The sequence below is a fragment of the Taudactylus pleione genome, unplaced genomic scaffold, assembly GCF_031769625.1.
Source record: "Taudactylus pleione unplaced genomic scaffold, aTauple2 ptg000191l, whole genome shotgun sequence".
Classification (NCBI taxonomy): domain Eukaryota; kingdom Metazoa; phylum Chordata; class Amphibia; order Anura; family Myobatrachidae; genus Taudactylus; species Taudactylus pleione.
The window spans coordinates 947,879-1,061,389 of record NW_028284593.1 but is presented as its reverse complement, the minus strand read 5'-3'; the positions used below and the strand labels follow the sequence as shown (position 1 = coordinate 1,061,389).

At 45.3% G+C, this 113,511-nt stretch overlaps 1 protein-coding gene across 3 annotated transcripts; it reads right to left on the bottom strand.

The window, feature by feature from the left end:
• Positions 1 to 40,826: 40,826 nt before the first annotated feature.
• On the bottom strand, positions 40,827 to 101,059 carry SEPTIN5 (septin 5). 3 transcript variants are annotated; one of them, XM_088476661.1, is made up of 14 exons: positions 100,925 to 101,059; positions 100,796 to 100,806; positions 80,643 to 80,717; positions 68,164 to 68,260; positions 67,885 to 67,971; positions 65,309 to 65,432; positions 65,099 to 65,233; positions 58,484 to 58,601; positions 56,041 to 56,142; positions 55,855 to 55,951; positions 54,676 to 54,811; positions 46,631 to 46,660; positions 45,670 to 45,772; positions 40,827 to 43,326 (listed from the first exon to the last, which is right to left on the bottom strand). In XM_088476661.1, the coding sequence occupies exons 1-14, from the start codon at positions 100,965 to 100,967 to the stop codon at positions 43,270 to 43,272; spliced, it is 1,215 nt and encodes a 404-aa protein (XP_088332787.1). In that variant the 5' UTR covers positions 100,968 to 101,059; the 3' UTR covers positions 40,827 to 43,269. The 3 variants fall into 3 exon arrangements, with proteins under 3 accessions (XP_088332787.1, XP_088332788.1, XP_088332789.1); XM_088476662.1 differs by lacking the exon at positions 46,631 to 46,660; XM_088476663.1 differs by lacking the exon at positions 80,643 to 80,717.
• Positions 101,060 to 113,511: the final 12,452 nt, after the last annotated feature.

Sequence of the window (113,511 nt, the reverse complement as noted above, 5' to 3'; positions counted from 1 at the left end):
ATTTACTAACCATCTCTTGCCAGAAGATTGGCTCTGCTGAGTAGCTGGAAGCAGTGAGATGCTATCATTGTACTTGTTCAGGTTTCCGGTGCATTGGACATAGCATTATCCTATTGAGCAGGAATGTATTAAGGGGGAGATGTACTAAGCCTTGTGGAGAGATATATTAAAGGGAGATAAAGTACCAACTAATCAGCTCCTAATAGTCCTTTTATAAGCTGTTGAAAAATGACAGTTAGGAGCTGATTGGTCGGTACCTTCTCTTTCCACTTTATCTCTCTTCAAGGTTTAGTACATCTACCTCTAAGAGAGGAGGGGGCCCGTGTTCAGCCTCCATGTGGGCCCCCACCTCTCTAGCTGGTGGCTCATGTCAGTAGACTATGGCCCCAATGTGGTAAAATGCTTGTGACAGGTGACTGACATATTCCCACATGTCTCAATAGCATCCAGCAACATGTCTAAAGATAAACATTGCCCATATTGATTACTCATTCTAATTAATCTAATTTACAAAGTGCTCTGGATACCGGTGCATCTAAAAGGCTCACCCAGTGCCAACGATGCACACATACTGCATTCACTACTTTTGGGAGAGCCTCCACAGACTAGAAATGCACCTAGGTTTGCAGGGAGGGGGAAGCCTACAGAGCACTACATGGAGAAGCATACTTGTCAACTTTGGGGCCTATGCAGAGTTGAACGCAACTTGTCCGCAATTATATCCACATTGCGTGCATAGAAGTATATATATAAGGGCAGATCAGGATGAACAACCAGCCTGGGAATTTTCTTTGTCGGGGCCCTTGTATCTATATTAAGACAGATGTTCAATTATGTTCCTTATTGTTCTGTTGCTTATATTGATTTTGCTCTATTAGCCTATTGATCATATGTCATCTGTAATAGGAGAGGCGACGTCAATGTTCTTTTATACAAAAGCAGAACCCATTTGTCCCCAACATATGTGAGTTTAAAAAAGGGATAGCCGCTGTGGCCTATGGGCTAGAAGTGCAGTGTGTCCACAGTCGCACACAGAACTATACTGAGGGCCTGATTCATAGCCGGACGCTATTTGCGCTCGCTCGTTAGGAAAAAGGGGCCGGATATTTAAATAGAGCACTCGCTCTTTGCGGCCTGTTGATGCCTCTATGTCTGAACGAGCGAACGAAACATGCGCTCGCTATTTTTTTTAAAACGCCCCCTGGCCGCTCGCATACTACGTCATCTCCGCTATTTATTAGATTAATCGAGTACATCGAAAGGCGTATGAACTGCTCGCAGTGCTTGTGGTAAGATTTTCCTACCGCAATCATGCGAGCAGTTCAGGCTAAAAGACAACCAAGTGACGTGGTCTATGACGCTGCTTTGTTAATTATGCACACCCTTAAAACGCCCATTTTGACCGTTTGGCACGCCTGCGTTCGGATCTCCACTCCCCGTTTTCAAGCACCTTCCCCTGTTACCACCCACAAACGCCTCATTCTGTCACTCAAATCAGCAGGCATTTGCTATTTTGCGAGCACACAATTTCCGACCGCAATGACTGGTTCACGCATGCGTATTACAACCCATATGCATGCGCAGTTGTGCGAACATCGCTCGGAGTGAACGAGCGTCCGCTTACGAGCGGCTCTGAATCCGGCCCTGAGTGCATGGCTGATAGAAGACACAGCAAGATGTAATCCACCGGCTGCTGTCCACTGAGCTACACTATTGGGAGCCTGTGTAAGAAGGACTGTGTACAGATCTATCAAATACAGCTATCCCTAGCCGCACACAGACCCATGAAGCGAGGCATCAAAGCCGCAACGCCTAAGCCGTAGAACTTAAGATGCGGAGACCAGAAAAAGCTGCAGACCGTCTTCCATTAATAAGGAAACCAAAAGAGCCGCAGTTGTCCTGCGACCATATCGGAACACAAGGAAGCACTTAATCTTGCCTGCTACAACCAAGCAGAGCCGGACTGGCCATCTGGCAGTTCTGGCATATGCCAGAAGGGCCGCTGACCAGATGGGCCGGTCCAGCCGTCGAGAAGCTCAGACAGCCGAGCAGATAATAATTAAGCCTCTCAGAACTCTAGTCTGCTCAGCGGCAGGAGCAGTCACACAGTGTGGTTTGCAGTCACTCCCATTGTGTTTATAATGCATTCAGAGTGGCTGGTCCTGGCTGTCAGTCAGCTTCATGCAGCTCCACTGGCCAAGCTTCATATTTCGAACCGCCCATTGTGGGCGGAGTCATAGAGCACTTCCCCGGCAAAGTGAAGATGGAGTAGCCTGCAAGCAGGAGCCCTCTCGCCAGAGCAGTAGCAGTTAAACCCCCCCTGCAGCCCGATATACCCCTGGTTGGAGCAGATGGTGCCACTGTGAACAGGACTCAGACCCCCGCAAATCGCGTCAATATACAGCGAGGGGGCTGGACCTAATGGGTGCCCGCCCCCACATCAACAACCTGCAGCATCAGCTACTTCAAGGTGAGTGTGTGAATCTATTTATACTGTGCTAGGGTGTATGTTTGTGCTAGGGTGTGTATGATGTATTCATGTGTTAGTGTAATAAACATAAGTTATATATTGTTATGATATGTGTATATACAGCATATACAACGTATATATGTATATATACACACAGTATATATATATATATATATATATATATATATATATAATGTATACACACACACACTGTGTGTGTGTATACACAGATAGATAGAGGCGGATTGGCCGTTTAATTCATCTGGAAAATTCCTGGCGGGCCGAGTGGACTGTAACCGCCTGTCGTATGTGGCCCCCCACCCCCAGTAGCGCATCACCCTTGTATGACTGGCAGCCTGCTGGCGGCTGACAGCGGCCCACCCATGGAGGAACTGAAATCATGAGAGAGGATGCCGCTGTTCTCTGACGAGACCGAGGCACCCCGTCCCCACTCCAAGTACTATGCCAGCAACAGACAGTTACACACAGTTTGGCAGAGGGAAAGCAGTCAGCGTCTGGCTGCCTGGATAAGTAACAACTTGGTCTGGGGCCGGTGTGAAGCGGCAAGCGGGGTATGCATTGCAGGACGGTGCTGGGCTGGAGAGGCGACGTCCCCACGCTCCACTGCGCCGTCCTCATGCTACATCCTGCCATTAAGTTATGCCCGGCTCTGGCTGTCCCCGGCTCAGCTCCTCCGCCCGGGCTTTGTGAAGTCTTGCCTGTGCAAAGTGAGCCACAGTCAGGCGCAGATTAGTGGTAGACTTCACTGTGTTTGGGCCGGTGAAATAATTTTTTGGTGTATATTTTTTTATTTTCATTTTCTTCAAATTCGTGCCATGTCCAGCGCTGATCAGGAGCCAGCCTGGCCTCGTCACATATTTACTAGAGATGGAGCAGGAGAGAGGCCCGCCTCATTTCCTCACAGCTCAGCCTCTCATTGACAGCTGCTTGCCAGACTGACTCCTGGGCTTGGCACAAAACTAGTCCCTTCTCCCACCTACCCGGGCCGCACCGCCAGGGAAAGGCAGTCACCTCTAACAGACACACAATGAGATCCAGTCTTCCAGATCCCAGCAGCAGCCAGAGGGCCTGATTCAGAGCCGCTCGTAAGCGGCCGCTCGTTCGCTCCGAGTGATGTTCGCACATCTGCGCATGCGTATGGGTCGTAATGCGCATGCGCCAACCAGTCATTGCAGTCGGAAATCGTGTGTTTGCAAAATAGCGAGTGCCTGCTAATTTGAGTGACAGGATGAGGCGTTTGTGGGTGGTAACAGGGGAAGGTGCTTGAAAACGGGGAGTGAAAATCCGAACGCACGCGTGCCAAACGGTCAAAACGGGCGTTTAATGGAAGTGTATAATTAATAAAGCAGCGTCATCGGCCACGTCACTTGGTTGTCTCTTAGTCTGAACTGTTCGCATGATTGCGGTAGGAAAATCCAACCACAAGCACTGCGAGCAGTTCAGACACCTTTCGATGTACTCGATTAATCTAATAAATAGCGGAGATGACGTATGATGCGAACGGCCAGGGGGCGTCTTTACAAAATAGCGAGCGCATGTTTCGTTCGCTCGCTCAGACATAGAGGCGTCAACAGACCGCAAAGAGCGAGCGCTCTATTAAAATATCCGGCCCCTTTTTCTGAACGAGCGAGCGCAAATAGCGTCCGGCTCTGAATCAGGCCCAGAGTTAGAAGGGCTTCTCAGGAAGCTGCTATGTGAGCATGCAGTGCTGCAGCGAGTGTGCAGAAATTGTATAGCAGCAGGTCAGTGCTCCCATCCCAGTGTCTGCCCATTCTCCAGCCCAGTGTCCCGCACCATTACTGACCTCCCAACCTAGTGTCTCCAATCCTGCCAGCCCAGTGTCTCCCATATCCCTCCCCAACCAGCACACTGCACCTATCTCACTGGCCCCACCTAGAACCACCAGCCAGTCCAGTCACAGTGATCACTCTCATTCATCCTAGTGTTCCCTCCTCCCACCCCTATCTCACTGTCTCCTTCCCATCCTGCCACTGCCACCCATCACAAGATGACGCCCCTATCCAGCCCAGTGTCCCCCACCATCTCACTGACTCCCCATTGCAGTGTCTCCCCCCTTCCCTCACCAATCAGTCCACTGCTCCCATCTAACAGTCTAGTCCCAGTGTCCTCCCCTCATTCAGCCCAGTGTACCCCCTTCTCTAGCCTAGTGTTCCTCCTTCCCACCCCTTTCTCACTGCCGCACTTCCAATCCAGCCCAAGTCCTCCCCATTCTCAATGCCTACCATCCAGACCAGTGTCCCCCACATCTCACAGATCCCCCATCCCAGTGTCTCCCCCCATTACTTCCCCAACCAGCCCAATGCCCCATCTAACTGCCCCTCAGCAAAAAAAACCCAGCCAATCAAATTAGTGTCCCCCCTCATTCTCCCCAGTGTACCTCCTTTTCCAGCCTAGTGTCCTCCCTCTTATCACCATCTCATTGCCCCCTGCCCACCCAGTCAAGTGCACCCCCTATATATCACCCACTGCCTCTCCCTGTCACCTGCTGCCTGTGCCCTCTCACCGACTGCCTGTCACCCTCTCCCTGGGGTCACCTACTGCCTCTCCCCATCACCCTCTCCCTGTCACTTACTGTCTCTCTTGTCACCTTCTCCCTGACAGCTTCTGCCTTTCCCTGGCATCAACATCCCCCATCACCTCTCTCTCCTGTCATCCTCTCTCCCTCTCTCCTGTCATACTCTGCCTCTCCCAGACATCACCCTCTGTTAGGCCATTTACAGCACATAGCAACGTTTTATCCTGAACACTCTGCTATAGGAATTGTGTGTGATTAAGTTTTTCATTTAAGTGATTTACACTATGAAGAGTTACTTTTTTTTTTTGAGGGGCTTTGTGAATTAGAGTTGACTACTGACGAACTGAGTTAAATCCATAAGCATAGGATCCACAGAACACCATACCAGTAATCTGCTTACAAAAGGACAAAACAGAAAGATAAGCTGGGCAACTATTTTTTAACATCTGTTTAGGACATTTTTTATTGGGTCTTTAGGAGGAATCGATATGAGATGGCGCTCGGGATCCCGGCTGTTAGAATCCCGACGCCGGCATCTCGAAAGGGTTAACATACTGACACTTGTTGGTCAGTATGTTAACCCCCTCACCCTACCCTAACCCACCCTCTTTGGTGCCTGACCCTAACCTCCCTGGTGCCTAACCCTAACCCTTCCCCCTTAGTGCCTAACCCTAACCCTTCCCCCTTAGTGCCTAACCCTTCTCCCTTAGTGCCTACCCTAACCCTCCCCTAGTGCCTAACCCTTCCCCCTTAGTGCCTAACCCTAACCCTTCTCCCTTAGTGCCTAACCCTAACCCTCCCCTAGTGCCTAACCCTAACCCTTCCCCCTTAGTGCCTAACCCTAACCCTCCCCCTAGTGCCTAACCCTAACCTTTCCCCCTTAGTGACTAACCCTCCCCCTAGTGCCTAACCCTTCCCCCTTAGTGCCTAACCCTCACCCTCCACCTAGTGCCTGACCCCACACCCTAAACCTAACCCCCCCCCCCTAACACCCCAATACTTAACTTCGGTATCCTGGCGGGAAATAAAAAGGATTTTTAAGGACAGGACGTCCTGGGAGCAAAAATATCTAGTTAAGGCCCTTTACATGGCAGCTCAACAATGAGAAGACGAAGGGCATAGCCCATACTTTTTAATTCTCATCTCTCAGCGGGTGGAGTTTATGTAAGACGCGTCTGCATCGTGACGACATACCTAACAAAACCAATTAAACACCAAGGGGTCTATTTACTAAACAGTGTTAGGAGACAGAGTGAAAAGTGATAAGGTGCCAGCCAATCAGCTCCCAACTGCCATTTTTCAAACACAGCCTGTGAGATGGCAGTTAGGAGCTGATTGGCTGTCACCTTATCACTTTTCACTCTGTCTCCTAACACTGCTTAGTAAAAAGACCCCCGAATGACTGATTATGGCACATGTATGAATCCCTTGCAGGATAAGCCAAGTTGTGTGTATTTTAATACAGAGAATGATGTACACTTGTACTTACCTCCCAACATGACCCTCTCCAGGAGGGACATAGGGGGTCATTCAGACCCGGTCGTTAGCGCCGATGCGCTCGGACCGTGTCGATGGCCCCCCACAGAGCATGCGCACGACGGCGCCGGCGCCGTTGTGCGCATGCGTGAGACCCGCTACGACCGACAGCGCCGGTCGTAGCGGGTCTCGATCCAAAGGGGGCGAGCTGTCGATGTTGATTGACAGCTCGCCCTGTTTGGAAGGCGGGCCGGGGGGGTGGCAGCCCAAACGGGGGCGTTCCCATGGGAACGCCTACCGTTTGGGGGCGGCCCCACTGACATCACAAGTGATGTCAGTGGAGAGCTTCCGGCTCAGACAGAGCCGAAAGCTCTCCGGGGCTTACGACAAGGGAGACCCTACCCTAGGGTCTCGTCGTAAGCCCCGAAGGTCGCGATGGTCTTGACCATCGCGACCATCACCTTAGGCGGTCGTAAGGCTGTGGGTGTTGACCCACAGCCTTACCACCGCAAAAAAGGACGTCTTGAAAATTCAAGAGGTCCTCCCCTCATTCAGACCGACCGCACGCTCTGTGCGACCTGCTCTGAATGAGGTCCGTAGTGCTCTGTTCCTGGACTTCCCTGGTAATGTACGATTGGTGGATGCTCCAGAGGTGAGGCTGCAGTACAGTCCAAAATTCAAATAGGGGAGTCACACCAACTGCCAGTGAGTCCCAGTCAGTGATGTTTGGCAGTGTGTGAAATGACAGTTGGTGTGACTCCCCTATTTGTCTTTTGAACTGTACTGCAGCCCCACCTCTTACCAGGGAAGTCCAGGACCAGAGCATTGTGTCCCTCCTGGAGAGGATCATGTTGGGAGGTATGCTTGTATGTTGCTCTAATGTTAATTATATTTGTAATAGTATAAACTAAGAAGTGGGAGGAGTCAGGATAGTAAGGGGAGGGGTCTATGCCAAGAGCCAAGTGCTGACGTTAGGTGGGCCTGTGTGCTTGCCAGGGCCTATGTTTAGTCCCAGTCCGGCCCTGCAACCAAGTAAGGAAGAAATAATTACCCAGCACTAAACCAGCAGGAGGATCAAGTAATTGTGCAGCAGTTAGAAAAAGAGGTGATTCTCAACCTTACTTAAAGAACAAACAAGAAAATAACTGCGCTCTAATACTTGAGTTGGGACATTAGTAAACACAAGTGGAATAGATAAAACTAAAAATGTTATACGCTTTAGCAAAAATCTACCTACATTGATATACATTGATATAAATATATTTTGTGAACCTCCTCTGCAATTTTGTGCTCAATAAATAAGGCCCTTTGATGTGTGCTACATAATATTAATTTAGCTTAAGCAGTGTGTTGAAGTCATTAGATTTCCTGTTCAGCTTGTCTGAAGTATTAGTACACCGTACACTATCAAATAACCAATATTTTATTTCCTGACAAACCCTAGAATACCGTCTTGGTATGCATTGTGCCTGTGTCTCACAATTCACTTGTCCTGGAGGAGGAGAGTTATATAGCTTATTAGGAGCATTTCTCTGCATTCTTGTGACAAGTTTGGTTGGTGGTAGGAAACCAGAAAGTGTTCTGGACTTAGCTGATTATATTATTGTAATTAGACCTGTCACACTCATCTTCTGACCACATCCACCAGCAGATACAGCTCATGCCCAAAGACATCCATTCCAAGAAATCTAGCACTTATTAAGTAGAGGTTCCAGTATTTTTAGTAGTCTATAGTCAAGCTCTGACGCAAGCAAATAAAGGTCATCACCATCGCGACCATCGGGGCTTACGACCAGACCCTAAGGTTGGGTCTGGGCGCTCGTAAGCCCCAGGGAACTTCCTGCTCTGTTTGAGCAGGAAGTTCCCCACGGACATCATCAATGATGTCAGTCGGGCCGCCCCCAAACGGCAACCGTTCCAAATGGAACGTTTCCGTTTGGCCGGGCATGCCCCCGGCCGGCTCAGCAAACGGGGCGACCTATTATTTAACATCGACAGCTCACCCCGTCTGCTACGAGACCCCTAGCGACCGAGCGCCCTTCGCTAGCCGGGTCTCGCGCATGCGCATGCGCCGGCTCCGTCGTGTGCATGTTCTGTGGGGACCATCGACCCGGTTGAGAGCGCATCGGCGCTTGCGACCGGATCTGAATGAGACCCTATGGCCCTCATTCAGAGGTGCTCGCAAGAACTGAGCGCTCGTTCTAAATGAGGGTGGCCGCTTCTATTTTTTTTTAATGACTGACCAGGGTGATGGTCGCGATGGTCAAGACCATCGCGACCATTGGGGCTTGCGACGAGACCCTAAGGTTGGGTCTCGGCAACCGCAAGCCCCAGGGAGCTTCCTACTCTGATTGAGCAGGAAACTCCCCACTGACATCACTGCTGATGTCAGTGCGGCCACCCACAAAACGGTAGGCGTTCCTTACGTATGTGAAACCATCCCCCTGCCCCACCTACAAAACGGGCCGAGCTGTCGATCAACCTCGACAGCCAGCCCTTTTGTAGTGAGCCCCGGAGCGAGAGAGTTTCTCCCTCGCACCGGGGCTTGCGCACGCACAGTGCGGCCGCTGCACATGCGTAGGACCAAAACATCGACCCAGTTGCGAGCTCTCAGCGCTTGCGACCGGGTCTAAATGAGGTCCTATGTCTGCGTCGGAATGATAGATCGTTCAATGGATCGCATAGTGGCCCTGATTCAGAGCCAGACGCTCTGACAGAGCGCTCGCTCTTAATCAGAGCCATCCCTGTTCCTTTTTGGAGCGGCCTCCTGGCTCCTCCTGGCCGCTCGCATAGCTGTGGGTAATCACCCAGCACGCCCCCTTTGGTGTGAGACCCATAACGACGGCTTAGCCGTCGTTATTCGGGTCTCGCGCATGCGTACGACGGAGCTGGCTCCCTCGTGTGCATGCGCACTTGGGCAACATCGATCCGCTTGCAAGCGCTCAGCGCTCGCGAGCGGGTCTGAATCAGGCCCTGTGTGTACCCAGCTTTACACTAGATTAAATTAGTTTAGTAACTAGTATAATAAAGTTGTGCAGCAGCTATCCCGGTATCTCCTGAAAAGACCCACGGAACCACTGGTGCTCCGCTATCTGGCCTTTTGAAATACCATTCTGCTCTTACCGAGAGGAGGGGTCTGATAAGCAGGATCGTAACTAGGGTAGTGCGACCAGGGCACCGCAGGGCAGGGGGCGCTGTTTGGGCCTGTCATTTTTCCTGTTTATTATCATTCTCACTTGTAGCTTCTTCTTCTTTTATCCCCAGCATCTCCTGGCCTCCCCTCTCTCTTCCCTAGCCTTTCACCATGAGGCCATGGCCCTTTTTCAGATGCATTATCTTATGTCCCTATTTAAAAAATGGGAGTGGGGGGGCGACAATGCTCTCTCTGGCACAGGGCACCAAAAAGTCTAGTTACGGCTCTGCTGATAAAAGCCCATCCCAGTGAAGGGCTGGAAACCGCATGATCGCTTATCAGTGGTGAAACTTGTGAGTGGTGGGCCCAGGTGCAAAATTTTTCTTTGGGCCCCCCTCCTCCACCCTACTCCCAAGTTCAAAGTGCAGTGGGTGACAGAGAGGGGTAGAGGGTGACAGGGAGAGGCAAGAGGTAGACAAAGAGAGGCAAGAAGGTGACAAGGAGAGGGTGACAGGGAGAAGCAGTGGGTGACAGGAAGAGATAACAGGCAGTGGGTGCCGGAGAGGGAAAAGGCAGTGGGTGATGGAGAGGGTGATAGGGAGAGGTGACAGGCTGTGGGTTACAGGGAGAAGCAGTGGGTGACAGGGAGAGGTGACAAGCAGTGGGTGACGGAGTGGGAAGAGGCAGTGGGTGACAGGGGAGAGGGTGAGAGGTGACAGGGAGAAGCAGTGGGTGACAGAGGGGAAGAGGGTGGCAGGGATAGTTGACAGGCAATGGGTGAAAGGAGAGGGGAGAGGCAGTGGGTGACAGGGAAAGGGTGATAGGGAGATGCAGTGGGTGCCCTGCACATTATACCATGCTGTAGTACCACCCACATTATGTCACACTGTAGTGTCCCCCACATTATGTCACACTGTAGTACCCCCACATTATGCCACCTGTAGTGCCCACACATTATACCATCTATAGTGCCCACACAGTGTACTCACCACAGTGTACTCACCAGCAGCATCCACAGGCAGTCACAGCCTCACAATGAGTCACAGCCTCACAATGAGTCACACCCATGAGGGTGCACTGCTGCTGGGTCAGAGGAGCATGTGATGAGCTCCTCCAACCAGAGCTCAGCACATGCTCTTCTGACCCCACTGCAGAGACTACTGGGATTTATTACCCAGTAGTGCACTGCAGTGCTGAGCCTGACTGCACTGTGCTCCTGGCCCCTGCGTGTAGCTGCCGGCCAGGTCAATCACAACCTTGATGACTGCCCGGCAAGCAGCTGCACTGCAGCCTGCCATAAGGCAGTGTGGACCCCTAAATTGTGGCGGGCCCCGTTGCAGTGCACTGGCTGCACCGCTGGTAGTTCTGCCCCTGTAGCTTATGCTATAACAGCGCTTCCTGATTTGGGTCCTTGGTGCACATTGCGCATGCGTTCTGTAATCCTTCATTTATTTCATACTTTCCTGGTCCCGCTGTCTAGTTAAAATCCAAAGAGTATATTTTAACAATTTAAAATAATAAATAGACAGGGGCGTGGCCTGACTGGCTTCCTGGGCAGCAGCACTGTCCTGGAGCTCCCGACTCAAGTGCCTTTAACGGCGACAAAACTCTGTTTTGCACCTCATAAACGGCCTGACCTTCCTTCCTGGTGTGCCTGCACTCCCCCAGGTCTGACTCCCGGACTTTGAAGTGGCTCCGCGGGACCCAGTGATTCAGGGCCTACTGAGCCTCCAGAAGCCACGGTCTCGATTTTGGAGCTCTGCCAGCGGGTCGTGTAGCGTCACCGTTGCGGACGCCGCTATACTCCTTACGCATCCCTGCTTCTATTTTCAGCCAGCTGGACCCGGCTCCTTCTTTCCATGATCACTTCTCTCCTGGTTAGCCCTCATTGTGCCTGGGGATCGACAGAAGCCGCCATTTTGAGACACAGCCTGCTCTCCACAGTGTGCCTGGGTGCAGTTTCTGGAGCCTCTACCACCTCCTGCAAGTTGCTATATGGCTCCTATATCCACTATCTACTCCTGTGCTCAGGCTGTAATTCCTTATGTCTCCATGCTGTTCCAGTGATATTTCTCTACCCTCACCCATGAGACCTCCACAGCTCCTGCTTTCCTATAATAATTCATGCCTATCTGCTGAGACCTCTGCAGTTCATACCTATGTGATATAAGAATCCAGCACCTCTAAAGTCATGTTTTTTTGTGTCTTTTTACTATCGCCTGTGCCTCCGACCTCTGGAGACAGCCATGCCTGTCAGATGAGACAAACTTTCTACCCTTGCATCTCCTATTAAATTTATATCACATAAAAACCCAGACGCCGTGTCTACCGGGAAGTCCTCGGTGGTGTCCACTTCCATGACTACCTCCTCACCTGGCCTTGCGACTAGTCTGGACCCCCCTACTGATGCTCCACTCATAGTCCGAACACTCCATCAGATGCTTCAGGTGTTCCAGACAGACCTCACCTCCGATTTTCCAACCTCCGTTAAACAACTCTCTGCTGAGTAACGATTGTGGGTGACCGTACTAATCATTTGGAAATAAAAATGCAAGAACTTGTGTCTTCCCATAACTATATTCTCTATATTCTTCCCATAACTATATTCTCACCTCTCATAACTCGGTTCTGACGGAGTTAACAGCGGTTAAGGATAAACTCGCTGACCTGGAGGACAGATCCAGGAGAAATAATATCAAGATAAGGGGTGTTATGGAATCTGTGGCTAATGACGGTCTCCAGGACTTTGCCCTGACCCTTTTCAAAAAATTGTTACCCTCTTCATAGATCCGAGACCTGCTGATTGACTGCCTTTCTAAGCCCCACTCAGCCCCTGGAAGTTCCCCCTGAGATGTCCTATTACACCTTAATTTCTTTCATATCAAGGAGGATGTCCTTAGAGCTGCATGATTGGCGGAAGATACTGAGGTTCTAAACAATCTCCAACTATTCTGGAACCTCTCAATCCACACTATTAACAAACGCAGAACTCTCCAACCCATCACTAAAGCTCTCTACGATAATGATATTCAATACTGCTGGGGTTTCCTGGTGAAGCTCTTGTTGAGGAAGGATGGTTCTACATTTGTCATATCGTCCTTGGAAGCAGGTGCCAAGCTACTATCTGAGTAGAATATTCCTGTCTCTATTACCTCGTCTTCTCAAAACCCCTCTCATCAGTCGGACTGGTCCCAGGTGGGGTGAAGATTTCCCGGATTCTTGGTTTTATAAATTGCTTTCGATGTTTCAATGGCTGAGACATGAACATTTTTCTGGACTGGGTCGCTGTTTGTTACTTTATTACAGTGACATTAGTTATTGATATTTAGGCCCTCTCAGTGAGGCATTACTCCCGTTCCTGTTCCTGTTTGGACGCCTCGCTCCAAGATGCTACGTACTGAACTTCTCAGCCACAAGTATTTACAGTTTATGGACCCTTGCATCCTGATAGTTCTGATCTGTGGTATTACATTGACTGTGTTTTTAGTTTTCTCTCTCTGAATGCCCTGTCTGTCTCTATAAATGTGTTGTTTATTTCTCCGTATAGGCTTTGAGCTTTGAGGGATGATCCATATTTTAATGTGCTGCTGTTTAAACTGTTTAAACTTTTTCTTTTATTTTTCATAGAGTTGGAATTCTTATTCAATATAAAATGTCAGTATTAAATTTTTATGCTCTGAAATGTATACTCTACTTATATGAGGTCTACTTTATATGAGATTTATGGATGGGTATTGAAACAGTATAACCCCACATGTTAAACATTTTGCTGTATATTTTTCTCACGGCAACTACTGTGGCCTGATATACTGAGCTTTTTTATTTTTCCCTGTGTTTTTCTTCATTTTTTCTTTTTTCAGGTATGTTTTTTTTTTTTTTTCTTTGTCTTATGTAACAGGTATGTCTAAGATGTCCACACTATTCTTTAATACCCAATGGTCAAGGTTTTTTCTCTACTATCAAGGGACTTAAATCCCCAACTTTTCATAAACATAAAGTAGGGGTGAGCCTGTTCGGATTTCTGAAATCCGAACCCCCCCGAGCCCCCCCGATCCGAGGCCGATCCGAGTCAGGCTCGACTTTTCCCGCCTGACTCGGATCTGAAATCGAGGCAAAACTTCATCATCCCGCCTTCAAGGTCTCATGGGTTTTGGATTCTATATAAGGTACCCGCGTCGGTGCCATTTTCTCACTCAGCTGTGGACAGTGAAGAGGGAGGGTGGGAGTTAGGGCTGGCTGGGCTGTGTAGTGTAGTGTAGTGTTGTGCTGTGCTGCTGTTGTCCATAGGGGCTGTGTCCACTCCTCCAAAGTCCGTAGGGGCTGGCTGTGTTGTGCTGTGCTGCTGTTGTCCATAGGGCTGTGTCCACTCCTCCAAAGTCCATAGGGGCTCGCTGTGTTGTGCTGTGCTGCTGTTGTCAATAGGGGCTGTGTCCACTTCTCCAAAGTCCGTAGGGGCTGGCTGGACTGTGTTGTGCAGTCAGTTGTCCATAGGGGCTGTGTCCACTCCAAAGTCCTGTGCAGTGTCCCAGTCCTAAAGGGGTGCTGTAGTGTTGTCCAGGGGGTGCTCTGTCCATCAGGGGTGCTCCCCCAAGTGCAAAAAAATAAATATTTTTTCTGTGTTTGTGAATTGTGTGCGCAGTAGCCGCACGTGCATCAACAAAGTAGTGCCAAGCGTGCGCCTGTGTCCCATAAGTAAATGGCCGGCTGGCTTGTCTGTTAAAGGGTGCTGTAACCCCCAAAGGGCACTCCAAACAAAATAAAAAAATACTTTCTGTGTTTGTGAATTGTGTGTACTGTGGCTGCACGTGCATCAACAAAGGAGCAGCGCCAAGCGTGCACCTGTGTCCCATAAGTAAACGGCCGGCTGGCTTGACCGTTAAAGGGTGCTTTAACCCTCAAAGTGCACTCCAAAAAGAAATAAAAAAAATATTTTTTTGTGTTTGTGAATTGTGTGCGCAGTAGCCGCACGTGCATCAACAAAGTAGCTCCAAGCGTGCACCTGTGTCATAGGTAAAGGGCCAGCTGGCTTGACTGTTAAAGGGTGCTGTAACCCCCAAAGTGCACTCCAAAAAAAATAAAAATATATATTTTTTTGTGTTTGTGAATTGTGTGCGCAGTAGCAGCACGTGCATCAACAAAGTAGTGCCAAGCGTGCGCCTGTGTCATAAGTAAAGGGCAGGCTGGCTTGACCGTTAAAGGGTGCTGTAACCCCCAAAGTGCACTCCAAACAAAATAAAAATATATATTTTTTTGTGTTTGTGAATTGTGTGCGCAGTAGCCGCACGTGCATCAACAAAGTAGTGCCAAGCGTGCGCCTGTGTCATAAGTAAAGGGCCGGCTGGCTTGACCATTAAAGGGTGCTGTAACCCCCAAAGAGTGCACTCCAAACAAAATAAAAAAATATTTTCTGTGTTTGTGAATTGTGTGCACTGTGGCTGCACGTGCATCAACAAAGGAGCAGCGCCAAGCGTGCGTCTGTCTGTTAAAGGGTGGTGTAACCCCCAAAGTGCACTCCAACAAAAATAAAACATTTTCTTCTGTGTTTGTGAATTGTCTGCACTGTACGTGCATCCTCAAAGCAACAGCGCCAAGCGTGCGTCTGTCTGTTAAAGGGTGGTGTAACCCCCAAAGTGCGCTTCACAAAGAATAAAAAATTCTTCTTTTTTTTTTTCTGTCTTTGTGAATTGTGTGGGCTGTAGCTGCACGTGCATCAACAAAGGAGCAGCGCCAAGCGTGCTCCTGTGTCCCATAAGTAAAGAGCCGGCTGGCTCATTTCTTAAAGGGTGGTGTAACCCACAAAGTGCACTAGTCTCCAACAAAAATAAAAAATTATTTTCTGTGTTTGTGTGCGCCTTAGCCGCACGTATATATCAATATAACATAAATGGAGGACCAAAATTTCTCCGATAAAAATAAAATAGGGAAAGATCAAGAACCACTTCCTCCTAGTGCTGAAGCTGCTGCCACTAGTCATGTCATAGATGATAACATGCCATCAACGTCGTCTGCCAAGGCCGATGCCCAATGTCATAGTAGAGGGCACATACAATCCCAAATGACAAAGTTCAGGAAAATGATCTTGAAAAAAACATTTAAATCATCTGAAGAGAAACGTAAACTTGCCAATATGCCATTTACGACACGGAGTGGCAAGGAACGGCTAAGGTCTTTCCCTATGTTCATGACTAGTGGTTCAGCTTCACATGACGATGGAAGCCCTCCTCCCGCTAAAAAAATCAAACGAGTTAAGCTGGCAAAAGCACAGCGAAGAACTGTGCGTTCTAAGGAGATATCACAAATCCCCAAGGAGAGTCCAAGTGTGGTGGCGGTTGCAATGCCTGACCTTCCCAGCACTGGACGGGAAGAGGTGGCTCTTTCCACCATTTGCACGCCCCCTGCAAGTGCTGAAAGGAGCACCCACAGTCCACTTGCTGATATGCAAATTGAAGATGTCACTGTTGAAGTACAACAGAATGAAGATACTGGTGTAGCTGGCACTGAGGAGGAAGTTGGCGAGGAGGATTCTGATGGTGATGTGGTTTGTTTAAATCAGGCTCCGGGTGAGACAGTTATTGTCCGTGGGATGAAAAAGCCCATCACGGTCATGCCTGGGCAGAAGACCAAACATTCTACCTCTTTGGTCTGGCAATATTTCTATCCAAATCCGGACAACAACTGTCTTGCCATATGTACCATATGTAAAGGTGAAATAAGTAGGGGTAGGGACGTTAACCACCTAGGAACATCCTCCCTTATACGGCACCTGCAGCGCGTTCATAAATAGTTACTGTCAAGTTCAGATACTTTGGCTAAGACCGTAAGCAGTCCAGGGACACCTAAATCCCTTTTTCCTGTTGTATCCATGCGCCTGCAAACAACACCGTCAACTCCCTCCTCGTCAATTTCCTCCTTAGTCAGGATCGGAAGTAATCCTGCAGGCAATGTCACTGGCATGACTGACTCTCCTATCCGGGGTTCCTCCGGAGGATCCTGCATTGCTACGCCTCCTGCTGCCGCTGCTGCTGTTGCTGCTGCTGGGAGTCGTTCATCATCCCAGAGAGGAAGTAGGAACACCACTACTTTTACTAAACAATTGACCCTCCAACAGTCCTTTGCGAGGAGGATGAAGTACGACAGCAGTCATCCTGAAGCAAAACGTATAACTGAGGCCTTGACTGCTATGTTGTGTTAGATGTGCATCCGGTATCCACCATTAGTGCAGTGGGATTTAGACAATTGATGGAGGTAGCGTGTCCCCGGTTCCAAACTCCGTCTAGATTCCACTTCACTAGGCAGGCGATACCGAGACTGTACAGAAACGTCAGAAAAAGTGTCCTCAGTGTCCTGAAAAATCCGGTTGTACCCAATGTCCACTTAACCACGGACATGTGGACAAGTGGAACAGGGCAGACTAAGGACTATATGACTGTGACAGCCCACTGGGTAGATGTATCACCTTACGCAGCAACAACAGCAGCGTCACCAGTAGCAGCATCTCAGAAACGCCAGCTCATTCCAAGGCAGGCTACGCTGTGTATCACCGGTTTCAGTAAGAGGTACACCGCCGACAACCTCTTAGAGAAACTGAGGGAAATCTTCGCCCAGTGGCTTACCCCACTTAGACTCTCCTGGGGATTTGTGATATCTGACAACGCCACCAATATTGTGCGGGCATTACATCTGGGCAAATTCCAGCACGTCCCATGTTTTGCTCACACTATAAACTTGGTGGTGCAGAATTTTCTGAAAAGCGACAGGGGCGTGCAGGAGACGCTTTGGGTGGCCCGAAAAATTTCTGGCCACTTTCGCCATTCAGCGACTGCGTGCCGAAGACTGGAGTACCAGCAAACACTCTTGAACCTGCCCCGCCATCACCTGCAGCAAGAGGTTGTGACATGGTGGAACTCAACCCTCTATATGCTTCAGAGGATGGAGGAGCAGCAAAAGGCCATTCAAGCCTCTACATCCACCTATGACATAGGCAAAGGAGGGGGTATGCACCTGACTCAAGCACAGTGGAGAATGATTTCCGTGTTGTGCAAGGTTCTCCAGCCCTTCGAACTTGCCACACGTGAAGTCAGTTCAGACACTGCCAGCTTGAGTCAGGTCATTCCCCTCATCAGGCTTTTGCAGAAGCAGCTAGAGAAAGTGAAGGAGGAGCTAAGACGGAGCGATTCCGCTCGGCATGTGGGACTTGTGGATGAAGCCCTTCATTCGCTTTGCCAGGATTCCCGGGTGGTCAATCTGTTGAAATCAGACCACTAAATTTTGACCACCGTGCTTGATCCTAGGTTTAAAGCCTATGTGGTGTCTCTCTTTCCGGCCGACACAAGCCTGCAGAGGTGCAAAGTCCTGCTGGTGAAAACACTGTCAGCTGAAGTGGAACGTGACACGTCAACAGCTCCTTCTTCATTTTCTCCTGCAACTGGGGCTGAGAGGAAAAAACTTAGGTATCCTAAGCAACCCGCTGGCGGTGATGCAGGGCAGGCAGGACCAAGTTTGGACATCTGGTCCGGACTGAAGGACCTGGCAACAATTTCTGACATGTCTACTGTCACTGCATATGATACTGTCACCATTGACAGAATGGTGGAGGATTACATCGGTGACAGCATCCAAGTAGACATGTCAGACAGTCCGTACCTGTACTGGCAGGAAAAAGAGGCAATTTGGAGGTCCCTGTACAAACTGGCTCTATTTTACCTGAGTTGCCCCCCCTCCAGTGTGTACTCCGAAAGACTGTTTAGTGCAGCCGGGAACCTTGTCAGCGAAAGGCGTAGGAGGTTGCTTCCACAAAATGTGGAGAAGATGATGTTCATAAAAATGAATTATCAACTCTTCCAGGGAGACCAGCCTCCAGAACGTACAGAGGGACCTGTGGTGGTGGATTCCAGCGGGGACGAGTTAATAGTCTGTGAGGATGAGGATGTACACAACACTGAAGAGGGTGAGGAATTGGTGGATGAGGAGGATGAGGACGACATCTTGCCTCCGTAGAGCCAGTTTGTGCAGGAACAGATTAATTGCCAGCTTGTTTTGTGGGGGCCCAAACGAACCAATCATTTCAGCCACAGTCGTGTGGCAGACCCTGGCGCTGAAATGATTGGTTTGTTAAAGTGTGCATGTCCTGTTTATACAACATAAGGGTGGGTGGAAGGGCCCAAGGACAATTCCATCTTGCACCTCTTTTTTTTCTTTGCATTATGTACTGTTTGGGGTCTAGTTTTTCAAACTGCCATCCTGTATGCCACTGCAGTGCCACTCCTAGATGGGCCACGTGTTTGTGCCGCCCACTCGTGTCACTTAGCATAGCCTTTTGGACATAAAAACACTATTGTGAGGTGTTCAGAATAGACTGGAAATGAGTGGAAATTAAGGTTATTGAGGTTAATAATAGCATAGGAGCAGAAAAACCAACACATTCTGTGATTTTAGCTGTTTTTATTCTTTTTTTAAAAAAAATACAGATCCAAAACACAAAACCCAGAACCCAAAACACGGAAGGGTGGTTTTGGCAAAACCAATCCAGATCCAAAACACGAAGAAAGATCCAGATCCAAAACCAAAACACGAAAAGTAGCTGGTGCACACCCCTAACATAAAGCAAATATTGTGGCTTTACAGGAGATACATTTCTCCTCGGCAGCGCCCCCTATATTTCAAGACCATAGATACCCTACTTGCTATACCACTAACAGCCCGCCTAAACGTAATGGGGTTGCTATTCTATTTCATGTGAACACTAAGTTGGTATTGCATAGGAAAATTGAGGATAAAAATGGACGGTTTATTATTCTTACTGGTATTGTTGAGGAAGTCCCGGTTACCCTGGTTTCTCTATATGTTCCCAATTCCCGTCAAGTCCCTTTCCTTAGGGAAACCTTTTAGGAAGTTGCTAAGTTCCATCAAGGCGCTCTTATACTGATGGGTGATTTTAACTTGGTCTTTGACCCCAAATTGAATTGATCCTCCCCACAAGGCCACCCTTCTTCCCCTTGTGATGTAGGCCCTTCACTTGCCTTTAAGAAATTACTGGCAGAGTTTGACTTGTATGACACCTGGCGCACCCTTTTCCCGGATGAGAGAGACTACACCTTTTTCTCCTCAGTCCATAATAGCTATTCTAGAAAAGATTAAATTTTTTCGGATAAAAGAATTCTTCAGTCCACTAAAAAAAATTAAAATTCTCCCTATCACCTGGTCCGATCACGCCCCTATTTTATGGACTTGGAATACGGACAACCATTTTCCCCCTACACGCCCTTGGCATTTCCCTGAGTTTCACCTTCATGATCCTGAGATTCTGAAGGCACTTACGGATTCTCTCACGCTATATACGTAGACTAATTCCCCTTCAGATACATCCATCTTTACTTATTGGTGTGCCTTAAAAGCAGTACTCCGCGGCACTTCTATTCAAAAAGGTGCTCAATTTAAAGCATGTTCTCGGAAAACGCAGAGCGATTTGGAGTCTACCCTTCGATCTTTGGAGTCTCAGAATCACACACACCCAACCAGAGTGTTACGTAAACAGCTACAGGAGGTCCGACAGCAGCTCCAAAAATTGTTCATGCTCTGTATGCACTGAGCCCTTACTCGTTTATGCCATATGTTTTATACTGCTGGAAATAAAGCTTCCCATCTCATAGCCCGTAAACTTTGTGGTCACCAAGCCCGTAATAGAGTTAAATGTCTTCTTACCCCTCCTGGTTCAAAATGTCTCAATCCCCTTGACATTGACAATTAGTTTTCAGAATACTATGCAAGATTATATAATTTATCTGAGGACGCCTCCACTCCTCAGCCTTCAGCTACTATTAGTTCTTCTTTTTTAGATAGCTTATATCTCTTTCCTTAGACGCAGATAGCCTTGCGTCTTTAAACGCCCCTTGGTCTTTGAAGGAGACACAGGCCCTCATTCAGAGCCGTACGCTCTGAGCAGAGCGCACGCTCTGAATGAGGGCCGGGCTCCATTTTCATGGAGCGTCCTCCTGGACGCTCGTATAGCTGTGGGTCACCACCCATAGGCTATACGAGCGTGCTTTTTGATGGCCGCGATGGTCTCGACCATCGCGACCATCGAAATTGCGAGCCGGAGCCTGCGGTTGAGGTTTTCAACCGCAAGCTCCGGAGTGATTTTGGCTCTATCAGAGCCAAAATCACTCCCACTGACATCACTAGTGATGTCAGTGGGCCGGCTTCTGACGGGAGGCGTTCCCGTGGGAACGCCCCCGTCAGGGAGGCACGCCCCCGGCACGCCCACCAAAGGGGGCGTGCTGTCAATCAACATTGACAGCACGCCCCCTTTGATCAGACACAACGAGCGAAGGACTTTCCTTCGCTCGTCGCGTCTGGCGCATGCGCACGACGGAGCTCCCTCCGTCGTGCGCATGCTCAGTGCATAACATCGACCCACTTGCGAGCGGACAGCCGCTCGCGAGTGGGTCTGAATCAGGCCCACAGTTAGTTATCCAACAGCTCCCTAAGGGTAAGGCCCCTGGCCCTGACGGCTTTATAAATTCCTTTTATTCTGCATTCAGAGGGGTTCTTTCCCCAATCCTTCTACAGCTATATCTGGAGGCTTCCAAAACTGGCTCCTTTCCAACCAAAATTGTGGAACCACATATTGTGACCATTCCGAAGCCTGGTAAGGACCCCTCTGACTGTAAAAATTCTAGACCTATAGCACTTCTTAAGAGACATTAAAATATACTCAAAGCTGATAGCTAATCGTCTGAATCCATTGCTCCCTTAGTTAGTACACCCTGACCAGGTGGGCTTCGTTTTTGGATGCCATGCTCCTGATAATACTTGCAGGGTTTTGGATTTGGTTGCATGGGTCTCATATAATAAATTACCATTTCTCCTACTATAACTTGATGCTGAAAAAGCATTTGATAGACTCCATTGGGACTATGGCCCTCATTCAGACCCACTCGCAAGCGGGCGCACGTACGTTAGGCGTACGTACAAAATTATTTAAATTCAATGGCTCGCTCGTATTTTCGTTCGCATCTAAAATTCCTCCCTAAACTCAGGTGACCCCTCCTCTAACTAACGAGCGTGCGAAATAGCGAGCGTACATCCCCGAAATGGCTTGAAGGGAACGCACGCACAAGTGAAACCGGAAGTGGCCTTGTCAGATGTCGATTACCTGCTCCTTTATTCTGCCTACCTCCCTCAATCGTATCATGCCAATCAATGTATCAATTAGCTTAATTTTTTTTTTTTTTCAACACAATGCAAGAAACGTTACTCTTGTCCGTGTTTGTGTTTACCCGCAGAATACGTACGGATGGAACATTCGCTTTTATTGTTCAAAAAACATGTGAACCACAATTAAACAATTGTTCTATTGCTGTGGATCCCCGCATATTTTCCGGGGTTCATTTCTTTATTTAAATTTGCAAACGCATGTCACTGCATCAAGCCTATCATAACTCTCCAGAGATTTCTGGCCCTGTTGAACACATGACTCATACACTAACCAATAAAATTGCTCCTGTTAATTTCCAAAATACATTAGCCAATCAGAAATTTTTGGCACACTTTATCAAAAATGTTTTGTATGAAAAACTCCATTGCCATCATGAGAGCCTCCGCATTCACCAGGCGCGAGCTGCTGGTGCTTACGGAGGTGATGGATAGGCGGATCACCAGCCAGCCTCCACCCATCACCAACCGGCAGAAGCGCTCCGCGTATGCGGAGGCACGGTCCCGCCTGCGGTCGTTGGGTTCACGCCGCAACATCGGGCAGCTGGAGCGCAGGTGGTCAGACCTGCAACGGCGAACGCCCCGCTTGCTGGCATGCTTTCGCATGCAGATCCTTGAAAGTAAGTGTTATGTATTGTGGTTTTCATGTTTGTGTTTGTGGGGCAAACTGCGTGTGCATGTTTTCCTGTCTGTCCTATTAATTATTTGTCCTCATATCTGCGTGTGCATGTTTTCCTGTCTGTCCTATTAATTATTTGTCCTCATATCTGCGTGTGCATGTTTTCCTGTCTGTCCTATTAATTATTTGTCCTCATATCAGCGTGTGCTTGTTTTCCCTCTATTTCTGTTTTTTTCATTCTACTCCTTTTTGCATGTTTTTTGTTGCTGGTTTTTTTTTTTTTATTTGGGCCCCGGATTTGCCCAGAAACTAACCTCAATTTTTTGGACATATTTTAGGAGGACAGCCAAGACTACGCCGTCACCGTCCGGCCAGACGGCGTTCCCGGCCACTATCCCCAACCCCCAGCCAACACTCCACCCCAAATATTTCCCCTATACCCCACTCCCCAGCCTTCCCAGACCCTCTCCCGGGAACTGTCGGGCCTCCTTCCCCTCCGTCCCACTTCCCCCTCTCCTCCACCCACCCCTCTTCCAATTACCCCCTCCCCGGAGTCCATCATTACCCCTCCCCGTTCTTTGGGGAATGAAGGCTCCTCCGAGGAGGAACATGGAGGGACTTCCGGAGCTCCCGTTTTGGCTCCCGGTATGTTTTTCTTTCTCATTTTTTTTAACCACAAACTGTTTGTATGTAATCATGTGTCGTGCCTTTATTCGTGCTTGTTTGGTTTACTTTTGGTGATTTAGCAGTTTGCCTTTACCTCTTCCTGCTGATTTCAGCATACACATATCACACCTGTGTGAATTTGTACATAGGCCTTGTATTTTTGGCAGCACCCCCTTTTTGTTTTGGTTTTTCTTTTTTCGGTTTAGGAGTGATTTCGTTGTGTTTTTGTTTTTTTAATGTGGATTCCCTATTGTTTTATTAATCCACACACTTTTCTCACCCACAGAGGAACAGAGGTGTCGACAAGAGGTGGACGATTGTGTTGGCCAGATGCGCCAACATGTCATTGGCATTCTTGTGGCCCTTGACCGGCTGTCTGGCATCCTTCGCCAGTAGTTTTTTTTGTTTATTTTCGTTTTGTAAATAAATTTTGTAGTTCTAATATACGTTCTGGCTCATTCTTTTTTTCAAAAACAAAAATAGTTTTCCCTGACATAAGTAGACTGTTCCTGCAAGGATTTCCCTTTTTTAAAAGTTAGATTGTATTTTGTATTTGTATGTTAAACAGCCACAAGAAACACATAACAGTAACAATGTCATTTCCCTTTTTGGGTGTAGTGTCAATTAGATATTTCGCCATTTTACAGGTTCCTAGTTGGTGTGCAAGCTGCTTAGGCCAATCTTCAAAATCCAAAGGTTTGGACAGGCTTCCTTTTGGTGTGGGTTGGGAACCTGCAAACATATTTCAGTTTACATCAACTGGTGTCAGTACTGGATTACCCCTTAGTCAAATGTAAGGTGTGTTAACCTGGTTACACTTACTGTTAACGTCCAAAAAAAGGAAGACCATTTCACTCTCCAAACATTTATTCACAACATAAATGAGAAATCAAAGTGGTCAGTCCCAAAAAAAAAAAACAGTGATAATCTCAAATACAACACATACAAATAAAATATTTAATTAAAAAAAACAATCAAGAACTGGTTGACGAAGGACCATTCCAACATGATTCCACAAACATGGCGTTGCGATATGGGTTCCAGAATATATGGACAAAATCACCAGATCCAGGTTTGGTAAGGGTAGCAGGAAGTAGTGAGCGTTGGAGTGGCAAAGATTATGTGAACAAACAGAAGATGGTGAAAAAAAAATAAATAAATTAGATGTTCGCAAACAAACACAAACACATTAGGTATAAACACTGTAGTTTGGGTCAAACTTACCTAAAAAATCTGGCCACCACATCATCGCGTATGGCCCCCCCACATACTGACCTCCGACCAACCTCGGGGGGGCCATCCTCAGGTAAGGCATCCTCTGGCTGCATTGGGACACCACTCCTTATGGCGATGTTGTGAAATATCCCACACAGGACCACAATTTTCGACACCATATCCGGCAAATACATGAGCTCGCCACCAGAGCGGTGGAGGCATCTGAATCGACCTTTTAAAAGGCCGATACAGCGCTCCACCACTTGCCTGGTGGCTGTAAGTGCGGAATTATACTCACTTTGTGGGCCTGGTGTGGGAGCCAAATAAGGAGTGAGCAGCCATGACATGCAAAGGTATCCACTGTCTCCTGTGAAAAATAAGAGACAACATCAGGAACACTGTGTATCAAGCTTAACATTGTTATGTACTAAAGGTCTCCACTTACCCAGAAGCCACGCATCACCAGCTTGTAGGTTGGTTAATTTCTGCCATATCCCTGATTGCCGGATGACGAAGGAGTCATGTGCACTTCCTGGTAACTTAGCATTCAGGGACAGGATCTGGAGGGAGGCATCACATACCACCATTACATTCAGGGAGTGATAGTGTTTCCTGTTTCTAAATATTGCCTCCAGCCGTGCTGGAGGCTGAAGTGGTATGTGAGTACCATCCACAACCCCTATGATGTGTGGGAAGCCAGCTATTTGGTAAAAATTGGCCTTGGCCACACTAAGGGCACCCATATCCAAAGGCATTTGAATAAAATGATGGAGGTGCTTGAAAAGTGCCTCCATCACTGCCCTCAGGATCCGGGAAAAGGAGGATTGGGAGATGCCCGCCACTATTCCCACCATTGTTTGAAACGATCCTGAGGCACAGAAATGTAACACCGCCATAAATTGCGTCAGTGGTGGTATTGCTGTTGGACTGTCAATTTGCCGCTCAAGATCACTTTCTATTAATGAGAGAGTGTCTATGATGATTTTGGGAGGTAGACGGTAGCGTCTTAAAACCTCATCATCGGGCATTCCAAAAAGGGTGACACGTGTTCGAAATATCTGGGGCCTTGCATGCCTACGCCTGGGATGAGATTGAGGTTGGTCGGCTTCCAGGAGCATGGCCAGAACAATCCGCCCCAGATCAACCTGAAATTCAAAAATTTCAAAGTAAGGCTTTTGACCCACCCCAAAACTATATTAAAACAACTTAGCTTGATGATACCATCCATTGCTGCTTACATGCCGGGGTATTGTCATGATACGTCCAAACTGAAAATAAACAACAAAATTACTTGACACATTTCACTCTGTGCATTTTTGTTGATACATTTTGTGCTAGACCAAAGTTCAAATATGCCAAACACCCATTTAGCAAAACCGCAAAGCGACATTTAACACAGTACATCAAAACGGGTCGAAATGTTGGCTCAAAAAGCGAAAGCTAAACCATCCAAAAGTTAGAATGATTATTAAGCTGTTTAAAATGCGCTAATTAGTTCGCTAATACAAGTCACAAGAGTAACTACTAAAAATGCGCTAATTAGTTCGCTAATACAAGATAAAAAATGGACTTACCAAGAGCAAATATCTAAGATGCAAAATCAAAAGGTCTTTGGGGTCGAAAATAAACAAAATCTAAAATAGAATAAATTAGGTATCCAAAAATTACAAAATATACGAAACACAATGAAACAACAATTGAACAAAAGTTAGACTTCACAAAACTTACCAAATCAACAAACGAGGTCCCAAAAATATAAACCAACAAAGATAACGGACAAAAAAACGCAAATCTAACCAACAAACTAATCTCCAACCTCCAACTCCTTTCTACGCAATCAATAAACTCCAGCCAAGATAACCTCCAACAATCCAAAAACGCCACCTCGACTTGAGACACACCAAGCCATAAATAGTGTTTCGTTTCCCGCACAAATTAAGGAGGGATCTTAGGGCCGCACAATCAATGATGCGGCCGCAAAATAAGGACGCATGTATAAATACGTCACGAAAACACATTCAAATTCTGGTGTATTTCTTGTTTGGACCTCAGACATGGCGACAGACCAGGGAAAAAATGCACAAGAGTCAGGCGGTAAGTCTTTCATGCATTTTCTATCAACGATTAATTTGAAACATAAGATTAGGCAAGTTGTGATTTTGTGAATTCTGTAAATTTACACAAATAGGTGAGGAGGATGACATGGAAGAGGCTGCTGGGCCCAGTATTCCGGCCAAAGCGGGCAAAAAAAAAAGGCAGCCACATTTCACAAGAAAGGAGATGGAGGTTTTGATCCAGAAGTGTGTGGACATCCTGCCACAGGCAGACAGGAATATGAGTCTAAGCCAGAAGTGGAGAATGTGGGAAGAGGTAGCCGTTGCTGTCAATAGAGTGGGTGATTATGTCCGTCTAGCCCGGGATGTCAAACGGCGGTGAGTAAACCCTTGCCCCCCCTAAAAACAAACCCCATTTTAAACCAAAGGATAATGGCTTCCATTTTTCCCCACAGATGGGGCGACTTCAAATATCGCCTAAAGCAAAAACTCGCGGACAGGGCTAGGCATGCAAGGGGGACAGGTGGGGGTCCCACCCCTGTGTCATTGGAGTTGACGGATTTAGAAGAGCTGGCACAGGGGTGTGTGCAGCCTGTGGAGGTGTTTGGCGTGTCCAACATGGATACGGACATGCCAGACTTTGCGGCTCCTCATATTGGCCCAGGTAAGTATTGTGATGTCACCAACTCTGAAATGCTATTGTGCCAATATGTAGATTCTAATGTGACTCTTTTCTCATTTTGCCAACAGAGACACAGGCGGATGAGTCTGCTCCAGAGGGAAGCCTTGGCCGCAGAATTTCTGCTGGCTCTGCAGGGGAGGAACCAGTACATCCGGCTGAGGACCCTGCAGAAGCCAGTCCAGGGCGTGCCCCCTCGCAGGCAGTGGGCCTCCTCACAGAACTCAATTTCAAATCGGATTTCCATACGGAGATTCTGCAGAGGATGGACGCCAGTCTGATACGGGTGGCTGAGGCCCTGGAGCAAAATGCTGCGGCCATCGTGACCATTGGTCAGGCCCTGGCAGAAAATACCAGGGCCAACATCCGCATCGCCGATGCCCTGGAGCAGCTCGTTCGCCAGCACATGGTGGAGCCGACCTCCCTTCCTGCCGGAACATCAGGATCCTCCACCTCTGGCACAACATCAGCCAATCCTCCAAATGTGCCTAGCCCTGTGCCTAGTCCAGAGGCCACAACATCTGCCTCTGGACAGGCCAGCCCGATGGCATCCTGGACCCGGTCTGACGCCCACCCTCCCCCATCCAAACGGGCGAAAAAACGGTGACAGCAATGGCGACTTTTCCCACACTCCTTCTGTGCTTGGCTCATATTCCTTTCTGGTCAAAACTTCCCTCTCCTTTCTTGTGAAATGTTTTTAAGTTATTTTTGTACGTTTATGTTATCAGTTATTGATTATTTATTTTTGATAAAAAGTATCTTTGGCAGAAAAAAAAAAAAAATATATTATGCCAATTGGTTTGTGTTTAAACAATAAATTTATGAAAAAAATCTGACATTGTATTGTGACATTATTGTACAAATGGGTTACATTTAATCCTGGCCCTAAAGGCAAAAAAGGACACAAAAAACCATTTCATTTGTATACAAAAAAGGCCTCTTGAAGGAACGTTTAAAAAAACACATAACGATGCAAATTCCACATTAAAAAAAAAAAGGGGAGCTAATTAAAACATGATGACATTATTGTCACAATAGGCCATAAACAACAAATTGAGGCCAAAAAAATGTACGCCAATTGATTGTGTAATCCTGACATTAGCAGGTATGATTTCCACCTGCGTACGGTTTTGTGCTATCCCAATAAACTGCTTTCCAAACACATACCAAGCCGGTTTTCAATACAACACTAATTGCTTTTGTGACCACCCGCGATTAATCGCTGCAACATCATGGAGTCCCGGGACGGAGGAGAAGGCCATCGCCAATGTGGTCGAGTAATCCAGACCCTAAACTGTGCGAGCATTTTGAAGGGAAAGAGGATGTTCCAGTGACGTATGTGACGGTCCGAACACATTTGACGTTCGCATCTGCTAATGTATGTACGCCCCAAAAACGCCTCGCCACGCCTGCGTTTTTCCATCTCCACCCCCGTCAACACCCAAAAACGCCCTGTTCTGTCAATCACATTTGACATGTCACTTCCTGTACGCTATTTTAGGAACGAGAGAAAAAAAGCTCGCAATCTGCCGTACGCACATGCGCAGTGTAACACCGACGCATGCGCGGTTAGTCAACATCGGAACGCAACGAGCGTACTGCTGTTTGCGAGTGGCTCTGAATGAGGGCCTATATGCGCCAGGTGTTAATCAGGTTTGGACTCCAAGGTGATATTTTCCGATCTATCAACGCTCTTTATGCTGGTCCTTTAGCCCGGATTTTTAGTAATGGCTTCCTCTCCACCTCCTTTCCGATGACTGCCATTAGGCAGGGCTGCCCTCTCTCTCCACTAATATTTGTATTGGCCATAGAACCCCTTGCTCAAAAGATTTGTTTATCCCGATTTTCCTGGACTCTCAGTATGTAACACTTCCCATAAATTATGTATTTTTGCAGACGATGTTTTACTATTTGTGACTCGTTGATTCTCCTTCACAATATTTTAAGCAGCTATAGTGCTGCTTCCTATTATAAATTGAATACCACTAAAACTGAAGCTCTGCCTATCAATATCCCCCCTTCACTTCTTCAATCTGTCACGACCAGGGCTGTGAGGGGTCAGGGTCGGCGGCACTTACCTGTCCGGACACTCTGGTGGGGTTCTTCTGGCGGGGGCGCGGGCACATGGAGGTTCGCGCTGCATGCTACAGGGGTCTGGAGGCATAGTGTCCTGACTGCTAATGTGAGTGTTGCACACCTTGGCAGCGCTGCAGCGCGACATGGACGCCGCCATCTTGGATGTGGTCAGGTGACTCCTTTCGGCCAATCCATTCATAGCATTCCTGGGAGCCCTGGCAACCGTTGTCACTTCCTCCGGGTACTTAAGGGCTGAACTGCAGTTCTTCTGTGTCAGTGCAATGTTATTTCCAGCCTAGCTGGGTGCTAGTTCTCCAAGCTCCTTGCTATACCTTGTTCCTGCTGAGTCTCACTTATATGTATATTGCCCCAGATTCCATCCTCCAAGACACTCTGCATACCAGCGGCGCTACTCCCTACTACCACCCCCAGAGGGAGACCTGCTTAACTATTCTGACAGTCTGTGATCCTCCCTGAATTCCCAGTTACCGGTTGTGTGTATCCGCAGTCCTTTCCGGGTGTTTCTCTCCATCAGTATCACTTCTTCATCAGTGGGCATGAGCAACACACATCTCAGGCCAGCGTCCTTTCAATACCAGACGTATGCCCTTATAACCTCTCCTGGATCCACCCCGGGTTCATCCCCCCAAGTACCTAATCCTCTTGTGACACAATCCTTGAAAGGGCGTTTCCCTTTAACTTGGAAAGATTCTTCCTTATCCTATTTGGGAATTTCTATCCCTTCTTCTATTCATAATGTCCACAACGTTAATTATGCACCCTTATTGATACAATTAACAACCTTGGCTACTGCCTGGATGAACCACGAGGTCTCATGGTTAGGCCACCTAGCGGCATTTAAGATGATGTTACTGCCAAAACTGATATACCTGTTTTCTCATATCCAATACCCCGTAAGCTGTTACAAGAGATGCGGCGGCTGATGCTATCTTACGTATGGAAGCGTAAAGCTCCCAGAATGGCTTATAGTTGCATGATTCGCTTTAGACCACAAGGAGGCCTCACTCTTCCTGACCTGTCTAGGCACCATGAAGCAGCCCTGCTTTCCCAATTATGCAATTAGTTTCTCCCCCCCCCCACACTAAGCCTTGGGTGGATTTGTAACATGCCCTTTTTCATGGTTTTCCTTTACCTGACCCTTTATGGTTACCCAAACAGCTACGCCCACAACTCTCAACACTCCCCAATACTGCCCTTGATACCCTAAAGGTATGGGATCTTAATCTCCCGACTCACTTTAACTTTGCTCTTTCCACCAGGTCCATCTCTCTCCAAGCATTAGACAAATCATTACCCAACCTTTACATGTTTTATTGGTTGCTTTTGGGTGTTGAGGACCTCATTCAGAGTCGGTCGTTGCAGCCACACGGTCGTAAGGTAAAAGGGGCCGGATATGCAAATGAAGCGCTCGCAAGTTGCGTCGTTAAGATGGGATCGTTAGCTTGACGAGCGAGGGGAGGATGCGGCTGTAAGACTAAAAATACGCCCCCTTCTCGTTCCCATTACACGTCATCTCCGGGCATATAAGGATTAATCGAGACCATCGGGAACCATCGGAGCTGGTCGTAGACCTTAAGGTTGACCATACCCTCTCTTAAGCACTACGATCAAGTCAGTGTAAAAACCTCCCATGTCACATGTGCCATGACACTACTTAGTGTGACACAGTTAGGTTAGGGGGTCCCTCTCCTGGGTAGAGGACTCCTTCCTTACACACACACACAGCAGTAGGGAAGCAGCACACCAGTCTGGATGCAAGTACAAGCTGGTCGGCGCCAGTCTTTATTGTACAATGACAGAAATATAAAGAAAACATAAATATAAATCCTAGCCCTGTCGGAGCACTAACTTCACAGGTAGTTCCCTCACTACCAGAACCTGGCAGGACCTAATGCCCTCGCCAGCAACAAAGCACAGCACAGTACTCACAAATAGGTTTTTCAAGTGTCTCTGAGCAAACTCCCTGCCTGCTCTCCCAGGTGAGACACTCAGCCCTAAACACACTAGGCTTATATTGGCCACTCTCAGGTGGAAAACTAACAAGCCTGTTACCAGGCTGCGAGAACCAAAACCTGGAGTGGCCGTGGGTGGAGCCCTCCCTCTCTTCTCACCCACAACCCCCAGGTCCCAAACCGGCTTTTCAAAAAGCCGAAACTCAAGCCTGCTACACTGCAGACTTTCTCCTGGGGGTTTAAAACACAAAAGACAGGAATCTGGGACAAATGTACCTGCCACAGACCACTTTACCAGTGATCCTATCACATATCCCCCCCCCTTTGTTTCGACCTGTGGGGCGGAACAACTGAAGCCCCCAAACAATGAACGCGTGACAATGCGTCAGCATTGGCCAGCTGGCTTCCTGGCCTGTGTTCCACTGAAAATTTAAAAGTTTGTAACGCCAAGAACCATCTTATAATTCTCGCATTACTGTCCTTATTTTCAGACATCCACTTCAGAGGGGCATGGTCAGTGATCAATTTGAACTTTCTTCCGACCAAGTAGTACCTGAGAGCCTCTAACGCCCTCTTTATGGCCAACGCCTCCTTCTCCACTGTGGCATAGTTTCTCTCATGTACATTCAACTTTCTGCTAAGATAGAAAATAGGGTGTTCCTCACCCTCGTTCTGGGACAGGACCGCTCCTATACCTACTTCTGATGCATCGGTTTGTCCTATGAATTCCCTTTCAAAATTAGGAGTCATCAGGACTGGTTGGGAACACAATGCTACCTTCAACTCCTGAAAAGCTTTCTCTGCCTCAGGACTCCATTCTACCATGACTTTTTGTTTGCCTTTGGTCAGGTCAGTCAGTGGGACTGCCATGGTGGCAAAGTTGGGTATAAACCTCCTGTAGTACCCCGTAATTCCCAAGAAGGCTCTCACCTGCTTCTTATTCAGAGGCCGTGGCCAGTTTTGTATGGCATCAACTTTATTGAGCTGAGGCTTTATCAGGCCTCTGCCAATGGTGTATCCCAGATATTTTACTTCCTCCATGCCTAGACAACACTTTTTTGGGTTGGCTGTCAAACCTGCCTTATAGATGGAGTCCAACACTGCTTGTACCCTGGGTAAGTGAGACTGCCAATCAGGACTATGAACGACCACGTCATCCAGATAAGCAGCCGCATACCGTCTATGGGGCCTTAGAATCCTGTCCATCATTCTTTGGAAGGTAGCAGGTGCCCCATGTAGCCCGAAGGGCAACATCTTGTACTGAAACAAGCCCTCTGGCGCTGAAAAAGCTGTCTTTTGTTTGGCGCTCTCGGTTAACGGTACTTGCCAATACCCTTTGGTTAGGTCAAGAGTGGTTAAATACCTTGCCATCCCTAGTCTCTCAATCAGTTCATCCACTCTTTGCATCGGGTAGGCATCGAATTTTGAAACACTGTTCAACTTTCGGAAGTCATTGCAGAAACGCACACTCCCGTCGGGCTTTGGAATCAACACAATGGGACTTGACCATTCACTATGTGATGCTTCAATAACCCCTAACTCTAGCATATTTTTAATTTCTTTCGACACCGATTCTCTTTGTGCTTCTGGTAACCTATAGGGCTTTAGATTAACTTTAACCCCTGGGTCAGTGATGATGTCATGTTTAATGACCGAGGTTTTCCCAGGTACGTCAGAGAACAGCACCCTATTTCTAATCAGAAACTCCTTGACCTCTTGTTGTTGAATTGCCGACAGTGTTTTTGCCACTGTCACTTCGGAAACTAGGGGCTCTGGACTTACTGGAGGGTCTCGGACGGCCGACAGTACCGTTCTATCTTTCCAGGGCTTTAACAGATTTATATGGTATATCTGTTCCGGCTTTCTTTTCCCCGGCTGGTAAACTTTGTAATTGACCTGCCCCACTCTTTCTAAGATTTCAAAGGGCCCTTGCCATTTAGCCAAAAGTTTATTTTCCACAGTGGGAACCAATACTAACACTCTGTCCCCAGGAGCAAAGCTGCGTAACCGAGCATTGCGGTTGTATACCCTCTGCTGTGCCTGTTGAGCCTGTTCCAGGTGCTCTCTCACTATCGGCACTACCGCAGCAATTCTCTCCTGCATTTGAGAAACATACTCAATCACCGTTTTGTAAGGACTAGACTGCCCCTCCCATGTCTCTTTGGCAATGTCTAGTAACCCCCTTGGGTGTCTCCCATACAACAAGTCGAAGGGTGAAAACCCGGTGGAGGACTGGGGAACTTCTCTTATGGCCAACAATAAATACGGCAATAAGTAGTCCCAATCCCTACCATCCTTGTCGACCACTTTCCTAAGCATGTAGGTATACCCAGCCTGCTAAATACATGAACTAGCTCTCTGGCAATGGTCTTGGTTGACGTATTGCGCAACGGGATCGCTTCCGGGTACCTGGTAGCGTAATCCATTATGACCAGAATATACTGGTGTCCCCTGGCAGACTTCATTAAGGGTCCAACCAAATCCATCGCTATTCTTTCAAACGGCACCTCTATGATAGGCAATGGAACTAGTGGACCCTTAAAATGTGGCCTGGGAGCATGATACTGACACTCAGGGCAAGATGCGCAAAAGTCAGATACCTCTTTATGAAGCCCGGGCCAGAAAAACCTCTGCATTATTCGCTCACTGGTTTTCTCTACCCCTAGATGGCCTGCCGTTATATGACCATGGGCCAGATCCAACACTGTTCTTCTGTAGGCTTTGGGAACTGTTAGTTGTTCCACAACATCTTCCCCCTTCTTAGTCACCTGATATAACAAATCCTGACACATTGCCATGTGGGGATAGGACAAAGGACTATCAGGGTCTACGGGTTTACCATCAACTACTTTTACATTCTCCCTGGCTTTTACCAAAGTAGGGTCATTCAACTGCTCCACGGCAAAGACCTCTCTTCTGACCTCTAAATCAGGCAGATGATCACCTGGCCCAACAACACTTCCCACCTCAATGGGAGGCACATCAGTTGGTGGGCCACCATCACGTTCTGCATTCTCTAGTTCGCCAACCATAGTAGAAAAAGGGAATAACTCTGACTCAGAAGAAACTCCCTCCTCCACTACATTGACAACCTTCTCAAATGGATCGGGGTTGTTCACCTCTGGAACAAAACAGCTTTCCCACAACTTCCAGAAGTGAGCAAAGTCTCTCCCCAATATTGCATCGTACACCAGACCATGCACCAAACCCACAGAAACTATAGCAGAGCCACATGGTGTCTCGATGTTCACCTCGGCCGTAACATAATATCGAGTATCCCCATGTATGCAGGTCACACCAACAGTTTTCCCTGTATGCCTCAAGGGGTTCACCAGCTCAGCTTTTATAAGTGTCACCAAGCTACCAGAGTCTAACAGTGCCTCTACTCGGTTGCCATCTACAGTGAGTACACACATGTGCTTATCAGTCTCAGCCTGCCGGTCAGCCGTACAGGCTATCTGTGCAAAGAAAGACCCCCTGCGGTAGACATGAGCAGTATCACATTGCATAGGTTCAGTTGTAAGTGCACAATTAGCGGCAATATGGCCGAAGCCACCACATCGGAAACACTGAGTCATATTAATGTCTAGTCGTTTACGGAGCAAGAACCTTCCCGGCCTGGCAGGCCTGTCTCCAGGTTCTACACCCTCAGTCTTAGGTACATTCCACCGCCCAGCACCCTTCTCCCCTGGAACAGTCTTACCAGTGTCTCTGGGAGTTCGGCGGTGCGCCATCGGGGCTCGGTGGGGCATACTCATCAGCTCCTCAGCCGCCACGTACCTCTCCACTAGCTCGACCAACTGGTTCGCGGTCTTAGGGTCAGCATGGCTCACCCACTTGCGCAGAGTCGCAGGTACCGGTCCATCACGACCCTTTCCACAATCTGTGGCCCCGTCAGCGTCTTGGGCTGTAGCCATTTTGAGGACAGATGGACGAGGTCATGCATCTGTGAACATGGAGGCTTGTCCATATGGAACTCCCAGCGGTGGACCCGTTGGGCACGAACAAAGGTGGTGACTCCCAAGCGAGTTAGGATCTCCTGTTTTAGTTTTTTATAGTCCTTGGCATCAGCCAGGCATAAGTCGAAATATGCTTTTTGTGGCTCCCCAGACAAAAAAGGTGCCACCAGACTTGCCCACTGCTCCTGGGGCCAACTCTCCCTTTCGGCCGTTCTTTCAAATGCGGCGAGATAGGCCTCCACATCATCGCCCGAAGTCATCTTTTGGAGGAAGTGACTGGCTCATACGGAGTGAGTGGTGGTGGGAGGACCAGTATTAACATCTCTGGGCCGGGCGACCAGGTGCTGTACCACCTCTTTTATGGCCTGGCTGTTTTCCGCTAAGGCCTGGCGGTTTTCCTCGATGGCGACCTGTTGTTGCCTGGCGGATTCCTGCTGAAGTTTGTTAGTCTCCTGCTGAGCCCTGGTAGCTTCCTGCTGAGCTGCTGTAGCTTGGAGCAAGGCCTTAATAATGTCCTCCATTTTGTCCTGGGGTGTAGGTTGGAAGCTGAACCTTGCCTCTCTGAGCATTGGCTGACGCCTCCTCTATGGGACTCCAAGGACACAGTGTTCTTTCCACACTCACAAATTGGGTGTCTGTCCCTTTAATTTTTAAACGGAAAGTTTTCCTCTCGCTGCAACTTCAGTGTGTGTGGTTGCCCGCATTCTCCACCATATTGTGACACAGTTAGGTTAGGGGGTCCCTCTCCTGGGTAGAGGACTCCTTCCTTACACACACACACAGCAACAGGGAAGCAGCACACCAGTCTGGATGCAAGTACAAGCTGGTTGGCGCCAGTCTTTATTGTACAATGACAGAAATATAAAGAAAACATAAATATAAATCCTAGCCCCAAATGTACCTGCCACAGACCACTTTACCAGTGATCCTATCACATTAGTTAATTATGCACCCTGAATCCCTAGCAGACTTTCTTTCCCTGTCCTCCATTCTACCTTTCACTGACCTTTGTATCAAATTTAAATTAGGCCCATTAGCTTGGTTTTATAATTTCCAATTTAAACATTGGGTAGTTCAAATAAATACTGGCCCCATTATGTTTCAAACACCACCAGAAGAAATTATTAATAGATTGTCTAGATCCCCTTCCTCTTCCTTTTGGTATTTATTATTGTCTCCCACTGATCTGATGACTAAATCTCCCGTTCAACTCCACTGTGAAACAGATCTCCAATGCTCCTTTACCGTTAAACAATGTGAATCTATCCATCTCTCCTCCTTCTATATATCCAAATGTACTAATCATACTGAAATGCATATCAAACTCTTAAACAAATTGTATTTGACTCCTTCTAGACCACATAAGATATGGTCTACAGTCTCTAAATTTTGCTGGTCTCTTTGCCACTCTGAAGCTATTATTTTTCATATCTTCTAGGAATGCCCTAATTTATGCCCTTTCTGGTTAGATGTATTTTCCCTTATTTAGGAAGTCCTAGGCCTTACACTACCTTTAGAGCCCTCTCTAGCCCTTTTACATTGGTACTTTTAAATATGCTAGCACCCATTTTCAAGAACCCCAAATTTGACAGGACTACTTATTTTTGCCTAAAAACACTGCTTTATGCCATTCTTTACCACTTGTGCAAGGACGCTAATTAGTGGCAATTGTACGAACTTAAGTACCCCAAACTGTTTTATTAGGGCTATTTGTGCACTACTACATTGATCCCCAATGTTTCTGCATCTTTTTGGGAGGTTCAGTCTGATTTCCCCGATTCTGACACCACTTTTCTGACTGTTCTGATATCGCGTATCTCCGTTTTCGCATCTTTTCGAATTGAATAGGGCGAATTGCGGGTACGCGCACGATAAGTTTCTGCGGCTAAAATATGCGATGTAGGCAAAAAGTCCGTCATGCAAAAAAGTATCGCGAGTGCAAAACTAATTGAATACCGCCCTGAGTCTCTAAATCTGTATATACAAAGTGCTACAATGTAGCGACCGCACCTTTTTTCATTCCAAATTCCGATGGAATGAAAAATGCTGGCAGTGGGCTCATGTGGATGGCTTGGCATCCTTCAGCACCAAGCGATGCTACAGCTTCTGTGCCAGTTTGTTCTCTGCCATGTGGCGCAGCGGAGAGGGCAGCAGCAGTGAGGGCAGGAGGGCATACACACAATGAGTGTTCGCTAACTTACAGGAGAGCAGGAAATTGGGGAGCTGGGAAGAGCTGCCAGGACAGGAGGGATGGGGAGAGCTTCTCTAAACTCTGTATAACTTTTCCACCAGTCCTCCGCTCCAGCTCCGGCAGCAGAAACTCACAATAACCCTTCGGGTGCACAGCAGGATAATGAATGAAAAAGGGCTGCTGTGTAGAAACTTTGCGCTGCGGCAAAAATTAATCCAGGAGAAAAAGTGGCGGTATGTCATACTGCCCTACTACTGGCTTGCTGTATACTACCAACTTCAACCTTTTGCATCTAGCTGATAGATAGTGTAAGCTTTGGCCTGTCACCCATTGCATTCCAGTTTTGCAGTGTATTTACTGAAACCATTGGTGTAACATCCTGCAATTCTCCATAACTACCTTGGAGTGGTACTTGTAGGTCAGTACTTGCCTATACTATCATGTATGCCCTGAGACACTGCACCTGATAAATCATTACAACTTTTGATTTGAAGTCCAAGGAACAACCGATAAAACCATAGTATTTTGCGCAGTTGAAGGTGAAAAACTTGTTAAAAATGGTTCTGATAACTTGTCTTGTGCATGAGTCTAAGAGTGCAAAAGAACTTAATCTATCTGGTAACCATTCGTAATTTAAGGTACAGTACCAGTTAATTTTTGCATATATTTCTATATTGTTGATAGCCTGGGTTTTGATGGCCCTATTGGACCAGAGCTAGAATAAGCCATATTCAGATGCTAAAAAAACAACCTGAAATCAAGTCTGAAGCTAGACAAAAGCTGAACTCTAATTATTTATGAGCTAGCATACCCATACATGCTGGCATATAGCAGCATTTTTTATTCTTAAATCAATATCCCTCTGTGTGATATATTTATATCAATTAAATGGGTATACGGTACATGTGTTACATTGGGTTATACACATAATAGTGGTTCAGTTCTGTATAATGTGTGTGAGCAGTTTTCATACACAGATATTCAGGGGCTACCTAATTAGCCCCGAATTCGGCCCGATGCCGTCACTTATCGGGGGGGGGGGGTTTTCGGGACCTTCTGTGTCCCGAAAAATAATCCACGATAAGTGCCGTTTTTTCACCAACAAAAAGGCGAAAACACATTGGTCCGCGAGCTTATCGCGGCTCCTATGTGTTTTCGAGAGAACTATCCTATTATTTCGACCAAAAACAATAGGACAGGGTGAAAAAAACATCGGCGAAAAATTCTCGTTTTTCGGCGATCAATTTGCGCCTGAACAATGTTCGAGGCTAATTGGATACCACTCCTAGTGTCAATCCATTTTAGTTATTCATGCCATACTACTGTTGTTCAGCACTTTTCAAAACGTGTATCTATGTACTTTTGAGGATATTATATACTGTACACTCTGTGGCCACTTTATTAAGAACACCTGTATATCAGCTTGTTAAAACAAACTGGTTCAGTCAAACATGTGGCAGCAACAAATACATACCAGCATGCAGACATGGTCAGTACAGTAGGTTCACTTGTTTATCACTTGCTGTATAGACCAAACACCAGAACGTAGTAGAAAAAGTGACTTTGACTGTGGTGCCAGTAGCTTTCAGTGTCTCACAAACTGCTGATTTCCTGATACAAAACAAATTTTAGCGCTTACAGTGAATATTGTGTAAACAAATGTCCCATAGGGTGTGAGCGGTGCCGTCGCCCAGGTTGCTACCCCATGGTCCCTGTATCTAGCTAGCAGGGTGCCACGGCCAGTAACGCTGCTCAATTCTGCTTGGATCATGGAAAGGATACTCTGGGCACGCACACTGCTGTGTGTAGAGCCACCATGAGCGTCCAGGCAGCTCTAAACTTTTCTTGCTGGTGGCCCTACCCCCTTGTGTGGCGTCATATGTTTGGGGGGTGACACACAAGGTGCCAGGGAGCCCTCCTCTGGTGCTGGAGGAGAAAGCCCAGTTCAAGCTGACAGGAAAGTGACAGTAACTGAACTAACCATACAATGCAGCAAAGTATGTAGAAATAGCATCTCTGAATGCACAGCAGCGAACCATAAAGTGGATGGGGTATAGCAGCAGAAACCCACACTTCTGTCAGCTGGGATCACCAACCTGATGCTACAGTGGCCACATAGGGCCAAATTCAATTCAATGCGAAGATGCATAGTCGCGGAAGGGAGCTCCCGAAGCTATTCAATACACCGCGCTGTTTGGGCAGCTAAAGGATTTCTTCACGCTTCCCCCTGGGGATGCACGGAGAAATCCGACAAAAGTGGCGCGCGCGCAGCTATTTGCTGGCTCAGCGCGGCGCTAACAGCCGCGCACCCGGCACTTTAGTCAGAGAATGCTGGTTCTCGCGCCTAAACACCCAGGTTAAGTCACGAGAACCGGCATTCTCTGACTTAACCAATTCCCTACAAGGCAAACAGCTATTCATCTTCGCATTGAACTAAATTCGGCCCAGACTTACCAAACCTGAACAGTTGTAGAGTAGAAAAACGTAATCTGGTCTGACCAATATGGATTTCTGCTGTAACCTGCAGTATTGATGCTAACCATGGGCATCCCTTTATAGCAGGCCTGGCCAAAACGTCGAACACATAGCGTGTATGCTCTATATCATGTGTTCTGGGACTCAGTGGAATTGGGACGACTGCTGCATCACTTGTCACATCGTATAGTGTGTACTTGGCTTAAGTTTTCTAATTTCAGAAATTTTGTACAAACCACTTTTTTTAATAGTTTTGGTCTGTGTTATGTATATGTCATCTCTAAGGAAATGTTTATTTCTAGTTATGAATGAGAGGTTGGCTAATGAATGCCCAAGAGGGACCGTGTGCAGCGGGCCCCCTCTTCTGAGCAGCAGGGTTGGCAACCCCCACATCTTACCCTGTGCCAGCAAGCAGGTCCCTCCTCCTCCACGGTGCCATCTTCCCAGTGATATTCGGGAAGATGGTGCATGCACACAAGAGACCTGCGTGCAACTCTGATCCGACCCCACAGTCCTGAATATGATGCAGGTGGTTTTGATCAGATCTTTATCAGGCATGCTGATTGTTTCAAACACACACACACACATGAAATTACAGAAGCTGATTGGTTGCTTTGGACAACTACTTCACTTCATCTCTTTCCAAGGCTTGATACATACCACCTTATGTACTAATAGCCTAATGCAGGAGGTTTCACAGGAAACTCCTGCAAAAGACTCATTACCGCTACAGACTGCAGTCCCCATTATTATCAATGAGATCTAAAGTACCCCTATGTACTATCTGGTGGCGTAAACCATTTTATGCCTATGGAGGCATAGTTGAAGGAGATGGATCTTACGATCCGCCCCCAGCATCCTCCGGAAAGTGATACTGAGCACATGTGCAGTGTCAGTTTCCCAGGAGGAGTCCTCCGTTGTGCTGGGGATGAAACTTGTGGGGACAGAGGTTATCGCTACCACTGTTCCTGCGACTTACAGTTAGTACATAGGGGGTAAACATTAAAATAGCACCACCGCTGCGATCATTCCCCTAAATATTAGAATATTATTGTAGAAAGCGCACAATATAATTTTTTTAAGTTTATTAGGATTCTCAGGTTGTAAACATTAATTACAGCAACGATCAGTATAACAAAATAATTACTGGGTGGATATGCACTGTAGGAGGTGGGTTACCATTAGACAGTGGGGCATAAGGTTCCACCTTACACATAAGGTGACAGAGGCACCGGATTAACAGGCAGTAGGTTCGCTTGCCCCTTCATTCCCTAAAGAACTAGAAGATAAAGACTGAGGTGATTAAACACGGCATAAACTATTCAGGGTTTTCAATTAAGGACATCTACAAACAAGAAAAACGGCGGAGGCTCACTAATAAGAGGTTTCTTATTATTAGAGCTCTAAGGTGTAGCGAGTGCATTTATGGTGGTATAACTGGTCCAGTCTGACTGTTACTCTGAGTTGGGGGTAACTAGTCATCACTATGTGCACTGGGATGCCTTTTGTGCTCCCTAGGTGTAATTTATATGGGAAGGTGCATTAATACCCACAATGTAAAGAAAGCACAAAAAAGTATGATGGTGACATCTAAAATAAAGAGTGTGCCAATGTCACGTTACTCTTGTTACATAAGTAAGACATAAATAAATGCATTAGCCCAGTGGACAAATTGGTTCATTTTCACCTCCGCAGTTTTCCAAGTTTGGTAAATATCCCTCACTAAAGCACGGCATTGGCTTACATTTACCCTTAATTAACTTTAATGCACAATGAATTCGCACACACATGGCACAAAACAAATAATCCCCATTCAGTACAGATGAGCAGAGTTCTGACAGTCTCTCAAAGACCAGGATAACTATAGGCTGTGCAATAAGAGACTAGTGCATGGCAGAGCAATATGCAGAACACAGCTATGATCTGTATCTGCCTAGTATACAGACACTTGTATGTGCACAAAGGCGTATATGGATATGTGCTGAGCTACAAGTGTGTACAAGTCCCACAGGACATCGCACATAACAGAATGAATGCGGGTAAATAGTGTGCATATAATGGTAATGTAAAAAGTAACATGCAGAGAAGACTGTCATGTGCTCACCAGTGAAAAGGTAGGTGTAACGTTAAGTAAAATCCCTACCTCCTTCCCATTAACCATATCACCTCTAGAATGGCAGGTGGATCTCTAAGTAAACTCCTATGGATAGTGGCTGTTACCGTCATGGGACTACATAGACTGGCAGAGGTGAGTTTCTCCCCTTCCCAGGCATCCACACTGCTCTGCAAGTTGGCAGGAGGGGCAGTTACTGCACACATAAACATACCCCGTACAAGTCTTCTTTAATCTGCTCATAACTAAATAGCTTACACCTAACCTGTTAGTGGCACTGATGTCAGATTTGACTACCACTGTCTGCATCTGATCAATGTCTATGTAGCTGTAGAAGAGTGCCAACTCCAGTGCCAAGCTGTAGTAATGGGGTCAGCGCCAATCTGTAGTGATAGATGTCAGTGATATATTTGGTCCCTTCCTCATCCGCACAGTATAGTCCATTTCATGTTCACTGGTGACGAATTGTTGTAATTGAGACTACAGAATGCCTTTGCTTGCTTGTACTTGGGACTATACCTAAATGTATTTAAGTAAGGCAAACACCGGGATATGTATTCAGTGCTAACACATTAGACTTGCTCCAATTGCTGAATGAAGCAAACACTGTGTAGTATCTGTGTAGTGATAGACAGTGTAACAAGACTGAGCGTTGCTCTGGGTTAGTTTCCATTTCACCTGCACTGAATGATGACACGATGAATGTCAGCATGGGCAAAGAGCTTAGGAATCCAATGCCAGCCCTGTGCACTGTTCTGCAGGCAGTACCTCCTCTCTGGTGCTCTCTAATGATTAGCGGGTTACTCCTCAAGTAATTATACTGTGAGTAAACATTGATACAGCAAAAAAGAAACAAGTCCTGAGTCCAAGAAACTGCAACACTGTACAAATAAAAAATAACACAAGCTTCTTTTAGAGCAGGGGTATTGTGTAGGTAGAAAACAATTACTGATCTGCCTCCCTTCCCCCAGAAACACCCCGTCTGTGTTATAGGACAGAGCCATGTGGAAGATACAGGATATGTTTGCTTTCAACTTGATCATTGATCACCCAATATGTCCAAGGGTGCAGGTTCCCAGAAGGGTTTGCAGTTGTCCTGGTTCCTCCTCAAATGTGCTGCTGAGAATGAGGGATTTGCTGCAACTCCTCATTGCATAAGGGACGTAAGTGGAATGCACAGTGGACATTAACCTTTTTTGTTAAGTGCTTGGCTCCATTGTAGGGATGTTCTAGAGAGACGGGAGAGGTCAACAGAGGGAGGAGTTCATATTGGACGGGTATTTGAGAACAATAAATAAGATACTGCAATGAGTCCATGGTACCACATCCATCTCCAAACTGGTCCTTGAAGTGAAGGGCTGGGGGAGCAGGAAATCTGAGGGGGCTATCTATATGGGGGCTCACTGTTCCTGTATCTGCTGCTGCATTTTCTGCAACATTTCCTGCATTCGCCGCAGCTGGAAGAGAATGAGATTGGGTTAGGAGAATATCAGACTAAGGAGAGACAACGGCTAGACATATGGCTAACATGCAATATTACACAGACTGAGCCTGATTCAGTGTTGCAAGCGATTCAGAATAGTTTGCTCGGAACAAAGGCAGATTTGCCCTATACAAGTGTTGTGGACAAAAAGATGTCCGGCGCTAGACAGACAGGAGGGTCAAGTATTAATGCAGCAGTAAGGATAAGAGGTGATTGTCAACCTCACTTGAAAAGACAAAACATGATTCATGTGTTGTCTATACAACTGTTGTGAAAATAGCCATCATCTCTATCCGTGTGCATTAGACCATAAGTACAATATACAGCGCTAGATCGTGGCATAAGTACTAAAAAGTAGAATAACACCACAGGATTAGGCAGGGCAGATAACAGGGGTTGGGTACGGGATGCCGGTGCTCTGGATCCCGGCGGTCAAAATCCATACGCCAGCATCCCAACAGGGTTAGGATACCGATGGTAGGTATCCTAACCCTTCTCCTACTCTTACCCTTCCCGGAAGAATTAACCTAACTCCCCCCCCAGTGCCTAAACCTAACCTCCCCTCCCCGCACCCTAAACCTAACCCCCCACCCCAGTGCCTAACCCTAACCCTCCCCCTAGCGCCTAACCCTAAGCCTCCCACTAACTGCCGGGATTCTGACAGGTGTCTGGATTCCGGCACCGGGATTCTAAATGCCAGCATCCGATGTGCCGGGATATTGACGGGATCTCGATAACAGGGCATGGCTAGAGCAATGCGCTGAGGCTAGCTAGGTGGGAATTCATTCAGTACTCAGTGAACCTGTACCCAAAGTATGAGCGAACAGAGTAATAAATACTCTTTTAAACACACGAAAGTGACACATGTAATAACAGTCCAGACTCTCCCTCATGCCTATGATTAATTGAAGACATAAATGTTGCTAAATTGAACAGCATTTTAATGGAAAAGTTGAAATAGATGGATGGGGTAGCCCTAAAGTGGTAGTAGGCAGGATTCCCTGTCAAAAACAAAGAAATACTGCAATGGCGCTATACCAACTAGAGCATAACATCAGACCAAATTAAAAAGTGATAATGCAATGTTTATTATACATGAAAAGGTATCAGATAAATAACAATTACTCCCGGGAGCACATATAATACATAAAAACAACGTTGTTCAAAATGGGCAGAAATGATTAAAATCAAACCCGAATGAAAATTTAAAAAAATTCTGATCCATAAGCTAACGGTGGAAGAGCCGTCACAATGGCAATAGAGTGTCCAATGTTTGTTGGAATAAAGGTAAGACTCCACACTAATGCATGGGGATCCGCAAGTGGGGTGTAGTATTGAATGATGGTAAGTGAGCAATATGCTCTGAATACTCACTCCGCTAATGTCCACTATCAGACTCCAGTCTGAAAAGGGTAAGGAGACTGCGGGGTAATCCTCTGTGTTAAGCTCCAAGGTGAGGTTGGGACAGCACAGGTCCTGCAGCTCCTATGGTAATGAGCTGGCTCCGTTGCAAACGGGTTGCCCCGGGAGTCGGCTCCACGCAGTCGTGCTCACCTGACCGCTGTGGGTAAATCCGCACACAGGCTGTGTTCACCAGATAAGTGCTTGTATAAAAGGCTTGCTCCAGCAAGATGTTAGGTGTGCGGCAAATGATGAGTAACCTCCAAATGGAGAAACACCTATGGCTCCGATGCGTTTCGCCGTGCTGCACGGCTCTTCCACCGTTAGCTTATGGATCTGAATTTTTTGAATTTTCATTCGGGTTTCATTTTAATCATTTATGCCCATTTTGAACAACGTTGTTTTTATGTATTATATGTGCTCCCGGGAGTAATTGTTAGTTATCTGATACCTTTTCATGTATAATAAACATTGCATTATCTCTTTTTAATTTGGTCTGATATTATGCTCTAGTTGGTATAGCGCCATTGCAGTATTTCTTTGTTTTAGCCGTTTTTGTATTGGAGACAGGCAATCTCCAATTCTGCCTTTTGGCAGCCACACCTTCTGAGCTACTCAATACAGGTTTACTAGGGCGCCCAGGCCTTTTGTGTTTTTTGTGTAGTATTCTCTGTCACTCCACAAATGTAGGTAAAAATCAAATGTCTGGGTCACCAAAATGCAGGATGTGGGCACACACCTGTGACTGCGCTAGGAGAATTTGTGCACATATTTAGGTTCTGTGAACCATAATCATCGCCAGCCTCTGACATCAGTCAAATAAATGTTTTATTCATGCTGCTGGAGAGTACCACAATCTACATAATGATTACAAGGCAAGGCTGACATGTGCAGAGCAAAAGGGCTTATTACTTACCTCTTCGTCCTTCATCTTTATGAGTTTCTCTGTTTCAGCATCTGGGGTTGGCAGAGGCAGGATGGGGATGGGACTCTCTATCCTGTTGTCCTGAGTCAGTTTGCTGTAAGTAAAGCAGGAGAAGACAGTGCTTTGTGTGTTAGGTTTTATGGGTAGTGGCTGTGCCACTCTAATTCCTTGCTGCACCCAGCAGTTACTCTGGCCCAGTGACACTCTGGGGCACAAGCTTCAGAAAGAAGGATGTAAGGAGTGCCATCAAGCATCTTATCTATACATAACTATAGATTTCTTCATCCTCTTGTTGTACCAAATTCATTGACTTTCTACTTTAAGACTGTTGACTTTCTACTGTTGAAGTAATATATCTGCGACTAAACACATCACTGTGTATCTAGCACAGAAGAGTAGTGCAGCTGTGCACATATGTGTGTGTGTGTTTGTGTCTGCATAAATACAACATAAGCCTGGATCCAGGGGCAACAAAATATTACACCGAAAACATCAGACAGCACTCTTAATATGACAGAAATGAAGGAACATGGCTTGAACAAGAGGATAGATAGGAGATGGATCATTTCTGTTATCAGGGAATAAAGCTCCTTCATTTTTTTTTATAGGCCAAGAGTACCATCTAACATTCTCTCCCTCCATATTAAATAAACCATTGGTTCTCAAATTCGGACCCCACACAGGCCACATTTTCCAGGTCACCCAGCAGATGCACAGGTGTGGTCATTACTCACTGACACATTTTAAAATATGCCCCGGAGGAGCTAATTATTTCAATTGTGATTCCGTGAGGAGGCCTGGAAAACAGTTTATATTATATGAATTACAAATAGTTTATTGCATCAGGTTAAAGGAAAACAAGTTCAACTCCAAACACAGAAGCCTAGAAACACATAGAAACCTTATAATGTAAAATATAATTGATAAAATGTGACTTAATCTTAACCCTAACCTTTGTGCTGTGTTCTCATTTTCTTCATGCCTTTAAAAGACAAAAAGTGATATCACTTAATTATTCAGGACTGCAATACTCATCACACTAAAGGTTAATAAATTAGAAGGTCTGGCATGGTATTGCTGTTCTTTTAGATGTGCTGAGATCACAAGCAAATTTATTATTAAATAAATGATAGCATTAAGTTACAATGTATAATATTTATGATTTTCATATTGCTGTAACGTCATTACATGTGATCTGTAGAACAAAACGGAGTTACCAGAATGTATGGTTTGCATCTCCAGATTGGTCAATGGAGAAAGTACCATTAAATAAAGTGTGCATTTTTAATCGGCTACACATATGTACATACGCCGCATGGATCCTCTATCTGCATAGAAACCATTGCAGGCAGGTAACAGGCATCTAAACTAAGGTAAATGCAGTTCTTTATATTTCATATGTGTTTACATTTCAAGCTCCATCACCACATAAATTAGTGATTTTTTTGTATTTCCCCACATAAAAATGTATGAAGAAAGGGGATGTGAGGGAAGGGATTAAGGGCCTCATTCAGACCCGCTCACAAGCGCCATGGTGGGGCACTGCGCGGCGTGCGTAATGTGCGTGCGCGAGCCCCGGAGCGAGTGAGAAATTCACTCGCTCCGGGGCTCGCTACAAACGGGGCGGCTGTCAATGTTGATCGACAGCTCGCCCCGTTTTGTAGGCGGGGAGGGGGGTAGCTGGTCAAATGGAGGCGTTCCTGAAGGAACGCCTGCTGTTTGTGGGCGGTCCTACTGACATCACTCGTGATGTCAGTAGTGAGCTTCCTGCTCTATTTGAGCAGGAAGCTCACTGGGGCTTGCGGCAGCCAAGACCCTACCACAAGGGTCTCGTCGCAAGTCCGATGGTCTCGATTATCGCGACCATCACCTACCCGCTCGCAAAAGTTGTGAGTGGTCACCCACAGCTTAGCGAGTGGCCAGGAGGCCAGGTATTAAAAAAAATGTGGCCGCCCTGATTCAGAGCTTTTTGCGAGCACCTCTGAATCAAGCCCTAAGCTTCTCAATGTCCTCCTACTCACACAATCCCCTGGACAGCTTCTGAGGCACCAGGGATGGGGCAGAGATAATAAGCTACAGGTGGTAGTTTAGCCTTAAATACCCAACACTATCACCAAATATTACTTGATAATTGATATACATATTAGTCATGTTTTAAATAATGAATTGCCTGTGGTTCAGACTCCTGCTACTAAAGGGTATGTTATTACATTTAGATTAGGAGACTGAGTGCCTGATTCAGAGCCGGACACTATTTGCGCTCGCTCGTTCAGGAAAAAGGGGTGGCTATTCAAATGAACCGTTCGCTCTTTGCCTCTAGGTCTGAACGAGCGAACAAAACATGCGGTCGTTTTTTGTAAACTACGCCCCCTGGCCGCTCGCATCCTACGTCATGTCCGCTATTTATTAGATTAATCGAGTACATCGACCAGCGTATGAACTGCTCGCTATTCTTGTGGTTGGTTTTTCCTACCGCTATCTTGCGAGCAGTTCTGACTATAAAATAACCCAGTGACGTGGTCAATGACGCTGCTGTATTAATTATGCACACCCTAAAAACGCCCGTTTTGACCTTTAAGCACGCCTGCGTTCGGATCTCCACTCCCCCTTTTCAAGCACCATCCCCCGTTACCACCCACATACGCCTCCTCCTGTCACTCAAAATAGCAGGCATTCGTTATTTAGCGAACAAACGATTTTCGGCCGCAATGACTGGTTTGCGCATGCGTATTACGATCCGTACGCATGCGCAGTTGTGCAAACATCGCTCGGAACGAATGAGCGGCCGCTTAGAAGCGGCTCTGAATCAGGCCCCGAGTTTTATAGTACTGATGTGCTGATTTACTATAACGATATGTCTACAGGTATTTAAAGCAAATTTAGAAGTCTTTAATGACTTGTAGGGAACACTTGCCTTATTTGTAAGTAGTGTTTATTTTTGTTCTAACACTCTTAGCAATTTTCTACTTCAGAAATCTTACTTGTCTGTTTGCATCGTTAATATTCTTTTCTGTCATATTCTTATATCCCTTTTATACCTATATTCCGGGTCTGACCCGGAGGCTGGTACAGGGTTCGGGGCTGTTCACACCGGAGCCGGGTTTGCAGTGACCCAGCTCTTCCGGCGTGGAAGTGGACGCTTGGAGATGACGTCATCTCCAAGTGCCACTGAAGCCGGCCGATTGGCCGGCATGCACGCGCTCTAGGTCATCGTGAACCGGATCGTGCCATTTACACTGCAGGGTTTCACGGGTCATTCCCATGTTAAAATCCTGCAAGTTACCTGGGTTGGATTGCCGGGTCACTTGACCTGGGAATCCAACCCTATCCCCTTTTACACCAAGGAGCTACCTGGGTTAACCCTGCAATAACCCGGGTTTTAGCTCTGGTGTAAAAGGGGTATTATACAGACCATGTGAAATTAAGCTTCCAGTACAGCAGTGCCCCTAGTGGTCACATGAATGTGAAACAAGGTCCAGACTACTAGCATGAAACAAGTCTCGAATTACAAGCATTAAACAAATGTTGGAATACTAGCATGAAAGAAGTTTCAGAATGCATGAAACAAGTGGTGGAATACCAGCATGTAACAAGTATCAGAATACTAGCACTAAACAAGTGTTGGAATACTGAAAAGGAAACAAGTGGCGGAATATTACCATGAATTAATGGCGGAATATTACCATGAAACAAGTGGCAGAATACCATCATGAAACAAATGGTGGAATACTAGAAAGGAAACAAGTGGAGGGATACCATCATGAAACAAGTGTCGGAATATCAGCATGAAACAAGTTGTGGAATACTAGAAAGGAAACAAGTGGAGGGATACCATCATGAAACAAGTGTCGGAATATCAGCATGAAACAAGTTGTGGAATACTAGAAAGGAAACAAGTGGAGGAAGGGATGCGGTCAATATCCCGACTGCGGGGATTCCGGCGCTCAGAATGCTGGTGCCGGAATCCCAACACCTGTCAGAATCCCACCGCCGGCATCCCGAAGGTAAATAGCGGGGTTGGGAGGGTTAGCATTAGGGGTTAGGCACTAGGAGGAGGGTTAGGATCAGGCACTAAGAGGGGAGGGTTAGGTTTAGGATGCAGGGAGGGGGAGGTTAGGTTTAGCACCAGGGGTGGGAAGATTAATGTCAGCACCAGGAAGTGTCAGTATTCTAACCCCGTCGCCATCCCGTACCCATTCCGTGGAGGAATAGCACAATGAAACAAGTGGCGGAATACTAAAAAGGAAACAAGCGTTGGGAAAACTTGTAAGGAATCTAGTGGCGGAATACTATGCATGAAACAAGTGGTAGAAATAATAGAATGAAGCAAGTGGAGGAATACTAGAAAGGAAACAAATGGCGGAATATCAACATGAAACAAGTGATGGAATACCAGCATGAAACAAGTGATGGAATACCATCATGAAACAAGTGGCGGAATACCAGCATGAAACAAGTGGGGGAATACCAGCATGAAACAAGTGGGGGAATACCAGCATGAAACGAGTGGGAGAATAGCAGCATGAAACGAGTGGGAGAATAGCAGCATGAAACGAGTGGGAGAATAGCAGCATGAAACGAGTGGGGGAATACCAGTATGAAACGAGTGGTGGAAAACCAGGATGAAACAAGTGGGGGAATATCAGCATGAAACAAGTGACGGAATACCAGCATGAACCAAGTGGTAGGGATACCAGCATGAAAGAAGTGTCAGAACATCAGCATGAAACAAGTGATGGAATACCAGCATGAAACAAGTGGCGGAATACCAGCATGAAACAAGTGGCGGAATACCAGCATGAAACAAGTGATGGAATACCAGCATGAAACAAGTGGGGGAATATCAGCATGAAACAAGTGATGGAATACCAGGATGAAACAAGTGACGGAATACCAGCATGAAACAAGTGACGGAATATCCGCATGAAACAAGTGACGGAATATCCGCATGAAACTAGTGGGGGAATATCAGCATGAAACAAGTGGGGGAATACCAGCATGAAACAAGTGGCGGAATACCAGCATGAAACAAGTGATGGAATACCAGCATGAAACAAGTGGGGGAATACCAGCATGAAACAAGTGGGAGAATAGCAGCATAAAACAAGTGGGAGAATAGCAGCATGAAACGAGTGGGAAAATAGCAGCATGAAACGAGTGGGAGAATAGCAGCATGAAACGAGTGGGAGAATAGCAGCATGAAACAAGTGGGGGAATACCAGCATAAAACAAGTGGCGGAATACCAGCATGAAACAAGTGATGGAATACCAGCATGAAACAAGTGATGGAATATCAGCATGAAACAAGTGATGGAATACCAGGATGAAACAAGTGATGGAATACCAGCATGAAACAAGTGGGGGAATATCAGCATGAAACTAGTGTGGGAATACCAGCATGAAACAAGTGGGGGAATATCAGCATGAAACAAGTGGGGGAATAGCAGCATGAAACAAGTGATGGAATAGCAGCATGAAACAAGTGGGGGAATATCAGCATGAAACAAGTGATGGAATACCAGCATGAAACAAGTGGGGGAATACCAGCATGAAACAAGTGACGGAATATCAGCATGAAACAAGTGACGGAATACCAGCATGAACCAAGTGGTAGGAATACCAGCATGAAAGAAGTGTCAGAATACCAGCATGAAACAAGTGGCAGAATACCAGCATGAAACAAATTGTGAAATACCAGCATGAAACAAGTGGAGGAATACTAGAAATGAAACAAGTGGAGGTATACCATCATGAAACAAGTGTCGGAATATCAGCATGAAACAAGTTGTGGAATACTAGAAAGGAAACAAGTGATGGAATACCAGCATGAAACAAGTGGTGAAATATCAGCATGAAACAAGTGGGGGAATACCAGCATGTAACTAGTGGCGGAATATCAGCATGTAACTAGTGGCGGAATATCAGCATGCAACAAGTGGGAGAATACCAGCATGAAACTATTGATGGAAGCATGAAACAAGTGACTGAATATCAACATGAAACAAGTGACGGAATACCAGCATGAAACAAGTGGCGGAATATCAGCATGAAACAAGTGATGGAATACCAGCATGAAACAAGTGGTGAAATATCAGCATGAAACAAGTGGGGGAATACCAGCATGTAACTAGTGGCGGAATATCAGCATGTAACTAGTGGTGGAATATCAGCATGTAACTAGTGGTGGAATATCAGCATGAAACTATTGATGGAAGCATGAAACAAGTGACTGAATATCAACATGAAACAAGTGACGGAATACCAGCATGAAACAAGTGGCGGAATATCAGCATGAAACAAGTGATGGAATACCAGCATGAAACAAGTGGCGGAATATCAGCATGAAACAAGTGATGGAATACCAGCATGAAACAAGTGGGGGAATATCAGCATGAAACAAGTGGGGGAATATCAGCATGAAACAAGTGATGGCATCCCGACCGCCGAATCCCGAAGGTAAATAGCGGGGTTGGGGGGAGGGTTAACGTTAGGGGTTAGGCAATAGGAGGAGGGTTAGGGTCCAGCACTAAGGGGGGGAGGGTTAAGTTTAGGATGCGGGGAGGGGAAGGTTAGGTTTAGCACTAGAGGTGGGAAGATTAATGTCAGGCACCGGGGAGGGAGGGATAGGGTTAGGGTAGGGAGAGGGTTAGAATACTGACAGACAAGTGTCAGTATTCTAACCCTGTCGGGATGCTGGTGTCGGGATTTTGACCGCCGGGATCCCAAGCACCAGCATCCCGAACCCATCCTGTGGAGGAATACCAGCATGAAACAAGTGGCCCCAGCATGAACAAAGTGTAGGAATATCACCATGAAACAAGTGGCTGAATACTAAAAAGGAAACAAGCGTTGGGAAAACTTGAAAGGAATCTACTGGCGGAATACCAGCATGAAACAAGTGGCGGAATACCAGCATGAAACAAGTGGCAGAATAACAGCATAAAACAAGTAACGGAATACCAGCATGAAACTAGTGGGAGAATACCAGCATGAAACAAGTGACGGAATACCAGCATGAAACAAGTGACGAAATACCAGCATGAAACAAGTGCTGTGGAAATGGACATATAACATATAAACATTAGTGGATGGAAAACAAGTGACGGAATACCAGCATGAAACAAGGAAACAAGTGACGGAATAACAGCATGAAACAAGTGATGGAATACCAGCATGAAACAAGTGACGGAATACCAGCATGAAACAAGTAACGGAATACCAGCATGAAACAAGTAACGGAATACCAGCATGAAACTAGTGGGAGAATACCAGCATGAAACTAGTGGGAGAATACCAGCATGAAACAAGTGACGAAATACCAGCATGAAACAAGTGACGAAATACCAGCATGAAACAAGGAAACAAGTGACGGAATAACAGCATGAAACAAGTGTCGGAATACCAGCATGAAACAAGTGTCGGAATACCAGCATGAAACAAGTGGTAGGAATACCGGCATGAAACAAGTGGTAGGAATACCGGCATGAAACAAGTGGTAGGAATACCGGCATGAAACAAGTGCCATGCTAGACTGATCTTATCCAAAGGTCCCCATCTATAAGTTAACACTTGCATAGATCTGAACATACAGTCTATACCAGAACCTTGTTTAGCCATACTTTCAGCGGTCTAGGTGGGAGCCCCCTGCTGTAATGTCTGGTTTGTGGCATTCACTGAACAACATCTGGGAGGCTGGTTTATTCTCCCGGGAGTGTGGGGAAACATGAGTTCCCCAGATGGAAGTAAGTATTTGTTTAACACACTAGTATCACCAACCTAGATTCCTCCCTGGAACCTTTATACACATTCCATACCAGTAGTACTATTTACTTTGCAGAAAGTCTTAAGAGTGGGTCAGTCCATTATACTGAACCCACATCATTGCCAGGGGAGTTGTTAAACAGCTGGAATCATTCATTTTATAAGTTATCTTTATTTGAAGCTGATATTCTATTGAGAAAATCTCGCTCAGTTTTAGATCCAGTTATTTTCCAGCTGGCTCAGGCTACAAAAACATGAGGGAAGATGGGCTGTGTGACCTCTCGTTCTCCAGCTGTAGTGGAAAGCTACTGTACTTGTACTTGCATGTGCTGCTAGAGACAGGTACAGTAGGTCAGATACATTATGAGTACCTGAGTGGCAAAGATTGCATCTAAACTAAATGTAGTGCAGCCGGTGTATTCCTTGGGGCTCCATGCTCTATGCTTTTATACTTTTTAGTATTTTATTTTTTAATGAAACCAGCCTGTGGAAATGGACATATAACATATAAACATTAGTGGATGGAAAATCTCCAATAGCACCATATTTTTTTCTCTGTCCTGAACAAACAATATTTGCAAACCACAGATTCTGGCATTATGTTTTATCAATACTGCGTTACTTTTTGTGAGTCACATTATAAAGTTGTTTAGTGTTGTTAGTTATTTATGAAGTTTCAGGGACCACTAAACCTGAAATACAAATTGGTTTAGCTTAAAGGGCTACTATTAATATAATGAAATATACATAAAACTATTGGGAGCCTGTCAGAACTGAGGACATTTCAGAATAAGTTGTGATCCTGGGGGTGAGAAGGAGTTATGGGGCCAATAATGCCGTGTATGTAATCCAAAAACAACATTGATGCCCGATAATAATCTAACTGAAATCAAACAGATAATGTTGGTAAATATGGTCAGAAGATGACCACTGCTGATCTCTGTGACCAAACTGGACATTAACGCCGGCAACATCAGCCTGTGCATGGCCAGCTTTAGCCACCTTTCCCAAAACAGGACCCATAACATAGAACAATAGTGCATTTAATAATATTTAAGGCAACTTGTAGTCTAGGTTTAGTGGCCCTTTAATGTTGGTGGACATTAGCTGAGTTAGATATGTGCAAAAATATAGAATATAAAGCACAGCAGAAAAGTAAAGTTAAATTCCAAATGTTTCCTGAGAGAGCCGTTTTATAAAAATATAGTAATATAATACTTATATTAAGGGACTTACCTTGTCATCTGTTGGATACACTGGGCTCTGTAGTTCTCATAATGCACGTCACATGTAACATCTTTAAGATCATGCATGTGAGTCCGGATTAGCATATTTCGCAGCTTCACAAAGTCACAGTGTGCCTGGTTCTCCACTGCATACAGATAGGGGGCACATGTGAGAGAAAACAGTTCTGTTCAAAATGATGTTCATTCACTGCTAGGACCTATGCATACACATCTACTTATAGAGTAACACAGGGTCATGCTTCATTGTGCAAATCGTTGTGGTGACAGGAAGTTCATCACTTTAATCAGTTCTGCAGTCAGCACTTTGTAGAAATAATCAAAAACAATTTATACATCAAACAGACAATAGAAAGCAAAACACATTGTTCTATTTCACTATTATTGTTTTTACTACTTTAAAGTAAAGTTTTGCCTTCTGAAATGTTTTTTCATATTTACTATGTTTAAGGTGATTCCAAGATTAAAATGGTGCAGAATAGTACTTATCCAAGCATAATATGTTTATTATTACCAATGATTACAGAAATCCAAGTTTAAATTTATTTTGTTTGTATTTTGCTGTGGTATCAACTGTACTAAGACATATTAAAGTACCAGCTATAATGCAATGAATGTTTATTCCATAGGGACCAACCCGTATTACCATAACCAGGACCGATTCACAAAGCCTGATGCTGGTTGACGAAAATACATGGGACCCCTACGTTTTTCCCCCCTCACAGAGCCCAGTGCTGTTTATGGGGGGAGGTAACATAATTTTTTTCCTTTATTTTAACCCTTTCATTCACTTTTAACACACAGAAGCCTGCACAGATCTCACTGATCTGTGCAGGCTTCTGTCAAACACGCTGCTGCCAATGGTTACATTGGCTAACTCGCACCTTGTAATGAAATTTGCATTACCATTTGCGAGTTTTCCCACAGAAACAATAGCATAAAGCTCGCATGAACTCACATTTCAGATAAACCTGCACCTTCCAACTCGCAGGCTATTACATACTGCGAGTTTTGGAACAAACTCGCATCATACTCGCAGTGAGATGATGCAAGTCCATACTTGCAAAAAAACTCGGACCCTATTATGATCTGATGAATGGTCATATGAGGATAGTGCTTTTTAGGCATATACATATAGCATAATTATGTCAATGACACTGATATAACTTACCTTCCACGATGCCCCATGGATAGAGTCGACCTCGTACCCTCTGACCTTTGGCCTCTACCACTGTATTGCTTCCAATTACAGCAAATGGGGCACTCTCCTGCAGAACAGAATTGAGTGAATTTACAGAGATGGGCAGAAATCCTAAATGTGGTGGAAATGCATTCTATATCAGAAAGTACGCCTTACCTTCAGCTCCTTGTCCTGCTGTTTGAAGTCATCATCTTCATCAGAGTCACATTCTGGGAACTGATAGACTTTTATCCCAAATTTCTCAATCTCCTCTCTGACCTGAGAACGATGAGAGAAGGAGATACAGTCGGACAAATTAGTCTCCCCAAACATGAGCAGGGAAAGACACACACAGGAAAAAGTGCATTTATGTGTATATGTTCAGTTGGGCAAAGATGCATCCAGGTCTATATAGCTAGTGTATGTGACAGGAGTAACATGTGTACTTGTGCACCATAGTAGCCTACAGACAGCATAGTATTAGTTGTTAAAGCACATTAGCCAATATAATTATGTAATGAAATGACATATACACAAGAGCGAATAGTGTATTTGCATTGTTATCATTGTTATGAATAAGTGAAATATCTGCTGTTTTACTCTTTTTTTCTGACCCAGGCCAAATGGAAATATCACATGAGTAACACAATTAGACAGTCACAGCTTCGTATAATGAAGCAGCCAGACTAAGTACTGTCAGCTAGAGTGCTCTATTAGCCAATCAGCAGTGGCTAGCTAGTGTTGCTGATAGTAATGACAGGTGTACATTTGTCTGTATGTGGGTCTATACTGCACTCACAATTATATGACCGTGCCCTTACTGTACTCAGCCTATTCTTGACTGTTTCTCCAGTCATATGGGGCTGTAACTGTATCTGCATAGTGATATACACAGTTTACATGTATGCATATGCTCAGTACTGAAATGTGTATTTTATGCCAAACAAAAACAGATATCCAACGTGAACAGCCTCAATATGTAAAAATGAAGCATAGTAGTGTAATTTGTAGCTTGTATGATCTGAGAAAGTGGGGACTATATTACCAAATTAATACAGGTTCCAGGGGCGTTTTATGAGAGGAGCCAGTGTGCAGCCTCCGCTTGGGCCCCCTCCACTCTGTCAGCGGAGTAGATTCTGTCTTCATGGCAGAATGTACTGCGCATGTGTGGGAACATCTTTTCTGCGCATACGCAAGTCACCGGGAAAATGGCCGCCACCATTCACCTTGTGATTTTTTTGCTGCTCTGCAGTACTGGTCCAGCGCTGCAGAGCAAGGCACCAGAATTTGCGGAAAGGTACTGTAAGTATAACTAACTATGGATGCAGGGTGTGCGGCGTGCGCTGGGGGCACCCCAGCCTGATTTCTGCTGCAGGTCCATAGACTGAAGCACATATGAGCTAGAGAGAGACACATCCCCTGAAGTAATTACATCTGGCCCTTACTGGCTTCCAGATTATCTCACCATTCTGCTTCTTAAGCAGCTACAGAAATACAACCAAAGAACATGATCTGTCTGTCATTTATGGAGGGTCCAAAATGATCCGCTTTTCCTCATTTATTCTGTGCTATCAAATAATAAATGCATTATTCATTATATTTTACTGTATTATTTTACGCAAGTATATTTAAGAAAAATAATAAACTTGTAATGAATGTATTTAAGAAGGCAGCAATTGAAATGTCTAATGATGCACCAAGTGGTCTATAACTGCTCAAAGTGGTCATCTCAGTCCTTGCCCACTCCTACATACGGATGCACACAAGGGAAGGGCTAAGTAGCAGCATTTGCATAATGTCGCAGAAGCGCAAACGACAAATGATGAATCCGCGTCTGCAGCTGCTTCCGACTCAGAATCAGGTCCGTAGTGACAGACTACTAAAAACACCAATTACAAATGTATGTCGGACACGACTGCGGTTGACACGCATTTTAACTTTAAGACCCTCTGCTTTAAACAATATAAATATTGGTATTCATATACTGTCTATTGTAAAATGTACTGTATATAGGGGATGTAGTCAGCATCCCGACGTGCTGGATGCCGACAATCTAAATACCAGCGCCGGAATCCAGACATAGTTGGGATCCCGGCGCCAGTATCCTGATAACCGGCATCCCAAAGGTAAGTATCGGGGATCAGGGGAGGGATAGATTGAGGGTTAGTAACTAGGGGTAGGGTTGGGGTTAGACTCTAAGGGGGGAGGGTTAGGTTTAGGGTGTGGGGAGGGGGAGGTTAGGTTTAGGCACTAGTTGGGGAGGTTAGGTTCAGGCACCGGGGAGGGAGGGTTAGGGTAGGGAGAGAGGGAGGGTTAGGGTAGGGAGAGGGGGAGGGTTAGGGAACTTACTTTAATGTGTCGGGATTGTGACTGTCAGGATGCCGCTGACGGTATTCTGACAGCCGGGATTCCATACCCAACTCGTATATAGTGTCAATGTAACTGGTAACATGCAGAAACCGGTTACAATATGGTTTTTTTAAATAACTTCTTAAATTGTGCTGCCCGCAAATCCTGGCTTTCTGTGTCTCCTTCCTTATAGCACCTGGAGGACTGAATCAAAGGCTGCTAAGTGTTGTTAGTCCTGGAATATGCACAGCTTACTTCCATGAACACTCACCCTGTCTTTCAGCTTGCGGATTTCACTGGGTATCAGGCAGTCGGCTTTGGCAATCAAAGGAACAATATTAACCTTCTCATGGAGAGCTTTCATGAACGCCACATCCACTGGCCGCAGCCTGGCACAAATAAGAATAACATGCAGAGTTCAACTTAAAGGCACTACAATATCTAATGGAGGATTTCTCTACACAAGTAAAGTATGTCTCAAGGGTACATAAAACAGGTTAAATGTAACAATTCAGTGTATTAGTAATGAATAAAGGATGCACCTATACATTATTTACTAAGCATCTTTAGACATTGGACGTGCAGAACAACCAGTGGGACGATGCAATGAATGACGAGTGAAAATTACAGATTGGGGGTACACACTATACGATGTTCAGGGCCGTAACTAGGGGTGTGAGACTGGTGCTGCAGCACAGAGCTCTGTGGGCGTCACCATCGCCGTCCCACGACCCTTGCTTCTGGTTAGTAGTGTGCCTGGAACAGCACCCTGCAGTCAGGATCAATAGCTGTGGTGCCCTGGAGCATCCTTTAGACGCTCTAGACTGGCACCCTGCAGTCTGTGCAGCTGATGGTTGTGCAGATTGGTTGAAAATACCAAGTTCACAGTATAGTACAAAGTGTACACAGCTTTACACAGTACAGTGCTGCAAATGGCAGACAGGATTGGTCAGAGTTGTCTATTATTATTTATGTAGTGACAGAAATAAATCAATCAAAAGTAAATCAGATATGGGATTGATGAACTGGCAGAGACATAATGATGACAAATGAGACAATGATACAGAAAAATTCTACAGAATACTTTAATAATATTATAAAAAATTAAGGGGTCTATGTACTAATAATCGTGGAACTGCCACGATTATTGTCTATCCATATCGCAGGGGATATTTTCATTTTTAATGAAAATATCCTTGCTATGTGCAAAGGGGAACTTGCAGGGACATCGGTTGCGGTAACAGCTGTCCCTGCGAGTTACATCCCGGACAAATTATAGAGGTCTTTTATGTTTGTGTAAGACTTCTCCTGTGGTAGCTGACACTGCGCATGCGCATAGTATCAGCCTCCGGAGGCGGCCAGCTTGATACATAGACCCCTAAATGAGCAAAATGTTTACTTGCCATGCTGCAACACTACTAGCTATAGTTTATTAAGAAATGACTTAATATAAACAAATTAACACATGCTATAAATTCCATATTACCAGAATAACAGGCATTTATGTTTAAAAAGTTGTACATATAATTATTGCCTAGAACAGTGGTTCTCAATCTCAACCCTCAAATATCCCCAACAGGTCATGTTTTGATGATTTCTGTCTATGGAAGCAGTGGGATGATTACTGATCCAGCAAAACAGATTATCTCACCCAGGGCCATAACCAGGGGTGTGCCGCCGCAGGCAGCAGGATTCTCTGGGTGGCACCATCGCCACCCCACGGTCCTTGCTTCTGGCCAGCAGGATGCCTGGAACGGCACCCTGAAGCCAGGATCGCTGTTGCAGTGCCGCTGGAGCATCCTTTAGACGCTACAGACAGGTACCCTCTAGCCTTTACAGCCGATCAGTGTTTATCAGGATGCTCCGTTCAGTGCTGCACATACCAGTGCTGCCGCCCCTGTCCCCTCTGCGGGAAGTAATGATGTCATGCACACAACATCATGATGTCGGGCGCTCAGGGGGCAGGCCAGCACAGGGTACATGTGAACCCTGTTACAGCGCTGATCTTACCTGTGCATGATTAAAAAAATATAATAAACCTGGCCTGTTGGTGGTACTTGAGGACTGGAGTTGAGAATCACAGTCCTGGAGTTGCCAGACACCTTATTGACCAGAATTTTCAATAATGTTATCAGACTGACATGGGAGTGTTTCCTGAAACAGAAGAAGGATCATCCTATAGGCTGATAGGTATGATATGATAGGTATGATAGTTATAGGCCTATAGGTATTATACATATGAAGGACCTTATAAGAATGTTAAGACAGCATGGTACTGTATTTAATGGATACAGGTGCTTCTGTCTTTTCTCTCTGTGCCTACGCTACTTACTGTCCTCTACATTGGATAGAAGCAGTAAAATATGTTGGGTTACAGATATACTAAAGTTTTAATAGATACATATCATTATCATTTACAGCCTGATACTTTATATCTATAGGTAAATAGAAAATATCTTAAAGCCAAAACTAGGTTCAGTTACCCAGGAACTGGCGGTGATCTTACAACCCTCATCTGTCTCTATCAAACCAAAACTCTCTGGGACATTTTCATATATGATACCCTCCATACATATACTCTCCATACATGACACCTTCCATACATGATACCCTCCATACTTACTGTATACTCTCCATACATGATACCCTCCATATTTACTGTATACTCTCCATACATGATACCCTCCACACATGATACCCTCTATAAATGACACCCTCCATACATATACCCTTCATACATGATACCCTTCATACATACAGTATACTCTCCATACATGATACCCTCCATACTTATACCCTCCACACATCATACCCTCCATACATGATACCCTCCATACATATACCTTTCATACATGATACCCTTCATACATACAGTATGCTCTCCATATATGATACCCTCCATACATATACTCTCCATACATTACACCCTCCATACATGATACTCTCCATACATGATACCTTCCATACTTACAGTATACTCTCCATGCATGATACCCTCCATACTTACTGTATACTCTCCATACATGATACCCTCCATACTTATACCCTCCATACATGATACCCTCCACACATGATACCCTCCATACATGATACCCTCCATAAATGACACCCTCCATACATATACCCTTCATACATGATACATGATACCCTTCATACATACAGTATGCTCTCCATATATGATACCCTCCATACATATACTCTCCATACATGACACCCTCCATACATGATACTCTCCATACATGATACCTTCCATACTTACTGTATACTCTCCATGCATGATACCCTCCATACTTACTGTATACTCTCCATACATGATACCCTCCATACATGATACTCTCCACACATGATACCCTCCATACATGATACCCTCCATAAATGACACCCTCCATACATATACCCTTCATACATGATACATGATACCCTTCATACATACAGTATAGTCTCCATATATGATACCCTCCATACATATACTCTCCATACATGACACCCTCCATACATGATACTCTCCATACATGATACCTTCCATACATGATACCCTCCACACTTACTGTATACTCTCCATACATGATACCTTCCACATATGATACCCTCCACACATGATACCCTCCATAAATGACACCCTCCATACATATACCCTTCATACATGATACCCTTCATACATACAGTATACTCTCCATACATGATACATACATGATACTTATACCCTCCATACTTATACCCTACATATATGATACCCTCCATACATGATACCCTCCATGTAGCCCCCATACATGATACCCTCAATACATGATACCCTTCATATTTATACTCTCCATACATGATACCCTCCATATTTATACCTTCCTTACATGATACCATCCAAACATATAACTCTCCATACATATACTTTGTCCCCTGTATATGATACCCTCAATACTGATGCCCATCATTTGATAACCCCTCCCCCATACATGATACAATCCATACTTATACCCTCCATATACATGATACCGTCCATACATGATGCTGTCCATACCTTCAGCCATTAGGAAGCATCCTTTTCTTCTTTCAAAAAATGAGTTATTTTGCTAACACAGCTAAAACAACCTGTGAGTGTTAACATAATAAAACATGAATCATCTGCTATGATCAGATGACAAAATTTGGGACACAAACTATATGGACAAAAGTATGACCATTACACCAACAGGGGCTATAATGACATTGTATTCAAATACATATACTTTAATATGGAGTTGGTTCCCCTTATGCAGCTATAACAGCTTCCACTCTTCTTGGAAGGCTTTCCAAAAGATTTTGAAGGGTTTCTGTGGGAATTTGTGCCCATTCATTCTGTAGAGCATTTATGAGGTCAGGCACTGATGTTGGACGAGAAGACCTGGTTTGCAATCTCAGTTCCAGTTCATCCCAAAGGTGCTCGATGGGGTCAAGGTCAGGGCTCTGTGTGGGCTTGTCAAGTTCTTCCACACTGAACTCATCAAACCATGTCTTTGTGCACTGGGGCCTTCCCCAAACTGTTGCCACAAAGTTGGAAGCATAACATTGTCTAAAATGTCTTGATATGCTGAAGCATTAAGATTGCCCTTCACTGGAGATAAGGGGCCTAGCCCAAACCCAGAAAAGCAGCCCCATACCATTATCCCTCCTCCACCAAACTTCACAGTTGGCACAATGCAGTCAGGCAGGTAACGTTCTCCCTGCATCCGCAAAACCCAGACTCGCTCATCTGACTTCCAGAGAAGCGTGATTCGTCACTCCACAGAACACGTTTCCACTGCTCCACAGTCCAACTTGTCTGTGTGCTTTACACCACTCCATCCGACACTTGTCATTGGACTTGGTGATGTGAGGCTTGCATGCAGCTGCTCGCCCATGGAAACCCATTCCATTACACTCCCGCCGCAGTTTTTGTGCTTACATCAATGCCAGTGGAAGTTTGGAACTCTTCAGCTATGGAATCAGCAGAGCATTGGCGACTATTACACACCATGCACCTTAGCAGTCGTTGACCCCGCTCTGTGATTTTATGTGGTCTTCCGCTTCATGGCTGAGTTGCTGTTCTTCCTAAATGCTTCCACATTCTAATAATATCACTTACAGTTTACCATGGAGTATTCAGCAGGGATGACATTTCACGGAACCATCTTATTGCAAAGGCGGCATCCTATCACAGTACCACGCTTGAAGTCACTGAGCTCTTCAGAACGACCCATTTTGCAAATGGAGACTGCATGGCTAGGTGCTTGATTTTATACACCTGTAGCAACGGGTCTGATTGAAACACATCAATTCAATAATTAACAGGTGTGGCCAAATATTTTTGTCCATATAGTGTATGCGGCAATTTTAACCAAATCTGACTAGTGACTTCCAAAGATGGCTGGGAATGATTAATATTCAATCACTGCAGAAAATACAGTTGGCTGGACATGATGGCCATCCAGCAATCATACAAATGGTGATCTACATTAGAGCCAGGTCAGTCAGGCCCATTTAGAACTCAGGTTGAATATATATTTTCATGTCTGTGATGGTCATGACAGTTTAAGTGTAAAGAAGCCTGTTACAGGAAGGATCAGCCAGAGATTATCATGGCCAATTAAAGAAAAGAGATTACAATCAGATTCATTAGACCACCCAAAATGGAATAGAATTTATTGTAACAAATATTATATATATAATACATCACTCAGCAACCAGGTATTGTAATTAGCAACCAGTGTAGTTAACTGTAAAATCCTTCAACAGAGTAATCCCTGTTAAATATAATCAGCTTTATATTCATATCTATCAAGGTATCATAATTATGTTTAACCAAAAACTAGCAATGCTATCTCTGGAAAGCTCTGCATAATATTGCGGTGCTAAATAAATTATAATAAATATTAAAATAATTAATTGTTACAGATGTGGTAGATGTGGTGTTACAGATGTGGTAGGAAAATACAAGCCATCAGTTTAAAATGCATATAGCTGGTGACAACAAACACCAGAAGTGGTGATGTGGAGACTACAAACAATCTGATATGGAAGTGGCCACACAGACACTACAATCAATTCTACAGTACTGGTTTCATGGAGACAACACAGAACCTGGCACAGAAGTGCTCACATAGAGATTCCAAACAACCTTACACAGAAGTGACCAAATGGAGACTAAACACAAACTGATTCTAAAGTGATTATGTGGATATTAAATACAACTTAATACAGACATGATCACCTGGAGACAACAAACAACCTGACACAGCAGTGGTCAGATGGAGATTTCAGCTGGTAATTATCACTAGGTAGTCACAGGAATGATCATATTGATTGAGGTAAAGGCCCCCATACATCAGCAATTGATTGCAGCAATCGTGCAATTTGCAATCTATTGTGTATAAAAATCTTTCCCTTTTTCAATCGATTGTGGCAATTCTGCAATCGACTGGAAAAGGGAAAGATTTTTATACACAAGCAAATTGCACGATTGCTGCAATCACTTGCTGATGTATGGGGGCCTTTAGAAGCAAACACAGGAAGGACCAGCTCAGTATTTCTCACAGCATAAGAGATAAATGATTAGACAGAATTCTCCTGTATGTGGGTACCCCATACACCAGTCTTAGGGGTCAATTTACTAAAGTGAGAGTTTTTAGAAGTGGAGATGTTGCCCATAGCAACCAATCAGATTCTACTTAACATTTAACTAGCACCTTCTAAAAGATAATAGCTAGAATCTGATTGGTTGCTATGAGCAACATCTCCACTTCTAAAAACTCTCACTTTAGTAAATGTACCCCTTACTATTAGACCATTTCTTTAAATCGTTGAAAACTGCTGTAAAATACATAGCCGTACTTACAAAGTGGACAAAATGGTAGAAATAGTGTGCTATCCTTACCCATGTCCGAATGGCGAGATGAAATATAGACAACAGTGCACTCTGTTATCTTGGATGTTTTTCCTATTCAGTCCACTCTCATCCCGAAAATACTGTTCGAACTGCTGGTCTACGTAGTCAGTAATGGCCTTCCAGCTACGGCAGAGGGAGAGTTATTATGTGTGCTGCCCTGTCCATTCCTCAGGGAGCTGTGATGGACAGATCTCTTACCATTCTGAGTTGTTCACTGCATCTCCAAAACCTGGAGTATCTACTATGGTCAGCTTGAGCTTCACGCCCTTCTCCTCAATGTCCACTGTGTGCTTCACAATCTCTACTGTCTGACTAATTCTTTCTAGGGTGAAACAAGCAGTGCTTAACAGAAGGAGACAATCACGGTAAAGTCATATTAAAATGTATCAGGACGAGTAATGTTTGTTTACTCAGAAAATAATTTGGAAGTTGTCCGCTGAGTGCTGCAATATTTCTGTGAAATTCCTGTCACGTACTTATTAATAAATAAACGACCTCATTAAAAGCTATGCATGATGCAGTAGTCTATATTTCATCTCCTTTTTCAATGAACATTAGACTAATGCTGACCATGCAGCAATATTGCCAGCAGAATCAGCCAAGTGCTGGTAAGTTGTCCTTACTCAGGGACAATGCCCAAGTGCAGCCAAATGCTGACAGTTTGAAGCCTATTTGCATGATCATCGTCTACCAAACTAACCGGCAAACAGGCAGTCTGGAAGTGATGAAGCCACTTGGACCAGGCAGCCAGCATGTGCCCTATTTGCCAACTGATTTGTGTGGCCAAATTCAAAAGTTAACCTATCAATTAGCCCTCGTGCAAGCAGCGGGATCAACTAGTGTGTGTCAGCTTGTAGTCTAGTCAGTCTGCAAAGATTCAGAAGAAACACATTTCCATGGTCTAAAACGACTATCTGAGGACATAAGGATGAGTGCAGGTAGATCAGCGGTGCCTAAACTTTAAGTCAGGACCCAAGTAGGGTTCCAGATCTTATTTGTTATGTTCACTAAAATGCACAGACAGGATACATTATATTGTGAACCACCTCTTTTGCAGTTCTTGAGCAATGGCGCATTGACACTTGAAAAAGTAATAATATAGATAACTAGCACACAAACACACATTATTCTAAGCAATATAAATTGTCCTTGTCTGAACCCTAGGCATATACCAGCAAATGTTAAAAGATGTCATATATTTTGAGATTTAATCTACAAGTATTTTAACATTATTGTGATTTAACTAGTAAAAACATACCAATGTGTGCTTTTACAATGACCATAATGAGACTTTAGGAGCCCTAAATACAACACAAATAACATCTGTGTGATGTCAGCTGTGTATTGCATTTTGCATGCATATCTTTAGAATAAGGTTAAAAGGGGGACTATGAGCACAGAGAGGAAATGGGGGCTGGGATCCAAAAGACTGCCCTTAGCAAATCAGACAGATGTCCTTTTATGCTATTACTCTACATTTATCTTGTTTTATTTGCTGGATATAATTTTCACGTCTGATATGTTATTCTGTATTTGTATTTAATTACTGGATTAGTACTGAGATAATATGTTATTGATGTAATGTTTTATGGGCCTCATTTAAAATGTGCAGAGAGATATAGATATGGGAGGGGTGTGTCCAAACTGATATCTAAATTACAGTGTAAAAATAAAGCTGTCTAGCATTTGTGGGCTACATGCACAAGCAGCCAGTATTTACCCTGCATGCAATCACAAGTATATTATTCCCAGCAATAAATGGCATTTTCTAGTGTAAAAGAAGCAAAAGTTCACAGAATAAGTATATATCCCGAGAATAAAGGTATATAAAAAAGGGGGAATAAACGTCTGCTGTTGTCCATGTGTGTAAATTGTAAAACAGCCAACACAGTTCCAGCCCAAGGTGCCATCTCCGATGGTTTAGGGTCTGCCCATGCACAGTACCTGTTCTGCGCATGTGCAGGACAGGTCCTGGGATCTCGCTTGCAGATCCCCCCAGGCTGCAGCTGGGGGGCGAAGCGGGGGTGTGGGTGGCCACTGTTTCTGGAAATGCGAGCGCGTCACCCCCGTTTTCCGGGAGGGACAAGGCCAGAGTCTGGTCAATGGGCGTAGGATCTGGCCAGGATGCAGTAAGCTTTAGCTACCACAGCCTGCCCAAAGGCGCAACCTTTGCAATGGCGATCCTGGTCGCAGCACTGGGATCACAAATGCAGCAATGAGGTTTCCTACAGACACCTCCTGCTGCATTTGCATTTGAGATGGACAGAATTGCACAGCCTCTTGTGTGTGGCTCTGCAATTCCGTCCATCTCTGAATCAGGCCCAGAGTCACTGGTGTGTCTACTGTGACTGCATAGTGTGCAGGGCAAATGGGCCCATGAGCAAGGGGTCGCTGTGCCATCCCATTCAGTTATGGGGACAAAGCTCCCAGAGAACCACAGCCAGCAGGCATAACACTTATGACAACCACCTGCCACGGCATCCACTCTCTATAGCCATGGACACATAGCCCCACTACAGCCACAGGGACTTTGTTTAGGACATAATCTTACCAGGGACTGGAACTCTCCTTAGGAAATGTTATATTATAAGTAATCTTACTGCAGTAGAAAATAACACAATATAATTTAGGAATTTATACACTGTTTCAGAGAATCATTATAGAAGTCTATACCACAGTACTCTCATATGTAATATACAATAACAGCAAATAATGAACAGGATTACACCGTGATGTCATGTTATTATAGTAGAAGAGGAAGGAAAACATTTTACCTTCTGCATTGAGCAACTTCCTGTCCTTGTACAGGTCTGTCAGAAACAGGCTGTTCACTAAGGTAGATTTTCCTAGGCCGGATTCTCCTGGGAGGGCGCAGAAAGCAAACAGTTCTATTCCATCATCTTTAGCCCAATATTCTGCAAGCCACCACTTAAACTGATGAGATATTTATATCTGAGCATCATGCATAGTACTTCTCACACACATAGAATGCAAATATGTATTTGTCTCTAAAATGGTAAATCCCTAGTATAAAATGGTATAGTGTGTCTCACCCGCTACCATGAGTGTGAAGTCGAAACCTTTCTTCACAGATTTCCGGTGGACTTGATTGGGTAATGTTGCAAACCCCACATATTGCTTCTCTTGGTCCTGTGGGGGGAGAGAATTAAGACTCGTAAATCCAGGTAAGAACTCTCTTTTGTTGCATAGATTTTCAACAATATATATACTAATGCCATTGATCCAGCAACAATTCCCCATTGCGTAAACATGGCAATGGTCAAACAGGGGGTGAGTGTACTGGGATAACAGTTCCACTTAGTGTAGGCAGCATCTTCCTAGGTCATAGGAGCCAGGAAAAAGCATTTGACATACACTGTTGACAATTGTAGCAGAGGCCTAGTCTGATTCTCAGAAATATCACGGTTCCCCAATGGGGATGTCTTCTGCTTCTTGAAATAACAACAGCCTGACAATACAACCTGATCTTCTGGTGCTATACAGATTTATCTGATTTACCCTACATTTCATTTTTTTAATACAATCAGCAATACAAACCCAATGTGTGCTCAGTAACATTACTCTGTATGTTCCTTATACTGTAAGTGCCAACCTAAAAATGTAATATGTTTTACCCATTAACAAGCAGACAGGAGTCAGTCTATAAGAAGCTGAATATGGAATGAATAGACAGTCTTTCTGCTCCAAGGACAACACTAAATCTCTGCTGCAGGACTTTGTAACAAAGTGACACACGCATCCTGTCAGTCATTCATTTACACTTCACATTAGCATAAGCTAAATCCATGTCCATAATAACCATGTCCAGCTAGTCTAAAGTCTATACATTTTGGTAATAATAATAATAATAATATAAACTTCACAACACGTTATCCTCTATAAGGTATATATTGTCCTATCATTGCAATAGCTTCAGGGCACGAGTGTAGAAATTAGAATATACACATACAAGCTACAGAGGGTCACCTATATGTATATAACAATCTTACTTCACCAGAGGAGACATCACAGTATGAGCTTGGGGAATGGTCCCATTCATTTCCTATTTCTACATATATATATATATATATATAACCCATCTTTTCCTCTGCCAGCTGCTCGCCTGTCACATTCTTTGCCTTTCTCTCATTACAGCTTTTCTGCAGCTTTATGCCATCCTGTCTAGTCCTAATATGCTTCCTCTCTTTCTTTCTTTGGTTATTTATTAACTAATAGCTTTGCTGTAACTCTGTTTTCTCCATTTCCACACAGTGAGCTGCAGGAACAGGCAGCGTGCTATAATGTAACAGCAGTGAGGCATTTGAAGAGTTAATGATCTCTTCTCGAAATGGCTTTGTGTACACACATATCTACTCACACTAACTATAAATCTAATGTTACCATCTCCCTTTTCTCCAAATTCCCACGCTTGCCCTAACCCTGCTGCTTGCACCCCATATTCCCTCCTAGTTACCTTCAGCTTCATAGGATAGGGTTCTCTGTGTCAGACTTCTGGGAGACAACAACCTCTCGGCCAAAAGTTCCTGAATTATGATGGCATCCATACCCACAAGCAACAGCCGCTAGCAAAGAGTTACCTCGCCAGGCACTCACACCCATTCATCCCCTCCCACCACTGACCACATCCATGTGTGTGTGTAAGCTGGAGAATGTGTGACTGCCCTCCCCAGCCTCTACTCTGGAATTTCCTGTATCTTCCCATTGGAAAGAAAATGAAGTTTAAGGGCTGGAAGAGGTGGATAATGGGAGAGACAGAAGAGGAAGGAGACTATTAACCCTGCAGAGCCCAATGTTCTATCCTGGCACAGAATGAGTTATTTCTCTGCTGCCAGACAGGCTATTACAGTGTGCTGTAGTAATACCGTACTTACTGCAGACTCTTCTAGCTGGTAAATGTTGGGCTTCCTGAACAGTATATTCAGTGACTATGGGCCTGTTACAGAGGTGCACAGACGGTTCCGCAGCTTTTGCTGTGTCTGCATCTTTATGCTAATGCCACAGCCAATGATCTACCTACAGAGATGCCCACACAGTGACGCTAATACGCCATCGGTCACAACATCGAAGCTTGCACCAACCCTATGGCAGTTGCAATTTTCTTCTTGCCCGCCTCAGGCTAGCCACCCCCGTTACTTCCCAGGAATACCCACTGAAATCCTGCCTGCATATCGGCATTGCTTGCACCTCTGAATCCGGCACTATGACTTAAAAGTATTGTTACCTTTAATCACTAAAATGATTCTACTTCCCTCAATATTATTCAAATATAATATACAAGTAGCACTAACATATGTCACCTATACAGTGATATAAGAATTCCAAAATTCTAGCCTTTATCAATATTCAATAACCAGTTTGAAATAAACATATTTCAAACTGGATTTTGAAATTTGCTGTTTCGGCTCTACTGAAATACTGTATATATACATACTGTAAGCTGGGTACACATTGTACAGTTACCTGGCAGATCAGATGAGAAATTTATGATAGCCCAGAAAATTGTACACACATACAATTCCCATATATCACAGATGAATCGGTCTCATCTCATGATTGCATCTCTAAGCATGCTTAAAAGATGAGATGTATTTGGACACGATACTGTGCACATCTTATACTATGTATGGTCAGACTTGCTGATAGATCTTCCAATAGTTGTGAATGTAAATCACAATAGTGAGGGCTGGAAGGACCAACTTTATAGTGTGTATGCACAATATCAGATGTTTCCTTGCAAGAAAAATTGTGTGACATCGCATCTTAAGGTGTGAGAGTGAGAATTTTAGAAGTGATGTTGCCCATAGCACCCAATCAGATTCTACTTAACATTTAACTAGCACCATCTAGAAGATAATCGCTAGAATGTTATTGGTTATTATGAGCAACATCTCCGCTTCTAAAACTCTCATTTACCCCTAATGGCCCGTACACACGGGACGATCAGACAACTATCAGATATCGTGCATGAGTTGGATGTTCATTATCGAACATCCAGCAACATGCACCAACTCCCAAATGACCCGCAATCAATGATCGCATGTCCCTACATCAAACAGGCTAACTTGGTCGATATCGACCAGGTTGGCCTGCATGCACGGGCGATGGTTGATATCGATCATCCGTGCCCGTGCATCGACCATTGTATGGTCGTTGGAGGAGTTTAAAAAAAGAACGATATATACGATTTAACTTTCGATTTAGAACCAAGGGCCTGATTCAGACCCGTTTGCTAAGCTGCATTCGCACGCAGCTCTCAGCAGTATGCAAATCCCGCGATAGCTAGCAAGACACTGGCACGCGTACTATGCATGTATGTGCGATAACGGTATGTATTTAGACGCCCACTTTCCCTTAGTAAAATACGTAAGTGTATTAAACAATCGGTAACATCGAGTAACATCAGACCCATACGCAGCACTTGTGGTTGACCATATCCTACCACAAGCACTGCGAGTGCTGCTGTGTGTAATTCAGCCAAGTGATGTGTATGCTGACATTGCGTCTTAATTATGCACGCCCCTGAAACGCTTGCGTTCGCACTACCACACCCCCATTACCATCCACCACCCCGTCACCACCCACAAACGGCACGTCCTGTCACTCATGCTTGCGGAGCATCTGTGTACAGGGTGCAAACGCTTCCCGATTGTATTAGGACTAGTTTGCGCACGCGCACTGCATTTTGTACGCATGCGCAGATTACAAACATCGGTAGGCTAGGTGCGAATGCAGCCTAGCGAACGGGTCTGAATAAAGCCCCAATTTCCATTAAATTCTACATAAGCCCCATACTTTTTATTGTTAATTCTGTCATATAATATACCTGTAATTCTGAATGTGGGGAGTGGAAGATTATAGACCAGTAGAAGAATATTGCACACATATAATAGATCTGTCACATGGTGGAAATGGTGTGTAGAGGACCTCAGTTTTCTTTCTGTCATCAGTCTGTATAAAAGCCAGGCTCAGAGCTGCAAGGTCACAAGATAACTACTCTGCCTTTCTCACCTCGGACAGTTTTGCAACATGCAGCATTTAAGATGGATAAACATTGCTATTTGGGATTTAGATGGCTGTGGGCCTGATTCACCAAGGAAAGCAGCTGCCAATATGCACGCGATCGACCGATTGTTGCGTATAGTGAAAAATAGCCACTGCGATCAGGACTGCGATCACAGTGACTATGCAGACCCATCGCAGAGTGATTGACAGGAAGTGCCATTTGTGGGTGGTGACAGGGGGGTAGGCGAAACTCAGGCGTGCCAGTGCGTTTGAACGCCGTTGCATTGTCATGCATAAATTATCCACTGTGATGCCCTACACAGCCTGAGGCCTGATAGCGTGCGCTGAAGTTAGCAATCTCTGAGTAAGGTCAGACCTTGTGCAAGTGTGCATGAGGCTCTGATTGTACCGATGTTTTCGCAGTCTTGTTAAACATTATGGATGTGTGTAAGGTAAAGTGGGTGTCCTTATGTAGTGCTGTGGAGGAATTGGTGGAGATCCTATAGAGTGTAAGCTTACCTCTCTGTCTGTCTGTTAGTACCAAGTCTCTTTTAATTATTGTTTTGGGGCCTGATTCAAAGTTGTACCAAATCCGATGGTTTACGTACAGCTCCGATGGTTGGCGATCAGCGCATGTGCAGGATCTGTACTGTGCATTTGTCTATCTGTGTCTGCGAAGACGGCTGCAGTGTCCCCTAAGCCGCATCACCGTATCAAGGTGGAGAAGGGGCAGCGACGGCCAGTGGGCCTGATTCAGACCCGGTCGCAAGCGCTGTGCGCTCGCAACCGGGTCGATGGTGGGCCGGTGCGCACGCGCGAGCCCCGGAGCGAGCGCAAAAAGCGCTCACTCCGGGACTCACTACAAAAGGGGCGGCTGTCGATGTTGATCGACAGCTCGACCCCTTTTGTAGGCGTGGCCGGAGGGTGGCTTCACAAACGGAGGCGTTCCCAAGCGAACGCCTGCTGTTTGTGGGCGGCCTCACTGACATCACCAGTGATGTCAGTGAGAGAGTTTCCGGCTCTGTTAGAGCCGAAAGCTCTCTGGGGTTTGCGGCCACGAGACCCTACCACAAGGGTCTCGTCGCAAGCACGATGGTGGCGATGGTCTTGACCATCGCGACCATCATCATGGCCGTTCGCATAAGCTGTGGGTGGTAACCCACAGCTTTGCTAGCGGCCAAAAGGCCGTGACTTAAAACCAAGCGCCCGCCCTGATTCAGAGCGATCGCTCGCTTTTTGCGAGCGCCTCTGAATCAGGCCCAGTGTCCCATAATACAGGGCAGTGTCAGCGCAGTTTTCTGGCCGTGCTGAGGCCAGTATCTGCTTCTTCCAATGCAGCTTCACTGGCCCCAGGCGAGTGAATTTCATCTTCAGTTACCTGAGGGTTACTCAGATGGCCGATGCTCACGCAAGTGATCCGATGACTGCGTCTTTGGACGCAGCAGCAAATCACAGAGGCCGGCAGACTCCTCTTGTGGCATTAGCATATTATTGAATAGATGTTGCGTACAAAGGTGCAGTAGCTGTGCAATAGCGAACAACTCTAAATCAGGCCCTTGGTTCCTAAATGTAAAGACTGGCGCTACAGTATATAAATAAATATTAATAAGTAAATGGATGCATAAGGGCTCATACCTGCTGGTGTTTTAGTGTATGTAAGTAAGTCTCACACCTGAAATTGCTATTTAATCCAGTTTTAACATTTGTGTTGCAGTAGCGTTTTTTGCAGCACTACATTTTACATTTGTCTGTTTCTTTTTCATTTACTGTATGTATGTTTCATGAAGCCTATAGCGAGCTCTAAAATGCTAAAAACATACGTAAAACACCAGTGGCACTTAGGCCTATGTGAGCTTCTGGCCTCACCCGTTGCAAAATTCACAGCATATTGCAGCCAGAAGCAGGACCACAGTGAACCATGTTATCACAGCCCAGCCAACTTCACATCAGAAGTAAGTAGGATGTAGGAGGATTGTCTACTAAATTCAGGAGTCTCCCGGGCATTCTGGTAGAGCAGGCAAGCGTGCCTCAGCGGGATGAAGTTTATATACCTACCATAGGGATGCCGGCTGCAGAAATCCCGGAGCCGGAATCCCAACATTAGTGGAGATGCCGACACCAGGATCCAAATTGTAAGTATAGTGGGTACCGTTAGCTGCGGCGGGGAGGGTTAGGTTTGGGCACCTCCTTAGGGTTAGGTTGCGGGAGGGGGGAGGTTAGTGATAGGCCCCCCCCTGGGGTGGGTTAGGCACCACCGGGGGGAGGGGTTGGTTAGGGTTAGGCACTAAGGGGGGAGGGTTAGGTTTAGGCACTAGGGGGGAGGGTTAGGTTTAGGCACTAGGGGGGAGGGTTAGGTTTAGGCACTAACCGGGAGGGTTAGGTTTAGGCACTAACCGGGAGGGTTAGGGTGCGGGGTAGCATTAGGGTGCAGAAAAGGAGGCTTAGAGTTAGAGCGTTAAGGGAAGAGAAAAAATCGTTTACTAAAATCGTTCATTTACTAAATGTAATGAACTATTTTTTTGAACTACAAACGATTTTTGCATATTCCCTTAATGAAAATCGCCGAGTTGGTCAGTGTGACAACTATAAACTACAAACGTGAACGCGCATGAATGATAATCGTTCATCGTTTTAACTGAGAAAGTGAACGATTTTTTCAACGATTGAACGATAAACGATATTGTTAATGATAATCGTTCAAAAAATCGTTGTGTGTGTATGCATCTTATAGCTTAAACAACCACACAATATAAATGCAACTAATTTGAAAATAGATCTTAGAGCATGAACAAACATAATGTCAATGATTTTATACCATATCATTTGTTATTGTATGTACAGTAATCTTGTTAGCTACCTTATTAGTGGTGGTAATATCTACTTTAGTTAACAAAAAATGTTAACTAAAGTAGATAACAAAATTAGGTAACAAAATGTGGCTGTATTGTCCATGGTGGGCTTACTGGACATATGATCTGCATAGGAAAGATTCCTACCAATTATCAAATATCCTCATTAATATCTTTATGTCTGATAAGCTCCTGAAACATCTACATTTAGGTTGCTTAAATTATATGTCTATTTTGGGAGGGGTTTGAACAAATCTTCACCTCCCTCTTATTTACAGATCACTGTATGTCCGATGGGCAAGTATACAGGCTGGAAACCCCATGAACAATGCTAAATAAAAGGAGACACCTTACTGGCTGGGTGCAGCAACCTCCCTTTAATAGAACAGCTAAGGTGTTAGTAGCTAATTTATAAAGTAACTACCATTTTAGTCTTAGTGGTGCTTTAATAACTTAACTCCAGAGTTCTTAGGGCCTGATTCAGAGCCGCTCGTAAGCGGCCGCTCGTTCGCTCCGAGCGATGTTCGCACAACTGCGCATGCGTATGGGTTGTAATACGCATGCGCGAACCAGTCATTGCGGTCGGAAATTGTGTGCTCGCAAAATAGCGAATGCCTGCTAATTTGAGTGAATGAGGCGTTTGTGGGTGGTAACAGGGGAAGGTGCTTAAAAACGGGGAGTGGTGATCCGAACGCAGGCGTGCCAAATGGTCAAAACGGGCGTTTTAAGGGTGTGCATAATTAACAAAGCAGCGTCATCGACCACGTCACTTGGTTCTCTTTTAGCCTGAACTGCTCGCATGATTGCGGTAGGGAAATCCAACCACAAGCACTGCGAGCAGTTCATACGCCTTTCGATGTACTCGATTAATCTAATAAATAGCGGAGATGGCGTTTTTTTACAAAATAGCGAGCGCATGTTTCGTTCGCTCGTTCAGACATACAGGCGTCAACAGACCGCAAAGAGCTAGCGCTCTATTTAACTATCCGGCCCCTTTTTCTGAACGAGCGAGCGCAAATAGCGTCCGGCTCTGAATCTGGCCCTAAGGCACATTAGTGGATCAGTTTTTATGCTGTGACATTGACAATATTTTATATGTCCACCAGAGGGCAGCACCATTCTGTAAATTTTAATATGTATTCATTCAGTTCAATTATCACTAAAACATAGTTTGTAAAACAGTAATAATTACAGTGGTTGTTCCACTCTATAGCATCAGTATGGAACATAGGACAAAACTTAACTGCAAGTATTTAATTCAATTTAATTGATATCATGTCATGCACAAAATATAGAATTCCATTATTATACTTCTCTATACCACACCTCCTAACATTCCAGTGCGTCTGGGGAGCAGCTTTCATTAAACACTCCAGGTCTCCTACAGAGGAGCACCATGGTGTGCAGGTCATGATCTCAGCTGCCCCCTTAAAGACTGGACAAGAATTCCAGCCCAGTCATCCGAGTCACTTGCTGCTGTGGGATAACAACATTCGCACAGCAGGACTTCTTGTTGCTGCTCTGCATAAGTGGAGTACAAGGGACAGGTTTAGATTTATAGTCACTGGGAAGATTAAAAAAAAAAAAAAATCTTTTTGGAGGGGCAACTTGTCCTTTGCAACCATTGTTTTACTTATAAAATACGAATTTGCTAGCAGACATCCAAAAACCTCTCTAAAACAGTAGAAGCGACTCTTTCAGGGCGATTCAATTGTTTTAGTTGTGGCTACTACTTCTTTTGGGCGCCCGACGGAGCAATTCAATTGTTGCTCCGTTCGGGTGCAAATAGCCGCAGCTGCACATATTTCTGCTGGCGGCATCCCAGGGTGGTGAGCGGGAATGTGCGATAAGTCAGCTGTTTGGGCTCCCAAAGCAGGACTTCAGATGAGATCGCTGCTATGTGCTGCTAAACTCCTGCTTTTGGGTGCCCAAGCGTAGCAACAAGTGAATTGCTCCGTCGGGCACTAACTGCATTTGGGTGCCCAATAAAACATTTGAATCGACCCCTCTGTCTCCGGTACAAAAAGAAATACAAAAACAATCGCTGAAATATGCACACAAAAGCAGACTATGGACCTCATGCAGAGTCGGTCGTTGCGGCCGCTCGGTCGTAAGGTAAAAGGGTCCGGATATGCAAATGAAGCACTCACAAGTTGCGTCGTTAAGATGGGATCATTAGCTGGACGAGCAAGGGGAGGATGCGGCCGTAAGACTAAAAATACGCCCCCTTCTCGTTCGCATTACACGTCATCTCCGGGCATATAAGGATTAATCGAGACCATCGAAGCTGGTCGTAGAGCTTAAGGTTGACCATACCCTCTCTTAAGCACTACGATCAAGTCAGTGTAAAAACCTCCCATGTCACATGTGCCATGACACTACTTAGTTAATTATGCACTCCCATAAAACGCTGTTTGCATAGTCAGGCACGCCTGCGTTCGGATCTCCACTCCCCCGTTCACAAGCACCTTCCCCTGTTACCACCCACAAACGCCTCATCCTGTCACTCAAACTAACGACCTGGCCAAGTTGAAGGAGAGAGAAATTTCCGATCGCAACAGCTAGTTTGCGCACGCGCATTGTGAATTTTATGCATGCGCAGTTTAGCGAACATCGGTGGCGTACGACCGACTCTGAATGAGGTCCTATATGCCCAGGCAATGAGAAAACACCTATCAACATCATCGATGTATTTGTAAATTGTCAAACACAAAATGGTTGCTGGCGACTGCATCATCATTCAGTGTTTGCATCCAGACCACCTGCGAAATAATCCATCTTTCTCAGGTATATATGAATCTTTGGGCCTGATTCAGACCCGGACGCTATGCTGCGATCGCTCGCATTGAGTGATTTTTCGCAATCTGCGCATGCGTATGAGACGCAAGGCGCGTGCGCGAACCAGTCATTGCAATGGGAAAGTGCTCGCCCGTAGCCCGCAGTCGGGCTGCTATTTTGAGTGACAGATGGTGCCGCTTGTGGGTGGTAACAGGGGAAGGTGCTTGAAAACGGGGGTGTGGTTGATCGAACGCAGACGTGCCCGACCGTCAGAATGGCGTTTAATGGGTGTGCATAATTAGCAAAGTAGCGTCATTACACACGTGACTGGGTTGTATTTTAGCCAGAACTGCTCGCAATGTTGTGGTGGGAAAAGGCTACTACAAGCGCTGCGAGCAGATCCGATGGCTCTCGATGTTCCCGATTAATCCTACAACTGCCGGAGATGACATGTGTTGCGAGTGGCAAAGGGGCGTATTTATTCAGGTGCGAGCGCATAGTGCGGCCGCTCGCTATTACTTAGTGGGCGGCTTTACACGACGCAGTGCGAGCACATGATTTAAATAGCCGGCCCCTTTTAGCCAGCGAGCGGACGCATATAGCGTCCGGGTCTGAATCAGGCCCTTTGTTCCTGAATGCATCTGTTCACAAATGCACAAAAACGCCCTTACTGTGTTAGAGCACACCCTCCCGCTCCATCTAGGCGCAGACAGACAGAAGTGTCAGAATCACACTGGTGTACATGTGTGTGTCTGCTTTCTGGACATGGGCAGAGAGATTTCACAAAAAAGGTGATATCTAAACTTGCGTAGTCAATGAAAAGATGTATACAGAAAATATATTTAAAAATCGAAAAAAAACAGTATGGAAGACCAAAGGTATTTCAGTCCAAAAATGTGCAGGATGTCTACAAAAAAATGTTTCCCTCCATACAGTATGTTGCTGCCCGGCTGCCGATGGCAAATTTTCTGTTTATTTTATTTCAGCGTCAACTGTAATAAAGCCCATTCATATAAAGAAGTACAAACAGCTTATGGCGTATACACACGGCCCAACTTTGCAGGACAATATGAACGATAACGATATCGTTTATCTTTCATATCGTTGACTTTTTTGCATTGAACGACCAACGATGCGCGTGGCCGTATGGACGATAACGATATCTGAGGTCGACCATACGTGCAGGCCAACTTGGTCGATATCATCATTTAAATACTGTCAGATATCGTTCATCGTTCATGAAATCGTTCATGATCGTTGATGAAATCGTTCAACGATATCGTTCATTTTTAAAGTAGAAAAAAATCGTTCAACGATATCGATGGTCGAGCAAGTTGGACCGTGTGTATGCACCATTAGACTAATAGAGATATGTCATAATATAGAATGGCCACATTACAAAAACCACTATTAAGTGGGAAGCTGTTGTGTCAGCCAATCTTAGTACAATTTTTCCACTTTCTGCTGGGAGGCTGCCACTGCTAGTTGCACTTACATTCACAAGGCCACAGCTATGCCAGTCACAGCAATTGTGGTCAGTGATGTCTGTTACTCTAATTTAATCTCTTACAGAGCCGCAACCATCCCAGGAACTGTGAGGATTTTTACTCATGGGCAGCTATGGACAGCACAGGCACCTCTGTAATGAGGACTGTCATGTCAAAAAGACTAACAATACATTGGTTTGCTTTCTGGGTCCATTTGGTGATTGCAGTCAGCATCATAACCCATAGTGATCAGCAGATCATTAATTTGATGTCTACTGTTGCAGTCTTAATAAATGCAATATAGACCAATTCATTATAGCCATAATCATTTAGAACAGGAACTTAGAATGTTCATGTGCACCATAATTTTGGGGTGTGTTCCCGGACTCCACAGAGAGTAGCTAGGCCTCGCTGATCCACTCACTTTCCCAGAGTAGTGGGCAGTCAAGGGCTCAATTAGAAGATTTGCTGTGGATTGCCTCATAGCAGGGCCGTCCTCTGCAGACTTTGTACAATGGGTACTATGCCTGCCACAAGTCCCACCTTGGCCACCCCTTACAGTATCTGCCAGGCATCCCAGTTAAAAAGTCTGTAAATATGCAATAAGGCATTGAGCCACAGTGTACCCAGTATTATTACCCACAGCATATGAGGGAGTGAACAGCAATTCAGTGGAAGCAGCTCAACTGCTGAACCACGTAGTAAGTGCTGGGTGATCCACTACTGAGACACCCACGCTGTTATTTTGAACATGCGTTGTGGCGTTGTGCTGTTACCTCCCCCCCCCCCTCCATCCCAAAGGGATGGAGCAGCATTGCCAGGCTCCTCTCAGAGTTCCGCCATAGCCTCCCAACAGTTATCCAATAACATAAGGGAAAATTTAGCCTTGCCATGACACACACACATTACAACACCCGATTCAGACAAACAACACCCACTTTCGGACAGCCCTGTCCCTTTCTAGGCCCATGAATCGGGACAGTTGGCATCTGGAATATGAGCATCCTAGAATAAAAAGACATTAGGAAACAAACATCAGAAAAGAAAGGTGCAGAAAATGTGCTAAACCCAGTGACAGAGCTGTGCTTGTCTATGAAAGGGTGAGAGATAGCTTGTAGTCTGATATCAATAGAGAAGCAATGAAAGACAGCAGTAAGTGGGCACCAAGGTGTTGCTCAGCAAGGATTGAGGAAGATAGTTGTGCAGATCATGCTGAAAGGAGGCAGAGTTTGTGGAGGTCTATACTGAAGCCATTCACAGTGCAGCTTTACAACCTAGGGTAAAAGAGGAGCTAAGTGCAGGCAAGGAAAGGGTGCTAGGTACTACAAGGAAGAGGTCCTGCTGAGTCTTTATAGAGACCCATAGGGAAGGAGCAAAAGGAGTCGGTCTTCTTACCGTGGCAAGGGTCTGAGGGCGGCCCTCATGGGAGCCCAATGTCAAACCACTTCTGAAGCCATCATACCCTGCTGTCTGCAAGAGATTAAACAAAATGACTTTCAGGGACTGGGTAAGACAGAACAAGGGGGAAGCAAGGCACCCACCTTCAGAAACAGGCACCAAGTGATAGTAATGCTTAGGCTTAGCAGTACCGGATATAACTATTCACAATGCAGAATTGGACCATGAACCTGAAAAGCACATCTTAACTATGACCAGACAAAATATAGCAGCAGAAAATATTGCAGATGGTTATCTGATGCCTAAAATGTATTACAGGCAGAGAGGTAGCCCCTGTGTCTAACTGATAGCACTTAGCACAATAAATCTGGAAATGGTAATTGTATGCCATATGCAAAAAATGTGGCCCAGCTGTAATTCCCTTTCATGTACGTGTAATGTGGAACACAGCCTATTTTACATACATGAAGAAGTGTTGTGCATTCCTGATTTGTACATATGTTCCACACACATAATGCAAAATGCCCCAATATTATAGTACATTACAGAAACACTTTTTGTGCTGCATTATTCGATTACGTTTATTTTTTTGTAGTTTAGAAGTAATCGGATTTTCCCAACAATTATAAAGCAGTTTGCTCTTCTGAAAATCAGACTCTGCGTCCAAACCTTATATTTGGGCACACCTTAATACCATGCTGATGTCATCCTCAGAAAGTTAGTGGTGTAGGAGTACCACTGGCAAGTCACCAGAAGTCAATCACACCTCTCATACAGTAATGTGCTAGTGACAGGGACATGGACATTATTAGTTAAATGACTCATAAAGATGGAGTAGCCCCATTAAATCAAATGGATGGAGTGTCACCAGTAAATCACATTACTCTGAAAGCCCAGGAAAAATGGGGCTAGAGCCACCACAGAGGTAACACAGTGGAGAAAATGAGTAATGACAACAGCAGGTGTGCTACGATAGAGAGAGAGAGAGAGAGGGAGGGAGAGAGAGGGAGAGAGAGGGAGAGAGAGAGAGAGAGAGAGAGAGGGAGAGGGAGGGAGAGGGAGAGAGAGAGAGAGAGATTAAACAATATTTGCGGATATCCTGCATCCCCGTGATTTAACGTGGATCTCTGCCACGGACCCTCCATTCCAGGCTACTATGGGAGCTGCTATGCGGTTGGATTTACCACACGGACGCTAACGCAATCTGAAGATGACGTTAGCCTATGGTAGTCTATGGGCTACTACTTCGCATAACTTGCAACATTTCACTTCTCTTAAAAGTGGTGTGACCTCGCAGGGAAGGGGCGTGGCCTTGTGGCACACCCGTTTCATCACCCTGGTGCCTTGCCCAGCACTCCAGGAGATGCTGGGCTGCCCCCAGAGACTCTCCCCTCACTGTGTAGATGCCGTGTGCATCCATTCACCCGCTGCTCTGCTCTCCACAGCTGATACTGTGGCCTACAGGTAGGACAGTGAGACAGTCCCAGAAAAGTGGGACTGTCTTGTCCAAAGCGGGACAGTTGGGAGCTATGACTTCACAAATGTTAGCCTCGGAGGACCCAAACCAGGAAGCAAAGTGTTAGCATAAGCTATCTCCCTGCTCCAGCTCTTCACCAGGGTCCCGGCAAGAGATTCTTCCTAAATTTGCATAGAAATATTAATTTTAACGTTGCAACTCTAGGTGTGAAATATGTATCACATCCGCATTCAAAATGTAGAGCAAAAAGCTACCTGGGACTTGCGGGAGACGAGACCCGACCCCAAGGATCTCATCGCAAGCCCCGATGGTCATGATGGTCTCGACCATCACCTGGTCACTCGCTAAAGCTGTGGGTGGGCACCCACAGCTTAGCGAGCGGCCAGGAGGCCGGATTTTAAAGGTGAAGCGGCCGCCCTCATTCACAGCAAGCGCTCGCATTTTGCGAGTGGCTCTGAATGAGGTCTAAAGTAGCAACCAATCACTCCTGTCATTTTTCAAAACACATGCGGCCGGTAGTATATCATACTGATTCCGTTTAGAGGACTTGGGAGTGGTGTAGATGGATACATTGCATCATTTATCCCAATGTACCTAATTCTGACTGACCATTCCTGTACAATTTCCCTTTTCTGTGCTTTACATGTGATCCTCACTATGCAATTTTATGAGCTGTTACTTACCAGTTAATCATTAATGAACATAATATGGGGATTACAGTGCATAAAACTACAGGAACCAGAAGAGATTAATAATACATATTTATTATTATGTATTAATATAATCAATAATGTAAGTATTTCATATTATTGTTGTTATTAGCATCACATAAACCTTGTACAACAAATGCTGGAAGAGCAGCCTTAGTAAACAACCAATGTCTGCCATGGTGACACTGGTGCATTATGGGGTAAGGGCAGGGGGTGACAGGCACTGCATGTGACAAGAGCAGCTGCAGTCACTGACACAGAAACACAACACAAAGCAGCCTCACAGCTCGGACACTTGCTTGGGGTGTCCTGACTCCTAATGTATGGACTGCTCTGCCAAAGAAGGAGGCCATTCACACAGCCACCTCTGGAAGGGGAATAAAAGACCTCAATGGCACATTAAGATTTTCATCAGCTGCTAAGAGGAAACATAGATTAGAGGGCAGCAAACACCTAAACATGCCATACTCAGAATCATCCATAAAAATTATGTAACATAAAAATAACAATATATATAATGATAATATATAAGGTATGGTTATTGTAGTTACAGGATGGATACCATTCTCAGGGGGGTACTGGGAAACGCAAACTACCAAGCGAGTGCCCTGTGGGCTCCTGGGCCATAAATTGAGCAGTATATTTAGACAGCTGGATTATAGGGTTATTGCTGTGCCACTGTAATAACACTGTTGTTCTGATGTGTATTTTTCTACTTCTACATAAGGGCTTCTAAAGAAAACTGCATTTACATTAAGTGGTATTTTAATTAGTAAGTGAATATGAGAAAGGAACTGTGATCAGTGTGTGAAAGTGTTTTTAATGTGTGTCATTCATATTTATTGTCAGGGTGTGGATCTGAAACCAAGTGATCGCCCTCCATTTTCCTACCACAGCGTACAAACTATCTGCCAACTAATGTTTTCTTTTCTGTACATGCCGGCAGCTCACTGCACACTACTGCCCTGGGGACACCACTGACAGCAATAACAAAGTATTTCCCAAGTGGCAGGGATAGGATTGTGGAGCCTCCCCTATAAGGCAGAATTGCTTATGGGATGAGTGCACAGCTACTCTTCATTTTCAAAGATACAATGACTTCCCAAATGAATAACAACACGAGTGATGGGTTTCACAGCATAACGTGCCTAATATGGTCACAGTAATTAGTGGGTGTGACTTGGTATTTTAGGAAGAGATTCAGCACAGAGATAAACATGGTGTATATGTGGTGATCACACTATGGATTCATTTCAATTAGACACAAAGGGGGCGAGTTGCCGTTGCAACGAATTAGAAATGCCGGCAATGGCAGCTAAACTTGCGGCCCAATCTTAGCTTGGACTCATGGATTTTGTACGCAGCCCTGTGGGGAGCGTCGAACCATGTGCAGCATTTATCTGTACTTACAGCCATGAGTGACTCCCATGTAATTGAATTGACCCCTAGTTGTCCACAGTAGTAGAGAAGCCTGGGAACTAGTGGTGTCATTTACATAAGGAAATACCAGGCCTGGACCTAAAAATGTTTATGGAACATCAGCACTAGTCACTCTAGTCCACTACTAGCTCAACCAATTCAATGGCAATGTTATTCACAGAACTAAGAAAAGAGACAGAATGTAATAAGGAAAGTCCCAGGGCTCATACCTTTAGGGGTCAGAGCTGCCTTATATTTCCATGATTATACATGTGTTGTATATATTGTCCCTACTTCACAGGGACAATACAAAATATTAAAAATGTTTCTCTGACTACGTTCCTATTTTTCATCACTTACAATAGCCTACATCAGGTGCTCACAACTCCAATACTTAAGCACCTGCAGCAGGTTATGTTTTCCAGATTTCTTTAATAATGCACCTGCGAGTTAATTTATTTTATTTGATGAGTAAGTATCCCACCTGTTTCTACTGCGAGACAGCCTAAAAACATGACCTGTTGAGGGTTCTTAAGGATTGGAGTTTTAAAACCACTGGTCTATATTAATAAGCTAGTGAGTGAGGAGATATAGGCCAGGTATCCTAAACCCGGCGATCAAGGCACACTTACAGTCCAGGTTTTAAGGATATCCATGCTCAAACATAGATGGTTAAATTAAACTAAATGAGGTACTAATTAACCAGTTTATGCGATGCTTCTTCCACGTACCTTATATGAATTGATGTTTTTCTACCAACTACTGCGACACCCGATTTATTCATCTTCATTTGCGATACACTTTTTAAATGTGGATCTATTTCAACTAAGTGGTAATGACTTTTCAATCAATAGAACCTGTCCAATCACTGTAATTGAAATGAATGGGGAAGCGCTGATTGGCTGAGAGCATGGAAACAGTTGCTATAGTCGTGTCCACTCTCAGCCAATCATAGCTTATCATTCATTTCAATGACAGTGACTGCTAGTGACCTGACGTTTCACATTGGCGCTGTACACAGTGTCTGCAGTGCCAGTCCGATGGGCCATGATCAGTTTGTTAGTTTATCAAGACCACTGGATGCCTGCTTGGAATGAAGAGGAGCCCATACAAAGATTTGGTAAGTATGAAATAGGTTATTTTTGGATGTGTTTTGATTTTTTTCAATAAAAGATTACAACATGGGGTGTGCGAGTACTGAGGTTATTTTAATAATTTCTTTATAGGTGGACTATCGGTTCCAGTGGGCCTTTAATTTCTGGGCAAGCTGCCACTTGTTGCTCCACAAGTAGCGACATACCAGGGCTGGCATACTGTAACGAACAATATTATTATCTATTATTTAACCTTTATCCCCGCACCCACTGCCACCTGGGGTGCGGGAAATAGCCCTTGACTGTTGTTCCTTGGGAGGGCTGAGAGGTCCTGGGCTTGTTATGGATTTGAGGGGGCACATTTCTTTTTTTCAATTTCAACTCTTTCTAACCTTTTAAAGCTAGCAAAGCCTGTACAGATCATAGTGATCTGTGCAGTGCTTCTGCCAAACATGCCCGCCACACGCAGGTCTCTTGTTTGGGCAGGTTTCATGTCGTTTTACGGTCGATTTTAAAACCGACCATTAGTATATCTGCTGATCTTATTCTGGTTTATATGAAAGTATCGATCATTGGTCCTGTTTTTGGTTGGTTTGTCAGCGGTATTGACTTTAGTAAATGGTCAGTTTGCAAAATCAACCATACCTCTGAGTCTGAATCTGTATAAAAAGGGCTCTGATGCGAGTGGCAGCGCCCTTTCCTCACGCCAAGTTCCGCTGTGCTTCATCTGTGACTTTGCATGTGTGTAAAACCAATTCAGGTGCGGTTAAAATCGCAGCCTAGCATCTCTGGTACACACTGAGGGGTTTCTCGCTGCATCTGTGGTGCGACTAAGACACAAGATTTAAAGCAAAATACAGCACGCTAGTCCTGTTTGAGCACCAGTCACGCCGGGCGTACATCGGTACAAAGCTGAGTCACACCTGGTGGCTACTATAAAGAGCATTACTTACATCTGATTATTTTCAATGGATTTCCTCAAGCTCAATATATATGTGCAAATCATTCCTCCAGTTAGGTGGACAGTGGGCTTGATTCAGACCCCACACAAATGTCATCACAGCTGCTATCACATCGATGCAGATTGGCCAGCCACGAAGCTTCTCAGTCAAGTCTGACCAGCCTCAAACACTGCGACTCTCCTGATACACAGAGACCATTAATACTGCGAAGAACATCGCAATGACTAATTTATGCACGCCCATGAAGTGGAGTTTAAACGGTTCCAACACGCCTGTGTTTGCCTAGCCAACTGTTATCTCCCCCAAACGCTGACTACCTATCACTCACGTTGCGATGGATTTTCTATGTCTGCATGATCACATAATCAATCACCACTTGTGCACACTGCTGCTCTGCGCATGCGCAATGACCAACAATCGCTTCACGTGAAACATCGACTTTGTGTCTGGATCTGAATCAGGCCCAGTGTACAAAGGAGACCCCAATTTGGTGGATCATGTCCTCATATGCCCAAGGTACATTACTCCCACATGATAATAAATCATATGTTCACAATATATTTGGTTGATAAAGCATTTTTTTGTATAAAGTGAACTACAGTTCTCCGTCAGTTTTTAGAATGAAACGTGGGGTTCTATAAGGCAATAATGGCAGAGGGTGATAGTAGGGCTGTCCTCTATTAAACTGTAGAAGTGCCTTGTTGCGGCCAGGCCGTTAAGCTTTGACACATTTTGATCAACTCTACAGCCATAGAAACAATTTAATTCTGCAGTTTACATTCAGGGATATATACTGTATATATATATATATATAGATATATATATATTTTATTTTTTTCTAAATATTGCATCCTTTAACAATATGTCAAATGGCAGCAACAAAGTGGCAGTTAGTCCTCTATCATGCATTATTACAGAAATGTGTAGTGCCAAGCATACTGATATTATTGGGACAACACTGAAATAAACTTATATTAATGAAAGGCAGGTTGTGCAAATATATGGCAATACATTTAACGATGTGCTGATTACTCTTCCTGTAATTAGGTGTTGTATCTTCTATACTTGAACTACACGTACCAAAGCAGAGAACTTTTTGAGAAAGTACATACCTTAGGATGACGACATAGAGACCTGATTGCTATACATTTAGCTATAGGAATAAACAATGCCAGGACAATGGACAGGAAATCCTACATTCTGTTACTAACAAAGTCACATAATAAACAAATTCCTGTACAGCAGCAGCAGAAAGTTGTCTTGTGAAGACCATGTGACATTAAATATACTTTTGCTGAACAGATAAATACTGAGATGAGATAAAGCTCAGAGGGCCTGATTCAGAGCCGCTTGTAAGCGGACGCTCGTTCGTTCCGAGCGATGTTTGCACAACTGCACATGCGTACGGATCGTAATACGCATGCGCGAACCAGTCAGTGCGGCCGAAAATCATGTGCTCGCAAAATAGCGAATGCCTGCTATTTTGAGTGACAGGAGGCGTATGTGGGTGGTAACAGGGGAAGGTGCTTGAAAACGGGGAGTGGAGATCAGAACGCAGGCATGCTTAAAGGTCAAAACGGGCGTTTTAAGGATTTTAAGGGTGTGCATAATTAAAACAGCAGCGTCATTGACCACGTCACTGGGTTATTTTATAGTCAGAACTGCTCGCAAGATTGCGGTAGGAAAAACCAACCACAAGAATAGCGAGCAGTTCATACGCTGGTCAATGTACTCGATTAAGCTAATAAATAGTGGACATGACGTAGGATGCGAGCGGCCAGGGGGCGTAGTTTTCCAAAAAAAGACTGCATGTTTTGTTCGCTCGTTCAGACCTAGAGGCGTGAACAGACCACAAAGAGCGAACGGTTCATTTGGATAGCCACCCCTTTTTTCAGGACGAGCGAGCGCAAATAGCGTCCGGCTCTGAATCAGGCCCAGAATCTTAATGGATTATAACAAGAGCAAATTAAGGATCATCATGGGGTTGTTAGGGCTTTTCTTTTTTTAATAATTTCTCAAATGAAAACTGCCACATTATGAAAACTGCCACATGACATTACACTGTACATTTATACATACAAACTTATATAAGCCTATATAATACTGTCAAGATTTGATAACCATTTTTAGAAAAATGTTCAGTGAACTAATTCTGTCAAGAGTTCCCATTTATTATAATGGCAGACATAAACTCATTGCACTATTTTAAGGACAAAGACAGTTTTGCAAAGATTTGACTTAAAGAAAATGATAAATGAAACATACATTTAGTAAATTCTCTTCATTGTTTCTCTCCATCTGATGACTAGTCTGGAAAACAGTAACGGGCCTAATCACACCCATACATTAAAAAATGTTTCCAGGATTAGAGCTTTCTCTATTTATTAAAGGCTACCACCAGTCTAGTCGCCGGTATGAAGAGTGTATATGTACCCAAAAGCTGCCTCACCAGCTTTACATATTATACATGTTGACATTTGGTGTATGAAAGTCAGTTTAAACATATATTGCTATATTTGGAATGAGCATACCCTGTGTTTAAAATATAGTCAAACTTGAACAATAATGGTGTATCTGGTGAGTGCATGGCCAAAATCCAAATGTATCTTCATACAACGGCATCACTCGGGGTATATTACACAGCAGGACACCAGTTTCAGCTGACGTTTCAGTGCTCTTTACTACATTTTCCTCAGGGTACCGTGTCCTGCTGTGTGTTTAATATATATAAAGATATTAGTTCAGTCAGTAGAACACACACACGCACACACACACACACACACACACACAAATGTTTTGTGATTACATAGCCAAGACATATTTATCTCGAATATATAAACACATGCACAGGCGGGAACCAAAACTCCTTTCCCCCAGTGTGTACTTCCCACTCATATATTTTCTACCTCCCATACTGTTATGCACCTACATTGCACCATCTTACATTGCTGTCATACCAGCAGCTATAATGGGTTTATCAGGAGCTTTTCATTCTTCACAGAAAAACATTTGGGTCCTAGAGAAAGCTGCTGTATGTTATAGGTTGAGTCTCCCATATCCAAAATGCTTGGGACCAGAGGTATTTTGGATATCGGAATATTCCGTATTTTGGAATAATTGCATACCATATTGAAATGTCTTAGGTATACGGCCCAAATCTAAACACAGAATGCATTTATGATTTATATCCACATTATACACACAGCCTGAAGGTAATTTTATACAATATTTTCAATAATTTTGTGGCTCAAACAAAGTTTGTGTAAATACATGAAATTAATTTATGTGTCATATACACCTTATACACACAGCCTATAGGTCATTTTATACTTTATTTTTAATAATTCTGTGCCTTAAACAAAGTTTGTGTGCATTGAACCATCAAAAATCAAAGTTTTCACTATCTCAGTCATGCAGAAAATATTCCGTATTTCGGAATATTCCGTATTTCGGAATATTTGGATATGGGAGACTCAACCTGTATATGGTTTCTTTCTTTTTAGGTATATCAAACTTTTACTTAGACTGCACTATCATTCCTACTAACTATATCTTGTGCCAATTAAAAAATGCACTTATCACACTTGTAGACAATAAAGATACACAGAAATCACCAGCAATGGAATTTCTTCAGAAATGTGTTAACTCACCACCTGAACATGCACAGTGAGATGGGTAAATTGGCATAACAAATCCCAGTCAGCAGTCTTTCATAGGCATGCCAAGTAAATCACCTACTATCCAGTATTTTTAATACCATCATATTGAAATACAGCTCTGAAGATTTTCCATAGGCGGCGAATGACATGCATCTTTATATTTTACAGATGTGGTTATAACTGCTTGTTTTCAGTGATATGTGCTCCAGGTCCCTACATAAATACTAGACAGACACTGGAAGATGAGTATCAATGTGTATTTATGCTACAATTATTATGCCATCTAGTAAGCCACTTCAACATCCTCTGTCATGGTCTGCATGGGTTGGATTTGCGTGCTCGTGGTTCCTGAGCATAGTGCAAATTCACACAATAGTAGCTACACAAATGGGTGTTTGTTTTATTCTACGTCAGCTCCTATAAAATATATATACGTATTTATAGCCAAAGGTAGTCACCCAGACTCAGAGACTTATGCAGCGTATCCACTACGCGACATTACTGAGCGATTGCACGATTATGACATCGCAATCGTGCAATCGCTCAGTAATAGGGCACAAATCGTGCAAATTAATGTCAGAAACGACCAGCGATACGCGCTCCCGCTCGTCGTTTCCGACATCAATCATAGTCCGAACATGCTGGTCAATCTGCAGATAACGACAGATTGCCCATGTTCGGGAATGATTGATGCGCCTACACTGATTGACTGAACGTTCAGTGTAGGCGCAGCACAGACTGTGAAACGACTGCACGATTACAATGTAATAATCGTTCAATCGTTTCACAGTCTGCTAGAGGATACGCACCTTTAGAATAGCAACGTTTCAATGTTTAACACATTTTCATTGAACAATGTGTTAAACATTGAAATGTTGGTATTTTGGATTACTGTGTTTCTTCCTATCTAAATCACTATGTGGCAACAACTGCTTTTGGCTATGTTTCTTGTATATACATATTTTGGATTTATTTGTATGTATATATATATATATATATATATATATATATATATATATATATATATAGATATATAATTAATAGACACACACAGTGTATATAAAACTTTTCTATGTAAATACAGTACCTAGCTAAATAGTATATAAATACTGTACAAAGCTAGATAGCTTACACAACATAACTTAATAGTAGTGTTTAAGATAAGAGGTACTTTATCGCAAAAATGGTTAAATAATTGATGATTATTCACTGCAACAAAATACAAGCGATAATAGGCTCAAAGGCATGTCACTGCTGGCATCCCTTTCTGCCCCAAGCAACTGTCAGTAATAATAATAATGCTGCATGATTGTTGAACATCTGCACAGTAGTAACACAGTGACAAGGCGAAAACATAAAATACAACACTACAATTCCACTGCACTTTATACAAACATAGGACACTATTACCTACCCAACATGACATGGCCACTGGACAGGGTTATAATACAATTTTACTACACTCTGCACAGACATTAGTCACCTCAAGTGTATTCTTGAACCTCTAAGACCCCTAGCCAGAGCAGTCATTGAGCTATGCACTGTCCTGATCTATGGGTTTGTGAAATATTGGACAATCAGTGACCCAGCGGTAGTGGCTCTCACTGCTGCCATCTGAGAGGAGAGTACTTATTGTACTGTAACTGTGTGTGCACAGTAAGCTTCACACGCTGGGAAGTATGTGATTTATTAGATTTCATTCACCTAAGGTGCACTAAATAATAAAAGTAATAACTGATTGTTATGTTTTACAGTGAATGTTTTATAGAATGTTTTGTTATAAAAAGCCACGTCATGCTATGTATGTGAATAATGTATATGTGATGGTGACTGTACCAGGCCAGTCTGTAGTGACTGCAGTGTAAGACAGCAAGCAGGCACCCAACAGTTGTCATTACCACACCTGCTTTTGTTGTAATAGAAAATTGCCCAATTTAATATAATGTGCACAATAAGGCTTATTTATCTATGTGTAAAAGGGCAAAAACACAGGGAAAATGTTTTGTTTAACGATGTCACGTGTTTAACATTGTCAAAATGCACCAGTTTTTAAGGAAAAGGCATGGAATTGGGGGTCAAGATGGCACATGTCTTGGGTTGCAAACATTTCCACCTGCAGACAGGAGTTGGGAAGACTGGGGGTGTTCTTTGCTATAAATGAGAAAACTTCGGCACCCACGTAATATTTTGCAGGACATGATCTTTTCAATAAGGCAAAGGGCTGGAGATGGTGCATTTAGGCCAGGGATGGGGAACCTCAAGCCCAGGGGCCGTATAAGGCCCGCGGAATCATTTGGATTGGCCCTCTGGGCTTTTTACTGCTCGCCTCATCTGGCTAGCAGGGTGCCTAGAATGGCCCCCTGCAGCCAGAATCTATGCAGCAGTGCCTCCCGAAGCGTCCTTAGGACGCTTTAGACAGCCGCACTGCTGCCCTTACACCTCCCCGGAGCATCCTCAGGTGGCTCCGAGCATTGCTGAAATCACCAGTGATTGTAGCCCCGCTCCCCGTGTGACATCACACTGAGGCGGTGTGGCCTGCACCAGGCCCGCAAATAATGTTATATATATCAAAATGGCCCTCGGCAGAAAACAGGTTCCCCACCCCTGATTTAGGCAGCTATTTCCTGTTTTGGACTAGAGCCTCTAACTTCCTGCATAAGGACTTGATTTTTCAATCATTGGTGAAGTGGAAAAGATTGTATCTGGCTTTAATTTCGGTAGGAGACGCATTTTACACCTTTCAGTTGCACATTCGTGGAGACCCACATTTTATATGTGCTCTTTGATCAAGGTGATAAACACAAAGTGACATTTTATAAAGCTAGTCTTGATATTTTCTTATTCTCATTATTAATATAAGTCATAAATGAAGTTAAGTAAAGCACTATCTGACCAATTAGGCTGAAACACGTTGTGTAAACTCACACCCCACTCGAGAGACCACAGAAAAGTAAGGCATCAGCTTTACCCAGGCACCCAGCAGGTGCGTGTCACGTAACTGTAACCCGGAAATACCATACCCGGAAGCCTGCAGGAATTCAGCACAGCCGGCGCATCTATAGGTGTAACAAGGGACTGGAAGGAGAAGATGCCCCACGGAAAGCTCTGCACTCGAGCAATTTGTGACAACGTCTATCCAACCAGCAGGCCACTTGGATAGATCGATGCCCAACGGTCCTCCCTAAACAGGTATGCCGTCTGCAACATCTCTTGAAAGGCAGGCAAGCCAACTCTCCGCACTGCCACAGGCAGCCAACTACAGTGCAAATCATCATAAACTGAGGTAACTGAAGCCGCTCTCTCATTTAAAGAAGACCAGCATGAGACTGGAACTGTATTTATCTCCTAGCAGCACAGCGGGACTCCGGTCTCTGCAATACCATTCTCTAACCTGAATACAAGACTGTACACAATTTATCATAATGCTGACTACTCTGAACCACTATCCGTGGACAACTATTCCCAAATGTAAAAATTTTCATACTCATTGTTTCAAGTTTTATTGCTTTATTGTATAATTAACTGCCTGCACCTACCCCAACCCGCATTATGTCTATTGTATAAGGACATGTGTACTCATCCCCCTGCATGCTAACATTGTGTGTCAACAGGTTAACACTGTGATTAACCAATGAAATAATTTTCTCTATCCATTAGTTAGCCCTTCTTACCTACATATACATTCCATACCTGATTTACAACCACACACATACGAAGACAATGGTAAATTACATATATAGGGGCTGAGCGCAATAACCGTTGTAATAATTTGTACATATCTGGAGGGGAATCATTATGAATGACCGCCAGACGTCAGCCCGGCGGTTCAAATCCTGACGTCGGCAGCCCGATGGGTGAAAATCCCGACAGTGCAGGTAAGTATACTATCCCTACCCCTCTCCCCAACTAACCCTCCATTAGGGGTGCCTAACCCTAACCTCCCCCCTAGTGCCTAACCCTAACCTCCCCCCATTTGTGCCTAAGCCTACCCCCCCTCCCCGCACCCTAAACCTAACCCTTCCGGGGGGGTGCCTAACCCTAACCTCACCCCCTAGTGCCTAAACCTAACCCCCCCTTCCCATAGCCATAAAGAATGGTACCAAAACATCCTCCAAGAACAACTTCTCCCAGCCATCCAAGAACAGTTTGGTGATGAACAATGCCTTTTCCAGCATGATGGAGCACCTTGCCATAAGGCAAAAGTGATAACTAAGTAGCTCAGGGAACAAAACATTGAAATGTTGAGTCCATGGCCAGGAAACTCCCCAGACCTTAATCCCATTGAGAACTTGTGGTCAATCCTCAAGAGGCGGGTGGACAAACAAAAACCCACAAATTCTGACAAACTCCAAGCATTGAGTAGGCAAGAATAGGCGGCCATCAGTCAGTATGTGGCCCAGAATTTGATTGACAGCATGCCAGGGCAAATTGCAGAGGTCATGAAAAAGAAGGGTCAACACTTTTGGCCATGGCGGTAGAAGGTGCTAGGTACATGTTAAATAGAATCTGATTGGTTGCTATGGGCAACATCTCAACTTCTAAAAACCCACACTTTAGTAAATATATCCCAAATACTGTGAAACATCTGAAACAGATTGTTATTTGGTTGTTACCATGTCTTTTGCACTGGAGACATGTGAGGACTGCCAAATTGAAAAGGAAAAAGGAGGGGAATTGCTCCATGGGCCACTCTTGCTTTTACAAGATGATGGTTGGCACTGAAAGATTCCCAAGATGTAATCCAGGGCTACGAACAGAGCGATCAGCAGTTTCTGGGCCTCAGCTGTGTGGTCACGGTACAGCCATGATTTCCTTGCAGCATCCCTTCCAGATTTGCCAATTTTGCATATTTGTCCATTAATAATGATTGAAACAGTTCAATATGTTTCAAATTTTACTTTGTTTTTTTCCATATTAAATATTTTAATCAAATCACAGGAAAGGTAATTTTGGAAAAATATTTGCTAAAAAAAGTTGTTTAAAATATAATTTGTGAACAGGAAATTCTTTAAGAAAAACTTAAAAAAAAATTAACCAGTTTACATGAGACATTTCTCTTCCTCTAAAAAAGCCATTTTATACTTTTTCCCTATTTGCATCTGGAATAAATTCAATTAGAATATGGATGTAAGGACCCATAATTACAAATATAATTTAGTGGACAGAGAATCAGACTATTTACTTGCATTGTTCCTCCAGCCAAAAGCTGCCAGCCTTAACCTAACTGGAAACATAGGATACATAAATACAAAACACCTTATTATTGTGTATCAGGGTTTGTGAGCAGGATTGGACTAGTCATAAAGTGAATGGTGGATCCAGTAGTGATTCCAAATGTCAGTAAATCCCTAATACCTGCGCAAATCAGGAGATTATGAAAAAAAAAAAATTTACACTTGTTTCAATATAAATAACCTTATTATATGGAAGATAATTAATTTGGCTGCAATGGATCACTAAAATAAGATCCTCTGTTGGTCACGCCTCATATTCTAGTAGGACGCTGTGAGCTGTAGATTAGTGCATCCCCCCAAGACAGTAATCCATTTAACATGAACTACCTGAGGATATGTCCATTAGTTGCATAGACAACACCTCCTACCATAGAAAAGGTGTCTGAATATGCAAAAACACTATCTCACTGATGCTAGTCACAGAAGCATAACAGTGTCTCATCTCAACCCAGTAATTTTACTGATGATAAAAATGTCAACGTGAACTGTACAGTCTGAGCTCTCCTACTGTACATGTTCCAGCACAGTTCTCAATGACTAGGTGTTACCCAGCTGCTCTCCAGGTACTACAATGAGACAGGCAGTTGAGTAATGCAGTCCTGCCAGATAAACAACAATCTAGCTTATCAGGAAGAGCCACTTTGACCCACCAAGCACTGGGAGAGATGTAATGAGTCCAATGATAACACCACTTTGGCTTTGTCAGTGACAGAAACATAAGCTGTTTGCTCAGTTCTTTCCCTAAATTTGGCAGCTACTTGCACAACGAAAACTGTCACTCCTACATCAATCCATGATATTGCAGTGCCACAAGTGTAAAACCCCTTTTACACCGACTAAAAAATCCCAGGGTGATGAACGTGAACACGCATCAACCCGGGATTTTTTTGTCGGTGTTAACAGAACAACCCGGGTCCAGTGACCCAGGGATCCAACCCTGCTGCATTGCAGGGTTGAGCACCGGTCATTCCCGTGTCACCCTGCAGTGTAAACGGCGCAACCCAGGTCACGGTGACCCAGGTCGTGCTGCATGCCGCCCGATTGGCCGGTTTCAGTGGCACTTGGAGATGACATCATCTCCAAGTGTCCACTGCCAGGCCAACCAGAACGATGCAGCGCACTCCACTCGCCCTCTGTGCCTCCGGACCGCTTCGGAGTAAGGTAAGGGGGTCACGGAGGGGGAGGGAGGGTAAGAAGCGCTGCTCACCTGCGCCGGGTCAGTGCTGACCTGGCTCCGGTGTCAACCCAGGCGTAGCCCGCAGCAGTGTAAAAGCGGGTCTGTCCCAGGTCTGATCCGGGTTGGAAACGTGTTCCAAATCTCAGGTCAGACCTGGGACTTTGGTGTAAAAGGGGTATTAATGGTGTCCCAACTTGGAATAGTAGTAGGCATGATATAGGTAAACAAGCTTGTGACCCCCACTTGAGAATAACACAGTCATGGAAAAGGAGGAACATTCACTTTCAATTGGGGGAAAGGGAAAACATTTCAAATCTGTGCTTTTACAAATCATAACAAAATGATCAATCATTTACATCTCACCAAGTCATAAATGTGACAAATCTAATCTCATGTGACAAAACACTATACAGATGTTACTTTCTCATCATTTATTCAACAATAAATAAACCAACAGGAAGAAGCCATGTGTGGAAAACTGAGTACAAACCGTGACTGCTGTATGAGTGCATCAGTCTCTTATATCATACTTGGTGAATTTTGGTCCACTACTCCTTACATTGCTAGTTCAGTGATGTGCATTGATGTTTGAAGGCATCCATTTATGCGATGATCTCTTATGGTTCCATCACAGCATCTTAATGGTGTTAGTACTTGCCTTATGGTTACCCTCCTGAAAGCCATGTGTGTTCAGTCTATTTCTGATGGCAGAATATTAAAATGTAACATGTTGATAGTGTTGGTAGATCCCTTAATGTAACTTTTAGGTTCTTTGTAGGAATATCGTACGGTCTGATCTTTGGGTGATTTTTTTGGGGATGACCACTGCTGGCGGGTTGGGTACGGGATCTCGTCAGTTTGGATGCCTGAGGTCACAATACAGACAGCAGCACCCCGACGGTCAGAATTCCAACAGAATTAAGTAAGTATCCTATCCCCTAACCCTCCCCCTAACCCACTTTTCCTGCAGCCTAACCCTTCTCCCCGCAGCCTAACCCTCCTCCCTGGAGCCTAACCCTGACCCTCCCCTCCCGCAGCCTAACCCTGACCCTCCCCTCCAGCAGCCTAACCCTAACACACACCCCCACAGACTAACCCTATCCCTCGCCCACAGCTTAACCCTAACCTTCCCCCTAGTGCCTAACTCCTATCCCTAAACCTAACCCTAATACCTACTATCAGGATGTCAGTGGTCGGGATTCTGGAGCCAGGATTCCGACAGCTGTCTGGATTCCAGCGCTGGTATTCTGACTGCCAGCATCCCAACTGCTGGGATGCCAACTACATCCCATCCAGGCAAGGTTGTTAACTTTATTCAAGGCTCTCTGTTTGTAAATGCTCTTTCTTACTTTAAAATAATGGACTTCAATTCTTTAAAATAACCTAATAACCCTTTCCATATTGATGACTCATAGATCATTGCAGATGTCTTTTCTCCTTGGCATGGCGCTAATACACACTGACAAAAGTTTTCCTCCTATATAGACGTAGTAGCACCCCATGATGTTCAAAAGATGAGATGCACTTGATAAAATTTTAGTTGGTGTTGATATTTGGATGATTGTTAATTAAGGGCCTGATTCAGAGCCGGACGCTATTTGCGCTCGCTCGTCCTGAAAAAGGGGCTGGCTATTTAAATTAACCGTTCGCTCTTTGCGGTCTGTTCACGCCTCTATGTCTGAACGAGCGAACAAAACATGCAAACGTAATTTTGAAAAAAACGCCCCCTGGCCGCTCGCATCATACGTCATGTCCGCTATATATTAGATTAATCGAGTACATCGGACGGCGTATGAACTGCTCGCTATTCTTGTGGTTGGTTTTTCCTACCACAATCATGCGAGCAGTACTGACTATAAAACAACCAAGTGACGTGGTCGATGACGCTGCTTTAGTAATTATGCACACCCTTAAAACGCCCGTTTTGACCTTTAGGCACGCCTGTGTTCGGATCTCCACTCCCCGTTTTCAAGCACCTTCCCCTGTTACCACCCACATACGCCTCATTCTGTCACTCAAAATAGCAGGCATTCGCTATTTAGCGAGCACACGATTTTAGGCCGCACTGACTGGTTCGCGCATGCGTATTAAAATCCGTACACATGCGCAGTTGTGCGAACATCGGTCGGAACGAACGAGCGGCCGCTTACGAGCGGCTCTGAATCAGGCCCTAAGTCTTGAATGTACATAGAACTTTCACAGACACCTGTGCCGAAATATCCATGGAAGATGACGTTTTGCCTCATTCTGAGATCCAAACTTGGCCGGAAGATCTGAGCCGAAACCAAACTACTCATACAACACTTTACAGAGAATATTTAAATCATTCACATCAATCCCTGCCTCAGTGGAGCTTACAATCTATTTTCCTTACCACATGTACTTACATACATTCTAGGGTCAATATTTTTTCAGCAACCAATTAACTTGCTAGCATATTTTTGGAGTGTGGGAGGAAACTGGAGCCACTCCCCATACCCCAGGAAACTGGAGCACTCAGAAGAGGAAGCACTGGCAAACCCAGGGAGAACATATAAACTTGACACAGATAGGCTATGACCGGAAATTGAACTCATGACCTCAGTGCTATATATATTTTTGTGGTTGAACAGAGCCATACCAACACTTCTCCTAGCTGCTTAGATTGTACTCTGCACTTAAGTTGGGTGCACATTGAGAGATATATCGCCCGTTCCATTGAACGGGCGATATATCTATAATGCATCCGGGTGTATGCAGCTGATATGTCTGTGAACGACGCTGTTCAAAGACATATCCGATCTGCTGTGCAGATTTCTGCGTGACATTTTCCATAACACCACATCTATGTGTATATTTTATAAATAAATATACTGATTTTGCAATATAAGATCATGTATCGCCATGGATGTCAAATCCCAACTGATATATCAATATTACAAATCCCAACTGATCAGTCAGTATTACATCACATGCCCTGATTAGACACAGACACATCTGTGTCTCTGACATGTGTTTTGCAAGTGTTTGTCTCTTACTAGTGTTATTATAACATGTAATAGGGCTCCTGTTTATAGAGAGAAATCTACAAAAACAAAGGCGCTCATACAACAACATATCCTGATTGTGAGTCTGCAGTATCCAAGCACCTGTCTAAAAGTTACGAAAAAAATGCATCTAAAGGGTTACCCTGACACAACACTGTTTATTTTAGTTCTTTTACAGAAACAGTAAAAAAATCATTAAGAATAACACAAGGAATAAAGTGATTCTCCAAGTGAGGCCATAAAGGCACTGCTAGAACAGGCCCTAAAAGCTATGCTATGTACCGCAGGCTCCACAATACTGGGTAACTAATCTGTGTATTTGCTACAGGGAGTTTAGCACCCAACATCCCTTGTTTCTATCTCATCCATTATATTAGCAATGAGTGATATAGCTGAAGGGCCCACATTCCTGCAAATGATAAATGGTCTGGCATTTTTTTTTCAACATGTGCATTATATTAGCAGTAGATTTTAAACAATTCAACACCGGTATTGTAAAAAGAGATACAATATGTCATATTTCAATGTAATAATTAAGTGCTGCATACAACATCTTCTGATTTAACTAAATAGGCAATTCCATCATTCTAATAAAAATACCTTATATGAACATTGGTATATTGTGATGTAGAAAACAAATCACATTGTGATTTATTACTGAAATCAAGATATAAATGTGCATATACCAACTTGCTTATATGTTTGTTTAAAAAGGATAATGTATCCCTACTATCTGTTTGCTGCATCAGGCCGGGCACTTGCATACTTCTAGAATTGCACCTTATTATTATTAGGGAAGTGCTATTATTGGGTACTTGCAATGTGTATATAAGGATGTGTGATCCTTGGAATGTTATCCTTTGAATCCCTCCCATCCTGAGTGATCCCCCTCCCCTTACAGATGATGAAGGAGTTAAATCCTCATCCAGATGACATCTTCCCCTCACCCATGCAATATGTTAATATAAATAAGGCATAAAAAGACGAAATTAGGTCACATAACCCACAACATGACGTCAATTCCACACTTACATTTTATTATTGCTATTAATGAAGGGGTCGGTGTTTTTCCAGGCTTGCCTGTGCTATGCTCGTGTTATTACACAGATGGTTAGCGGCTCAGAGATTGTGGTGGGCGAATTATTCGTATTCCATACACTCAGCGGAAGATGAAGCCATATTTATCATGGCATGGGGCACTAGGGTACCAGTACCGGGATAATAGCATGTTGCAATGTGCTGGGAGAGACTACTGATAATGATTGATCCAGTTATGCAGTAAGTAACCTCACTGTGACAGCTACCCCATAGCATTGCTAAACGGCTACACAGAGGAGCCTGAGCCTCCCGGTGACATGCACACATAATATCCAGGTATGATGGGGCTCTTACCTCCTTCTCGTCTGTGAGGGTCCCGGGAGGCCGCAGGGAATCCAGCAGGAGAGAACAGAGGAAACAGACAGGTCAGGGATGTGATCACACGGGCTCCCCCCTCAAACACCCAGGGGCTCTCCATCTCACCTGTCTTCAGCAGCTTGCTCTTGTACCTGATGCTGGTGCTCATGGTGCACAGTGTGGGATGCAGTGTGTGATGCAGTGATGAGCAGTGCAGTGCGCTCTTTGTGCTGCTCCTGGCTGCTGCTTCTCCCAGTTACAATAGACTCCTAGGGATGGGGAGACCAGGCTCATGCTGCATTACTGAGCTCACGGCCATTTGCCATTGGCTCAGCCTGTCCCAGCCCACTGCTTGCAGCCTATGAGACCAGCGAGCAGCCTGGCAGAGTCCGCCTCCCCCTGTCTGCTCTTGTCGTAGTACGGTGCTGCTGCTGTGTCAGTAAGTGTGTGCTGCACTTGTAGTAGCCGGCCACCTGACACAGTGACACACACAGACAGACACACATACACGGTCACACATAGTGCGTGGTTCGCAGCAGCGGGCGGTGACACACACACACACAAACTGAGATAGTCACAACGTTCCAGTCTGGAGATGTCGCTGTTTCCATAGGGACACACACGTCAGCTGCAGTTCCCCCATGGCACACCGTGTGTTGGGCTGTTATTACACTAAGGGGCCCATTTATCAATGTATATTTTAGGTATAATCCCTGAACACACCCGTTTTCGGGTGTTAACCACAAATATTTAGTATCCCCCGGATGTATGAAGGAGGGACCGGAGCAGTATCTCCGATACATGCTGTGATCCCTCCATTCCCGCAGGAAGCCGCATCTGAAGATGGCGTTAGCCGCTGTATCCTATGGGCTACACCGAGCAAAATTAGCCGTCGGAGGCCTCATCGGCAATGGTGGCTGTGCATGTGCAGTCAACGTGACTGCGCATGCGCAGCAGCTCCGGCAGCTCTCTGGGCACATCGTAGGAATGGGCTCCTTTGCGCTATGATCGCAAAATTGCAATGCAATCATGGGCGGTAATGTCATGCCCAGATCGCAGTGGCGTAACTAGGGCAGGGCGAGCGTGGCACGTGCCCTGGGCGCCGTGGGGGGCGCCGCCGGCCACGGTCCGGCCCGCCCTAGTTAGCCAGTGCAGCGTCGACTGCAGTGAGTGCGGTCAGCGCTACACATTTACACAGGCCCGGTGCTAGGCTTCCAGCGCCGGTCCTGTGCTGCACAGCTGAGCCCGTTCCCTCCACCTGAGCTCTTACCCAATAGCGCCAGGAGGCGGGCTCAGGCTGTGCATAACACGCGCTGGCGGCGATGCGTGTGTTAAACAGCAGTCAATGAGAGTCAGATAGACTCTCATTGACTGCTGCAGCACCCACTGCAAGAGCCGGGCTTCCGTCCGGCTCCTGCAGTGGGTAATGAGACAGACGTCATGACGTCTCTCCCATAATGCTAAGCGCGCCAGCCCGGGAGGACTGGCGCGGGAGCGGTGTCGCGGTCCGGAGCAGCAGCGTGGATTCAGGTAAGTATATTTGTATATATTTTTTTTTTAAACCTGCCTGCACAACGGGGGAAGGGGGTGGTTACTACTGGGGGGACCTCTACTGAGGGTGGGGGCTACTACTGGAGGCACCATTACTGGGAGGACCTCTACTGGGGGGGGCTACTACTGGGGGCACTTAATCGGGAGGGGGAATCTGTACTGGGGACTACTACTTGGGGGGGGGAATACTACTGGGGGCATTATAAAAGGGGCCTACTACTAGGGGCACTGCACTGTGGGCAATAATAGGAAGGACCACGGGGCACTGGATAGGGGGGATCACTACTGGGGACCTGCATTAGGGGGACCACTACTGGGGGCACTGCATGGGGGGCGGACTACTGCTGGGGGCACTATATAAGGGGCTTACTGCTAGGGGCACTGCACTGGTGGGACCACTACAGGGGGCACTAGATAGGGGGATCACTACTGGGTGCCTGCATAAGGGGGACCACTACTGGGAAAACTGCATGGGGGGACTACTGCTGGGGGCACTATATAAAGGGCACTGCATGGGGGGGGGACTACTACTGGGGGCACTATATAAAGCTCACTGCATAAGGGGATACCACTACTGGGCGCACTGCATTGTGGGGACTGCTACTGGGGGCACTGCATTGTGGGGACTGCTACTGGGGGCACTGCATAAGGGGGAACACTACATGGGGCACTGCATTTGGGGGGACCACTGCTGGGGGCACTGAATAAGGGGAACTAATTGGGGGCTGTATAAGGGGGACCACTACTGGGGATACTGTATAAGGGGCACTACTATGGGCCTGCATAAGAGGGGCCACAACTGCATATTGGGGGTACTGTATAAGGGGCACTACTGGGGTTAAGGTGCATATGGATAGGAATGTTCAGCGTGAAAATAAAGGGGTGTGTCATGTTGACACGCCCCATTTTTAAGTGACCACGCCCATTTTTTTTGGCGCGCACACATATCGGTGTGGGGAAGTCCCTTTTCGAATTTGCCCTGGGCTCCAAATACCCTAGTTACGCCACTGCCAGATCGCATAGCAGTAGCGATCATTAATAAATGGGGGCCTAAATATTGCTTGTTGTTGCCATCACTTTGTAACCAATTTCAGATCTGTTTGCCTGTCACTCTTCTGCTGAGTGTGTAACCATGATGGTCATCCTAATAATCACTGACAAATATTTCACATTAAAGCCTGGGTACACACTGGACGATATATCGAATGATTTGTCATTTTTAGCCGAGTTGGAACAACTTATCGTCCACATCGTTTACTGTGTACGCACTTTTGCGTGCTCCTGTGCGTCGTTCCTCGCTGTATTGCATGGCAGATGTGAAGATTTCTTTAACGATTTGAGCACAATGAGCAATGTGTGCACCCAACCGAAAGACCACAAGTTATATTGGGCAGCGGGCAGCAAAGTACAAAGGAGACCTGGTCTTCTTAGCAGCCAGTAATTCCCTCAGAGGGACTACCGCTCATTATGCAGACCCCTCCTGTGTCACAGCAGGCTGTCATTCCCACTCCGGGATTACCACAGGGTATACCTCCACCATGGGTGGATGTTTTCTCTACTTCAGTGCAGAGTCTGACAGCTTCCTCTACAGCCATTCAGACCATGTTGCAGAATGAGAGACCTGTACGGCCAACTAAGCGTCCTGTAGTGTCATCTCAATCCACTCAGCTATCATAGTCTGAGATGTCATCTGATGATGGAAAAGTTGCTGACACCTCTAACCCAGACTCCCCTTTACAAGAGGCGGAGACTAAGTCTAGGATTAATATCCCTGCCTTGGTGCGTGCGGTCAGATCCGTATTGGTTATAGAGGATGACGAGCCAGCCCCTAAATCCAAACACCCTCTATTTAAACAAATAAAGGTGACTTCGGCAGTATTCCCTCTGTCAGATCAGCTAGTGGACCACATGGCTGCTGCCTGGCAATCGCCAGGTAAGAGGTTTCAACCTCAAAAATGTTTGGCCTCATGTTACCCATTTCCTGAAGCTCATTGTAAAAAGTGGGAATCACCCCCTGCAGTGGATTCCCACGTTACACGATTGATTAGAAGTGCAACGTTACCTATGCCTTCCATTCCTTCCTTGAAAGATCCTACAGATAGGAAAGTGGAAACTTGCCTGAAATCAATATACTCTCTTTCAGGAGCTGTTGCCCACCCGTCCATGGCTATCTCCTGGGTATCTAAGGCCATAGAGTGTTGGGCTGATGCACTTGAGGACTCCTTCCCCTCGGAAACTCCGGAGAATCAGGTGTCACTGGTTGGCCACATCCAGGATGCGTCTGCATATATCGGTGAGGCCGCTCTAGATACTAGTCTACTGACCTCCAGGGTCTTGGCCGCGACCGCGTCTGCTTGCCGTTCCCTGTGGCTGCGCTCTTGGAGTACGGATGCCAATTCTAAGTAAGGCTTGAAGGCCTTACCCTATAATGGGGAGATTTTGTTTTGTCCAGACCTGGACAAGATTGTGGACACGTTGGCAAAATCAAATTCTGTGTTTCTGCCTTCGGCATCTGCTCCTTCAAAGTCTCGAGCCTCTTCCTTTAAGTCCTTTCGTCCCCAAGATAAATTTAAAGGGCAGTCCTTTCCTAGACAGTCCACTGCCAAGAAGGCTGCCAAACCTAAGAAACAGACCTGGACAACTAGACGTCCAGCCTCCAAGCCAGAAGATAAACCCTTAGCCTGACGGGGCGGGCCTCCCTCTGGAGGACCCCGGAGTGGGAGGCCAACTTCTTCAGTTTGCCCAGTGCTGGTGTCAAACCACCAAGGACGCATGGGTAAGAAGTGGTCTCTCATGGATATGCCCTCTCATTCCTTCGAAGACCTCCTCACCAGTTTTTCTGCACAGGCCCTTCTTCAGACAAAAACAAGGCCTTACAGATCCAGAAAGCCATACAGTCCTTGCTGCAGGCAGGTGTAATTGTGCCAGTTACACTATCCCAGCGAGGGACTGGTTACTATTCTACTCTTTTTCTGGTGCAGAAGCCGAATGGATCTCATCGGCCTATCCTCAACCCAGGTTCAGGATGGAAACCTTATGCTCATTCATACTGGCTATGGAACCTGGAGATTTTATGGTATCACTGGATATTCAGGACGCATACCTACATGTCCCTATAATGCCTTCTCTACAGTGTTATCTCTGGTTTGCTATACTACAGCAGCACTTCCAATTAAGGGTGCTACCCTTTGGCCTATCCACTGCTCCAAGGGTGTTTACCAAAGTTATGGCCATCATGGCGGCCCATTGCGGAATCAGGGTATCAGACTACTACCATACCTGGACGACCTCCTTCTGGGCAGGATCTCCAGCAGTGCTTCACTTCCGGCTATTCGCAAAATCCTCCAGGGTGTCCTCCGGATTCAACATCCCTTTGTCCCCTCAGTGTCCCTCCTTAGGATTTGGCTTCAATAGACCTTAAGTGGTTAACGGCTAAAAACTCTTTCTTCTGGCAATAGCATCTGCCAGGAGAGTGTCAGAGTTGGGGGTGCTCTCCTGTCACTCCCCCTCCTGATATTTCACCAGGACAGGGCCGAGCTTCGTACTCACCCCGAGTTCCTTCCTAAAGTTGTTTCTAGTTTCCACATTAATGAGGAAATTATAGTCCAAGCCTTTCAGTCACCAGACCTCTCGGCAGGTGAGGTCTCCTTGGATGTGATACGCGCCCTCAGGATTTATCTGGACCTTACCGGTTCCATTCAGAAATCAGACTCCTTGTTTTGCTCTATGGATTTCACAAGAAGGGATGGCCAGCCAATAAGCAAACATTGGCTAGATGGCTTCGTATGACTATCTCAGAGATGTACACAGACGATGGCCTGCCTGTTCCGGCTTCTGTTAATGCTCAGTCTAGTCGGTCTGTGGGTCCCTCGTGGGCAGCTCGCCGTGGCTCCTCATCAGTTCAGCTGTGTTAGGCGGCCATGTGGTCTTCTGTCCAGACCTTTCTAAGGGTCTATGCCTTTGATACCTTCACCTCTCAGGATGCTTCCTTTGGGCGCAGGTTAAGTCCAGTGGTTGGTGCAGGCAAGGTAAGCAGGCCAGGAAGCATTTCCAAGGTGGCAGGTAACGAGCACAGGAACTCTCTCGGCTGTCACTGAGAAACACGTTGCACTGGCAATGAAGGAAGGCTCTGGACCTCCCTAAATACCAAGTGCCGCACTGTGACTAGCCGGAGAGAGCACAGGACCCACCATGATTGGACAATTGAATCACTTGGCTGGAGGCAAGATGGCGGCGCCCATGCCGGCCGGAACGGAAACACTGCCAGGCCTCACCAGCCCAGAGTGACAATGTGCCCGCACAGAACCACGTGCAGCCAATGCCCATCGCCAAACACCAGCGCCATCGCCAGTCACCCCCCCTGCCACAACGACCTCACAGGTATTACCCGTCGACCACCATGCCGAAAAACCTTGGTCGTGACACACCCAGAGTAAACGTACCTTCTGCCAGCAAGTGAGTCACTCCTCCAAAGCGCCTTCCTCACAGTGACATCTTCTGGTAGATGGCGCTGTGCTGTGATACTGTAGCAAAGTCTCTTTTGTGCGCATGTGCCATCTTACCGAATATCACTGGGAAGATGGTGTCATGGAACCCGTTTGATAGGACAAGGTAAGGGGAAAGGGGGGGTACACTTCTCAGAGGAGGGGGTCCACTGCACATAGGCCTCCTCAGAGATTAATATGCCCCTGAGGGGTAGGCAACATTTTTGTCTTTGGGTTCCAGGCATTAACTATTACAAGCCAAGAAAGTTTCCAAAGTGCCATCACCATTACAATATATACCGTGCAAACATTTACAATAATAATAGATGGGTAGTAGCTTCCCTGTCCCTCCTTTGTTGAGGTTAGTTTGCTGTGGTTAGGTTGATCATTTGTAGATGAGAGATGGAGATATACGTCGTAATTTTATGCTGTTATTTGACTGAGAGCAGGACTGACTATGGCGGGCTTAATTCGTCAGAGGCCCACCCTTCACTGTATACCGGCCACACTTGTTTGGAGATGGTCTAGCTGACTGTCAAAAAGGTCTCTCATGGGAGGGAAGGGTATGTTTCATTTACACCCTATACAAACAGCCTGAAGGTAATTTTATACAATATTTTTAATAATTTGTGCCTTGGACAAAGTTTGTGTACATTGAACCATCAAAAATCAAAGGTTTCATTATCTGAGTCATGCCAAAAAAATTCCGTATTTTTCAATATTTGGATATGGGAGACTCGACCTGTATAGGAAATTGTTACTTGATTTTACATATTTTTAAGAGCAAGCAAAGTCATTATTGGACCTATTTAAATCTGTCTCAACCACTTGGTGAAATCAGGCAAGTGTACACATTTAATTGGAGAGACTTGTGTGTTTTGTATTACTCTTACTTTTCAGGTGCATCCTTTTGTGGGAGAAGTGGACCAACAAGGTGATCCCTTCTACAAGGTGAGAAAACATCTGCAATGGGGCCAAAACATAGTAGTCAACTCAGCTTAATGTGCTTGTTTCAATAGTAAAAAGATCTCAATCTGCGCAATGTGGTGGGAAGAAAAATCCAATGTACAGATCTACCAGCAGCTAATGTGCAGCAGCTATAAAGCTGGGTACACACTAGACGATATCTTGAATGATTTGGCCGATTCCGATGCATCAGAACGACAAATCGTTCATATCGTCTTGTGTGTACGCACGATGCAGATGCTGATGTGCGCTCCCACGGGTCGTCCGTCGCATCCTCAGATCTTTTTACATGCAGATCTGAGGATGTTGCTAGTGATGCCATGCTGCCCCCCGCTACCTTCCCCCCCCTGCCGTTGCTCCGTCACTTACGGCATCGCAAGTGTGTATGTGTGGATAGCCGTGCTGGGATAAAGTGGCTGATCCCAGCATCGGCACAGCAGGAACAGATGTGTCCCCTGCGGGACACATCGCCGTCCGGCGCTGGGATGCTGTTTCTGCGCCAATCACAGCTCGCCGCGTCATAGCCCCACCCACTTGCGGCATCTTGTATTAGACGCCGCTGAGCGGGAAAGAGCAGTGCGGAGTGGGAGGAGACAATACCTACCAAAGAAGAAGAGAAGACGGAAGGCGTGAGTTCCGGCGTCCGCGGAAGAGGCCAAAAGACGCCGCTGTCAAAAAAGAGGACAGGAGGCGCCGGCTGAAAGAAGAAAAGAGGAGGCGGTGCCGCTGGCCAGGACGGGCCAGCGGCAGAAGAATGTGGCTGAGGACCGGAGAGGACTGCGGGGGTGGAAAGTAAAAGAGCTAACGAAGCCCCCCCCCCCCCCCCGCAGCCTCTTCCACCGTGGCATGTAGGCCCTCCTTGAGGCCTACTATATACCTCTCCCTAGACCACCAGGGTTGTCTGGCACTAGGCCCATGGGGCACAGTCAGGCATTAGGCCTGTGAGCATTTAGGCGGGCACAAGGCCCGGGCTGTAAAGGGGGCATTAGGCCCAATAAGAGGTATTTAAATAGGTGTGTGTGACCTGGATATTAGGCCCAGGTCACTAGTAGAGGAAGTAGGCAGGCACTAGGCACGTGCCATCAGCCAGGCCCTAGGCCTGTACGCACATAGGAGGGCACTAGGCCCAAGTTCCTCCTGTGCCCCGCAGTAGGCAGGCAAAAAGCCTGAGCTGCCAGCCCATTGACAGTGATCCTGGGCAATAGGCCCAGACCACTGGTATAGTAAGTAGGTAGCCCTGTTTAAGTGCATAGAGGTGTGAGCAGTTGTGCGACTCTCACCCTCCAAGAACCCCCGTGGAGAGCTGTCAGGCTCCCACTATTATAGCCGGTAATTTTCCCAGTCACCTAGAAGAGGAGCTGGCCAGCTCTAGTTAGGCAGGAAACAAACATTTAAAGGGACAGCACCGTGGTTTTACTCTTGTGTGATTACCGTCTGTGATTGTTGTTTTGTGCAGGACAAACGTTTAGCTGTTTATCGTTAAGTATGCCGCACTACACACACTGTAGGTTGAGGGTGATATTGTCATAGTATGTGTAGTAGCATGACACAGGTTGAGGCCCTGCACGGCTGTGGAGTGGACACAGTCAGAAATATCTGTGTGTACTGTCTCTCACTATCTTTTTGTTCCTTTCTGTCTTTCTTTCTTCTGGGCGGACAGTTTTCCTTGCGAGTACCTATAGGTGAAAACTCAGGATCTGAGGCCAAAAGTGCCAGTGATGATCTTCACTTAAAACTCTAAACTATTCCTCGGTCCGGTAGGGCGTGTCGGCCGACGTGAGGAAGGACGGTTCTCACGTCTTCTCCTTCCTCCTAGGTCATCGTGTCCATGTCCAGTTTGGAATTCCAGGACCGTCTGATCAACATACGTGAGAGGGTGTGACGCAAGGTAAGATACGGGAGTACACCTGCACGGCAGCAGGCACTGCACCGCACACCTCTTACATATGCAATTGCCGATGCTGGCACCTCCGCCGCATTTCATTGCTCACAAGATCCTGCTAGGTACACATCGTCTAATGTGTACCCATCTTAAGATAGTTCAGGCCAGCATATGTCGCACTTTCAACATGTTACCAAGTCCATGAGGGATCGGTATGAGTCGGGCATCCACTGTCGGTTCAAAATCCCGACAGTGGATGCCCGACGGAGGAGATCCCGACAAGGTAAGTATTTTACCTATTCCTAACCCTCTCCCTCCCGTAACCCTAACCCTCCCTTAGGGGTGCCTAAACCTAACCTCCCCCCTAGTGCCTAACCCTAATCCCCCTTGTAAGTGCCTAAACCTAACCCCCCCTTTCCCGCCGCCTAAACCTAAGTCTCCCAAGGGGGTGCCTAACCCTAACCCGCCCTTCCCCTAGCCTAACCCTCCCGGGGGGTGCCTAACCCTAAGTCCCACCGGGAGCCTTGAAACCTAACCCCCCACCCCCCAGCGCGGCTGTCCGCACTCGCCGCCCGGCTTACCTTCGTTCAGTACGCTGGGCTTTCCGCGTAGGGATAATGATAGGCGTCGGTATTCCGACGCCTGTCATTAGTCCCCTGTCAGGATTAGACAGTCGGGAAGCCGGCGGTCGGCATTGCAACCGTCGGCTTACTGACTGTATACCGTCCATGATCCAATCAATTCAGACTGTCCAGAGGGCCAATATAGGCAAGCAACAGATAGATAGAAAGATAGATAGATAGATAGATAGATAGATAGATAGATAGATAGATAAAGCAAAACTGGGAAGTGGAGGAATGTTGAATGACGAGAAAAAGCACACTGACTGGTGTTAAGGTAAACAGCCACATGAATATAAAATAGGAGCAAAGCTTCCCATGCTCTGGGTGTGTTTACTTCAGACCACATAGAAGCATGTCATGAGTCTTTTAATGAGCTTTAAAAAAGCTTTAAAAGTGGTGTGGCAGTTAGGGTCAGTTGTGGAAGTGATGAGATATATCCCACTTATTGCTTCATTTGTACATGTAAAACATTAAAATAGTGCATACATATACTTTCTATTTCCCTTAATTATGTAAATACAGGAGCATATTGAGTTTACAATTCTAATAAAAATAAGTTTTCTAAGATGTTTTGTTATGATAAAAACGAAGGCAGTGTCAGGAAAACCAGGATGCCTGGTTATAGGCTATTATGTGGTAGCCATTTTACATTAGCAATGACAAATTGCCACACTGATATTGGAAGTGACAGGAGAACAAAGAGGGAACTGAGACGCTGATTCATACCCGGTCACTAAGAAGAGTTCACTCGTAGCTGGCCGATTTCCGCATTCTGCACATGCGGGCGCGCGAACCAGTGCGAGAGATTGGGAAGCGTTCGCTCGATGCGCATAGACAGCCCAGCAGAGTGAGTGACAAGAGAAGCCGTTTGTGGGTGGTGACAGGAGCTGGCCACTAGAAACGGGGGAGTGGAGATGCGAACGCAGGCGTGCCTGAGCGTCTTTACACCGTTTCAGAGGCGTGCATAATTAACAGGAAGCGTCATAGTACTCGTCACCTGGTTGTATTTCACACTGAAGTGCTCACAGTGCTTGCGATAGGGTATGGTCTGCCTCAAGGGCTGCATTCGCTTCCGATGGTACCCGATGTACCAATGGTTGTATACACTTTCTGGAGATGATGTGCGCATTGGGCGTCTTAAGACTGGCTGGTGGGCGTCTACATATACAAAGCGATGCCTGCCATACCGTCACTTAGCCAAATTTGCATACGCTGGGTGCGAGCGTACGCATCTAGCGAGCGGCTCTAAATCGAGCACTGAAAGCATAAAAAACTAAAAATCTAAGAGATTATAAACAGATGATGCAGAAGGATGGCAAAAAGATACAATGCAATGTGATGAGAGCTTCCCACCTCTATACACAATGTCAAAATATATATCGTAAGGTTATCCTCATATCTAGATGTTTAAGCATTCCATCATGTGACACTTTCAGAATGATTCATGTGATAATGACTCAAGTAGATGAATTTGGTCATAAGAAGTAAGTAGAATTAGAGATAAGCAAAATATGCTGACAAAACACACATACATGATAATCATCATTGCAACTGCAAAGGACTAATAATGGGTAACAACACTATTATTATTATTATTATTATTATTATTATTATTATTATTATTAATAAATAATAATAATAATAATATAAATGCTGCCTCAAACACCTGGGGACAAATAGCACATAAATATTATGTATTGCTTTACATCAGTCCCAGCTCCAGTGGAGTTTACAATCTATAGTCCCAATCAAAGAGATTCAGTGTTACATTTGTTAGAAGTCTATTAACTGTATGTGCACAGGAAAACCCTTGGAAACAAACAACATGGTCCTGGTTGGAAATTAACTCATGACCACTGTCCTGTGATCAATGCTGACTGCTGTTCCACCATTAAAATGCAGCAAGGAGTCGTTCCAGCATAAATACATTTTAGAATGATCTAACATTAAAACAGATTTTATCCATCTATTTTCCCTAACAACTAATAATACACTGCTATGGCTTCATCAATGAAATTCTGTTTGGGATAAAATAGATCACTTATCCCAATAATTACCTGATTGGGAGCCATCAGATCTCAGTTTGGATGAAGGGTAATCGGACAATTACATTTTCCTGTGTAAGTGGTCATTATCTGACCAGCCTTGTGATGCTTTGTCTCCTTTACTATATGAACCAAAAGCCAAGTAACCAGATATTTTAGATTTCACCACACATGTTTATGTACATGTATAACTAGATCAAGTTGGGGATACTCAACTAAATATTCATATCAACATTCTAGCAAGATTTACAAGCTTATATATTATTATCAGGGCTGCCATCAGAAATTGTGGGGCCCGGGACTGACAAAATCGGCAGGTCCCCCCTTCCCCCACTACCTTATTCCTACAACAAAAAATGTACCCAAAAAATATCAAGCCTGCCCACTTATGTGCATCCAGCTAACCCCACCTTATGTGTGTCCAGCCAGCCCCCCTTTCTGTGCATCCAGCCAGCCCCCCTTATGGTCATCCAGCAAGACCCCCCTTATGTGCGTCCAGCCAGACACCCCTTATGTGTGTCCAGCCAGGCCCCCCCTTATGTGCATACAGCCAGGCCCCCTTATGTGTCCAGCCAGGCCGCCTTATGTGTCCAGCTAGCCCCCCTTCTGTGTGTGTCCAGCCAGGCCACATTATGTGTCCAGCCAGCCCCCTTATGTGTCCAACCAGTCCCCTCTACTGTGTGTGTCCAGCCAGTTCCCCCCTGATGGCGGCCCTGATTATTATCACCCCAATCGTGATTTTTTTTCACCTCATCCCTTTTCAGCAATTAAAAATCAGTTATTACTAAAAAAATATTACCAAAAGCTAATGTATTGCTTCAACAGATCAGCAGAATATAAAAGGTGGGAATGACAGACATGGATCGATGCTACAGCTCCAACATTGTGACTTTTAAAGGAAAAGCTCTTCCATGTATTTAACGTGGACTGGATTGAAACTTTACTAGAGAAAGAAACTCGTGTTTCAAAATGTTTTCAAACTTGGGAAAGCTATATTGTGACTTTATCCTCAGAACAGAGGCGTATAATCCACGAGTCACTGAAACTAACCCAGTGGTACTGTCTTCGGATGATATCGGAGGACCCTCTGATTCGTTTGGATTATTAAGGGGATTTCCCCTTCCTTTCTCCCCCCCCTCCCCTTGGCTTCCTGGTCCCGCTG

Coding starts and splice junctions, on each gene's coding strand:
- SEPTIN5 (XM_088476661.1), bottom strand. CDS start 100,967: ATGAGCACCAGCATCAGGTACAAGAGCAAGCTGCTGAAGACAG. Junction 65,234..65,308: donor GCAGTGAACAACTCAGAATG/GTAAGAGATCTG, acceptor CCTCTGCCGTAG/CTGGAAGGCCATTACTGACT. Junction 56,143..58,483: donor TCCGCAAGCTGAAAGACAGG/GTGAGTGTTCAT, acceptor CATCGTTCTCAG/GTCAGAGAGGAGATTGAGAA.